Source organism: Carcharodon carcharias, chromosome 18 (assembly GCF_017639515.1).
Source record: "Carcharodon carcharias isolate sCarCar2 chromosome 18, sCarCar2.pri, whole genome shotgun sequence".
Classification (NCBI taxonomy): domain Eukaryota; kingdom Metazoa; phylum Chordata; class Chondrichthyes; order Lamniformes; family Lamnidae; genus Carcharodon; species Carcharodon carcharias.
In genome coordinates this window covers 39269245-39413423 of record NC_054484.1, presented here as the reverse complement: position 1 = coordinate 39413423, position 144179 = coordinate 39269245, and the positions used below count along the sequence as shown (strand labels likewise).

Sequence of the window (144179 nt, the reverse complement as noted above, 5' to 3'; positions counted from 1 at the left end):
TCACTGTAGGCAACCAAGTATAAGCCCATAATTGGAGGCTTTTGGCTACAGAACTGTACACACAGCCATTGAATGGCACCACCCCTCTTACAGACCCAATGCATTTTCACCTTAAATAGAGTTATCAATCAAATTTATTACTTTGAAAAGATTATTGGATTGTCAGTCATGTAGGGTATTTCAATTGAATGGCTTGACACCTTTCTGAAAAACGCATGAATCTGAATCCAAACAATTCGATCAATCTGTGACTTCAAGATTTAAAGTGACCAGATAACCAGAAGGAATGTTACTGAACAAAATGATTCCGATGGCTCTAAACTGAACAGACAGTATATCTAACCAATGATACAAATAAAACAAGCAATCATAATGTATAACAAGACAAACATTAAAATAAAAAGTATAAAATAATAAAGGATTGTCAAAATATGAACATTTCAGCATACAAATAATTGCAGAATGCAGATCTCAATTTACAGAATAAAAATGGAAGGTCTACAATACTCTTACATTTTGTATTAAAATCCATAGATCATATGTTGTCAGGTTGAATTCATTAAATTCTCAATCATTTACATACTATTTGAGTTTTATGATTGGGTTGTTTCGCACTCTATTTGTTCTATATCTCATTTGTGGAATGGTGTCTCCTCAATTTGATTGCACATTTACTTTTGTGTGGTTGTGGCAAGAGATAGAGGCAATGGAAGGTGAGATTCAAGAGTTTTCCAGCAAAGCCCAATGAGCATTTTTTCTGCCTTTCAACAAAGGAACACTTATGCAGTTGTTTGTGTCAAAGTAGCTTTGGTATGCATTCCCTAGGATCAGTTTTAGTGCTCATTTCTGAATGCTTTCAAACTTGTTCACATGCTTTTTGATAAATCCAGCATTCTAAACCAGCACTGCATATTCAATAATGTTTCTTACGTAACTATTAATTACAAGTGAATAGGTCGGTTTGAGATATGTCACAATGCTTGAGAAGACGTAGTATGTGAAGTCTTCTATTTGCCATCATAATCATTTCACATACTTGGCAATCCCACTTAAGATTGCTTTGAATGCAGATTTCTAATAGTTTAATGCACACTTGTCACACAGTCTCAGCATTGTCTAAGTTGATGAGAGGAGGATTGCATGTGAAACACAATCCCACAGCATTACACTGGGGTTCAGGTCATGTAGAATTTGATCAATGTTAAACTGGTTGAAGTCTCCCACTATGAAAATGGAGACATCCGGGTGAAATAAGGTTGTCTATTGTTGATTGAATGTGATCAATAAAGAGCGCTGCAATGGCATTGTATGGCTGGGGAATAGATTATTGCTGTGAAGAAACTAAAATAGGTTGAGGTAATCTTGCAGGTCTCACTTCAGTCCAGAAAAAGGAGCCTTGGAGTTTAACTAATTATCCAACAAAGCATATTACAGCACACTTCAGGATGGTGTTTTCATCTATTGTATACTTGGAGAAGAGGGTTCAGAAGCAAAATGTAGAAGGGATAATCAGGCACAAAGGGGTGGAGTGGTAGAATATCCCAAGCATAAGTGAACAGACTTACTCCAGGGCTCTCATGTGCCAGCCTTGTAATACATCACTGAAGCAGCTCTATCTAGCAAATGAGAAAAATAAGCACTTTGTTGTGACTTAAGCAGCTGACCAGTTATCTGGCCCACTAAATTTGACACAGTATCCCAGAAATACGGATGTTGTCCTGATTTATGTAGCTTTAGATCAGCTCCCAGATTCGTTGGTAGCATTAAAGTGAAACAGTTACTTGTTGTATACCTCAATAAGATCACTTCTCAATCAACTTTATTCCAGGCAATGTTTCTCCAGTCTTTCCTGTTGTTTTCTGACCTCAAGGAGATGGGTATCAACTTGGAATCAACCTCGTGACTCTTAGCGTCTAGAGAGGAAAGGTGTGATACAAGTATCAGACTTGGTATTAGTTAAATACAATCTGTAAGAAGCTAAAAATTATTAAATATATTTATTTCTATTTTTTAGTATTCTTTCTTCTCCTTTACTGTTACGTCCATGTGCATAGCTTGTTTATAAAAAGGCCATGTCTTGTATGTAAGCTTTCAAGACTCAATAAAAATTGTATATAACAGGCATGTTTATTTAGCAGGCTAATTGCACTAGTGACCTGGCATTATAGCTTTAATTGCATCTATGCTACTATGGTTTTGTTTGTAAAAAGTCTACCTTTATTAACACTGATGCAAATTATTTGCAAGTGCCAGAGCAATCACTAAGATCAGTACAAGCGCAGCAGCAGCAGCAATTCCCCCAAAATGCTGATGTTTTTGTCTTTCCTCTTGCATTCTTGAGTCTGAAATTTGAACAAAGTACACTTTAGCAAACTTCATAGAATTCACACACAAAATACATCTGTAAATTTAAAACTAAAGAAACACAATAAATAGGGGATTTCAATAAAAAGTAACTGCAGATGTAAATCTAATAAAAATGCTAGAAGCAACTGGGGTTTCTGAGAACAGCTATAATAATACTCAAAAGAAACAAATTGGATGAGGTATGCACTCATAATGATGTAGAAATAACTAAGGATGGTGGCATAGGATGCCGTAACATATCACACCAATGCAGAACAGTAATCAGTAAAGTTGGTAAATGCTAGGCTATAGGGCCAAAACAGTCAAATGGTAATCACAAGAAGTAATCCTCTGGTATAGTGCACTGGTTGTACATAAGAAACCTGTTTTTTGAGTACTGTGTTCCGTTCTGTCTTGCAAGAGACATTCAAATACTGGAGGTGGTGCTGCAAAAAGTCACGAGGCTGATTCCAAGACTCCTGATACCCATCCCCTTGGGTCAGAAACAACAGGAAAGACTGGCGAAACATTGCCTGGAATGAAGTTGACTGAGAGGTGATCTTATGGAGGTATATAACACTATAAATGGTACAACAGGAAAATCTGGAAATTACATCAAACTAAATTGTGAGAGGAAAACTAGGGTGACAATTGATCTAACGAGTAAAAGGCAAATTTAGGACTGAACATCAGAATGTTCTTCATACATAGGGCAATCAACACATGGAATAGAAGAGGGAATGCAAAATATTGATATAGTCAAGGACCTCCAGATAAACAAGATGGTGTTTCCAAGCCGAGTTTGCTTCACATTGGGTGGATCATAGTAAAAGGGAGGATGAAAATATAAGGCAGGAATTTCACTCAACAAAATATATTTCCACTGGGATGGCTGGTCTCGTGTGTGTATCTCATGGTCTGTTGAACACAGTTTTCCTTTCTAACTCAGCAGCGTAGTACAGGTTGAGTATCCTTTATCCGTAATTTTGAAAATTGACCACATCCAAAAAGAACACTTTTTTTGAATCTCATCAACTTTTAGCATGGGAAGTCTAGTTGTTCATCTGCACAGTTTACCTTGCAATTTTTGTAGTGCACATGTCAAAAAGAAACTTATTACACGTAACCTAGATTTATTATACAGTGATACATCTTACTTTTCTAGTTATTTTATTTGCTTCAGGCTATAGCTAGCCTAGGCTTAGGCTATTGTAATGCAAGTTTATGTGCGATATCCAAAAACCAAAATTATCTGAAATCCAAACTTCAGTCAGCTCAGGGGGTTTCAGATAAAGGATACTTGACCTGTATTTAAAATTGTATTGTGTAATTGTATATGTGCCCATCAGAGGGCGCTAGACAAAATGTAATGCTTTCCTTGTTTTCGTAAACTCTTGGTAAATGTAATATGTGAGCCAGAAAATTAAGAATAAAAGGAGACAGAAAGTGCGTTTAAAATAAGTGGCTAGTTTCTTTTTTCGGCCTGTGCAAACACGATGGGCTGAATGGCCTCTTTCTATGGTTCTAGAAGTGTAAGAATTTCACTATGAAATTGCACTATGTAATACTTACATATGAACATGCCAATATTATTAAATTCTTACATTTCTAGAACCATAGAAAGAGGCCATTCAGCCCATTGTGTTTGCGCAGGTCAAAAAAGAAACTAGCCACTTATTTTAATCACACTTTCTAGCACCTAGTCTACAACCTTGCAGGTTACAGTACTTCAGATACAGATCCAGGTACCTTTTAAATGAGTTGAGCACTTCAGACTCAACCACCAACTTAGGCAGTGAATTCCAGATGCCCACCATTCTCTGCGTGAAAAAGTTTTACCTCGTGTCCCCTCTAATCCTTCTACCAATCACCTTGAATCTATGCCCCTAATAATTGACCCCTCAGCCAGGGTAAATAAATCTTTCCGGTCTACCCTATCTAAGCCCCTCATAATTTTGGAGACCCTGTCGCCGCCTCTGTTCTAAGGAAAACATTGAGTTCAACAATTTCAGATCACTAACTCTCTCCTCCATCCCTACCTTCTTTCCGATCCCCCTTTTTCCAATAATTTAAAACAATTTTTTTACAAATATATTTTTCTTTTCCCTCCTATTTTAAAATTTATTTTGATCTATTGTTTCATCTCCACCTCTTAGCCCATTTTGATCCCTTTCCCCCACCCCACCCCCACTAGGGCCATCTGCCACTTGCTCGTCCTGCTTTCTACCCTTAATGTCCCCATTAGCACATCCTTTTGATAATATCACCACCATCAACACCCTTTTGTCTATGACAACTTTGGCTGTCTCTTCTTGGCCTCCACCTATCAGTAGCCCCCTATCGAGCTCTACCTGTCCCACTCTCCCCCCTCTACCAGCTTATATTTCATCTAATTTCTATATGTCTTAGTTCTGATGAAAGGTATTATGGACTCGAAACGTCAGCTGTATCCCTCTCTGCAGGTGCTGTTAGACCTGCTGTGTTTTTCCAGGTATTTTTGTTTTTGTTCTGTTCAGGTGTAGACTGTCCAGGTTGTACTGATCCCACCTTCCCCAGAAACAGCCCCAATGCCTCAGAAATCTGATGCCCTTCCTCCTACACTAGCTTTCCAGCCACATGTTTATTCACTCAATTCTCCTGTTTCTAAAAGTAAGAAACTGCAGATGCTGGAAATCCAAAACAAAAGCAGAGACAGAAATACCTGGAAAAACTCAGCAGGTCTGGCAGCATCAGCGGAGAAGAGCACAGTTAACGTTTCAAGTCCTCATGACCCTTCAACAGAACTAGTTGTTGAAGGGTCATGAGGACTCGAAACGTCAACTGTGCTCTTCTCCGTCAATGCTGCCAGACCTGCTGAGTTTTTCCAGGTATTTCTGTCTCCTGTTTCTATACTCACTTGCACGTGGGACTGGGAGTAATCCTAAGATTACTGTTTTAGAGGTCCTGCTTTTCAATTTCCTTCCTAGCTCCCTAAAATCTGCTTTCAGGACTTTCCTCGTTGTCCTTTCTTTTGAGGAGCTGGGTTCAAATGCAGTACACTCTGATAGAATGAAAGTCTTTCCTCAAGCTGCCTGTTGCAATGCTCATACCCAAAATGAATTTAGATAGCCTACCCAGCTCCTAGCCGGGCTCTACAGCTCAAAATTGCTCACTCTCTGGCCCAGAGTGGTCAAGGATGGCAGCTTAAGAAAGTACAATTATTTTACATGGAAGACCTGTTTTACAAAACATAGGTGCTTTAGTTCAATCAAAGGGTAAAGTATAGTTTATCAAGTTTTATTCTGTAAGCACATAATTATTGACAGCTTACCTATTCTTAAAATGTAGGTGAATACTTGCATTGTATCTCTGGTTCTGATTTCACAAATATATTCTCCTGCATCTTCCAAAGTTACATGCTGCAGTTCAAGGAATGAACATGGCGTGTTGTTTAACTTTTCTGATTGGCTCATCTTACAACTTGAGCATACATCACCATACTGGTGGACTGATCCACATTTCATCACAAATGGGGAGACTTCGGTTTTTCTAAACCTCCATGAAATTGTCAAATTCTGATCATTACTGGAGAAATTGCCGCAAGTAATTGTGATGGTTTCACTCTCAGTTTTATTTAATCTGTCTTAAAAAAAGAGCAAAAATATTTAATGTGTAATATAACACGTTACATTATTTTCCTTTTCCCATACTGTGTGCTCAAGTGTCAATATTCCAAAGATTGAGAGCTCATTGTAAAATGGTTGTGTTTATTTGTGCTGTAACGCTAGAGACACAGTTCCTGCACATGTGTAGATGCCGTTACAGTGATACAGGAGTTACAGTCTTGCTTGCATGCTACACCCTAAAAGTATGCCTCAAAATGAAGACCAGGATAGCAAACCATGACAGTAAGGGGTGAAAATGGTAATGAGAAAGTAGTGTCAGTGCCAGCAGCAATAACTAGTCCCATAGGTGCTAAATCCAGATGCCTTCTAATGAAGTGTTGGCCAAGTGCACGGCACAACTGTTCCTGATGCCTTTCCATTCAGCAGCAGGAGTTACAGTGTTGTAATATATACAGGAAACAAATGAAAGAGGGATAACTTCTCAATGTGGGGAAAGGCATTTTTTAATATACATATATACATATACGGCTAATCTTTCTGTTCGAGCACTGACTAAATATGTCCAACTCTAATAAATCTGATCCATTTGGGTTCAGGCCATTTACATGTTGTGCACTGGTATCTTTACTACTTGGGTTTGGTACGTGCCCAAAAAGGGTTGGGAAATGAATCTACTGCTATGGGCCTTAAAGGCCTCCGGAAACTTAAAGGCCACTGATCTTTTGGTAATTTATCAAGATTTCTGATAGCACTGCAGGAAACATGAGGGTCCCCTGCATTGATGATGATAGTAACATATCTTGCTGCAGGAAGTGAATCTTAGGGCGAATGTACTATTTATTTCCCTATCTGCGTGGTGTGGAGAGCATTGCAGGAGGTGGCGAACAGCATTAATACCGATAACAATGTCCAAATGGTAGTTACAATGCCAGGAGACAATAATGGACCTCACCAGGAGCAGCAAGGTAGAAACCGGCAACAGCAGATCATTTTAATGCACCATACCAACTATAAGCTTTCCTTTTTTGCTCATGTATTCCTTTGCTTACTCTCCACCTTTTCATGGGTGCCTATGACACTGCACAATGCACTACCAGCACCTCCCTCAGCCAGTACCATCTCTTTCAGTAAAAGGCTGCAGAGGATGAACAATTGCCAACTCCTTCCAAGATTAGGACCTACAAATTGCACAGTTTTTACTTCTCAATACCTGCAGCACTCACCCTGGCATATCATTGTAAAGAGACACCATGCTACCAATGGCAACTAGACAGTGTATGATTCTGCTTTTAAAGGTGAAGGCAGTAACTAACAAGAGGGAGAGGGTGCGTAATACAAGTGTTTCAGCCACCTTATATTCTTTGACACCCAAATTCACAATGGAACTTAGATGGGCCAGCTGTAGGATTTGTTTAACACTTAAAAAGCTAAACTACAAATGCTTTAGACATAACAAACAAAGCCGAAAACACTGAAATTACACAGCTGATCAAGCAACATGTGTAAAGAGAAAAGTTATTTTCTGTCATTTTAAGTGCTTTGTTGCTCCAAAGGGGCAATTTTCACCTAAGTTGCCAGTTGGGAAACTGACTGATTCGAGAGTAAAGCTTGTTTTACATCCCATCAGATTTTACTCTCCATTGACATCAACGGAGAGTAATATCAGCTGGGATCTATATCCATTTGATTCTGATGGTTTCCCACCAGGCAAGTCATGATAAAATTGTTACCCGTGCATGTGGCTTTGCCCTTGCCTGACTTGCAACTAGAATTGCACAAGAAGCACAAAAGGGTTGGAAATCACGCACTATGGGCCTCAGTTTCTTTTTTCACAGTGTTACCATTGAAATTAAGTTTATATGTGGCACAATATGAAGGAAAATTGGTCCTAGTTGGCTGAGATTTTCCACTTTGTATTGTTCATTAAAGTGAAAGGATTGAAAGTCATATGGACCAGCAGAAGTAGAAAATCCAAACCAGATGGGTCGGGTCTCCAGATTGTTTGGATACCAGCTTTTTTCCACAGGAATACTCCCATTGTGGTCCTTCACAATGCTGGCTGAAGCATCATATAAACTGGTTGAGTCATTGACTCAAATTGGTGGCTTGGACTCTATTCTGACTCAATTTATTTTTTGACTTGTGATTTGACTTAGGAAAAAAATTACTTGGTTACAACCCTACAATCTGACTAGGTCTTTGTGAGTAACAAAGTGCAAAAAACAACAAAGCATGGTGCTTCAAAGTTGACCCCATGGGTATAGAAAAAATGTACACCAACACCTTCACTTAATTTGACAAAAAGGGAAATATGAGCCACAGAAAATGTTGCAATTACAAAAACTGTTTAATCATCAAATTATATCCAATTCAAATATCACAACAATCCTAAAATATTTTACATACTTGAAAAGTAATGTTCGGGAGGTTTCTTTAAAGGTTATTTACCAATTGTTACCTTGCATTTTCCAGGTTGCAATCCATGACTGCTGCAATCGTTCATTCTTAATATTACATTTGTAGGTTATGTTTGATGTTTGATCAATCTTCAAAATACTTGTAACACTGTGAAGTCCTTCTGCATCTACAGATTCTTTTAAACTTGTACCATCAGTTAGGTTATTCCCATCCTCATCTTGCCATATTATTGATGGCTTTGGATAAGTACCATTTACAGAGCAGGTAACACTGGCTGCAGGAAACAGCATATTTGGGGGATGTAGTTCTACATTCTTCCAGTAAGCTGGAAAAAAATAATAAGCCATTGGTTCCTTATTTAGACAGCTTAGCTTCTCAAAAATATTACCATTCAGCTTTACATGTAATAATGGCAATAAAAATCAGGAGAAATATAAAACAGTTTGCTAATTCACTATGACTCACTTCAAACTATCACACAAAGCCAAAATCCCTCTGCTTCTGAAAAAGTATTCATGTACAACTTAATAATATATGCATTATATGTGATATATAATATTACATTAGCATTTAAAAATAAGGTACTTCTCAAGTCATTTGATAAAGTGCCACACAACGGACTTGTGAGCAAAGATAGAACTCATGGAATAAAAGGGACAGTAGCAGCTTGGCTACGAAATTAGCAGAGTGAGAGGAAACAAAAAGTAGTGGTGAATGATTGTTTTTCGGACTGAAGGAAGGTTTAAAGTGGAGTTTCCAGGGATCGGTGTTAGGACTCCTGCTTTTCATGATATGTAATAATGACCTAGGTCTTGGTTTACAGGGCATAATTTCAAAATTTGCAGGTGACACAAAAGTTAGAAGTATTGTGAGCCATTGGGAGGATAGTTAGAGCTTCAATAGGACATAGCCAGGATGGCATAATGAGGGGACAAGTGGCAGATGAAATTTAATGCAGAGAAGTGCAAATTGATTCATTTTGGTAGGAATAATACAGAGAGACAATACAAATAAAGGGTACAATTCTAAAGCAGCAAAGGAGCCCAGGTATTTATGTGCATAAATCATTGACAGCAGCATGACAGGTTGAGAGTGCGTTTGACATTAACCTGGGGTTTATCAATAGGAACAGAGAGTATAAAAGCAAGTAAGTTAAGTTAAACATGTATAAACACTGGTCTCAGCTGGGCATCACACTTTAGGAAGAATGCGAAGGCATTAGAGAGGGTGCAGAAAAGATTCACAAGAATAGTTCCAGCGAAAAGGAATTTCAGTTATGTCAAACGAATGGAGAAGTTGGGACTGCTCTCCTTGGAGAAGAGAAGGTTGAAAGGACACTTGATAGAGGTATTCAAGATTATATGGGATCTGGACAGAGTGGATAGGGAGAAACTGTATCCATTGGTGGAAGCATTGAGAACCAGTAGACATAGGTTTAAGATAATTAACTAAAAATCAATGGCGACATAAGGAAAATCTTTTTCATGCAGCAACTGATTAGGATCTGGAATTCATTGCCTGAGGCTATGGTGGAGACAGGGTCAATTTGAAGCTTTCAAAGAAAATTTGGATCAATATCTGAGAGAGAAATATGGGGAGAAGGCAGGGAAGTGGCACTGGGTGAATTGCTCCTTCAGAGGGTCAGCAGGGACATGATAAGCCGAAAGGTTTCCTTTGGTGCTTTAACCAATCTATGATTCTATGATATGTATGGATAACAGAAACTGGAGATTAGGAAGGAGGCCCAAAATTTGGACGAAGTGATGGATTTCAGGGGGGTTTTTAAAGGATGATAGAGAGGTGTGAGCTGAAAAAAAAAAAATTTTTTTCCCTTAGTTCTGTTGAAGAGCCATACGGACTCGAAACGTTAACTGTGTTCCTCTCCACAGATGCTGTCAGACCTGCTGAGTTTTTCCAGGTATTTTTATTTTTGTTTTTGCTTTGGATTTCCAGCATCGGCAGTTTTTTGCTTTTATCCTTATGTGAGCTGAATGAGTTTAGGCAGATAGAGTAAAAGTTACCCAACTTTTATTTCAACATTTGACGGTATATAATGAGAGAACATGAGCTATAGCTAAATATAAGAAAAGTAAATATGTTGTGAATTCAATAAACACTGCAATGTACTAATGATTCAAAGTTTAGTTCGCTTTACAAATGTACAAATTGGCAAGTAATATGACAAGAACAGTGTCCTCAGGTGAGTTACCTAAAATAGTGGTTATTCATTTGGGAGGCATATTAAGGATTTGTTAGACAATCAAATTAACTAAATAGGAGGTAATGGTGTGGTTTCTTTGATTTTAAGTTGGGAATTAATATGAGATTTTGAAAGGAATATATGAAGTGCTCCTCCTCAAAAATTACCTTCAACCTTCCTACACTATAGAAAGTTTCTTGGACTCGAACTCAAGTTCTGTCGAAGGGTCATGAGGACTCGAAACGTCAACTCTTTTCTTCTCCGCCGATGCTGCCAGACCTGCTGAGTATTTCCAGGTAATTCTGTTTTTGTTTTTGCTTTCTACACCATAGCCTGCCGCTCCTCATATTTATCCTTCTTCCTATCGTGGATAGCAAGTAATTAAATATATTTTTATGGCACGGCATCACAGTTTTATATCCTCAGTCAGCTCTTTGAAGTTGGAATAATCAATTATTTTGGAAAATATTGAAGTTTTGAATACTTTATAATGAAAGGTACCCAGCATCATGTGAGATCCTCTACAATCTCTCTCTTTATTACTTCTTCAACTTTCTCCAGACCTGCATCCCTGTTGGCATCCACCACTCTTCCAATTCTGTTCCAATATGCGTTCTAATATTGCTTAGCTTAGTCTTCAGCCATCTTGCTTCCCCACTTTTCAATTCTGCCCCAAGCCCTTCTACTTAGCTTCATCTCTGCAAGCCTTCAAAAGGCTCCTTAAAATCTACTAACAAGAATTTTGTCTGAAATTCTCCTGACCAGCTGACCAAAGATTGATGGAATGCCTGCATACACCTTGTAAACAGTGTTTCTGCTGATCTACCACTTAAATTATGGCACCCATCCTGCAGAACCACTGAGTAAATTCTCAATATATCTCTATGACCACCACACTTACTCCTTTCCACCTGCTTGGTTCTGATTATTAATATATTTATGGAAAATATATTTACCATGCTCTAAATATAAATAATACCAGTTATTTTTCAGTGAATTTGATCTAATCAAGAAGCTTGTGGAATTATTTTGTCATTCTGTATCCTCCCTATTTCAGATCAGTCTGGTTTAGTTAGGATCCCTTGTTACATAGAAACATTCTGGATAGTGGTGTACTTTTAGAATGATTTTAAGGCTTATAACCTCAATGGGATTGTGGAAATACTCCTATGATTAGTGGAAATGCTAATATTTGTGTAACTGTTTTTTAAATGTGAAATGTGATGGACCTATTGTCCAAGATTAGTATAACTTTAGATTAATTTGCCTTTTAGGATTCAATAGTTTGTCCAGATTTTTATCTGTAACAATTCTGGTTAACTCCAGAAGCAGTTAAAATAAATAACCAAGACCTAGTTCAAACAAATTACCTTAAGATCTGTTTTTATTCAAACTAAATTGGGATCATAGGGACGTAATTTGGGACAAGATTTAGTTATATAAACTCCTTGGCACTATTTCTTCTTTTCTTCTGTTAACAATACCACTGATAGTGAGTGCAGCTACGTAATCAATTTTGTCAAAACTTGCCGGCTATATTGCGATGACAAAAAAATATCATTTGTACCTTAGCAATAATAGAAGCCAGGGATGCCTGTGTGCCTCTGGCATCCAACATTGAATGAAACCTGGGGGTGATTTAAAATGTTGCAGCAATGCAATCAACTGCTGAGTGATCGAGAGCATTACAGAAATGATCAGCAGAGTCAGATAGCCAGTAAGTTTTGTTTCCACTCTTTCACAGCACCGCAGAGACTGCTTACATTGCAACATGGTGCTGCAGCAAAATTGCTCACCCTGCCCCCACCCTGGTTGGACAACTAGATACAAAATGTGAATGCTTTGATTCCAGGATATGGATTAGACAGTTAAGTTCTGTCCCTGCCCAAGATTCACCTCTGAAAGGTATTGAAGGGCCATTTGCTTTGCAAAGCTTTTCCCATAAACAAATGTCAAACTAATCAAAACTTTCCTTCAATAGTCTGCAAAGAACAGTGGAAAGGGAGGATTTGCAATTTAGAAGATCAATTGAGATATTGGGCCCAATTTTAACTCCGTGTATGTAATCGGTTTTGAGTGAGTTAAAACCTCACCAAACCTGTTGAGATGCGATAAAGTCAATTGATTCATCAAGACCTTGGCATCAATTCCAATTCACTTGCTGCCTGGGCTTAACATCAAGTGCCCACACCTTTGTCAGGAAACAGATGTGAGAAATGACAGCCACAACTCTGCCTCTTTTACACTTGCTTTTGTCATCAAGATTTCCTCTCACTCTTTTCCAGGATCCTTAACAGTGTTTTAAGGTTTTGTATTTTGATGACAGCTCCATACATCAGCACAGCCTTGACCTTGTCCTGAATTTCCACATTCACGTCAATTAATGATATGCATTGAAATGGGATATTTTCAACCTAGTCAGTGCTGAACTAAATCATGACACCCTTTGAAATATTATATCTGCAACATTTGCCCTCCTAGGGCTGGGCCGTGGTGTAGTGGTATTGCCACTAGACTAGTCTTTGAGTATCACAGGGTATAGCTCTGGAGACCTGGGTTCAAATCTCACCATGACACATGATGAAGTAGATGTAAGAGAATCTTTGTGATGTAGATCAAAGGCAAATTAATGAAGTTCAGGTGTAGATCAGCTATGAACTAATTGAAAGACATTGACTGGCCTTCTCCTGTTCCTATCTTTTTATGTAAGTTTATTTTACACTTAGTTTTACTTTGAGATGATATTATAAATTTAGTTCCTTGGCCAGACTGGCAACGGGGCCGTAAAATGCAGTGAGACATTCTAAACTCCATTGACTTCGGCAGGACCATAAAGTCCCACAGGCATAAAATTCCGCCACTTGACTCTTTGATAAGTGATTAGAGTTAAATGATTTCACATCCTATTCATTTCCAAATCACAACCTAATTCACAGAATATTCATTTTCAATGGAAAGTAACATATATCTGACCAGCTACTTTAAGCAAGATGTTCAGTTCACGTTTCTCCTCTGATGTACTGATGTAACATTGGTACTCTCCTTCATCAGCCTTGTTAACTCCTGTAAGCTGAAGGGATGCATTTCCTTTCATTATCTCATCGAAAAAAAGCTTTGTTCTCCCTTTGTAGTTTTGATCTTGTTTGAATAACTGATCGGTTTCTCGATAAAAGCTGTGAACCACAATGGTCTTCTGGGCCAGATGGCGCATCCAGTGAAGAACTATATCAGACAACTGGGTTGGTCGAAATGTACAAGGCAAAACCATGTCCTTGGAAATGATACCTATGCTGCTCCCATCTAAAAGGAAATAGAACAAAATTAGTCTTTGCTGGTAAACAAAAGTGTTTGAAATTTACAATCCAATTTCCAAACTTCAAAAACCAGCCAATATTACTTCACCATAAACTGAAGGATCACCAGCAATGATTAAGCACAGAATAGACCATTATTTTGGGGCTGGGGTGGTTGGGGGCTTGGTGGGGCGGTGGGGGGGGGGTGGGTGTTTGCGCGGGGGGTTGTCTGATGGACTAGACTGCTATGCAACATTATTGTGATAATAGAAACATTGGGCAGAATCATCCCAAATTTGCACTAAGTGCAGTAGCAGGCAGGGAATACAATGTTTTACCCGTCTGCTGCATTGGCAGCTTTTTGCGCCGTTTCGTCCCAAACCTGCCACATTAATTATGCATACCTGGGATACATGCTGTTTCGATGGCGGGCGGGCTCTGATTTGCCTGCCATGCTGTCACCTCGCCGTTTCATCATGCCAGGCACCACATTTAAAGCGCTCAGTGCTTCCGGTCCAGGACTGCTGCAAAGAAGACATGGTCCCAAAAGGCAAGAAGACTGCAGCCCTTGAGGGCCTTTTGGATGCTGTGGAGTTCTGCCATGATGTCCTCTACCCCTGCTCTGGCTGCAGGATGGGCAGCTACATTACCACTCCAGCTTGGTGGGCGATGGCAGTGGTGATCAGTGCCAATGCTGCACAGATGAAGTTGGCCATCCAGTGCAGATAGATGATGAATGATTTCATCCATGCAGCCAGAGTATGGCAACCATCTCATCACTCTAACCTCACACTCAAGCCCATCAAACATTCACTGGCATCTCACTCACTGCCAGCTAAAGGGACATCACCACCCATTCTCACACACATACTCTCACATGTCCATCTGGTCTCATCTCCTCTGGAGACTGCCTCCTCAGCCCTCACCATCTTGAGGCCACTTGCACAGATCAACATGTGCCCCCACACACCCTGGGATACTTTCCTTCAGTCCAGCTCTTGTCCTGCAGCTCTTCCCTTGCCTGAGGCCACTTCTCCCACTTCCCCAAGCAAGCCCTAGCCTTGCAGCCATTGAAAAGCCACCCACATCTGGTAGGTAAAGACCTGCCCATGAGCTCCCCTATAAGTGATGTGGTGCTGTCTGTGACGCTGAGTAATGACTGAAGCAAAATAGGCAAACAAACCTTGAAGTCCTGAGTGAAGTGCAGCCTGCCAAGTGCACACCTGATAAACGGTGTTGTGAAACACGTCAGCATGTGAGCGGATGATCCGGCAGGAGGGGACAATTCCGACAGGTTGGCCTAATAATGATATGCAGATGTATTACAATGAGGTTCCCAACATCCAATGGCGGGAAACATGGCCTGTCATTGACAGGCTGAGCAGACGATTGCAAACTGGTTTCATGCTGTCGTGAATCCAGTCACACCATATTGTCTGCTCACGCCATCGAACACGCACGATGCCAGCAGGCATGGAAAATCTCAGCCATTAACGCTGTTTCCCTCTCCACAGATGCTGCCAGACCTGCTGAGTTTTTCCAGCATTTTCTGTTTTTATCTATAATTCTTGAACCTGTCAATTTCCTTGCAAATTTGTTCTTCCATAACTTTATAGAATGCACCAGCAATGTAATGCTGCTTCCACTGTTTCTTAGCTCTGATCAGATGCTTTCTGCCCTTGATCCCTCCAGGATCTTTCCCTCCATCACTGTAATGTTCTCCTTAATTAATAGTGCTACCCTTCCCCTGTATTTCCTCCCCTGTCATTCCTCAACACCAGCATCCAGAGATATTTAATCCTTGCTGAGCCAAGCCCCATTATTGCCACATCATGTTTCCACATGGCCATCTTGCCTGCAGCTCAGAAGCTTTATTTACCACACTCCATACAATCACATAGATGCACTGTAGCCCTAATTTAGACCTTATTATAAAATTCTCTCTTACTCTGACCCCTCGTAATACCTTATTCATTAAGAACCATGTCAATGGCCTCCAACTCTGTTCACATGTTACCCTTATGGTCCCTAATAGGCCCAACTATTTCTTTGGTCATCCTCCTGCTCTTTATGTATTTATAAAAATCTTCTGGTTTTCCTTGATTTTATTCACCAATATTTTTTCATACCGTCTCTTTGCATTCCTAATATCCTTTGTAATTTCACCTCTTAACACTTTATAGTCCTCTAGGTTTTCTGCTGTTATGAGCCCTCTGTATCTGTCATAAGCTCCCTTTTTTTTCTTTATCCTCTCCTTAAAGCCCCTTGACATCAAGGGGGCTCTGGATTTGATAGCCCTACCCTGTTCCTTTAAGGGGTCATACTTGAATGTTTCCCATTAATCTGACATTGATTTATCTTCAAGTAACTGTTTCCAGATGGCTTTAGCTAAATCATATCACAGCTTCGTAAAATTACTGTACCTCAGTTTGGGACTTTTATTCCATAATTATCATAAATCTAACTGAATTATGATCACTTCCACCAAAGTGCTCTCTAACTGATACCTCCTTCCACCTGCCCAACTTCATTCCCAAAAATCGAGCCCAGAACAACCCCTCTCTTGTTGGGCTTGCTACATACAGGCTAAATAAGTTCTCCTGAATGCATTTTAGGATTTTTTTGTTCCCGCCATGCCTTTTTTCTTGAATTCTATCCCAGTTAATATTAGGGTAGTTGAAATCCCTTACTATTACTATCCTATTATTTTTGCACTCTTTGAGATTACGTACATGTTTGCTCTTCTATCTCCCTCTGATAGTTTGGGGGCATATTGTACACATCCAGTGGTGTGGTTGCCCCTTTTCATTCTTCAGTTCAACCCCTAAGGCCTCATGATCCTGTTAAGAACAAGTGAGAAGGCGTGAGCTGGCTCCCCTTCTATTCTGCCCCCTCGGTTGGTCACAACAAAGTGTTTTTTTTTATTTCTTTTCCCCGTAAATAGCTTTTCCAATGCCAATTTATTTATTTGTGAATAAGGAGCCAATCAAACCAGGTTTCTTGTGAACCTAAGAAAGAGTAAGTTTATTAGTTACTAAACCCGAGAAAAAACTAATAAAGATGTGATAGTACATACACATAGATATCAGAAGAAAGAAAGTTAGAATCCAATAAAAGCTAAAAGAATATATAATTAAGCAATTGGCTTGTCTTTGAGGTGTAAATTGTTGAATGTTGCAGCTGTTTGAAATTAGTGGTTTCCTGTGGAATTCTGGGGTTGACTTTGTTCAGGTCTGCACTTAGTTGAAGACACTTTCAGCTTTGGAGAGAGAGGGAGAGATTTCCTGCTCTTTTCCAGCAGTGTTTTCAGATGACTGTCATGTTTCTTTCTCCCTTCGTTTTTCATTCTGCTTGGCAGAACTAGTTTTTAAACTCTTGTCTGTGTATTCCCAGAAGGGGATTCAATTAGCAGGTATTGCATTCTTTGTTGCAGACCAGATAATCTCATTTTGTGTTCTTTGCATCACCAAAACATTTGACACATTTCAAGAAATAACTCAACAGGAAATTGGAGTTATTTCATCTTGAATGTTTGATGAATACCTGGGTGGTTAGCAGATCCTATTGTCTTGATAGGACTACACTGAATGTCAGCACTGTGCATCTTTAATGCCTTCTTTTCAATAGGGTCCCTGTCTGAAGCTGACTTTGACACCAACTGCATCCCCACACCCCCCTTGCCAAAGGTGAGATTCCATGTAACAGGTCTACAGTGCAATTCATATTGAAAATTTACAGAAAAGTGGTCAACTTTACAGCATCATGGAAGCCATTTTTTGTTCAGTATCTTTTCTTGTATCTTTAAAAAAAGGTCTTCTTTAAACAGTTCACTTTGTCGAAGTTGTAGGTAGCTCTCACTCAGTCACAGTTTCCTGTTGTTGTGACAATCCTTCTACCATATCAACCTTCCTCAGCTGTGGCCAAGCAAGCAGGGAGGGCCTCACTGGGCTTCAAATCCTTCCTGGAATGCAGACTTCAGCTGGCCTAGTCCTGATGCCCTGGGAGGCCCAGGGGCTGACTAGAAAATTCTAGTTGGCCTTTGTCAATAGGCCTTATGTGGTCTTTAAATAGCTATTAATTGGCAACTTGCCACTCTGGGAATATGGCCCAAGGCAGAACGGTGCTGGCAAAGTGCCATACTGGCCAGAGGTGTGGATTTCTGCACCTCCCCACTTCTGCACTTGCCCCCATCAAGGAGTAAAAGTCCAGCCCCGAATCATGGTCCTGTGACATACACAGCACCTCATTTTCAAATTCAGCTGTGCAGATCCAGCCCTGTGCACGCTTTGCCAGCTTTTAATGGCGAAACAGCTGAACAGACCCCAGAAAATTAAATTGAAGATTATTCTTGTGGTGCCCAGGAAAGAAGTCCCCCTTTGGGGCCCACAAAAATAAATTGAGCTGCTGCCACCACCAACTGCACCCCACCCCACAACCCCTCACTACCCCCTCCAAACATCATCCCTGGACTTACCTGGTTGTCTGATCTGGAACTGCCCTGAATCCAGCCAGCTGCACGTGGCTGCCCATCTGGAGCAGGCAGCTTGTCAGTTCTATTTCAATAAGGTCTGACCTTGAAAACGGTCCTGGCCTCTTTGCTATCATGCTGGTATGCTCGCGGGCTGCCTGAAAGTTAAAATCTACCCCTTTAATTCCATTTGCTGCCTTTTCAATACTCTTTAAAAATTCATTATTTTCAAAGAACTTATCTAATTCTCTCTTAAAGGATGTCTTAGGAGTTGTTTTTCTAGCACACTACCAGCAGTACTGTTAAATAAGGGGCAATAGAGCCATGATTTTGGAATTTGCATTGTCAATGGGCAAGATTTCCCACTGTTGGTATGTGCTCAATAGTTAGCTGTGGTAAAGCACTGTTAATAGTTGTCTAATAACCTGCTATGTGAAAAGACATTGGGCCGTAATTTCCAGCGATGTGGCAATTGAGTCGGATTGCCACTCTGCTCGAAAGTTCTTACCTGGAAATCCAGCCAATCCTATCTTGCCTTTTGACTCAGCCGACCAAGATCCGGGCAGCACGGTGCATTGCCACAGCTGAGTGTCAAAGGCTGTAGAGTCAAAGGTAAGTAAGCCATGGTCCTTTTATATAGCACTAGCTGCTGTAAACCAGGTAAGTTTAAAGGTCCAGCCAGGATAATATCTTTGACAAGGTAAGTGTACAAGGTAAGTGGTAGGGTTTGTAGGGCGCAGTGGTCAGATCGGGCCTTGGAGGAGGAGGGATCGGTCTGGTTGAGCCAGGCCTTGGCGGGGTGTTGGGTCAGGCCTTGGGAGTAGGTGGGGTTGTCTGGTCAGGTCTGGTCGGGCCGGGCTTTGGGGGCGGGGTAGGGTCGGGAGGGCCGGGGCTAGGGTTGGTTCAGGTTGGGCCTGGGGGGGTGCGCTCATGTTGCGTTGGGCCTTGATGCGGGTGTCTAGTTGAGTTGGGTTGGGTTGTGTTAGGCTTTGGGGTGGGGTGGCAGGGAGTCAGGGCCTTGTGGGGGTGGTTAGGTCGGACCGGGCCTTGGTGGGAGGGGTGGGGTGTCTGGGGAGGGCCCAGTTGTGCTGGGCCAGGTCTTTGAGGGATGCGGGGGGTCGGGGTCAGGTCGGGCCTTGCGGGAATAGTCGGAGCTTGGAAAAAGTCCCAGGGGGGTGGTGGGGGTGTCCTGTAGGCAGGATGGGGTCTCAGAGGTGTCCCGGGTGGTGGGAGGAGTCCCGTGGGGTTGGGTGTGGGCAAGTCCCCTGGGGGTTCAGGGGTATGAGGGAAGTCCCGTGGGGAGGTCAGTGTGGGTTTGTGCAATAGTTTCCCAGAAGCTAGAAGTGATTTTAATTCTTCAAACATTTTCTAGGCAACTATTGATGTAAGACAGTTGGAACCATCTGAAGTTTGCAATTTAAGTTGCAATTTTCAGATGGTTCCCAGTGCAGGACAATTACCCAGCGGATGTTTATGATGCCCTAGAGTTCGGAAGTTATGGCCATTCCTCTAATTTGTCCTTTGTTTTGCTACCTTCCCCTTCATTTTAGTGAATTTATAGCCAATTTAACATCAATGATTTTATAGTTAAATCCAACATGCAAATGTAAAACATCAATAAAATGGGATGTCACCTGCGCTCCATAATTGCGAAATTCCAAAAACACAAAACCAGACTATTCGACATAACATTCTTGTTCTTCCTTCAGTTCACAGTAGGTTGCATCCAAAGTATCTTCACAAATAAAGTTACATGTAGACAGAATCTTCATTTCAGTTCTCAGTTGAACACTCCAACTTATTCCTTCAGAATTATCTTTCTGTAATGAGAAACAATTCTCGCAGTTAATAAGAGTATATGAAATAAGAGCAAGGATAGGCCCCTTGGCCTGCTCCACCATTCAATAAGCCAATGGTTGATCTGACTGTTGCCTTAACTCCATTTCCTTGCCAGCTCCAGGGTGACTAACTCTCGTGGAGAAAATTAAGGGATATTCTGGCATGGTGGTCCATTGAAACGAGGTGGGGAGTGGTGCTGTTAGAGCTGTGAGTGCGTTGTTGCGGGGGGAGTGTGCTCTCAGAGCTGTGAGAGCAGTAGCGGAGGGAGTTCTGCAAGGTTTGCCTGAGGGCGCAGGAGCAGAGTGGACACTGCGCATGTGGAAGATTTAAACATCCGAATTAGAGGAAGAGCAGCATCCCGGATGCACGCAGCCCAGGACACAGGACAATGAACTCAGTTAGGGTACAATCCCATAAAATAAAGGATAGTTGCTCACCCTGGCTGTCCATAACCCTTGACTCCCTTCAAGGTCAAAAATCCACCTAACTCAGCTTGAATAAATTCAGTTACCCAGCTTCCACTGCTCTCAGTGGTAGAGAATGCCAAAGATTCACAATTTTCTGAGAGAAGAAATTCCTTCTTATTTCCATCTTAAATTAGAGGCCCATTATTTTGAAACTCTGCCGCTAGTTCTAGATTCTCCACAAGCATCTCAGCATCAATTCTGCCAGCCCCCTCAGAATCTTATATGTTTCAATAAGATCACCTCTCATTCTTCTAAATTCCAATGTGTATAAGCCCAACCTGCTCACCCTTTCCTCATAAAACAGCCCTTTCACCCCAGGAATGAGCCTTGTGCATCTTCTCTCAACTGCTTCCAGTGCAAGTAATGCCCTCCTTAAATATGGAGGCCAAAACTGTATGCAGAGAGTCTTATGGCAGCGATGAGGGTCTATAGCTAACTGCTAGATAGCCAGTGAGACCCCTGCATTGCCTCTTTATGGGAAGGCCCGCCACATCCTATGCCACTCTGACACTTGACAGGCCAGCAGCAGGCTTTCCACCGGGATCAAGGACCCAGGAGGTGGAAGTCCCACCCACTGAGAGCTGCCAGCCATTTAGAGGCAGGCAGCACTTCTATACTCAGCAGCACTGCTGGGCAGGGAGTGGCTACTACTGTTACTGCACCCACCCAAGGCCTCAGGCAAAAGCGAGTACAGCTGGTTGGGAATTGCAAGGGCGCCTCCATCTCAAGTTGCCCAATGATGCATGTGATTGATGATAATTTTATTATAAGTGAAGTTGTTAAGTCTCCTGAAGCAGAGGGGATAGCGTCTGGATGGATTGTTTGGACCATGGATGCAGCCTTTCCTACCCCTTTGGAGCATTGAGTGTCTTGCTCTGAAGACCTGCCACAGGGAGGCTGTCTCAGTGGAGATGGAGGCCTCTGTGAATGGCAGGGGGCTGCTCCAGCAGCAGCACAATAGCAGCTCACCTGCAAACATCAGATCTAACTGGGTCTGTAATAATTCAGTTGGCTGCCTTTCCCCCATGGTGCGGATAGCTGATTCGGGTCCCACCCACCAACAGGAAACATCTGGTGGAAATGAGTCAGGGATCCATCATCATGGGGCCCGGAAACATCAGTTCAAAGATTATGCAAACTGATGAAGCTTGTTTTATGGTTGCGATTAAAGGTTGTCTAAGGTACATCAATGCCAAAGGTTGAAACAACCTTTGATCTTTCGAACAACATGCAATAAAAACCAACGTGGTCTGTAGGAAAAACGGAGCAAGATGAGTAATGTTTCTAGTTATCAAGTCCAAAGCCACTTACAATAGCTGGATGGGATCGAGTCTTTACTGAAAATTGATCAAAGTTATTAATAACCGTAATGATTATTGTTGCCAATTCACAGGGTATTAATGAAAGCTGAAAAATTAGTTTTTAATTTTCTTTCATTTCCTAAATAGTTTAAGTGAAAACAACTATGAAAACAAACATAATCCTGAAAAAAAAATCACCAACCAAGTAAATGCTTCCATAAAAAGTAATAGAAACAGAAAATGCTGGAGAAACAGCAGGTCTGGCAGCAGCTGTAGAGAGAGAAACAGCGTTAACGTTTCCAGTCTGCATAACTCTTCTCCAGCATGAAAGAGATGTAGAAGTGTGATGGATTTTATACTGTTTAAGAGGGAGTGGAGCAAGTGGAGCAAATTCGAAGGTCAGGGATAGGTGGGAGCTCAGGAGAGATTGACAAAGACATCATAGACTCAAGATAAAGGGAGTGTTAATGGTAGTGTAAGCATTAAAGAATGTGCTGATAGTGGCATTAAGGTAAGATAGCAGAGTGTGTTGATAGCAGAAGAAGGGTCAGCGCTTTGTGAAAGCACAGCGTAGAAACAAGTGACAAGTGGGGAGGGGGAGGGGGTGGGTTGGGGAAAAAGGATAAAAATAATGTTCTGAGTAGGCACTTGACAGCCTTCTGGAATTTAACATTAAGTTCAACAAATTCAGACCATAAACTCTCTCTTCCATCTTTATCACTTTTTAAATCCATTTTAAACATTTTTATTTATTTTTTATTTATTGATACATTTTTTATTTTAAATTTTTAATATAAGTATTCTCTTCATCCACTTTTTAGCCTTTTTCTTCAACGATCCACCCACCCACCCCCAGACAACCCCACAGGGCCCCCCACAGGACGCTTTTCCTCTCCGAGTCACTCACCATCCTGACTTGGAAATATATTACGATACCTCGTTGTCACTAGGTCAAAATCCTGGAATTCCCTCCCTAACTGCACTGTGGGTGTACCAACACCACAGGGACAGCAGCGGTCCAAGAAGGCAGCTCACCACCACCTCCTCAAGGGCAATTAGGGATGGGAAATAAATGCTGGCCCAGCTAGCAACGCCCACATCCCGTAAATGAATTTTTAAAAATTCTACTTTAGCTCTGAAGAAGTCATACAGACTCAAAACGTTAACTGTTTCTCTCTCCACAGATGCTGTCAGACCTACTGAGTTTTTCCAGCGTTTTCTGTTTTATTTCAGATTTCCATCATCTGCAGTGTTTTGCTTTTATCCATAAAAAGTAAGTTGTATAATATTCAATAAGAGCAGTAGCGTATATTAATTTAGGCCGGGGTTTTCCAGTCCCATCGTGGTGGGACCCACCGTGGGAGTTTCTGTGGCCCAGCCAAAAGCCTGTTGACTTTCAGCGGGACCGGACGATCCCAGTGTTGGGCAAGGCTGGAAAATCCAGCCCTAAGCGCCATTAACATGGGTGCTTTTTAGAGGAAAATGAATGGACACTGATCACAGAATCACAGTGCAGAAGAGGCCCTTCGGCTCATCGAGTCTGCACCGACGTGAGAAACACCTGGCCTACCTACCTAATCCCATTTACCAGCACTTGACCCTTAGCCTTGAATGTTATGACATGCCAAGTGCTCATCCAGGTACTTTTTAAAGGATGTGAGGCAACCTGCCTACACCACCTTCCCAGGCAGTACATTCCAGACTGTCACCACCCTCTGGGTAAAAAAGTTTTTCCTCACATCCCCCCTAAACCTCCTGCCCCTCACCTTGAACTTATGCCCCTTTGTGACTGACCCTTCAACTAAGCGGAACAGCTGCTCCCTATCCACCCTGTCCATGCCCCTCATAATCTTGTACACCTCGATCAGGTCGCTCCTCAGTCTTCTCTGCTCCAAAGAAAACAACCCAAATCTTTCCAACCTCTCTTCATAACTTAAATGTTTCATCCCAGACAACATCCTGGTGAATCTCCTCTGCACCCCCTCCAGAGCAATCACATCCTTCCTATAATGTGACGACCAGAACTGCACACAGTAGTCCAGCTGTGGCCTCACCTAGGTTCTATACAACTCCAACATGACCTCCCTACTTTTGTAATATATGCCTCGATTGATAAAGGCAAGTGTCCCATATGCAATTTTCACCACCCTACTAACATGCTCCTCTGCCTTCAGAGATCTATGGACCCACACACCAAGGTCCCTTTGTTCCTCAGAACTTCCTAGTGCCATGCTGTTCATTGAATACTTCCTTGTCAAATTAATCCTTCCAAAGTGTATCACCTCACACTTTTCAGGGTTAAATTCCATCTGCCACTTATCTGCCCATTTGACCATCCTGTCTATATCTTCCTGTAGTCCAAGACACTCAACCTCACTGTTAACCACCCAGCCAATCTTTGTGTCATCCGCAAACTTACTAATCCTACCCCCCACATAGTCAGCTATGTCATTTATATAAATGACAAATAATAGGGGACCCAGCACAGATCCCTGTGGTATGCCACTGGACAATGGCTTCCAGTCACTAAAGCATCCTTCTGTTATCACCCTCTGCTTCCTACAACTAAGCCAATTTTGAATGCACCTCATCAAATTACCCTGTATCCCATGTGCGCTTGCCTTCTTTATAAGTCTCCCATGTGGGACCTTGTCAAAGGCTTTGCTGAAATCCCTATAAATGACATCAACTGCACTACCCTCATCTACACACCTGGTCACCTCCTCAAAAAATTCAAGCAAATTTGTTAGGCATGACCCCTCTCTGACAAAGCCATGCTGACTATCACTGATCAAACCTTGGTTCTCCAAGTGGAGATAGATACTCTCCTTCAGAACTTTCTCCAATAGTTTCCCTACCACTGATGTGAGACTCACTGGCCTGTAGTTCCCTGGCTTATCTGTACAACCCTTCTTAAATAGTGGAACCACATTAGCTGTTCTCCAGTCCTCTGGAACCTCCGCCGTGGCCAGAGAGGAATTAAAAATTTGGGTCAGAGCCCCTGCGATCTCCTCCCTTGCCTCCCTCAGTAGTCTGGGACACAAATCATCCGGACCTGAAGATTTGTCCACTTTTAAGCCTGCCAACACCTCCAATACCTTGTCACTCCCTATGTCAATTTCCTTAAGAACCTCGCAGTCTCCCCGAGTTCCATACCTTTATCCTCATTCTCTTGGGTGAAGCCAGATTCATTCAACACACTAGTGATGTCCTCTGGCTTCACCCATGGATTGCCCCCTTGGTCCCTTACTCTTTCCCTGGTTATCCTCTTCCCATTGATATACTTATAGAATATCTTGGGATTTTCCCTACTTTTACCAGCCAGAGCTTTCTCATTTCCCCACTTTGCTCTCCTAATTGCTTTCTTAAGCTCCACCCTGCACTGCCTGTACTCCACAAATGCCTCTGCTGATTTGCTTCCCTTGTACATGCTAAAAGCCTCTCTTTTCCTTCTCATCATAACCTGAATATCTCTGGTCATCCATGGTTCTCTGGGCTTGTTACTCCTTCCTATCACCCTAGAGGGAACATGTTTATCCTGTACCCTCCCCATTTCCTTTTTGAACACCCCCCACTATTCCTCTGTAGGTTTCCCCACAAGTAACTGTTCCCAGTCTACCTTGGCCAGACCCTGCCTTATTTTACTAAAATCCACTCTTCCCCAATCCAAAACATTTTTTTTGCAACTTATTGATTTCTTTGTCTAAAACAAACTTAAACTGTACCACGTTGTGGTGGCTATCGCTAAAATGTTCCCCCACCACCACCTCAGCCACCTGTCCGGCTTCATTCCCCAGAATTGGGTCCAGCAATGCACCATCCCTTGTTGGACCCTCTACATATTGACCTAAAAAGTTTTCCTGTACACATTTCAAGAAATCCACTCCATCTAAGCCCTTAACATTATGCCTATCCCAATTAATGTTGGGAATGTTGAAATCACCTAATATAATTACCCTATTGTTATTCTTTTTACGCACCTCCACAAATTGTGCACATATTTGGTCCTCAATTTCCTGCTGCCTATCTGAGGGTCTATAATAAACACCTAATAATGTGGTTGACCCTTTTTTTATTCCTAAGCTCTACCCACAAAGCTTCATTCAATGCCCCCTCCAAGATATCATCTCTCCTTACTGCAGTTCAGATGTAGATTGTCCCACTTGTACAGGTCCCACCTTCCCCAGAAATTGTCCCAGTGATCCAGGAATCTAAAACCCTTCCTCCTGCACCAACTCTTAAGACACGTATTCATCTGTGTTATTCTCCTATTTCTGAGCTCGCTAGCATGTGGCACTGGTAGTAATCCAGAGATTACAAACCGAGAGGTCTTGCTTTTTGGTCCACTGCCTAACTGCCTGAATCCTTGATGCAAGACCTCATCCCTCTTTCAACCTTTGTCATTGGTACCAACATATACCATGACCTCTGCCTTATCACCCTCCCCCTTCAGGATTCCTCTTATCTGCTCTAACTTTGTCACATAGCTTACTTCATTGGTATCTAAGATCTCTTCACCCACAATACGACCCAGGAAGTAACACTGTAAAGTCAGGACCCAATACTTTCCTCTGTAAAATATCTAACCCACTCACTCTCTCCAAAACATAACCTTAACTTTCATTTCTGCAACACCATAAATTGTTGTCAAAGGATGTAACAGACCAAGAAAATGGAGTAACTGGCACTATAGATCAAGGGGATCAAGGATACTAGATGAGGGTAAAGGGACAGGAAGGCATTGCAAGCGGTTTATGGGGGAGAGGGAATGATGGCAGGCAGAAGGGTGACTGAGAGGTGGGAAGCTGGAGCCCAACAAGGGAAACTGAAATGCTGAAAAACAAGAGGGTGGATGTGATACCACATGTAAGAATGGGAGGAGATGCACGCAGACTCCGGAATAGGCAAGTTTGGCGGGGGGGGTGGGGGGGGGGGGGGGTGTTAGGTGGGCAGATAGGAGAAGCTGGGGCTGTTCTGCAAGAGAAGATTAAGAGGAGATTTGATCATGGAGGGCCTAAGAAGATAGGTAGAAACTGTTCACATTGGTGGAAGGATCCAGAACCAGAGGGCACAGATTTAAAATTAAAGAAGCATCAGCAATATGAGGAAAAACCTTTTTACACAGCGTGGGTGATTAGGAGCTTGAATTCACTGACTGAGAGTGTGATGGAGGCAGATTCAATCAAAGCCTTCAAGAGAGAATTGGATAATTATCCGAAGAGAAATGGAAAAGGTGAAGGAATGAGGTCAAGGTGAGTTGCTTTTGCAGAGAGCTGATTTGGACACGACCGGTGGAATAACCTCCTTCTGTGCTTTAACCATTCTATGATTCTAAATATACACCTGTTTCTCCAGCCTGAACAATAGGGAGAATTCCTAAGGAAATTTCTGGAGGCTGTTGTTAGTTATGTTGTGCTGCGAGTTCTCTGATGACAATTTATTTAGTGACAGGCTGGGCAATCGATATTAAGAAGGTCCTTGGATTGATCCCCTGAACTGTATTAAATTTTCTTATCTCAGCCAGAGTGACAGAGGGAATGCTAAGTAAGTCAGTTTTTCCAGATTAGTAAGGAACAAAAGCATTTTTGCTACCCAGGTAGATTCAGAAATCATGCATCTGTGGGCATCAATGGACCTAATCAGGCTTGGCAAAATAGCTGCCGAGGGCACACAGTAATACTGGCCACTGACAAGCGCAGGGCACAACTCCTACTTTCCTAAACAAAAACAGAATTACCTGGAAAAACTCAGCAGGTCTGGCAGCATCGGTGGAGAAGAAAAGAGTTGACGTTTCGAGTCCTCATGACCTTCCTGCAGTTCTGAAGAACAGTCGTATTCAACTTATCTCCAGTATACACAGTACTTTGCTCTTATTACAGGAGAAATCTCTGCCAGTGAAACCTCACTGAATCAAGTGAGAAGCAGTGTCTTGTGAACCAGTGCATTAAATCAAAGTCCAGCACTAAAGATTAAAACTGAACACAAATTTTAACTTGCTTACAGATTTTGTAACATTTAAAATGAATTTACTTACATTTTCTAAGCTTCTCTCAGTCCTATTTAGCCTTGCATCATGTTGGCCACTACTCACTGAGATTTAACGTTATCGTTTCAGAAGACATGTAATGAAACTGCTGGTCAAACAAAAATTTAAGGTGGAGTTTGTTAATGATCAATTTCCTTCCTGAAGTGCCTTTTTACGTGAATAAGGTGTGGTTAACAGTCATAACCAGGAAAACCTGTGCTGGAGCATTCTGCATGATATCACTTGATCAGACAAGGCATCAAAGTCTCAACTTGTGCAGATCGATGGTCTACTCGATGATGGATCTGGTTGCATAGCTCGTATTGTAGCGCTCTACAACATCGGCCTGAGGGCTGCTCACCAATGTCATCAGCCAAAAAAAATGGCGTCAGTCTTCTAAATATTCATTTGGAAGAAATTTCTGTTTATCCAGGGCTGGATGTCAGATAACCAGTTAGATAATAAACAAGTTCTGTACTTGAAAACAGAAAATGCTGGAAAAACTCAGCAGGTCTGGCAGCATCGGTGGAGAAGAAAAGAGTTGACGTTTCGAGTCCTCATGACCTTCCTGCAGTTCTGAAGAACAGTCGTATTCAACTTATCTCCAGTATACACAGTACTTTGCTCTTATTACAGGAGAAATCTCTGCCAGTGAAACCTCACTGAATCAAGTGAGAAGCAGTGTCTTGTGAACCAGTGCATTAAATCAAAGTCCAGCACTAAAGATTAAAACTGAACACAAATTTTAACTTGCTTACAGATTTTGTAACATTTAAAATGAATTTACTTACATTTTCTAAGCTTCTCTCAGTCCTATTTAGCCTTGCATCATGTTGGCCACTACTCACTGAGATTTAACGTTATCGTTTCAGAAGACATGTAATGAAACTGCTGGTCAAACAAAAATTTAAGGTGGAGTTTGTTAATGATCAATTTCCTTCCTGAAGTGCCTTTTTACGTGAATAAGGTGTGGTTAACAGTCATAACCAGGAAAACCTGTGCTGGAGCATTCTGCATGATATCACTTGATCAGACAAGGCATCAAAGTCTCAACTTGTGCAGATCGATGGTCTACTCGATGATGGATCTGGTTGCATAGCTCGTATTGTAGCGCTCTACAACATCGGCCTGAGGGCTGCTCACCAATGTCATCAGCCAAAAAAAATGGCGTCAGTCTTCTAAATATTCATTTGGAAGAAATTTCTGTTTATCCAGGGCTGGATGTCAGATAACCAGTTAGATAATAAACAAGTTCTGTACTTGAAAACAGAAAATGCTGGAAAAACTCAGCAGGTCTGGCAGCATTTGTGGAGAGAGAAACAGAGAGAAGAAGAGTGGACCTGAAACGTCAACTCTGTTTCTCTCTCTACAGATGCTGCCAGACCTGCTGAGTTTTTCCAGCATTTTCTGTTTCCATTTCAGCAACCGCAGTATTTTGATTTTATTTATTTTAAAGTTCTGCACGTAAAAAAGTTTATATGTCACTTTCAGTGAAGTTTCAGTGACACAGCAGGAGTAGCTGTGAGGAAATTGATGAGCATGGTGAAAAACTAAGGGCTTGATTTTAACTGTGTAAGTGAATCTGCTTTGAGTAAGTTAAAATCGGGCCCTATGGGTCAAATGGATCAATGCAATGGTGCTGCTAAATAATCCACAACAGACTGCAAAGGGAAGCAATGATATTTTAACCTAGTGGTCTGGGTAGCTGATTAAAAACAATAGGTTACTTTAATCAGCAGTATTCTTCCCAGGTTTATCTAAAATTTGTTTTAGTACTGTTTATTTTAGTAGTGAATACAAAGGTGTTACACCTTAAGAAAGCAGCTAAGGTAAGCCGACCTTAAAATGGAAAAAAAGACCAGGCATTTGTGTAAATATTCATGACATCAAACATTGTTAGGCAACTTGATGCAATATTATCTCTGACCCATTCTACATAACTTTGCAGCTGAACCTGTTAAGTCACAATATCTAAAACTATTTTCCCTGTTTGCATAATGAGGTGTTACTTGATACCAAGAACAGACACAAAGGGCAGAATTGTTCCAGATTTGCACTAAGTGCAGTAGCAGGCGGGTAAAACAATGTTTTACCTGCCGTCTACAATGAAGGGTTTTCATGCTGTATCGTCCCAAACCCGCCACATTATTTATGCATTCCTGAGAAACGCCATTTCCATGTCGGGCAGGCTGTCAGTCACCTGCCTGCCCGCCATTGCCTCGCTGCTTCATCACGCTGGGCGCCATATTTAAAGTCCAGCCACACGCACACATCTCAGTGCTTCCAGCCCATGACTGCTGCAGGGAAGATGTCCACGAAATGCAAGAGGACTGCAGCTCCCAGGTTTAACAATGTGTCACTGGAACACCTTTTGGATACCATCGAGGCCCGCCGGGATGTCTTCTACCCCCTTTCTGGCCGCAGGACGGGCAGTCATGTGACCAACCAGGCTCAGGAGGTGGTGGCAGTGGTGATCAGTGCCAATGCTGCACAGGAGATGTTGGCCATCCAATGCAAACAGAGGTTGAATGATCTCATCTGTGCAGCCAGTGTATGGCAACTATCTCATCATTCTAGCCTCACACTCACAAGCCCATCACACATTCACTGGCATCTCACTCACTGCCAGTTCAAAGGACATCACCCATTCTCACACACATACCCTCACATGTCTATCTGGCCTCATCTCCTCTGGAGACTGCCTCCTCAGCCCTCACCATCTTGAGGCCACTTGCACAGATCAACATGTGCCCCCACAAGAAGGATATCCTCCTTCCCCAGTACAATCCTCGTCCTGTAGCTTATTCCCTTCCCTGAGGCCACTTTTCTCCCTTCGCCAAGCAAGACCTGGCCCTGTAGCCATTGAAAAGCCACCCACAAATGGCTGATCTGGTAGGTAGAGACTGGCCCGTGAACCCCCCTAACCGTAATTTGGTTCTGTCTGTGAAGCCTGGCACTGAAGATTGCGAATGCTGCCCAAAGCAAGGTAAGCAAACAAACCTTGAAGTCCCGGGTGAAGTGCAGCTTGCCAGGTGCACATCTTATATATGCTATTGTGAAACACGTTGACATGTTTTCCTGCTGAAGTGGGCGGACAATCCAGCGGGGTCAGGGGCAGAGTGGGTGGGGAACGATTCCAGCGGGCACGCCTAATAATGATATGCTGATGTATTACAATGAGGTTCCTGACATCTGATGGCATGGAACGCGGCCTATCATTAGCAGGGTGAACGGGCGATCGTGAACTGGTTTCGCGCCATTGTGAAACCAATTGCACCATATTGTTGTCTCACATCACTGAACACGCCCGAAGCTGGTGGGCACTGAGAATCCCTGCCAAACTGTGGAAGACATTAATTGACTTCCTTTGAAAACAATAACTGGGCACCTTTATTCCAAGATGCATCATGACCAAGAAAAGTGAAGCTGCAGTCCCCCCCAAAGTTAGAGCTTTGTTATTGCTCCTATACAGGAATAAACACTTGTAGCATTAGAATCCTGTACCATGATCTTTGGCAGTGTAGAAACCATTGCAACATTTGCCACTTTGCCATTAGCAGTCTGGAACAATATCTGTCAGTATTGGAGAACAAGATGGTGATGCAAAATTAAATGACTCACAAGCAGGGCTGTACCATTGTTGAAAGCTCCATAAATATCCTCATCTTCATGATGTTAGGGCCCAGCACATGAGCGCAAGATAGGAAGCAAATGCATTTGTAACCAGTTTTCAACCAGAAGTCTCAATTCATCTAGGCGTCCTCCTGACCTTCCCACCATCACCAGTGCCAGTCTTCAGCCGTGTGTGTGTGCGTATGTATGCACATAAGGAAGTTTCCTATATTTGGATGAAAGACTCTTTTACTTCTTTTTGACTGTCTGTGCTTAATATGTTTGGTTCAATTAGTTTAAGCAGGTGTAGTAATGTGCTATTTAATATGCCTATAAGACGAATGCTGTAATGGAAGATCACATGATCTTGGTATCCAATGGCAGGGTAGCATGGGTTACCTCTGTAGTCAGTAATCTTGAGTTAGAATCTGAAGAGTAAAGAAGTGTTGTAAGCACACAAGTGTAGCTGCTAAGTTCCTTTTGTAAATAAACAGAATGTGTTTCTTCTAAGCACGATCTACTGGTCTTTCTGTCTTGGTACCAACTCGGTCACCCCGAAACAAGCGTGCAATCCAGATCCTTAAGTCCCAACAAACCGGGGTATGGGATCCAACAAACTGGCGACAAGAGTAAAAAGCAAGAAAAATAGCACAAAAGGATGAGAAAAAGCAAGAAAGAACAAAGGAAATCAAGAGAACTGGAATTGGGCTGTACCTCACACGGTAGTTGTAAGTAAAGAAAAATTTCCTTCCTGATTGTTGAAGCAATCCCCTTAAAACATGCTGCAATTTGGAAGAGTGGAGACTTTTGATCCAACCTTGGATGATTGGTTTCATTATGTTGAACACCTCGCGTTCTTCTTCCAGGCAAATGACATTGCGGGGAGGAGAAGAAGCATACGATCCTCTTATCCACGTGTGGGAGTGAGACATACGGATTAATTTGAAATTTGTTGGCACCCAGTGCCCCAGACTTGATAATATTTTGATGACTTAGTGAACCTCATAAAGAATCATTACTAATCCAAGCCATCGGTGATGATGCAACGGTTCAAATTTAAGGCAAGGAATAGAGCCGCGGGAACAGTTGCTTGTTATGTGACAAGTGTGAAATAACTAAGTGAATATTGTGAGTTTGATATATATATCAATGATATGCTTAGCGATCGCTTGGTATAAATGAAGATGCAATTCAGAAGAGATTACTGTCTGAAACAAATTTAGATTTCCAGAATGCATTGGAAATCACTCTGGCAATAGAAGGCACAGTGCAGGATTCGAAAGCCATACAGGGAGCTCAAAATGGCGCCATCTCCCATGTTGGGCGAGGGGCCTTAGTCAAAAAGAGCACGGAAGTGCAGGCTCGGAAGTGGGAAGAAGCCACTGCTAGCAGGCAACTAAAAAGAAGCAGCAAAAACATGGAATAATATTAACAGAGGTGGAAGCAAACAACCTTGTAATGAATCACAGTTCAAACAAATCAGATGTTTTTTTCTGTCTTCGGAACGGGCACCTCATGAGACGTTCTAATGATAGAATCAGGCAGGCTTACAAACAAAAGCAAAAACCCAATGTGAGTAACAGTGTTGAAAAGCTTGAAGTAATAGATTCAGATCATTATTCATTGTATAATCTAAAGGTGGGAAGAACAGAGCCTATCTATGTAACCATGAGAGTGAATGAGAGCCGATCAGAATGGAGGTGGAGTGTGCACTATGGTGATAGGTAAGCATACTTTAAATACTTGAATCTTGGGGAATGTAAACTAAATTTGGAAGAAACAGATGCCAAATTGAAAACTTACACAAGAGAAGACATATAAGTCAATAAAGTGGCATAAGTAAAGTCACAGTACACTATGGAGGTCAAACAGAGAAATTACCCTTGATGGTAGTAGCAGGCGAGGGACCTAGTCTCCTTAGACGAAACTGGCTGCAAGAAATTAAATTGGAATGGACTGAAATCTTCTGACTGAGAACTAATGGGTTATCAGAGCTACTACAAAAATATGCCTCAGTTTTCAAGGATGAACTTGGAAAGATGGAGGGGTTACAAGCAAAAATTAATGTCGATCCAGAGGCAACACCAAGATCCAGGAAGGCAAGACCAGTACCTTATGCAATGCAGGACATCTTCTGCTACAGTTGACAAACTACGTCAAAGTTAAGTAATCAACAGACTACCAGAAGTGGTCATATCAGACAATGGTGTTATGACACAGCAGTTGCTAAAGGCTGAGTTATTTAAAATCTCAGGGGGAAACTTTTAATAACTGTCATAACCTATATTTTCAATTGGTATATTTGAATTGCAGCTCTGAATTAAGAAATGAAACTATCAAGCCTCTAGATGTTTTTATATAAATTAAATCAAACATTTATTAATGTAACAAGGAATTAAACACATACACATGTCTACAAATTACTACCATAGTAACTTTTAAACAAATCCCCAAAGTAATCACTCCCAGATAAATCTTCCCCAAGGCAACAAAACCTATAGACTTAAACAGACACCAAGCAAAGCACATTTTATCCTACAAATTCAAAAATGAGGTTCCTTTCAATTTGGTTCCTTCGCACAGTTGTAGGTTTCACACAGGCAGCATGCTTCTGACTCACACACAAAACTATGTTCTGTATATACCTAGCCTTCCCTTTGAATGTAAATTCTCATTGTATCCCCAAGCCCTTTTGAACTCCACCTCTTCTAACAATAAAACCCCTATCATAGTACCAATTTTGTTAGTAATATAAACATATTGCTTGTTATCTCCTAGCTAGGTGCAAGATTTCACCCCCAGTCTTTGAATGGTTTATTCAACAAAATGCAAATGTACCTTTACCTTACTGTTTAACATTTCAAAACTATTATACATCAAAGCAGCCAGACTAGCTGGCTTTAATCCAATTAAGGCACACACACACTCACACCCACAGACACAGACCCTACTACAGATCCAGTTTAAAATAATTTCCAATAACATTAGGTACATTAATATCTTCATGACAATGGAATGGTATTTATGAGTGCTGAGTTTCACTAATTTATCAGCCTTAATGGTATTACTGATGTAAAAACTTTACCATACCACCCTTCTTCAAATGGACTGGCTAAGAGAGCGGTTCACATATTCAAGTGTGGTATGAAGAAATTGGAGATTCTATAGTGACTAAAGTAGCATATTTTCTTTTCCACTATAGGACCACCCCTCATACAACGACAGGTGTCACATCTGCGGAACTGTTGATGAAGCGCCAACTCTGATCGAGATTGAGCCTAATTATGCCAAACTTGGGGGGGGGGTGGGTGGAAAGGAGTCAGTGAAGTCAGAAAATTGGACATGACTATCACAGCGTGACAGGACATTTAATGTAGGAGAGAAGGTATATGTGGAGAATTTTAGAGAAGGATCAACATGCTTGTTTGGTGAAATTAACAATAACTGGACCTCTTTCCTACCATGTGAAAGTGGAAGATCGAATCAGATGGCGACATGTGGATCATATAAGAGGAGAAACAAAATACCCAGAAATGTTTCCACCAGTGTTTGTGACTGAGTCAACGTCTCCTATTGAAAGAATTCAACTGAGTACAGGTGTGTCTGAATGGCCGACTATACCTGAAAGAGTTGAGGAAATAGATTTGGAAGTATCTACTGAAGAACCAGATGCTCAGATGACTCCAGTGAAGAAGGTTCCAGATAAAACAACGGAAGCTGTAGAGCTGAGATGTTCTACACGCATAAGGAAACTCCCAGGAAGACTGACTTTGTAAATTAATTGTGTGTGAAAAATTTGATATTTCGAGAGGAATTGTAAAATGTATTTCTGAGTAAAGGAGGAGGGATGTAGTAATCTAATGTGTAATATACCTTTAAGAAGAATGTTGTAATGTAAGATCACATGATCTTGGTATCCAATAGCAGAGTAGCATGGCTACCTCTGTCGTCAGTAGTCTTGAGTTAGAGTCTGAAGTATAAATACAGGTTTTTGAGTTGTAAGCACACAAGCGTAGCTGCTGAGTTTCTTTTGTAAATAAACAGAATGTGTTTCTTCTAAGTACAATCTACTGCTCTTCTCTCTCTTGGTACCAGCTCGGTCACCCCAAAACAAGCGTGCAACCCAGATCTTTAAGTCTCAACAAACCAAGGTACAAGATCCAACAGCGGGGAAAGGTAAATTATGTTGGACTGGAGGAGAATGGAAAATTTTTGTTTATCACTAATGTTCTGTTGCTTTAAGAGCCTTTGTTAAGAGCTAACTGAATGATTGCTGTTGAAAAGTTACAGACTGTAGAAGTAAATGAGGTTTTCTTTCATTGTTTTCTTTTGTGCCACTGAGCTACAAGGGTAATTGGTCGCACACATGTGGGCTGCTGAAAGCTCCCTGGGAACAGCCAACAGAATTCATAAAGCAAAAGGAATTGCATTCCATCAATATGCTGCTGGTTTGTGATCACCCAAAACGAATCCTGCAAGTGAGTGCTCACTTTCCAACTGAGGCAATAGTTTCTGAGAGGGTGAGAAGGGAGTGATCAACGTACGTTGGCTTGCCAGCGAGATTCCAATCCTCCAACCAAATAAAAGTTGACAAACATAAAATTGACTGTGCATCAGGATACTTAGATTTGCCACTGCTTGCAAAGCTCCACAGTAAGTGATATGTCCACAACCCCCACAGCAGTGTGTTTTAGAGAGGATATTTTAAACCTTTTGCATGTTGTGACATTCAGTAATGACACAAAGCAAGCTTTCAGATAAGTTTAAATCAGAAGAAAAGATAAAGCTTATTCACACCCCACCACAAAATGTAAGCACAATGAGAAACAACCACTTCTTCACACAACACAGACACACGCACACTAGTGAAGATTGATTCTAGCGAAGTAGCAATCATTTAGGTTTTTAACAGAAATACAAGAAGCAAATCATTTGTTTAAGTTTAGTCCATTAAGGTGCATTATTGCAGGCCTATATGGGTTCTCTCTTGTGGTTCCTTGGATGAATGGAAGTTGGAAGCCTCTGGGTTTACAGACAAAGTCATGGCCAAGTTTCTGTAAAGACAAATATTTGCAGGTGAAGATAAATTAGTCCCCCTCTCTCATTGCCTGGGTTGACTGGTTGTTCAGACATATTCTATTCCTTTTGTTGGAGGAATGGTCCCTCTTACCCTGTTGGTTTCCAGACTGAGATATCTCTGAATGGTTCTTGGAATAATAAGATTTATTATCTGAAGTCAGTTTTGATCACATAACCATACGATCAATGCTTCTATTGTCTAGATGGATGATTTGAAGTTAGAAGACATTGCTACACAATTGGGGGTTTGGTGAATGGTGGCTGTTCACACCTGCTTGTGATAAACTGGTTTCCTCATATCTCTTTTTGTTAAGCTTTGAGCTTACAGACACTGGGGCAATCCAAACAATAGAAAATGTAAATTCACAAGTGGTTTTGTGTCCAACATGACTATTCAAAGGAGGGCATTCCACCCACAGTCATTTACATTTTAAGAACTTCCCAGAGAATTGAATTAATTCTTTGTGCAGAAATCATAAAAGGTCACATGACCCTCGGTGGCCACCTTTGTAGCACATTGTCCATAAAGTCAATTTCAAAAAGTTCACATTGAATAAAGTCAGTATGTTGAAAGTAAGGAATATGGTAACTTTACCGGCATGACAAAAAGTCCCAACAACATGAACATTTATCACACAGGAATAAAGTCAACAAAATTATATATATATATACACATCAACTTACAACGTCATAGAATGATTGGACACCTGTGCCACCTTTGTGCCATTTGAAGTTTTATTGCTTATGTTTTATGCCACTTCTTCTTGGTGCAACCCTAACACCCACAGCCGAGGTGGAGGCTGCCTGCTGAGTGTTATGCCTGTTGCTTGAGATTACATTGGGGCATCCACTGGTGGCCTGTGGCTTAGAGGGCTCCAGCCTGCTGAGAGTCTCTTATGCAGGTGCACCCTCTTTGGCATCACCTACTAGATGCCCTGGGGTCACTGACAGAGAGGAAGAGAGGTGCTAGCTCACCTTTGGTGCACTATGAGATGCCATCCCTGAGACAGATTGCTAGTGTTCCACCCTTTCAGAGAGTGATGGCACCTCCCTGACTCCAGGAGATAAAAGGGCACCTGCAGGGAGTTTGAAGGGCCTTGCCCCTTTCTTGCCTAGCCATCACTGTAGACAGCTCATGGCCAGACCGACAGAATGCTGGTCCAAGCTCACATCTGGTAACCATTGAATGTTCTGCTAGACCTGGCTTTCTTTGGTAGTCACCATACTCTTCCTGGAGGAAGACATGCACTTACAATCCAGAGCAACGAGAGAACCCATGGTTTGGATGAACCCCTCTAATGTTCGCTCTAAGCTGCGCATGGCCTCTGGCATCTCTTCCAAATGTTTCCCAGCTTGTCTCTGTATCTTCAGCTGGTTTTTGTGGCCATTCCAATCATCAGCTTGGGACTCAGTATGGCCTTTTCTCTAGCAGTCCTCCAACTGTCAGGGACCTCAGCTGTCAAATCCTCCATCAGCTGCTGCAACATGTCCTTGATGTGTTCACCAGACTGTGACCCTGAGTCTAATCACAAATGCACCCCTATCGACGTGACTGTCTCTGCACAGGTGGGGGCTGTGGAGGAATGATGTGATGGTGCACCGTCTTGGAGAGCAGCATCATCATCTTCCAAGATGGAGTCCTGTCTTCCTGCAGACTGTATACGTCATCTCTCCTGCCTGTCACGAACTGTAGTGGAGAACACAAAGAATTACCTTGCCATTATGCACGATCCCTTTTCCCAGTGCAGTGTCACAAGTCTCCTATATGCCCAGTTCTCGACTCCTGGTTGGAGACATCCTACTCTGTTGTCTCGACACTTTGGCCTCACCATCTGCAACTGAGTACCTGCCGTGCTCCCTGGCCAGTTTGACAGCCTCCTCCTTTGCAGGATAAAAGTAAAAAACTGCGGATGTTGGAAATCCAAAACAAAAACAAAAATACCTGGAAAAACTCAGCAGGTCTGGCAGCATCTGCGGAGAGGAACATAGTTAACGTTTCGAGTCCGAATGACCCTTCAATAGTTCTGTTGAAGAGTCATTCGGACTTGAAACATTAACTGTGTTCCTCTCCGCAGATGCTGCCAGACCTGCTGAATTTTTCCAGGTATTTTTGTTTTTGTTTTGTCCTCCTTTGCAGGGGTCAACTTGCAGATATCAGGAACAATCTTCGAGCACTCCCTGACGTTATGCACTCTTTTGTTCTGCAGAAGGAGTGAGTTTCGACAGCAAAACCTTTAAAGAGCATGCACATGTCACCTCCCTGTCACCTCTGTTTCTCTTTCCACAGGTGCTGCCAGGCCTGATGAGATTTTCCAGCACTTTCTGTTGTTATGTCACCTCCCAAGTAAGCTCTCCACACACACACACCTGCCCCCTGGTACAAATTGCACAGCATGAACGGCCTCCCACACATTCCATCCACATTTTCCATCTGATTCTGAGGACGAGAACGCAAATTCCTGCCTGGCATACCACTCCACTGGCATAGCTTGATGCCATCATGAGAGTCACTTTGCAGTGACTTCACCGTGCCACTTACCATCATGGAGTGCATGAGGTCATTGACCCCTTTGTGGCATCGGACCCAGTTTCGCTTGTGGACCCCACAGCTGCTCACCTCTGCTGCAATCTCGGTCAATATCGGTCAGGAAGAAAAAGAATGGCCTCACACTGTTTCGTGTCAGGGTAGCATCCATTCACGGTATTCTGGCACACGGTGCGCACCTTCCTTCAGCACCATTGGTGCCCAGGATGCAGTCAGCAGTTTGGCATGGCCCACACTCAGTAAGCAATGAAAGACTTTGTGATACTGGAGATTGCTACATCAACCAATTTTGCGCTCACAGAGTGTTTCCATTTATGGGAAAGAGAAAAAATGGAGGCCATCAAGATAATCATAGATATTTTCAAAATGAAGTAGAGATGCCTTTGAACATTTTGAATAATGCAATAGACAATCTTTGATTAAAAAGATTGTCAGTTCATATATCATAAGGGTGCTCTTGGCCAAGCAGTGAGTAGATAACATTATCAACATAGGTAGACTGCTGTCTTGCACTTTGATCACTTTCAGGCATGGCTCTTTTCTTTGACGATGAAGCTATTTTTTCTGCAACAAACCAAACAGGAAAATTCTTAGAGAATGGTTGCAGCACATAAATAATGTCAACTGCAGTATGGAGAGTTTGCTTTAAAATGAACAGTAGATAAATTCAACATGTTGGTAGTGTAGTTACTGAATAGCAATGGTGAAAGAAAAATGCCAAACTAGAAATCTGAAATGAAAACATAAAATGCTGTAAATACACAATAAGACAATCAACATCTGTAAAGGGAGATGAGAAGTTAAAACGTTTCTGTGTGTACATTACAGTAAAACACCAGATTGAAATATAACAGGTGCCTTAGTAAGGTTAGGAAAATCAGAGGTAAAAAAGAGGAAGATCAAAATAGAGAATCAATAAATGGGAACTAAATAGGTTGAATAAGCTGCAAACTGCTTAATAGAAAAGAGTTAGATCAGTGGAGACAAAATCATCCAAGAAGGGACTCATAGATGAAACATGTAAACCTGGAGAATGAAGAATTGGAATGTGGGTACAGTAAATGCAATCCTTGAGAACAGAGAGAGCAGGCGAAGCAGAATCAACACAGTCGCCAATATAATTGAGGAAGAGATCAGGAAGTGTACCCAAATAGGAATTGGAATAAGGAATCAAGATGTCCTACAAAGAGAAAGAATTAATGTGGATTCCCATGACAACAACTTTTATCTGGAGGAAGTCAATAGTATTAAAAGAAAATAAAAAGTGTCCTGACCAGAAGACAGGAAGAAATATATATATATATATATCTACGTTAACCTGGCTACTCTATAATTTTTTTTTATATGGATCAAGGCTTTACCCTGACTAGCCATGACTAATACCAGAGGAATTTCTAACCTTCAGAAACCAGTAGCCACCTTGTTATCTTTAAACAGGTGCTAATGCCCCTGTGACTGCAGAAAATCAAATTCCAAAGAGATGCACCAACCCCCTTTACAGTTCTAAGGCAGAGCTGGTCAACGGAGACAGTATGCAAGGACAAAAGGAACCTTGACAGCTCTCTTGAACACTTCAAGATTCCAGACCTCGAAAAATACATCCTTTGTCCAACATCCAGGAGAAGATGTGGGAGATATGTCACAAGACCGTCCCCAAGCTGCTAGAACTTGTAATATTGCTGTGTGGAACTAAACCCAGGCAGTCTACCATTTTACCATCTAACAGGCAGTAGCAGAAAGAGCTCTGCCCTTATCTACACCCATGAACTACTGGAACATCAGAACTCCTGTATTCGTGTATTTGTATTTGGGGAGGCAATGGCATAGTAGGATTGCTACTGGCCTAGTAATCCAGAGACACAGGGTAATGCTACTGGGTTCAAATCCCTGCCAAAGCAGATAGTGGAACTTGAATTCAATAAAAATCTGGAATTAAAAGTTTGAAACTGTTGTCAATTGTGGTAAAAAACCCATCTGGCCCTTTAGGGAAGAAAATCTGCTGTCCTTATCTGATCTGATCTACATGTGACTCCAGATCCACAGCAATGTGGTTGACTCTTAAATGCCTCTGAGCAAGGGCAGTTAGGGATGGGCAATAAATGCTGGCCTAGCCAGTGATGCCCACATCCAATGAAAGGAAAAAAAAAAGACTCATTCATCTCTACATGCATGGAATTGTAGAATTCCTCACTTCTGGGAAGATGGATCAGCTCTGGACTTTTGGTTCTGTACCCTGAACTCACATGAAACCATAACTCTTACTTTTATTGTGGTCTTGTCCCTTTCATTTCCTTATCTCTCTTTTATTGTATGAGTGCAAATGGGGCAGACATTGTGAAACCCCCTTCCCTTTTGTGTGCATGTAAGTAAACCAACCCTTTTATTTTACCTTATCTCTAGTTTATTAGTAGAGGACTGGATCACTCCAAATTGAAAGGTTGGGGAAAACATGCCACCACTTATAAAGGGTGAAATCAGAAATCAAAAACACCCTTCTGTTTTTGGATGGTTAGTAAGAGGAGAAAGCTGGGCTATTTAAATTAACCCCCCTCCTGTCCATAACCAAAGCAAAAACTGTAAATGGAAGAATTCTGAAATAAGAGCAAAAAATGCAGGGAACACTCACTTAGCGGGTCAGCATGGAGAGAAGTAGCAAGTTAACAATTCAGGTGCAATCTGCTGACTGTTTCTGTCATTTTCTGGAGTTAAAACAAAGGTTACTTCAAGAGATAATAAGTTCAGTCGAGTAGAGGATGATTACCTTCGATCTGTCCGCAAGCATTACCCAGACCTCCCTGTCACTTGCCATTTCAACACTCCACCCTGCTCTCATGCCCACATGTCTGTCCTTGGCCTGCTGCATTGTTCCAGTGAAGCTCAACGCAAACTGGAGGAAGAGCACCCCATCTTCCGACAAGGCACTTTACAGCCTTCCGGACTGAATATTGAGTTCAACAATTTTAGATCATGAACTCTCTCCTCCAACCCCACCCCTTTTCTGATCCCTCCCTTTTTTTTCCAATAATTTATATAGATTTTTCTTTTCCCACCTATTTCCATTATTTTTAAATGTATTTCCATCCATTGTTTTATCTCTACCTTTTAGCCTTTTTTGATTCCTTCACCCCACCCCACCCCCACTAGGGCTATCTGTACCTTGCTTGTCCTGCTTTCTACCCTTAATTAGCACATTCCTTAGATAATATCACCACCTTCAACACCTCTTTGTCCTTTTGTCTATGACATCTTTTGGCTATCTCCACCTATCACTAGACCTCTATCCAGCTCTACTTCCCCCCCCACCTTAAATCAGCTTATATTTCACCTCTCTTCTATTTTTACTTAGTTCTGTTGAAGGGTCATTCAGACTCGAAACGTTAACTGTGCTCCTCTCCGCAGATGCTGCCAGACCTGCTGAGTTTTTCCAGGTATTTTTGTTTTTGTAGAGGAGGATTGTTGTGGTCAGGATAGGTTGGCCTGCTTATCAAAGAGGAATGGAGGGCTCAGAGATAATCTTAATGAGGAATGTAGAAGCACTTGCATGGGATAAAAAATCAGCCAAATGGGTCAGGAGGAGTGTCTAAGTAGGAATAGGAATATTCAAGACATCCTGCACAACAAGATCCCAGTTAAAGGAAGGTGATAATAATTAGATAATCCAATTTTAGATGAGGTATAAATATTAGCCAGGACATAGAGAACACCTGTGCTCTTCTTTACAATAAAGCGCAAATAACAGTTTGAATAATTGCTTATGCTGATAATGAATAAAATGGCCTCTGCCAAATATCTCCCACCTCACCCACCTCATTATATATTGATTTAACTACATCTGAGGCACAAGTCTGGGCCTTTTGGATAGTACGACCAATTAATGCCCTTTGAAGTGACTTAGCAAGCCATTCAATTGCCTTCAACATGAAAGAAATGTCCCAAGGTGTTTCCCAGAAATTAAAGAAAGGAATGAATGCTGAGTAAAAGAAAGAGATATTAGGAGGGGAGAGCCATAGTTTATTCAAAGACTGAATTATAAAGAGGATTTTAAAGGAGGACAGGGAAGTGGAGAGGTTTACAGAAGAGATTCTAAACTATGGGAGCCAGAGGTTCCAATAGTGAGAAGAAGGGAGGGGTAATGCACAACAGGCCAGAGTCAGATGAAAGGTGAGTTCAAGGAGTGAAGGGGTTGTAGGGATGGAGGAAGTTACAGAGATTGGGATGGATGGGCAATATCATAAGGGATTTGAACACAGGAAGTTTTCTGGCTACCAACAGATAGATAAGAGTGGAACTAAGCAAGGGTAGTCCCACATACATGAGCAAAATACAGCAGATGTAGGAAAATTGACATAAAAACTGAAAATGCTGGAAATGTTCAGGAGGTTTGGCAGCCTCTGTAGGGAGAGAGCACATATAATGGGCTGAATTTTGTGGAGGTGCCAGAAGTCCCACCGAAAGAACCGAAAATGGGAGGCAACCCCGCTTTAGCCAGCAGTTGGACCAGAGGAGGCATATTGCCAGTGGCAGCTAATTAAGTGGCCATCACAGGTCTGCCGTCTAATCAGAGGGCCGGTAGCTCAGCACCCTCAATAGCTCCGCCATTAACAGTGGCCAATCCTGAACACCAGGGAGAGGGCATCTTAATGGCAGGGCAACTTCAAGGACTGGGAAGTATGTTTGGGGGATGCTGGGTCCAGGCAGACAGGCCTGCGGTTTGGAGTTAAGTGTCACTGAGCAAAGGCAGCATGGTAGCCAAAAGGGTGGCCATTGTCACCAGGAGGCCATGGAGCATGGTGTTCCCCTAAAGGAGGGCACCCTCCCACCCTGGTGCCCACTGGGAGGCCACCAAGTTTCACCTGGCAGTCTCCACATGCAGCAGCAGGCCCTCCTGTGCAGGCAAATTGCACATGGAGGCAAGAGGTGGCCACTAATTGGCTACTTAAGTGGCTCAATTGGGCTCCCGGCGGCAGCTGATCTGCCAATAACCCCTGCTGGCAAAATGGCATGGAGGCGGGAGGACGGGGACACCCCCCCCATTTTGCCAGCCTTCCCACCTCCCAGCCCATCCACAAAAGACCCAGGAAGTTCAACCTGAAACATTGAACCTGTTTCTCTCCACGGCTGCTGCCTGACCTGCTGAGTATTTCCAGCATTTTCTGTTTATATCAGTAGTTCTACTGAGCTGGAGAACAAAAGAGGATGGTGTGGTCGACCTTGCCAAAGACTGCAGAGAAATCAAAGATGATGAGGAGAAAAAAAGAAAAAACTTGAATTTGTATGGGGTCTTTCGCAATCTCAATGCACAATGCAACTAATTTTACAGCTACTTTTGGTATATTTTGTCATGTGTGAAAATAACAGCCAATTTGTGCAATTCCCATATACAGGAATGTGATAATAGCTGGATAATCTGTTTCTTTCATGCCATTGGTAGAGGGATAAATACTGGTCAGGACACTAGGGAGAACACTTCTTTGAAATAGTGCCATGTTCCCCAGATAGGGTAGATGGGGCCTTCATTTTAACATTTCATCTAAATGGCAGCACCTTCGACATTGCAACACTGCTCCAGTACTGCACTGAAATGCCAACCTCGATTTTGTGTTCCAATCTTTGGAGTGGCACTTAAACCCACAACCTTCTGACTCAGAGGAGAGTGTTGCTACTGAACCAGGTTTGGTGCAGGAGGGATAATGCACTACAGTTATGGTCATGGAAGATATAATTTGTTCAGATACAATTTGTTTCAATGCTGTGTCAGGACAAAATCTGATTGGAGAGATTCACACAGCAAGTTGTTTGAAGATGGTCACAGATTTGGAAGGTAACAACATGTTCAAGTATAAAAGCAAAAAACTGCGGATGCTGGAAATCCAAAACAAAAACAAAAATACCTGGAAAAACTCAGCAGGTCTGGCAGCATCTATGGAGAGGAGCACAGTTAACGTTTCGAGTCTGAATGACCCTTCAACAGAACTAAGTAAAAATAGAAGAGAGGTGAAATATAAGGGGGGGTTAAGGGGGTGTGCGGGGACAAGTAGAGCTGGATAGAGGGCTAGTGATAGGTGGAGATAACCAAAATATGTCACAGACAAAAGGACAAAGAGGTGTTGAAGGTGGTGATATTATCTAAGGAATGTGCTAATTAAGGGTAGAAAGCAGGACAAGCAAGGTACAGATAGCCCTAGTGGGGGTGGGGTGGGGTGAAGGAATCAAAAAAGGCTAAAAGGTAGAGATAAAACAATGGATGGAAATACATTTAAAAATAATGGAAGTAGGTGGGAAAAGAAAAATCTATATAAATTATTGGAAAAAAAAATGTTCAAGTACTTTGTCAAGAAAAGGGAAATAGAAGATATGATGGTAATTCACAGTGGCATGTGGGTAAATATTTAAATCTATATTGAAATACTCCTTACCAGAGCCAGATTACTGATTTTGTGTGCTCAATTTGTTTGTCAACAATTCCAGTAAGACTCATTTGAAAATTACAAACTAGCCTGTAAATGGCTCAGATAATCCTGAGCCTCTGTGAACTCTGAAGAATCAGTGAGTTCAGTAAGAAGAGTCCACTGCGTCGGACTAGCTTAATCAAAAAATTTGTGCCATTAGACTTGTGTGTTCACTTCATATCATAAACCGTGGCCTTACAGCTGTGAATTTAACATAAACTCTAAAGGTACTGGCTACAACAACTCTTTTTGGGTTAAAAGTAAAGTTAGAGTGAAACCTAAAAAACATAAGCACTTACTTGAAATTGAACACGTACAATGTACTGCAACAACCACAAGCACCATCAGTGCACTTAGACTGCTAACTATTCGTATTATCCACAATTGTTTATCACTGGCAGAACCTGTTGAGAATTATTAAGGACATGCATTAAAAGCTATGTTGAATATCATACCATAAAGCAGCACTTTAGACTTTCATCTAACTTTTTTGCTTTAAATGTAACTATTAAATAAATTTGTATGACAACATCAGGGGGGGGATTTTTAGCTCGTTGGGCGGGCGCTCTCCCGACCTGACCAAGCTTAAAATGATGTCGTTGCACATTTGCGAGATATTTCAGTCAGCCGGCGCACGCAGGAGTTGGCAGCTCGCTCGCCAACAATTAAAAGGCCTATTAAGACCATTAAAAAGGAAATTTTTATGGTTGGCGGACAGGTGAAAAGACCAAGCAGCCTTTGCATTTTTTAGGAAACCTCACCTCGTGGATGAGGATTCCAACAGCAAATAAAAATAAAATAAGTGTTATAAAATTTCATTTATAACATGTCCCAGCTCAGGTGAGTCAACAGAATGCTGACAATGGAAGCCACGCCTTTAATAACAGTCAAAAGCCTAGAAATTCCTGGAACGTGACTTCATTACCACAAATGAGGCAGGGTGGGACAGTCACTTGTTTACTCATTTAAACAAATGGTGCAGCCTTGTGTCCTTAGCAACGCTGGTGGAGCAGTGAAGATTCAAACTAGCACTTGGCTGCTATGGGGGAAGAGTTCAGGCTGGTCTGATCAGAAAATTTAATGACAAGAGTTTTTCCTGAATGCTCCTTTCATTATGGGCCAACTCTCTAATCGTAGTTGATTTCATAGGAATCTGTTGTTATTGGGATAAGCTTTGTGGAGCCTACTTATAGCTGTTGTCTATTGACATACTTACTTTTGGTCATACCCTGGCCAGAGATGGAGTGATTTTCAAGGAGCCAATGATCTCACCAATCAGACTTTTAAATATGATGGTACAAAGGCACTCTGAGACTTAACAATGAAACTAGTAAGGGGTAGAAACCTGGTGAAACAGATGCTGCTGTAAAATCCTCTCCCCCACCTAGCCTGTGTTAATTCCATATCTAAGATGGACCTGAATTTTGAGGTCATAGTGTTTTTATTGCAGATGGGATATCTGGAACCTGTTTGAAGAAGCTAAAGTGTTTCAACAAGACAATAATTCGATTTCAAGGTTGCTAAGTGTTGGTGTCCCACAAAGCCTTCCTTTTAGAATGGGTTATAGGAAGGTCATTAGCATGCAACCAAATGTGAGTGGAATATGTCTAACAGTTATTGAAGTTGAAATAGTGTAATTTGTCCAAACCCAAATTAGGCTATTTATATTCCTGATCAACATCCTTCATGGGTCATCTTCCTATTATTACGATCGTTATCACCTTTATTTCACAGAATAGCTTCAAAACAAATGCCGATTCTCCACAGGAATTATTGATCAGGTGTCTACAGCTTGGTTTCTCTTGACTTAAATTAACATAACTCATAGGGCAGAATTGTCCCAGATTTGCACAAAGTGCGGTAGTGGGCAGGAAAAAAGTCATTTTAGCCAGAGCTGCAATGGCGGGTTTTCACGTCATATTGTCCCATTCCCACCTCATTAATTATGTAGCCACAAGAAACGCGCCGTCTTGCTGGTGGGTGGCCTCTGATTTTCCCGCCACGCCATTACCTCACTGTTCCCTCATGCAGGGCACCGCATTTAAACTGCAGCTCTGTGCACAATTCTCAATACTTACAGCCCAGGACTGCTCCAGTGAAGACATGGCCCCAAAGGCCAAGAAGCGTGCAGCACCCCCCTTCCCCTGAATAAGTGACACATCCTTGGGATGCCTTCTGGATGCTGTGTAGGACTGAGGCAATGTTCTCTACCCCTGCTCTGGCTGCAGGAGGCCCATCAGTCCTGCCACTCTAGCTTGGGAGGCAGTGGCAGAAATGGTCAGTGCCAACGCTAAATACAAGATGGCGACCATCCAGTGCAGAAAACGGATGAATGATCTCATCCATGTCACCAGGGTAAGGCAACCATCTGATCACTCTAAATTCACACACTCACAAGGCTATCACACATTAACTGGCATCTAACTCACACCCAGCTCAAGGGACATCACCACTCACTCTCTCACACACCTGGGACACCCCCTTCCCTAGTACAGCCCACACTCTGCAGCATCTTCCCTTGCCTGAGGCTACTTCTCCCTCTACCCCAAGCACTAAGCCCTAGCCCTGCAGCAGTTGAAAAGCCGCTCCCCAACATATAACTGGCCTGGTGGGTAGAAACCTGTCCGTGGTCCCCCCTAAAAGTGACAGGGTGCTGCCTGAAAAGCCTGGCGCTGTTAGCCGCAAGTGTTGTCCAAAGCAAGGTAGACGAAGAAACCTCAAAGTCCCGAGGGAAGTACAGCTCGCCAGATGCACGTCGCTTTTGTTCAATTGTGAAACACATCAGTGTGCAGCAGTGGGAAGCGCTGCCCGGCATTGATGGGTGAAGCGGACGATCGGAAACTGATTCACGACGGTGTGAAGATGAATTTTGGCCTTCTTGCCATATTGCTCCTCACCACCGTCTGTCATGAGTTGCAACACCAAGGGGGGGCCAGAAAATTCCGGCCATGCAGTCTGTATTTTATACTAATGAACAAGATTACTTGGTTCTTTCTGAGAAGTACTGCAAGCATTCAGAAGAGGGCCTGATGAATTCTTGTCTTAAACTATGGAAGGTAAGTAGATTGTCAGGAATAGTTTGGTGGCGAAAATGCTTGGTGCCATGTATGTTGCGGCTGTGATTCCAAGGTAACATGCTGTGCTCAGCGACCACTGACAGCCCTACTAGTTTACCCCCCTCTTAGTCACACTGTAATGCCATGACATTGTGCAGCTGTGATGGACTTGGTCAAAGGATAACAGTGTGGGTGCATCCTGGGTGGCAAAAGTGGAAATGGATGGGATAATGAGCATGGAGCTGGCTGTTCATCATTCATCCATCCATTGAGGCTTGGCAGCTATCTACATGACTGCATAACATCTGTACAGGTACTAGTGGCAAGGCGAAGCTATCTCCATGGCTGTGTCTTGTGAATCCATTCTGTACTTCCAGTGGTTCAGTAGAGTACACATTAATTAGGCAGCAACAATGACAATTCTCCCATAGGGAAAGCCCATGATGGGCCATCCATTCCAGGGTCAGCTAACAGTTGGACAACATCTACAGCTTGGCAACTCACCTGACATGGCAATGACATCTCCTTCGAGGCACAGGGACTTCACCATTGATGACCTACCTCTCAAATGGGCTTTTCTGAAGGCCCAGTTTTTATCTGTGCCTGAGTTGCCCAACCTGCGCTGGGCCTGCCTCCAGCCACTCTTTACTTCTGGAGTTGCCCACCCTAAACCCTATTCTAGCCCACCCCCCAGACCGAAAATCGGAATTTGGACAGACAGTTTTAGAGGTTGGGTTCGCAGAGTGGGCAATTCTCCTGTCTCTGCGCACTCAAACCGGGAGCGAAAATCTGAACCTGAGTCACATAAGGAGATACTAGTGCAGGTGGCCAAAAGTTTAACAGGTAGATTTTAAGGAGCGTCTGAAACAGAGAAAAAGAGGTAGAGAAACAGAAAGATTTAGGAAGGGAATTCCAGAGATTAAGGTAGAACAGGAGGTGAAAATGACAAGCCTTTTTCTCTTAATCTCACCGAGCCACAAGGTCAAAACATGCAAGGATATTCAAAGTTACCGATAATGGCTAGGATGAAAAGAAATAAGATAATGGCCCATAGCAAATGTTTAAATGATGTGAGAAAGGAGATAACTATTGTGTGTGTGTACGTGAGAGAGTTTGTGTGTGTGAGTGAGTATTTGAGAGTGTGTGCATGTGAGAGTGTGTGCATGTGTGTTTGAGAGTGTATATGTGTGAGTGTGTGTGTATGTGTGCGTATGTGTGCGTGTGTGTGTATGTGTGAGTGTGCAAGTAAGAAAGTTTCCTACATGTAGATGAAAGACCCTTTTACTTTTTTTGAGTGTGTATGTTTAATATGTATGCCCATTCATATTTTAATTGGTTTAAGCAGGGAAAGGTAAATTATGTTGGAATGGAGGAGAATGGAAAAATTCTGTTTTTTGTTTACCGCTAGTGTTCAGTTGCTTTAGGAACCTTCCTTAAGGGCTAATGATTGCTGTTTAAACATTACCTACAGCTGAAATAAATGTGGTTTTCTTCTTTCAGTGTTTTGTGTCACTGAATCAAAAGCTGGTTACCCCTTTGTGCTCTGGTTTGTATGTTTTAAGTTTAATCATTTGTTAAAATCATTAGAGTGTAAAATTCCGCTGCAGTGTTGACTGTTTTAAACATCAGTGTGAATGTTAATACTTGAAGCTTTGGGGCACTCAGCTGTCCTTAACTCCTCATGGAGAGGAAACATGTTGAAATTTTTGTTTATTTGTGAGAATTCACCTCTTCTTTAATTTCTAATTATAGCTGGCTGACAGAGGTGCCTGAAGAAAGAAGAACTAAGACGACAAAATTTCTTTTCCCTTTTGTTTTCTTTAAAAGGCACATGCTATTTTGTTTTACATTTAGTTGATTAACTATCACTTTAAGTTTAGGGTGATAAAGGTTGAGTTGTGAAAATTGGAATTTCATTTCTGCTCAGGGTAAACTTCAATTGTTATTTTACATACGTGTAGATCTTTAACTCCAGATAATGAAACTTGCTCATATTAAACTGTTTATTGGTGCAAATGGCCATTGGAAAACAAAAAAAAGGGAAAGACTTTAGAAACAACAGTGGAGTTTCATTTGGAATTTGAAGAAGTTGAAAAAAGAATGGCAGTTTAAACTTACAACAATTTGAAAAAAAACTAGTTCAACCTGTATTCTTTGAGGGAAATGAAATTTGAGCTTCCCTACAGCTTCCTATCAATGGAGTCTGAAACAAATGAAGTTAAAGCATGCGATTTGGGGTTTTTCCATTGTTCAAGAACAAGATTCAAATTACACTGTGTGGCTTGTGCAATGTCTTTGTTCTAAAAGTATGATCAAGGAAACTTAATGTGCTTGCGGACTATGCCAACAAAAAGGGACAAGGGTCTTACAAGCTGTGGCATGGGTCTTGGACCTTACTGAGCAAGTAGCAGGGACTAAAGAGGACAGATAATAGATCTGGACCCTGACAAATGGTGTGATCAGAACAACAGCACCTTTTGATTTTGAACTATGTAGAAGGCCCATTAGAACCAAAAATTTGGCAGGTGAATGAAGCTGATGCAGGGAAGAAAGGGATGATAAAAATGGGGCTCTATATGCTGGGGTTGGGGGGGGTGGAGGGTGGATTGCTCTGGAGCAAATGCCAAAGTGAGCTTAGAACAAAGGAAAAGACCCCCAGCATCCAGGCCATCAGTCTTACCTGAATTAAAAGAAGGGAGGTCATGCCCTTCAGAGAGTGCTATGAGCAACAATGGATTAGTAATCATATCTACCCAAGACAAGGTCTATCATGACATAACCTATACATCTGGTCCAGTTATGATTAATTTAAGTAACCTAACCTTGCCATCCTAGTAAAAGCAAAATATTGTAGATGCTGGAAATCTGAAACAAAAACAAAAACTCAGCCGGTCAGCATCTGTGGAGAGGAATACAGTTGACGTTTTGAGTCCATATGACTCTTCATCAGAACTAAGGAAATAGAGAAATTAGGTGAAATATAAGCTGGTAGAGGGGGGTGCGACAGGTAGGGCTGGATGGGGGGCCAGTGATAGGTGGAGGCAAAGAAGAGATTGCCAAAGATATCATAGACAGAAAGACAAAGGGGTGTTCCCATCCTGGGGTCTACCAGAAACCCATGCACTCACAAATGCAATGTTAACACAGTTATTGGCGGAATATGAGAGATCAGTGGAACTGAAAATCAAAGGGAATAAGTATAACATGCTGAAGGAGGAGGAGAGAAATGAGGTAGCAGGAGTAAAAACAAAAATGAGGGAGAGATTTACTCAATGATGGGGCCGTGATTTTTCACACTGGGATGTCCATAATGAATAGCCTAGATGTAGCAAGTTTGGAAGCGTCAGCACGACAGTGAAGTCGAAGGTTAGGGGAGATTATCCTGGGGATAGCGGAGACTCAGAAGCAAGTGGATACAGAAGAGGAGATAGTGTTAGTAAAGTTAAGTAATCTAGTGGAAGATGAGGAGAGCCAGGCCCACATTATCAATGAAATTATCAAGGAAGGGAGAGATGTATCTCGACAGGCAGCTGAGAATGATATCTATGGTTTTTGGCTTGTGGGACAGACCATGGCTAACTTTAGGAAGCTCATAAGAAGGATTTACCCTCCTGGGTTACAGGTGAGCACCTGAAATGAGCCTCAAACATGAGATGTCAAATGATACCATATTAACAAGGGATCTAACCCAAATGATTCTAGTCCCAAAGGACTGTGACAAAAATTTGCTTATGCAATTGGCATTGTTATTGCTAATCCCAATTATTCCAGAGACCACAAAAGATAATCCCTTAGATAGGATTCAGAATTTGGGCATCATTCAAGATTCCAGTTGAATCAAGTATTTACACCCTCCCTCCAGGCTAGTCTGGATGGATGGGACTGCATGGGTAACCCCAGATTTGGGAGGCTCTCAAAGGAAGAGGAATGTGTAGGTCTGTCCCTATAACCTGTTTGGTCATGAAATTCCTTTGTGCGAGTTTAATTGACATCAGGAGGCCATCAGTTGTATTATGGTAACTGAGGACTTGGATAGTGTTCCCATTCAGATGGCTTATAAGGGGCATGGGGAATATTGTTACAGCAGTAAGCATCAACTCTTTGTGATGGGCAACCAATCGTGTCCCATAAGCCATGAGAGATGCATTGTACCTACTTGGCTAGGAGACATTGGAACATGCAAAATGTACCTGATTAATGTGTCATCTGGTCTTAATGTCACCATTGGGAATGGAATGAGTGGTCATGAACTGACCACATATGTGACTAATTTCAGATATGATATTCCCCAACCACCAGAACACCTTACCAATCTTAAAGATAAAATAGGAGGCTCAATTATGACATTCTAACAAATTACCCAAAAGACTGGGGAACTCGAGCAGGGGAAGCCTGAATTAGGCAGAGACCCATGGTGGAAGGCATTATGAAACTGGGGCCTGAACCCCCAGGTACATCCCTGGATAAGAGTGATTTCTCATGTTTTGACGATTGTGCAACTTGTGATTGTTATACACCCGTTAACTGAGGTGTGTAAATGCCGTAAGATGTGAAGGGTGGTAAAAACCTAAGCTTTTGTGTCACAAATGGTGATTAAATACTATTTTGAGTATTGCTGAAAGAAGAAATATTTTTGTCAAATATTTTCATCTTGCCCTCATCAAGACAATTTGCAAGAATACCAAAGGGAATAACAATTTATTCTGTATAAGAGAGTGCTGATTGGATGGCAAGTGGACTCTGATTGGTCATGACGTCGCCATGGAGAATGTACTGTGACTGACAGTTAACTGCCAAGTATTATCTGAAATTCAAACCAGGCAGCTTGACTCTGATTGGTCAAAGCATTGCGCTGAGGAATGAACCAGCAAATGGCTGTCACTTATTTTGTTTAGCTGAAACAGGCACAATGGCTGGGACTTTCCATGCCCGTTGGTGTCAGGCATGTTCGGCTGTGTGAGGGGACAATATGACAAGAAGGCCAAAAATCAGTTTCACAATGTCGTGAAACCACTTAACGATTGTCCGCACCATCCTTCGATGCTGAGCCTCATTTCCCGCTTTCAGGCATTGGGAACCTCATTCTAAAACACCTACACATCATTATGGAATCGGACTCCACTGGATCTTCCGCCCACGTCAGTGTGATTGCACGCTGACGTGTTTCACAACAGCATATGAAAGGTGTGCACTTGGCAGGCTGCACTTTGAGGGGAACCCGGAGGTGGGTGTACAGTAACGTAGCGGAGCACTCACCCGGGTCGCCTGTTGCATTCAAAGTTGAGGCCTTTTGTGTGGGGGGCATGGGTTGCCCTGTGGCTGAGGCACGTTGGTGGGGGCCAATGGCTGTCCTGCAGTTCACGGTAGCACACAAACATGTGCGGGGTAGGGGGTAGTGGGCAAGGGAAGCGGCCACTCAATAGGGAAACCTTGTATAATGTGGCCATTCCTCTGTAGCTGAGACAGTTCAGACACAGTCACATTGATAAGGTTAGAGTGGGGCCTCTAGCTTCTCTGCCCATTTGAGCACTAGGAAGTTCGGAGGAACAAAGAGACCTTGGCGTGTGTGTCCATAGATCTCTGAAGGCGGAGGGGCATGTTAGAGGGGTGGTGAAAAAGGCAAATGGGACACTTGCCTTTATCAATTGAGGCATAGACTACAAAAGTAGGGAGGTCATGTTGGAGTTGTATAGAACCTTGGTGAGGCCACAGCTGGAGTACTGGTCGCCACATTATAGGAAGGATGTGATTGCACTGGATGGGGTGCAGAGGAGATTCACCAGGATGTTGTCTGGGATGAAACATTTAAGTTATGAAGAGAGGTTGGATAGACTTGGGTTGTTTTCATTGGAGCAGAGAAGACTGAGGGGCGACCTGATCGAGGTGTACAAGATTATGAGAGGCATGGACAGGGTGGATAGGGAGCAGCTGTTCCCCTTAGTGAAGGGTCAGTCACAAGGGGACATAAGTTCAAGGTGAGGGGCAGGAGGTTTAGGGGGGATGTGAAGAAAAACTTTTTTTACCCAGAAGGTGGTGACAGTCTGGAATGCGCTGCCTTGGAGGATGGTGGAGGGGGGTTGCCTCACATCCTTTAAAAAGTACCTGGATGAGCACTTGGCATGTCATAACATTCAAAGCTATGGGCCAAGTGCTGGTAAATGGGATTATGTAGATAGGTCAGGTGTTTCTCATGTCAGTGCAGACTTGATGGGCTGAAGGGCCTCTTCTGCACTCTGTGATTCTGTGATTCCGAATCTGTGATTATGCAGAGGCATCAAATTGCCACCAAGTGCTCCAGAGCTTTTCACCCCTAGGGCACAGTTTGCAAAGTAATTTTGGTGGACTGCAGAACAGTTGGATGACTGGGCACATTGTACAATCCCCTTGCTAAAGATGGCCATGGAGCAGTCAATGGGGGAGGCGCTCACAGCCCCTTGCAATGTCATCATCCCGGTTTGGACCAGTCTCTCCCATGGTTCAAGCTAACAGTGCAGCCTTGCAGTGCAGGTTAGGAGAATGCCTGTGCTTGAGCTGACAGCACAGCATGCAGTCCAATGAGCAAAGCTGCTGCTAATCAGTCAGGTGGCGTGGGGTAGAGATGAGTGGGATTTTGGGCAGCCATGCAGCGCACTAATCTCTGGCCATCCAAGTGGTGGCCAGCGCACTCCAGGATGTGGTAAAAGGCCTTCAGACTTAACCAAGGCAGGTTCTTAGTACACACACGTGCCTCTCTCTTTCAACCTGCAGGAGGAGTACATCAGAATCATGGAGCCTGGTGAACTAGCTGTATGCCTCGTGGCTCACAGAGAGTGAAGATGATGTAGAAGACAGTGACTGAGGCTCCTGGCTGCGCAGAGGAAGGAGCAGCACCATCTGGAAGAAGGGGCGGCTGGGGCTCCCACACACGCCACCAAAGAGCCAGTGTAAGCCGTCGCTGGTCGGCACTTAGCGACACCCAGGGTCTGTCGGCACTGCCTTTCATTTCTGTAATTGACCAAGAACTGCTGAAGTGCTGCCGAAGACTGCGCATGTCCAAGGAACTGGTTGGTCACATCTGCTAGCTACTGCAGGATTTGGTGCCACAGGAACATGGAAGACATCTACTGCCAGTGGCTGTGAAAGTGACCACCGTGCTCAATTTTTACACCAGTCACTCCTTTCAGGGCTCCACAGGTGACCTCTATGGGACATCACAAGCCTCCGTCCACAGATGCATCCATGAGGTCACGGATGCCATCTTTACAAGGTCACACAACTTTGTGCATTTCACCTGGGACCAGGAAAGCCAGGATGCAAGTGATTGGATTTGCCCATATCTCACATCCCTCACAGGTGCAGGGTGCCATCGACTGCACTCAGGTAATGCTCAGATCTCCATCGCAACACGTGGTCAACTATATTAACCACAAGAGACTCCATTTGCTGAATGTGCAGCTGGTGTGCGACCATGTTAAATGCATCCTGCAGGTCTGCGCACTTTTTCCAGGGAGTGTGCATGATTCCTACATTCTCAGCTGGTCACAGATCCCCGACTTCCAGGGTCCAGAGAGGCTGCAGGGATGGCTCCTCAGGTACAAGGGCTACCTGCAGAGGACGAGGCTGATGACACCCATGCAGCAGCCTCAGACTGCAGCAAAATGAAGGTATAATGAGGCTCATGCTGCAACTCGCAACTTGGTGGAGCAAGCCATCGGGATGCTGAAAATGAGGTTCCAGTGCCTGGACCAATCAGATGGAGCCCTGCAATACATCCTCACAGAGTGTAGTGCATCATCGTTGCCTGCTGAGTCTTTTACAACCTGGTGCTGCAAAGGGCAGAGGAGCTAGCTGAGGAGGAGATGGAGGAGCTGGAGGTCCCAGTGTGGAGGGATGAGGGTGAGGAGCTCCTCGAAGGCGATGATGGGAATGAGGCCTTCACACTGGCCAGACAAGGCAGGTGTGCTCAGGATGCCCTCATAGCTGCTAGATTTGTGGAGGATGATAACCACATGCAGTGAGGACACTCCATAGATCTTCACATAGCCTCTGTGAATGTCTGACTCCTGTCTGGCCGAGGGCAGCTCACTTGTGCTCTGTGATCAGGGTCATATCGTTGAGAAGTAGCCATGAAACTTTAAAAGCATCTGTTTGCCTTTAGCATCTGACCCCTTCAGGAGCACAGCGCCACTGATCACAGATGCTGAACAGGTGGGGGCCAGCCCCACCTTAAAGGTGCTAAAAGCACACAGAGAGAGAATGATGATACTCTGTGACGCCTGCCCGGGGTGTGCACCAGCTGATCCTCCTCCCTATGGCTGCCCAAGGGCCTGTGGCTGACTCCTTGAGGAGAAGGGGTAGCTGGAGTGAAATCAAACTGCCCTGTCCACCTCTCGCGTACACACTGTAGGAGGCCAACCATGATATCGGCAATGGAGTTGAGCCCGCATAGGAGTGACGTCCTGGAACAAGGTCTCCATGGCAATTACCATCCTACCAGTGTTGACCTCAGTGCGTTGGCAGGCCTGCGCTTTCACTTCAGACTGAAGGCAGACGGACTCCTCCATCATGCCTTGCAATCTGAGGAGTGCAGCGGTCATCCCTTCCTGATGTTCCTGAGCTTGCCTTTGCAGCTCCAACAACTGTGACATGACCGAGTTCAGAGGCTCATCATCTGATTCGGACTCAGCAGGTTTCTGGCCTCCAGCAGTTCTTCGAGTGCCGGACATTTGGGAAATCCCTGCTGCCACCTGCAGTGGATCAGACAGTGCGATATGCTCACCAGATTGTGATCCCGAGGCTATTCCAAAGCAAGATCGCATAGAGGTGTGTCTCTGTGCTGGTGGAGGGTGTGGGTGAGCACTGTGACGGGACCTCAAGGAGGGTGCCTTCAGATTCCTCTTCAGAGGTTTCTTCAGGGCTTTATTGGAGGCCCTGGGTCATGGACTCCCTCAGCTGTTTCCCAGGTGTGCCTGCGAAAGCAAGGAGAGATAATTAGTGCATGGCAGTGGCCTGTGAAACAGGACACATCACTCACAGCATGGTTGTCTGGTGGATGTTGCACTGCTGGGTCCTCACTTGGTAGAGCAGCGCTGAGCTCACTGTCAGCACAGGAATGGTCCAGATCGATGCCAGCCAGCTGGATGGCTCTGTATTCAAAGTCAGCGAGGACCTTGATTTGGGGCATTCCGGCACCCGTCTGCAACTTCTTCCTCTTGTTGTGTGCCAGCTTACCCTGCATTAATAGAGATGAGGAGAGTGTAAGCAGGATGCCTGCCATGCCAGATGATAAGTACACCTGGCCTGTGTGGGTGGTGAGTGGTCCCATGGACGGAATGAGGACAATGACGGTGTATGTGAGACAGTGAATGGTGATGCCCCTTGAACCAGCAGGGAGTGAGGGCCCTGTGGATATGTGATAGGTTTGTGAGTGTGTGAATTGAGAATGATGAGAAGAGTGACTTACCATGGCTGAGGAGATCATTTGGAGGATACCCGAATGGAGGAGATCATTCATCCCCTTGCGGCACTATCTTCTTTTGAAGGGCATTGGTGCTGGCCACTGCTGTCACCGCTTCTCAAGCCGGATAGTGAGGTTGCCGCCCGTCCTGCAGCCAGAGCGAGCGTAGAGGACATCATGACAAGCCTCTACTGCATACAAAAGGCGCTTTTATAGCTTTATTGATCCTGGGGGCTGCAGTCTTTTTGCCTTTCACGGCCATGTCTTCTTTGCAACCATCATGGGCTGGAAACACTGAGAGGTGCGCACGCGGCTACACTTTAAGTACAGTGCCTGGCGTGCTGAAGCGGCGAGGTGATGGCGTGGCGGACAAATGAGAGCCCGCCCACCATGGAAACAGCGTGTTTCCCAGGAATGCATGATTAATGTGACGCATTTGGGATACAGCATGAAAAGCTGCCATTGCGGCTGGTGGGTAAAACGAGGTTTTACCCGCCCGCTACTTAGCGCAAATCTGGGAAGATTCTGGCCAATGTTTCTTCTATCTGCAAAGAACAGGGCCCTGCGTATTAATATATATAGCTTCCAGAACATATAAATGTGCCACACTGTGAGCCCAACTGACAATTTTAAATTGGTTGTCAGCGTAACCCTGAGCACATTGAGGATTATTTAGCAAACACTGTCCAATTGCCAAATCACATCTAATGTTGGAAACTGTGTCTTGAGGTTTGCAAGCAGGGGTTGTTGGGTACGGTCCACACCTTGCCCATTGTGAACAGCGGAAGGGATGTGCTGATTGATACAACCTGTCAGTCTTTGGGACGTACAGCTTACATACCTAGCATCACAATGGCACTGAAATTCATATTCCACATTACTCATTTGTGTGATAGGCAGAATGTCTTTTTGGCTTGATGTGGCATCCTGTTAGGGTTGAATACCACTCATGCTGCAGTGTGAAACAGCAAAAGGTTATTCTTTTAAGAGAGGGTAATGATGGCAGGCTTAAAAGCGAAAGGGACAGAATCTAAAGAGACCGAACCGTGAACAGTATCGGCTAACATGGGGACCAGGAGGGGAAGTTGTGTGGTCAGCAGTTTAGTGGAAATAAGGTCAATAGAGGACAAGATGAGCTCAGAGTGGGCCTGAGGGAAGCTGGAAAGAAACTAGAGAAGAATGTGAGTTCAGGGTTGGGCCTGGGGTAGCTTTTGAGGAAGTTTAGCTCGTGGGCTAGTGGAAGGGAGAGAAGCAGCAGAGACAGCTGATCAGTTTATCTCGATCTTAGTGGCCAAATTGTGCATGAATGAGAGTAATGGTCTTATTGGGCACCAGGGCATCAAAAGTGGAGGTGAAGGTGCATTTGAGCAGGTACATTGTGGCAAATGGAGGGGCAAAGGTTAGAAAGTTGGGATTTTGAGAGTGCAGATGTAAGTGAATTTGGCAATAGTTTTTTTTCCAGGGGTGGATACAGGAAGAGGTAGGGTTGGGAATGGAGGGGGTAATGGGTGGAGAATGATCCAAAGAATGAGTGCCACATTCATGTAAACATCTTACTTAAATCATAAAAGGCCAAAAACGTAATTGGAATCACACAACTTAAGATTTTTATAACAAAACAAGTGGACATTTTTACCCTGGTCACTAACAGAAATCCTTTCAGTGATTGGTGCAGACAGTGTTGAATGGTTCACTTGACAGGAATAATTTCCACCTTCATTCCAGTCAAATATAGAAAGATTCAAGAAACTTGTCATGGAGAATGAGCCATCACTGTTAGCATAGAGGGTCCCATTCTTAGTGCCATTGGTGATTAACTGTCCATCTTTAAACCAGGATACTTGAATGTTCTCAGGATAGAACTCCAGTGATGTGCAGATTAGCTGTAGATCTTCATTGGAGTAAGGCAGAGTCTCTGCTCGTAACTGGACAGTGGGAGCAGCTGAAAAATCAATTGTAATATGTTATTAGACTTCTATTGTTGAGGCTGTTTTTCAGTTTGTATTGAATATTCCCTCGGGCTTGGTGAGGACTCAAAGAGAGCAATTTTCAACTATCAACTATCTGTAGCTCATCTGAAAAACTGAAGATTGGCAATTGAAAATTGAGGAGGAGGCACCCTGGCCACCCCCTTGATGCCCAAGGACTCACTCGCAATACAATTTTCAGGTAAGCCTGTAAATGGGTGAGCAGCCCACCTGTCTGAAACAATTGAGAGGTGACTTAAACATACGGCAGCTCTAGAACTCTGAATGTTATCGAGTGTAATTGGGCAGAGCTTATACTGTGAACACTCCTCCCAGTTCTATAAAGGCATTGAGAAGCCTATAGTAGAAGGTAGTGCCAGGCCAGGAAGGGCAGGGCTGCTCAGGCCTCACTTTGCACAGTTTTGGATGCTACTTGAAATTCGCACCCGCACCCCACTCCCACTACCCCCACACAACCTCTTGTACCAAATACATTCTCATTTTGTGAACCAAAGTTAATATAACTTCCTTTGTTACCAAGCCTGACCATTTACACTTACGTTAAAGCTCGTAAAAACACATAAAACAAGGAAAGAAAATGTTACACAATTATTTTGAAACATGTTAGGGGAATGTCAGTTTAGGTTTTTACTGTACGGCTGTCCCTCAGTACAGTATGCTCTCCTACCTCACATTGAATGTACTATTTGTGTTTTCTCAACTTTTATTAACCTGGACCAAGTTCCATTTTTGCTATAGTGGCTTCCGATCTGACAATGCCTCAACTTTAAAATCCTCATCCTTGTTTTCAAATCCCTCCATGACCATGCCTCTCTCTATCCCTGTAATCTCCTGCAGCTCCCCTAATTCTGCCGTTTACCTTCAGATGCCAAGACCCAAAGCTCCGTAATTCCATCCCTGAGCCTCACTGCCTCTCTATCTGTCTCTCCTCCTTTAAGACAGCCCTTAAGACCTACTTTTTGACCAAGCATTTGCTCGTCTGCCCTAAAACCTCCTTATGTGGCTCAATGCCAAATCTTGTTTGAAACTGCTCCTGTGAAGTGCCTTAATACCTTTACTGTGTTAAAGGTGCTGTATAAATGCAAGTTGCTATTGGAGTTTTTTCCTTTACCTCTACTTTTGAACTATAATATATGCAGCTAAGCCAGTAATGTTAAAACCAGAGGAGTGATAAATGCATGGTGTTTTTGAGTTGTAGGTGTAAAACTCACCTTCCACTGCAATGCATGTACCTTTACCTACTTTCTTTTGTGGAGGGGGAGGTATTTCAAAAGAAACTTCACAGAAATAAATGTCGGAGTCATTTAAATGAAGATCATAGATTATTAACAATGAGGATTTTGTTGAGAGGTCCACGGTAATGTTCGCATGTTCTGCACAATGCCCGAGAGAAGTAAAATTGTTTATATTTTCCAGGTGTTGACAGAATGGTTCTTCACTGGTGTTTCTCTTCCATATAATCCTCCACTGTTCATCTGTATCACTGTATGAACAATTTATTTGTGCAATGCCCCCCTTCAGCACTCTGATTTCTGGTGGTGTTTGGAACACAGTTAGCTGTTTGCTTCTCACTGAAGTAAAAACAAAAAGGATTAACAATAAAGAATCTCCCATCAGTAATGAATGTACTCTGTACTGGATGTAAAACTCCATTTGTAGTTTGTAGTTCAAAGAATTGAGTAAAAATAAAGACCAATGTGAATCTTTTTGCCGGAAAAGAAGTAAAATTGTCGGGATGTATTGATGATTTCTTACCTCCCAGCATCAATCTGTTAAATGAAATCTGTGTAAATGATAGAATTTCTAAAATTCTATCCTTTATTGACCTCCTTTCATCAAATTATTGCTTACCCTTGCATGATTTTTTTTTTCTCGTTCTCAGCTCATTGTTCTGTGCTTTTCTTCACAATTTCTGCTCTCTTCCCTCCCCTTGCATATACTCAACATAATATAAAATAAAAATGGCCTTTACTACAAGTACTAAAAGCAAAATACTGCAGATGCTGGAAATCTGAAACAAAAACAGATAATGTTGGAAAACTCAGCAGGCCAAACACCATCTGTGGAGAGAAAACACAGAGTTAACGTTTTGAGTCCATATGAGTCACACGGACTCGAAACGTTAACTCTGTTTTTTTTTCTATTTTCTTTGTCCTCCCCCTGCAATTAATGGTGACTGCAGTCTTTTATGATGTTAGACTTGAATTAAGTCTTACCTGCAATTAGAAAGAATTGAAGCAAAACACAAAGTCTGATCACTTGTGTTCCCAGATGTATCATTTCATTTGTCCTGAAAATATGAGAAAAGAAATCATTAACTTTGATGAAAGAATAAATACTTGGTTAGTATGTTATGAAAGTATCATTTACAGCAATGACTTACACCCATAATGTCAAGAAATGATCCAAGGTGTTTCACAATAAGTGTAAGGAAAGTGGACCCCGACCCAGGAAGGGAAAAATTCGGACTGAAAGCTTGGTCAGAGAAATGTGCCTTGAGAAGATTTTTAAAAGTAGAAAGAAAGGTGAAGATGCAGTGAATTTCAGAAAGGGATTCCAAAGATTAATGCCCCAAAATGTGATAGGGCCCAAAAACAGGCATAGAGACTAATAACTTTTAAAAAGATATTTGAAGTCCAGTGACTGATTGAATAGATCGCATGACAATATTTCAAATTTTAAGACCTTTCCTATAATAGACAAGCTAAAAGCAACAATGACAAAACACTATTTTTGTAGGCAACTTATACTCTCAACTGCAGAAAAGTTTCCCCATGTAATTTCTGAAACATCCAAAATCCTCTGCCATGATTGTACTTCACACTGTCCCCAAATTAGATATTCTATTCTTCCAGAACCAGTCCTAGGCACCCTTTTTCTATTCCAAATGACTTGCTCCTATTTTTCTTTCCCAGCTGGGTAACTTCTAGTTCCAGGAGTGACTTTCACTGTGAGGGTTACATTGGAGATTCCTTCCTTCTAGCCCAAGCTGCGTGAATCTTCCATCCTCTTTTAGGACCTCAAGAATTCATTCTTTTCAATCTGAGCGCAAGCTCCAACCGTATTCTGCATGGTGAACAATAGAGTCAGTGTTTTCTCTGCTTCAGGTGCACCACTGGCTGCCACTATTTTTCTGCTCTCTTTCTCTCTTAGATTCTTGTGGACTGACTTGGGTCTGTGAGGTTCAGTGATATCTTATGAAACCTTGTAACCTGACGCTACAATGGCTTGCTATGGACTCTTCTTTCCATGGCAACTTGAATCTCATGGACCTTGTATCCACATAGAAATACCAATTAGCTATCCGCTTGACCCCACCCCCCACCCCGCAACTCCATTCTAGCTTAGAATTAAATAGACAGTTTAAAGTATAACCATTTATAAAACCTGGCATCCCTATCACTTCACTGTGAAACTTGGAGAGTAACAGTCTACCCGCAGTCAGCACAGATGCTCTTGCCATTGTTTATAGGTGCGAACATCTAGACCTTCTTCCTAGTAAGACCCTCTTTAATTTTAACAACCAAGCTCGTTATTGGGAAGAATTCAGAGCAGATCACATGACTCCCTTCATTCCTCCATTTTACCTTAAATTATAGAGACAGTCCCAAAACAATCTTATAAGCTTTGTATATCTAACAGTATTATGATGTATCATTAACCTGTGCCCATTCTTTGTGATGCATGCATGGCAGCTCAATGCCATGATTTCAGTGCTCTGCCAGCACTAAGCGTGCTACTGAATAGCTGCACATCCGAGCACAGGATGCAAAATCTTCAGCGGTTAGGCCACTTAAAACCAGCCTGAGCATATTAAAGGGTGTTTTAACTTCAGCAGGTTCTGGAAATGACTGGGGAAGAGGATCTGGCAGAAAGAGCACTGAATAATGGCACAGGAGAGCAGAGAGTGTGCTCTAATTTTCTCCAGTGAGGCATTAGAGGTGGACATGAGGAGCAATGTCCTCTCTCCACAAAGGGCCAGGAGGGTTTCCAGACAACTCGGTGAAGGCAGTTGAACGAATAGCTGTTGCCAACCGTGGCAGCAGTCTAGCTCTGAGGACCTGGATGCAGTGATGCAAGAAGTCCAATGATCTCATATGAGTGGTCAAGGTCAGCGACTGCATCTTCTAGTGCCATATCCTTACACCTGAGCCATTAGCATCACATATTGTTCAACTGATCACTGCCCTTCACTCACCTACTAATAATCTATATCAGTCGTAGTTCAAAACCTCATATGCATAGCTTCACCTCACTTAGCTCTGAGATAAGCCTCAAACCCACATTTCACAGCTTGCACACGCTGACAGCTGTTCAACCATGACAGGTACATCACCCAAACAGATTGCACTATGCTCACTGGCACACCTCCCTCTCTCTTCCAAGACAAGATGGTGCAAAACCACAGGCAGCATAACCTAACCAGTGTGGGTCAGGCATGGCTGCATGTCCTTACCAAAGTGGAGTAGATGGTGGTCTCCATTATTGGAGCGACCTGGCTGAGGCCAATGGCCAGAGGCAAATGTGAACATGATGGTATGTTCGTTCCTAATCCTTCTTTTCATTTCCCACTTCTCCCTCATCCTACAATCTCCCCTGGTTTACAAACTGCAAATTGTATAAACATGTGCTTCTTGTTTTCTTCCCTTTCCTTCACCTTTGGCTGGAATTTTCCCTGAATTGCACTCAGTGTGAAAAAACGCGCTTTTCCCACCAGCCGCAAGAGCGGGTTTTTGTGCCATATCACCTACATCCTGCCTCATTAATTATGCAGTCACAGGAAACACGCCCCTGAATTGCCCCCCCCTCCCCCCCTGCCATTCCCTCACCACTTCCTCAGTCTGGGTGCCATATCTAAACTGCAGCTGCCCACACAGTTGTCAATGCTTGCAGCCCAGAACTGCTCCAGTGAAGACATGGCCTCAAAAGCCAAGAACAGTCCAGTGACCCGTCATTGGAATGCCTTTTGGAGGCGCACCGTGATGTCCTCTACACCCACTCTGGCCGCAGGAGGTTGAGCAATCTCACCACTCTAGCTTGGTAGGTGATGGCAGTGATGCTCAGTGCCAATGCTGCACAGAAGAGGTTGGCCATCCAGTGCAGAAAAAGAATGAATTATCTCATCCGTGCCACCAGGGTAAGGCAACAATCTCTCCACTCTAAACTCACACACACACACAAGCCCATCACACATTCACTGGCATCTCACTTACTACCAGCTCAAGGGACATCACCACTCACTCTCCCACACACACCCTCACATCACCATTTGGCCTTATCTCCTCTGGGGACTGCCTGCTCAGCCCTCACCATCTTGAGGCCACTTGCACAGATCAACATGTGTCCCCACACACACCCTGGGATACCCTCCTTCTCCAGTACAGACCTTACCCTGCAGCCTCTTCCCTTTCCTGAAGCCACTTCTCCCCCTCCTCCCCAAGCACTAGGCTCTGCAGGTGTTGAAAAGCCACTCCCACCTTACGGCTGGTCTGGGGGCCGGGAGCCCCCTTAAAAGCGATGTGGGCTGCCTGCGATCTGTGGCACTGATGACTGCGAGTGCTGATCAGAGCAAGGAAGGCAAACAAACCTCAAAGTCCCAAGTGAAGTGTAGGTCGCCAGGTACATGTCGTTTATGTACTGTTGTGAAACACGTCGGCGTGATGTGAGTTCATGATCTAGCTGCGGGTGGGGGGATGATTCCAGCGAGCAGGATTATAGTAAGATTCTAATGTATTGAAATTAGCTTCCTGATGTATGCAATGGGAAATGCAGCCCACCATTGAAGGATGGAGTGGACAATCGCAAACTGATTTTATGACAACGTGAAACCGATTATTGCAATCTGCTGATATTTTTTGCTTCCGCCCTCTATGATGCCCGCCGCAAGCGGGAGTGGAAAATCCCATCTTTTGTGCCTTTCTCCTTTCACATATCCAAGAGTTGCAACCTGACCAGGCGGTGGTGCAGGAGCTGGAAGTGGAAGGGAAGGAGGAGGTTGATGATGGAGAAACACCACCACTCGCTCTCCCGCTTTCAGCCACCAGTTCAAACGCTGGGTCTGCACGTTCTTTAGAGGATAACTTAGAGGCTGATCTGTTTGTGGGGAGGCACTGGGTAAAACTGCAGCCAGGATTAAGAGGAAAGGATAGTGCAAATGTCAGCTCACCAAAGGGATGCAGTATACGAGTTCCTCAGTAGAGGGCAAATGGGGGCTTCAATGGGACGTCTACAAGAAAAGCTGATGGGTATGCATAATAAAGTGGTACACCAGCAGACCTGTCAGAAAACCTGCAGTTACTTTAAAGGAATATTGAGCAGTCCGACTGGGGCAGGGAGTGCGGAGGCACTTGTAAAATCCAGCACGTGGCCTGCCCACCTCCTTCCCACCTGTCCCCAACCTGTCTTCTATTTTACGGTAGGGTGGTTGAGGTATGTCCATCCTTGGGCCTAAAGAGGCCCTTAAGTGGTCAATTAATGACACTATTTTACCAGAGCAGTGGAAAGGCCATGTCAAATGATAGCCTAGCAGCTTTACTGGTGTAGGACAAGGGGTGGGGACCTCCTTTGGGAGTCCCCTGTGCCCACTGAAGGCACTCCCATCAAGCTCATACTCCCCGTTTAAGCCTCCCCCCTGGCCTCTCAAACCCAGCCCCATGCCTACCTTGCTGGGGCTTGTCAGCCAAGCCTTGCCAGTACTCTGGACTGACCTTAAGTCTGACCTCCATAACCTCCTCTTCTTTGGCGACTGTCTGGAGTCACAACAGTGGCCACCACTTGAACCTGTCACTGCTGCAGCTCCAGAGCTGCCAGCTAATGGGATTAACTGGCAGCTCGCTAAGTGGGACGCCCAGCCCAGATGGGGGCGGAAGCCTTGCCCTGAGCGAATTAACTGAACATAAAATAGTGTGGGGCAGCTGGCTTTTTTATGGGCAGGCTCCCGACTGAGTTCATAGTCAAGGGCAGAGAACACTGCATCCTATAAAACCCAGAGTCCTGTTCCTTACTGAGGCTGGGAGTGGAGAATTGCCTCCTGAAAGCCCTTCTCCTACTCCTTCTCCTTCTTCAAACAAATCAATTGTTATCAATATCGATCTGTGCCATACTTGCTCATTCTCCCCATCATGCTACCAGCCAAGAGGTATAGAAACTATTGAAGCCATGACTGTCAGCAAGTGACTTTACCAGAACCCTTGAAGCGAGAAGCAAGGCCCTTACCACATGCTACACCAGTAGACTTCAGCAACTTTAAGTAACAGTACAAACTTCCAAACTGCTAATTCAGCAAAGCCAGGAAAAATCGATCATCATCTAACCTAAAAGTGGTTGATGATCTCACTGCTGAACGCATATTCAGTTTGTGGCATGGTAAGTAGAGGGCATTAGCTGGAGAGCTGAGGTCCAAAATGGCACCATTAGGTTCAAATTGGCTTTGCATAAAGACTGATGTCATGATCTGCCTACTCTGCACACTTCTTACTTCCAGCACCCGTACTAATGAACTACCCAAAACCGAGTCCAGTACAGCCCACACCAGAAGTGTGTGTGCATGGTGTGTGTACCATTTTGGACCTGAAAATAGCAAAAATACAAGAACCTTGCAACTTAATTTTTCAGTCTAACAGGGAGGCAATGGAATTAAAGATTTGGGTTAAAGGAGAGAAGGGCAGAAAGTTAGAGTGGGAGGAGCTATGAGTTTGGTTGGTGCATCAACTTACTCCCCATAGATACCAGCAGGTAAAATACTTACTTTGTTTTGGTAGTTTATTATTTATTGGCTTATTTTCTATCTGCTGAAGTTTCTTTAAATCACCCATATCTGAAACTGCAGATACAGAGCTGCTCCAAGGCTGAGCTACCAGCTGAAACCCCAGGGTCTCAGTTTTGGTCATTCACCTCTCAAAACTCAGCCTTACCCAATCCTATTTGCACTTACATTTCTTATTTAAAGCTGTTTTCAGTGTTATGGGCTGGAAGTTTGAAAAAGTTTATTTTTGGCACTCTTTATAGCGAATAAATCTTAAACCTTGAAGAACACCTGGCTCATATTATGCAACTTGAGGAATGGGCAAATATATGGGAATGGATTCAATTTTTTTAAAGCAGATTTTCCTTTACTACATGTAGGCAGTAGAGTTTGGTGAGATATTTGTGCACGTTGTTGTACTTTGACACTGACACACCCAAGGAAATCAGGTTCAGCATTTAGTTTCCCTCAACAGGTTTTTAAACTGAAATACTGGGAGGCTGCTAAAATGTACAGTGAACGTTCTGTTTCTATAATTCCTGATGTATACTAACAGATATTAAAAAGATCACATCGCTCTAGCCCACTGTTTTCCATCCATCCCTGACATTTACCCATGGTGATGATATTAAACTGTTTCAGTTTCTCTCTTGACAGAAGAATTCCAACTCATTTTACAACAACCAGTTTTCCTGGTTCAGCAGGATTTTTCATTGGTTTTTGCATTCCTACATTTAAAGTGGAGATTTTACAAATTTTTGGTTTATTCAGATCACACTCACAAGCAACATGAGTTAAAGCAGAATCTAAGTTAAATGATATGGGGGTACAAATGAACTGATAATCTGAAGTAACCAAAATTGGACCATGGATGATAATAAGCAAATATTTAAAATGTGACCTAGCTTATCTCAGTTTGATGTTGGCACATGCCTATATATTAAAAATGTTGCCTTGGGATGCATGTTGGTATTTTCTCAGTTGTAACATGGGTGAGAACTTACTACATGGCTTGGCCAACATGCATAGGGCACCAGGGAATTAGCAAGTTGAACGAAAATGGACAGGAATTGCTGGAGATATGCTGTTACCAAAGACTCTGTGTGACAAGCAGCTACTTCCAAACCAAGCCCTATCACTAGGTGTCCTGGAGACCATGAGGTCATGCCACAGGCATCAGTTAGATCTCATCATCACCATATGTACCACCTTCAATGTCCTCGTCACTTTTGGTTATCACAGCACGGTCTGTGACACTGACCATTCTCTGGTGTGTAACAAGGTCAGACTTGAGCCAAGGAAAATATACCACACAAGGAGAAAGGTCCTCCTCGGATCAAATTTGCAATACCATTGACCCAGAAAGGACCCAGGATCCTCAAGCTGGGTCTTTTGGAAAATATTGCCCAAGGCCAGAGTGTGGTGTCAAAGTGTGATCATCTGCGTAACGCCATCTATAACTCTTCAGATTAGAGGAATGCTGACTGGTTTGAAGCTTTTTTGACTGAAATGGAGCCAGTTACTGCAACCAAGAGGAGAGCCCCCATGAACTACAAGCAAGTTCCCAGCAAACAAAACCTGGATGTGCTCAGAGCGACCAGAATCAAGTCTCAGCGCACTACTGGGCACTGCGCTAATCAATACTGATTGAAACTCTGCAACAGTATGCAACCCGCTGCTGAATCCAAGGATGCTAGAGGGATGTATGAAGGAATCAAGAAAGCAACAGGCCCAGCAGCAACCAAACCAATCCCCTCGAAAACAAAGACAGTGATGATCATCACTGAGCCTAGTAAGCAGATGGAAAGGTTGGGGGAGCACTACCTCGAACTCAATGCAGCAGAGAATGTTGTCACTGAAGAAGCTCTCAGTGCCATTCCAGTCTTCCCCGTCATGGCAGAGTTGGACAGCAAGTCCACCAGTGTGGAGCTCAACAAGACCATTGACCATCTTGCCAGTGGTAAAAGAATCTTGGAATCACAGAATTTTAACGACACAGAAGGAGGCCATTTGGCCCATCGTGTCTTCACCAGCTCTCCAAATGAGCATTATGACCTAATGCCATTTTCCTGCCTTTTCCCCCGTACCCCTGTACATTGTTGCTATTCAAATAATCATCTAATGCCCTCTTGAATGCCTCGATTGACCCTGCCTCCAACACACTTCCAGGCAGTGCATTCTGGACCCAAACTATTCATTGTGTGAAGAAGTTTTTTCTCACGTCACACTTGCTTCTTTTGAAAATCACTTTAAATTTGTGCCCTCTCATTCTTGATCCTTTCTCAAGCAGGAACAGCTTCTCCCTGTCTACCCTTCTTGATTTTGAACATCTCTATCAAATCTCCTCTTAGCCTTCTTCTCTCTAAGGAGAACAGTCCCAACCTCTCCAATGTGTCTTTGTAACTGACGTTTCTCATCCCTGGAACCATTCTTGTAAAACTCTTCTGCACTCTCTCCAATGTGTTCATCCCCTACCTATAATATGGAGCCCAGAACTGTACACAATACGCCAGCTGAAGTCTAACGAGTGTCTTATATAATTTCAACATAACCTCCTTGCTCTTGTACTCTATACCCCTATTAATAAAGCCCAGGATAATATATGCTTTATTAACTGCTGTGTCCACCTGTCCTGCCACTTTCTATGATCTATGCACATATACACCCAGGTCTTTCTGTTCCTGCACTCCCTTTAACATTTCACCCCTTATTTTATATTGTCTGTCCATGTTCTTCTTACCAAAGTGTATCACCTCACACTTCTCCACATTGAAATTCATCTGCCACCTATCTGCCCACTCCACCAACTTGACTATGACCTTTTAAAGTTCTATGCTGTCCTCCTCATAGTTTACAAACTCCCAAGTTTCGTATCATCCGCAAACTTTGAAATTGTCCCCTGCACACCAAGATCTAGATTGTTAATATATATCAAGAAAAGCAAGGGTCCCAATACCAAACCCTGGGGAACTCCACTACAAACCTTCCTCCAGCTTGAAAAATATCCATTGACCATTATTCTCTGCTTCCTATTTTTCAGCCAATTTTGTATCCACATTGCTACAGTCCCTTTTATTCCCTGAGCAATAACTTTTCTCACAAGTCTGTTGTGAGGCGCTGTATTGAATGACTTTTGAAAGTCCATATACACCACATCAACAGCATTACCCTCATCGGCCTTTTCTGTTACCTCTTCAAAATACTCCAGCAAGTTAGTTAAACACCATTTTCCCTTTAGTAATCCATGCTGGCTCTTACTTATCAACCCATTTGTTTCCATGTTACTCCTAATGCTATCCCAAATAATTGTTTCTAGAATCTTGCCCACTGCTGGCATTAAGCTGACTGGTCTGTAATTGCTGGGCTTATCCTTACAACCTTTTTTGAACAAGGGAGTAATGTTTGCAATTCTTCAGTCCTCTGGCACCTCCCCTTTCAATATCCTTGGATGCATCTCGTCCAGCCCCAGTGCCTTGTCAACTTTAAGTGATGATAGTCTAATCTACACTTCCTCCTATCAATTTTGAACCCTTCTAGTGACAGAGTTTCCTCATCTGTCACCATGGCCTGGGTAGCATCTACCTCCTTGGTAAAGACGGATGCACAATATTCATTTAATACCTCAGCCGTGGCCCCTTCATCCATGTGTAAATTCCATTTTAGGTCCCTAATCGGTCCTACTCCTCCTTTTACCATCGTTTTACTATTTATATGACTATAGAAGAATTTGGGATTCCCCTTTATGTTGACTGCCAGTCTTTTCTCAGAATCCCCATTCGCTTCTCTAATATACTTTTTCACCTCCCCTCTGAACCTTCTGTATTCCTCTTGGTTCTCAATTGTATTTTCTACCTGACACATGTCATAATCACTCTTTTTATTATAAAGTTATACAGTGGTAAATGCCATTGAAAAGGCAAATCCAGAAAGTTACTATAAATTATAGGGATTAAAACTAGTGAAAGCAAATGAATGTAATGAATCGCAGTTTAAAAAAATCGAATGCTTTTTTCTGTCATGGAAACGGACACTTCATGAGACATCATTGTAAAGATAGAATCAGGCAGACTTTCAAACAAAAGCAAAAACCAATGTGATCTACAGCACTGAAAAACCTGATGTAATAGATTCAGATATTTTTTCAATGTATAATTTAAAGATAGGAAGAACAGAACCTACCTATGTAACCATGAGAGTGAATGAGAGGCCGATCAGAATGGAGGTAGATACAGGAGTGTCCACTGTGGTGATAGGTTAGCATACTTTTAATACCTGAATCATGGGGAAAGTAAACTATATTTGGAAGAAACAGATGCCAAATTGAAAACTTACACAGGAGAAGACATACAAGTCAAGGGCATAAGTAAAGTCACAGTACACTATGGAGGTCAAACAGTGAAATTGCCCTTGATGGTAGTAGCGGGCGAAGGATCTAGCCTCCTTGGATGAAACTGGCTGAAAGAAATTAAATTGGAAAGGTCTGAAATCTTCCAACTGAGAGCTAATGGGCTATCAGAGCTACTACAAAAATATGCCTGAGTCTTCAAGGGCGAACTTGGGAAAATTGAGAGGATACAAGCAAAGATGAATGTTGTCCAGAGGCAACACCCAGATTCATGAAGGCAAGACCAGTACCTTATGCAATGTGGGAAAAGGTTGACACCGATCTGGACAGAATAGGAAAACTGGGAGTGATACACCCAGTGCAGTTTTCAGAATGGGTAGCACCAATTGTACCCATTCTCAAACCTGACTGAAGTGTTCAAATTTGTGGAGACTACAAATTAACAGTCAATAAAGTTGTTAAGCTGGACAGACACCCCATACCAAAAATTGAAGACTTGTATGTGAAATTGGCAGGTGGAACTGCCTACACGACGTTTGATATGAGTCATACCTATCAACAATCGGAATTAGAAAAGTCCTCCTGGATGTTTGTCACCATTAATACACATAAAGGGTTGTACTAATTCATCCATTTACCTTTTAGTATATCTTCAGCTTGCACCATATTCCAAAGAACCATGGAAAGTTTACTACAGGGACTGCCCCATGTTGTAGTTTATTCAGATGTCCTGGTTTCAGGGCTCACTGAAAAGGAACATTTGGTAAACCTGGAAGAAGTTTTGAAATTTTTTTGCAGGTGGGATTGCATTTGAAAAAAGAAAAGTGCACATTCTGAGCGAAAGAGGTAACTTACCTAGGTCACAAAGTAGATTCACAAGGCCTACGTCCAGTTGAGGAAAAAGTGAAAGCTATTAGAGAGGCACCAGCACCAAAGATTACATCCGAACTGAAATCATTCTTGGGATGATCAATTACTATGGACATTTCTTGCCTAATTTGTCAACAGAACTGGCACTGCTATGTTGCTTGCTCAAGAAAAATCAGCAATGTTCTTGGCAAACACCACAGGAAGAAGCTTGCACAAAAGTGAAACAATTGTTGCAGTCACCTACCCTTCTAATACATTTTCATCTGAAGAAAGAGTTGGTGTTGACATGTGACTGATCTCCCTATGGAGTGGGAGCAGTGCTCTCCCACCTAATGGGTGATGGATCAGACCAGCCTATAGGATATGTCTCGAGAACACTCAATCCAGCAGAAAAGGAGTACTCACAGATAGAAGCAGAAGGCCTGTCAATCACCTTTGGTGCTAAGAAATTTCACCAGTGTGTACACAGTCATCATTTTACTATCATTTCGGACCACAAGCCATTGCTGGGATTGTTCAGCAAAGACAAGTCTATACCCCTTATAGCCTCAGCAAGAATATAAAGATGGGCATTGATCTTCGCAGTGTATGAGTATGCTTTCATTCATTGACGTGGAAGTCAAATTGCAAAAGCAGATGCACTCGGTTGCTTGCCCATGCAAGTAAAAGATGAGGATGTTCCAATTCCTCAAGAATTTGTTTTATTATTGAACTTGCTGGATTCATCACCAATATGTGCCAGACAGATTAGAGATTTGACAAGTAGAGACCCAGTCTTGTCCAAAGTACAAGAACAAGTTCTTCATGGTTGGTCACAAGAACAGGAATCTGACAAAATGAAACCATATTTTCAGAGAAGATATGAGATAACCAGCCAGGAATGTATCTTACTGTGGGGAGCATGAGTGATTGTTCCTCCAAAAGGAAGAAAGCCATTGTTGTCTGAACGTCAAAGAGCACATCCAGGAATTTCCTGAATGAAGGCAATAGCACATCGCTGTTTGTGGTGGCCTGGGATGGATGGAGAAATAGAGGACTAAGTGAGAAGTTGTATGCAGTGTCAGCAAGTGCAAAAGTTACCTCCAGCAGCTCCGTTACACACGTGGGAGTGCCCAGGAAGGCCATGAGTACGATTATACATCAACTATGTGGGTCATTTTAGGTGAACAATGTTTCTACTTATCATCGATGCACATTCAAAATGGATGGACATTTATGGAGTGAAGTCGCCAACATCTGCTGCAATTGACAAGCTATGTCAAAGTTTCGCAATCAATGGATGACCAGAAGTGGTCGTATCAGACAATGGAATGGTATTTACGAGAGCTAAGTTTCACCAATTTATCAGCCTCAATGCTAGTACTCAGGTAAAAACTTCACTGTACCACCCTTCTTCAAATGGACTGGCTGAGGGAGCGGTTCACATATTCAAGTGTGGTATGAAGAAATTGTCTGGAGATTTTATAGCGACTAAACTAGCACATTTTCTTTTCCATTATAGGACCACCCTCATACAACGGCAGGTGTCACACCTGTAGAATTGTCGATGAAGCACCGTCCCCGGTCGAGATTCAGCCTAATTATGTCAAATTTGGGGGAGAAGATTGAAAGAAGTCAGGGAAGTCAGAAAATTGGACATGACTGGCATAGTCATGACAGGATGTTTAATATAGGAGAGAAGTTATAAGTGAAGAATTTTAGAGAAGGATCAACATGATTGTTTGGTGAAATAAATGCAATAACTAGACATCTTTCCTACCACGTTTAAGTGGAAAATCGAGTCTGATGGAGATATGTGAATCATGTAAGAAGAGGAAAAACAAATAACCGGAAATGATTCCACCAGTGTTCGTGACTGAGTCAACATCTCCCGTTGAAAGAACTCAGCCGAGTACAGATGTGTCTGAATGGCCGACTGAGGAAACAGATTTGGAAGTACCTACCAAAGAACCAGATGCTCAGGCGACTCCAGTGAAGGAGGTTCCAGATAAAACATCAGAAGCTGTAGAGCTGAGACACAAAATGAACTGACTTTGTAAATTACTTTACTTACCTGTGTGAGAAATTTGATTTTTTGAGTAATATCGTAAAATGTATTTCTGAGTAAAGGGGGAGGGATGTAGTAATCTAATTTGTAATATCCCTTTAAGAAGAATGTTGTAATGTAAGATCACATGATCTTGGTATCCAATAGCAGAGTAGCACGGGCTACCTCTGTCGTCAGTAGTCTGAAGTGTAAACACAGAGTTTTGAGTTGTATGTGCACAAGTGTATCTGCTGAATTCCTTTTGCAAATAAACAGTATGTATTTCTTCTAAGAATGATCTACTGACCTTCTCTGCCTATGGTACCAACTTGGTCACCCCAAAACAAGCGTGCAATTTGGATTCTTAAGTCCCAATAAACCAGGATACAGGATTCAACAGTCAGTGATTCCAGTTTGACAAGCATGAAAAGATTAGTGTCCTGCCCTGGTAAATTGCACAGTGCCCAGTCACACTAGGAGTCTCCAACATGTGGATCTTGCCAAAAGGCACCTAGGTTTGTGGGTTGTCCCTAGAGAGAGAGAGAACCTGTGCTCTGTAGCAGCCTAATGGAATCTCTGCTTACATGGATTTCTCAAATATGGTAATGCATTTTCACACAAGCAGGCAGTTGGCTGGCCAAGCCATTTTTAAAAATATCCCTATTGCAATTTGAGGTAAAAGCTCATTTATTAATCAGTCAGACCAGGGCCAGACTTTTAGAATTAGTTTCACAAATTTTGAGAGTATTGACAAAAGTTGAAAAACCACATTTGCTCCTTTGACAGAACTTATTGGCTCAAAGCATAAGGATGTCATCTGGTGGCTGATAGTCTGTACTACAGCAATATTATTGTGAGGAAAAAGACCATTGGTTTCTTGAGTGCACCATAAATCACTTACGGCATAGGAGCAAGAAAGAAAGAATGAAAACCAGTTGATTTCTTTTCAGGTCCTAATATCAATGAGTTACTAATCAGAAAAAAAATTAGATTTGAAGGCAATGAAAATAGCTTGTGGTGGTCTTTCTCATTCCATTTGTCAATTACTTCCATCTGCTCTAATGCTATATATGCACTAGTTATTGGGAGAATATAGAAGTGAAGACCTATATCGCTAGGCTGCTGCCTGTTTATATTTGATCACATTCCAATAGTCATACAGGATGGAGTTCTCTGTACTTAGGTGATACATAATTGCCTTACTTAGGCTCCAACTCATGTAGAACTCTAATTTTTGCAAGCTTTCTTGCACTAATTCCTATTCATCCATTACCTCTAGAATTGTCAAATTTCATTGGCTTCCCCTTCCTCAGCCCACTAACTTAAAGGTCCTCATCCTCACTTACAAATCCTTTCTTTGTCTTGCTCCTCCCTGTTTAACATCCTCTAGACCTACCACCACCGCCTGCACTACTGTGGCCTACAACACATTTCCCCTCCCTCTACCAACGGTGGCAGGATTCTCCTCTGCAGCCCTCTTGCTAAATCCCCCTGCTTTGTAACATCGCTTTCAACTTTCAAAAGCCACCTTAACACAAAAGTCTGCCATTTGACAATGTCTATGGCCAACTCCCTGAGTCCTATCCTACTGCTGCTGACCTCTGACCTACAATGCCTTGGACACTATAATACAGAGGATTAGAGTTAAGACATTAAGGAGCAAAATCAGGAAGCACTTTTTCACATAGCAGGGAGTGGAAATTTGGCGCAAGATTTTCCGCACCCACCCGCCGCTGGGATCTTCCAGTCCCAGCAAAAGTCAATGGACTTATGGCTGGGGCGCCGCCTCACTCCCGGTGGGTCCCACACGCGATGGAGCCGGAAAATCCCAGCCTTGGAACTCTCACCCACAAAAGGCTCCGAATATTGGGTTAACTTAAATTTTCAAGATTGAGATTGATAAATTTTTGCTAGGTGAGGATCTTAGAACTTAAAAACACAGGAGCTTGGAGCAGGAGTAGACCCTACACCCCATTGAGCCCACTCTGCAATTCAATATGATCACGGCTGATCTTGAGCTTCAACTCCACTTTCCCAACTACTCCCCATATCCCTTGAGTCCCTGAGAGTCCAAAAATCCATCTATCCCAGCCTTAAGTATATTCAAAGGTGATGCATCCACTACTCTATGAGGTAGAGAATTCCAAAGATTCACATCCCTTTGAGTGAAGAAATTTCCCATCATCTCAGTACTAAATGACTGGCCCCTTATCCTGAAACTGTGCCTCCTTGTTCTAGATTCCCTAGCCGGGCAAACAACATCTCAGTGTCTGCCCTTTCAAGCCCCTTCAGAATCTTAAATGTTTCAGTTAGATCACCTCTCATTTTCCTAAACTACAGAGAATATAGACCCAATTAACTCAGCCTCTATGAAGGTATAAGTAAAAGTAAAGGGAAATAAAAAAGACTTCCATTTATATAGCGCTTTATAGAACCATCAGACATCTTGAAGAGCTTCTAATCAATTAAGTACTTTTCAGAGTGTAGTCACTGTTGTAATGTAGGAAACACAGAGGTCAGTTCGCACACAGCAAGCACCCACAAACAGTAGTGTGATAATGACCCGGCAATCATTACTTTCAGGAAGGCATAATGGTAATTCACTGGGCTGGTAATTCAGAGACCCAGGCAGATGTTCTAGGGACAAAGGTTCAAATTGCACCATAGCAACTAAATTGAATTAATATATCTGGAATGTTTTTTAAAAAAATTAGTTATGATAGCTATTATTGATTGTTGTAAAAACCCATCTGTTTCACTAATGTCCTTTAGGGAAGGAAATCTGCCAGTCTGGCTTATACTGGCTCCACATCCACAGCAATGCAGTTGACTCTTAACTGCTCTCCCTGCATTGGTCTAGTAAGCCACATAGTTCAAGGACAATTCAGGATGGGTAACAAATGCTGGCCTTGCCAGTGATGCCCACATCCCACGAAAGAATAAAAAAAATCTGTTTTTGTGGTATTAATTGGGGGATAAATAGTGGCCAGGACAATTGGGATAACTCATCAACTCTTCTTTGAAATAGTGCCAATGGGATCTTTCACATCCTCCAAGTAGGCAGATGGGGACTCGGTTTAAGGTCTCACCTGAAATAGGATAATAGAGCTAAAGATTAGATATGTTTTAATTGAATGGAAGAATGGGCTTGAAGGGCAGAGTGGCCTGCTTCTCTTTCTGTGGTTGAAGATTCTAGGCAATTTGCCCTTGATTTTGCAATTCCTGTCAACTGCGTGCAAGGTCCCACTGACAGCAAAGGATCTCAGAATTTAAATGCTCTACCCCCCGTTAAACCAGCTTATATTTCACCTCTTTTCTATTTTTCCTTAGTTCTGTTGAAGAGTCATACGGACTCAAAACGTTAACAGTATTCCTCTCCACAGATGCTGCCAGACCTGCTGAGTTAACAGCTGGTAGTTGCCTCACCTCTGGGCCAAAAGGTTGTGGTTTCAAACCTGACTCCAAAACTTGAGTACATATTTAGATTGACACCAGTGCAGTACTGAGAGAGTGCTTCAGTGTCAGAGATGTCATCTTAAGTAGAAATGTTAAACTATTTGCCCTCTCAAGGTGACATAAAATTATCCCATGGGCCTATTTTAAGAAGAGCAGGGATCTCTACTGGTGTCACGTCCAAATTCCTCCCTTAACTAATGCCATTAAAATAGATGAATTGTTCATTCACTCACTCAGTCATTCACTCACATGTTTATGGGACATAGAAGCATAGAAAATAGGCAGGAATAGGCCATTCGGCCCTTTGAGCCTGCTCTGCCATTCATCATGATCATTACTGATCATCCAACTCAATAGCCTGCTCCCGCTTTCTCCCCATATCCTTTGATCCCTTTTGCCCCAAGAGCTATATCTAACTCCTTCTTATAAACATACAATGTTTTGGCCTCAACTACTTTCTGTGGTAGCGAATTCCATAGGCTCACCACTCCCTGGGTGAAGAAATTTCTCCTCATCTCAGGGACCATTCTATGCTGCATAACAACAATGACTGCTCTTCTTAAAACAAATCATTGGCCTGGATTTTCCCTGCCTGCTGGCATCGAGCGTATTTGATGGTGCGAGCGGACAATATGGCGCGATCGGTTTCATGATGGCGTGAAACCAGTTTGCGATCGTCCGCTCAGCCCGCTGATGGTGGGCCGCGTTTCCCGCCATCGAACGTCGAGAACCTCATTGTAATACATCTGCATATCATTATTAAGCCTGCCCGCGGGAATCGTCATCCCCATTGGATCGCCCGCCCACCTCGGCAGGAAAGCAGGCTAACGTGTTTCACAGCAGCATATAAAAGGCATGCACTTGCTGGGCTACACTTTGAGGGGGACTCAGAGGTGAGTGCACAGTAACATTGCACTGCACTCAGCAGGATCGCCTGTTGGACTTCAAAATTGAGGCGCATTGCGGGTAGATGGGCCAGGACAGTCCTGCAGTTGAGGTGATTTGGGGTGGGTGGTGGGCCAGGGCAGTCCTGCAGTTGAGGTAATTTGGGGTGGGGGGTGGTCCAGGACAGTCCTGCGGTTGAGGTGATTTGGGGTGGGCGGTGGGCGGTGGGCGGTGGGCTAGGACCGTCCTGCAGTTGAGGTAATTTGGGGTGGGGGGTGGGCCAGGGCAGTCCTGCAGTTGAGGTAATTTGGCGGGGGGGGGGGTGGTTAGGGCTGCCCTGCAGTTGAATGTATCACACAAGAATTCAGGGTGGGGGGTGGGGTGGGCAAGGGAAGTGGCCACACATTAGGGACACCTTGTATAAAGTGACCATTCCTCTGCAACTGAGACAGTTCAGGCGCAGCCACATTGATATGATTGGAGTCGGGCCTCTAGCTTATCTGCCCACTCAAGCAACACAGAGGCAGCAAAGTGCCACCAAGTGCTCCAGAGCTTTTCACCCCTCAGGCACAGACTGCAAACTAATGAGTGTTTTAGTGGCCTGCAGAACAGTTGGACAACTGGGCACGTTGTACAATCTCCTTGCTAAAGCTGGCCATGGAACAGTCACTGGTGGAGGTGCTCACAGCCCCTTGTAATGTCATCATCCTGGTTTGGGCCAGTCTCCCCCATGGTTCCAGCTAACAGTGCAACCTTACAGTGTGGGTTAGGAGAATGCCTGTGCCTGAGCTGAGAGCACAGCATGTAGTCCAATGGGCAAAGCTGCTGCCAATCGGTCAGGTGGAGTGGTGTGGAGGTGGGTGGGGTCAGCACTCTCTGGGATCCATTAAGAGACCTTCAGACTTAACCAAGACAGATTCTTAGCACAACTATTCTAACCCACAAGTCTCTCTCTCTCTTTCATCCTGCAGGAGGAGTACATTAGGATCATGGAACCTAGTGAACTAGTTTTAGGAGAGAGTGACTGAGGTTGCTGGCTGCCCAGAGGGAGGAAGGAGGGGAGGCTGGGGCTTCCACACACGCTGCTGAAGAGCCACAGTGAGCCGTTGCTGGTCAGCGCTTAGTGACACCCAGGGTCTAGAGACACCGTCTTTCATTCCTGCAGATATCTGAGAACCAGTGTGGCCGAAGACTGAGCATGTCCAGGGACCGGTTGGTCACACCTGCTACCTGCTGCAGAATTTGGCGCCACAGGAACACGGAGGGCATCCACTGCCACTAGCCATGAAAGTGACCGTGGCACTCAATTTCTATGCCAGTGGCTCCTTTCAGGGCTCCACAGGTGACCTCTATGGGATATCACAAGCCTCCACCCACAAATGCATCCATGAGGTCACAGATGCCATCTTGGCGAGGACACACAACTTTGTGCATTTTGCCCAGACCAGGACAGCCAGGATGCAAGAGCGATTGGATTTGCCCGGATCTCGCATTTCCCATAGGTGCGGGGTGCCATCGACTGCACTCACCTGGCACTCAAATCTCCATCACAACACACGGTCAACTATGTCAGCCGCAAGGGACTCCATTCGCTGAATGTGGAGCTGGTGTGCAACCACCACAAATGCATCCTGCATGTCTGCACAGTTTCCAGGGAGTGTGCATGACTCCTACGTTCTCAGTTGGTCACAGGTCCCTGATGTCTTCCAGGGTCCACAGAGGCTGCAGGGATGGCTCCTCAGGGGCAAGGGCTACCTGAAGAGGATGTGGCTGATGACACCCGTGCGGCGGCCTCAGACTGCAGCAGAGCGAAGGTATAATGAAGGTCAGGCTGCAACTCGCAACTTGGAGCAGACCATCGGGATGCTGAAAATGAGGTTCCAGTGCCTCGACCAGTCTGGTGGAGCCCTGCAACACAGTCCACAGAGGGTGTCATTTACAACCTGGTGCTGCAATGGGGAGAAGAGCTGGCTGAGAAGGAGATGGAGAAGGTGGAGGTCTCCTCAGATGAGGAGGATGCCGACAGGGATGAGGGTGAGGAGGCCCTTGAAGGTGATGATGATGGGGATAAGGCATCCACACTGGCCAGACAAGGCAGGCGTGCTTGGGAGGCCCTCATAACTGCGATATTTGTGGAGGATGATGACAGCATGCGATGAGGAGACCCCATAGATCCTCATGTTGCATCTGTTTACTCCAGCCTGGCTTATAACAGCACACATACCCTCTGTGATAATGCTCCTGTCGTGGAGACGCAGTGGAGGCCGTAATAATCGTTTAATTGCAGGAGGATGATGACAACATACAGTGAGGACACTCCATAGATCTTCACGTAGCCTCTGAGAATGTCTGGCTCCTGTCTGGCCGAGGGCAGCTCGCTTACACTCTGTGATCAGGGTCATATCATAGAGACGTGGCTGGACTTTAAATATGGCACCTGGAATGCTGAAGCGTTGAGGTAATGGCATGGTGGGCGAAGGTGAGCCTGCCAGCTATCAAAACAGTGTGTTTCCTGGGAATACATATGTAATTCAGTGGGTTTGGGATGATAGGGCATGAAAACCCACCATCGCAGGCGGCGGTTAAAACGCTGCTTTACCTGCCCACTATCGCACTTAGTGCAAATCTGGGATGATTCCACTTGTTGGTTATAAAGAACTTTGGGATATCTCAAGGACATGAAAAGTATCATATAGATGTATTTTCATTGTTAGACCACAACGAATGACTACTTTAATTCTGAACTGTGCTTTAAACACATTTTTAAAAATTGTTCCAAACTTTTAACAATTCTTGTAATCTGGGACTCACATTTAAGAGAAAACATTTAGTTTCATGACGCTGCACCGCCAGTGGGAAAACTCGACTGTGTATGTCAGGGAATTGAAGTATACTACCTGTCCATCAATTTTTCATCCATCAATTTTAGTGTGGGAATATTACAGTTGGACAACTATAATTTCTTAAGGCTGGCTGATGGGCAAGGACCCTTGATGTGCACATTTATAAAACCAGCTCAGATATATGAACTCAGGCATTCACAGTATGTTCACATGCTTCAGTTCGCTCAAACAGAAGCAGAGATGCATTTTAAAAAAACCTTGCTGCAGGATTCCCACAAATTTCTGTCTTTACTTCGAAGTCGAATCTAGGGTAAAGTACGAGCGAATACAGCCGTCAATCACAAGCAGATTTTAAAGTCGCTCAGTCTTTCTGGCAGGTTTTCCTGAGCTGGTTCTCAATCATGAAGAAAATAGTCTTGAAACTGTGCTGCACATATTCAGCAAGACCAGGTTGTTAATGTTATGGTAATATTGTAATCTTTGTGTTTTCACAAGTGGACAGGAAACATGCAGCAACTCTTAAAGGACTGCAACATGATTCTTCTCTCATACTGTCTATGCTCAATAAGACTGCTTTGCAACAGTACCAAAGCCAAGAACTGCTACCGAAACTCTTGATGTGCTTCTGGGGAAGGAGCTGCAGAGAAAGGTGCAAATTTGTGAAGCGATGGGGAACTTTCTAATGGCCAACATAGTCATTGCTGTCTCTCATGCAACATGTTTCTGTCACCTGGGGAAACTTTGCAGCTAACATTTGTTTAACACCTAAAGTTAGGCCTATAGTGCTCATAATCTCTCCCCTGAATGTTGTCCATATCATCATGACCTAGGCAAATGGCACACATATATCAAATATGAAAAGGTGTAGCTGGTGACTGGTGCAACTGAAGTCCCCCATATTCTTGCCCACACAGGATGTTTGTCATAATTATCAAAATGCAGATCTTCACACCAGCGTGTTTTCACCCTGCATATAATGCAACATCCACATCATGGTTTTGATATTACTAGATATACAGTATTCAGAAATATTTTTAGAAATATTTAATTAAAGTCACAACTGTGACTGTGGTTAATGTAGTTTATGTTCACAGGGCAACATAGCAGCTAAACTAAAAGCACAAAACTTTGCACGCTGATACTTTGACCATTTTTAGATACGCTGCTTTAATTAAGTGGCAGGTACTGCATAACAAATAAACGCATCTAAAATAATATCCTGTGATTCAGACTAACAACTCAAAGATTTGAACAGGAGAAGGCAGGTCTATCGGAGGAAGTGTTCTTGTGTTGTTGTGGGGTTGGGGGGGTGGTGGGAAAGGGAAGGGGGAGGGGCAGGGGGTCCTTAAGCAGCAGACTTCCAGGCTGGCCAGCCCAGCCCAGAAGATTTTTCCTGCTCTTTTCAGACCCACATAAATAAACATAAACATACCTGTCAGCTCCCCTTCGGTTGGACTGCAGGCTGATACTGGGCTAAACAAGCATTGAGTGTGCCTTGCCTGGTACTCTCAAAAAATAGCAAACAAACTCCAATATAATGTAAGTCAAAAGGCCCCAATTGGCATTTTGAATTCAGGCAGTGCTCTAGCCACCCAGCTATAGTCCCAGGAAAAGGATGTGTCTGCCACAGCGATGGCAGATAAGAGCATTAAGTCATTTTCCACTATTTCCAGAGCTTTTATGCTGAGTGAATGTTTGTGGATGGGGTGCCAATCAAGTGGGCTGCTTTGTCCTGGATGGTGTCAAGCTTCTTGAGTGTTGTTGGAGCTGCACTCATCCAGGCAAGTGGAGAGTATTCCTCACACTCCTGAATTGTGCCTTGTAGATGGTGGACGGGCTTTGGGGAGTCAGGAGATGAGTTACTCGCCACAGGATTCCTAGCTTCTGATCTGTTCTTTCAGCTACAGCATTTATTTATATGGCTGCTCTAGTTCAGTTTCTGGTCAATGATAACCCCCATGTTGATAGTGTTGATAGTGGGGTATTCAGCAAGGGTAATGCCACTGAATGTTGAAGGGTGATGGCTGATTCTCTCTTGTTAGAGATGGTCATTGCCTTGTACTTGTGTGGCACGAATATTACTTGCCATTTGTCAGTCCAAGCCTGGATATTGTCCAGGTCTTTCTGCATTTGGACATGCGCTACTTACACCCTCCAGTGAACAGAACTAAAGCCAATGAACTTGCAGTGGTGAAGGAAAGACATTTGAATGTTTTAGTGCATCAAATTCATGACTGACCAAAGCCCCATGGTGATGGCTAAAGCAAACAGGTTACCAAGGTGTATTCACAGAGCTGTTCACAATAAAACAAAGGCCCACCATTTTGTCTGGGCACAAGTCTTTGGTTATTGCTCAGTTCGAATGCTTTATCCAGTTTCAGTCTGCTCACATGATGAGGGGTATTGAGGTTCTAGAAAGGGTGCAGAGGATGAGCATAAGACTAATTTTCAGTTTGAAATAACTTGGTTATCCAGATAGGCTAATAAAGCTGTCTCTATGTATTTTGGAGAGATTCAGGGGCGATTTAATCGAGGTCTGTGGAATCAAGGTTTGTAAAATTGAAGTCAATGGGAATCAGGGGGAATGCTCACCACTGGCTGAAGTTATAGCTAGTACAGGGGAAAACAGTTGTGAGAGCTAGAGGTCAATCATCTCAGTCCCAGGACATCACTGTAGGAGATCCTCAGTTCAGTGTCCTAGGCTCAACCATTTTCAACTGCCCCATCAATGACCCTCATGAAAACAGGGTATTTCTTAAATGGTGAGAGGCTGGGAAGTGTTGAACTTCAAAGAGACTTGCATGCTCTTGTTCATAAGCAACTGAAAGCTAACATGCTGGTACAGCAAGCAATTAAGAAGACAAATTGTATGTTGGTCTTTATTACTGGAGAACTTTAGCATAAGATTAAACGTGTCTTGCCACAAATACGTAGAGCCTTGATGAGACCACACTTGGAGTATTGTGTGCGGTTTTGGTCTCCTTACCTAAGTTTTATGTCTTAAGTCTATGAGTTCACTAGACAAGTAAACTCGAATTGCACACCTTCATATACACTTGTTAGTTGTTGCTCGCTATCAATAACGGAGAGAGGCCAACATAAGAACAAACTGCGATTGTTTATTACAACAGAAGGCAGAGCACTAAATGCTTGCATGCTCCCACAACCACCTCCAGCTCTAGACTTACCGTTAACCAGTAGCCAGCGCTGTACATTGATTGGTCAATATTGTCACATGGTTAGTCCACTTGCATTCTCTTAAAGGTACATGGTACTCCACTTTACCACACTAAGGAAAGATATACTTGCCATAGAGGGAGTGCAACAAAGGTTCACCAAACTAATTCCTGGGATGGAGGGATTGTCCTATGAAGAAAGGTTAAATAGACTGAGTTTTTATTCTCTGGAGTTTAGAAGATTGAGAGGTGATCTCATTCAAACATACAAAATTCTTACAGGGCTTGACAGGGTAGATGGAGGAAGAATGTTTCCCCTGGCTGGGTTTTCTAGAATTAGGGGACGCAGTCTCAAAATAAGGGTCAGGCCAATCAGGGCTGAGATGAGGAGGGATTTCTTCATTCAGAGGGTGGTGAATCTTTGGAATTCTGTCCCAGAGGGCTGTGGAGGTTCAGTCATTCAGTATGTTTAAGACTGAAATCTATAGATTTCTACATATTAAAAACATCAAGTGAGATGGGGATAGTTCAGGGAAATGGTGTTGAAGTAGAAGATCAGCCATGATCTCATTGAATGGCAGAGTGGGCTCGAAAGGCTGAATTGCCTACACCTGCTCCTATTTTCCAATGTTCTTATGTCCTTATAAGGTCAGAAGTGAGGATGTTCCCTGATTGCGTAGTGTTCAATACCATTCTCAACTCCTTAAATACTCAAGCAGTCCATAATCATTTGCAGCAAGACCTTGACAACATTTAGGCTTGGGCTGATAAATGGCAAGTAACATTCGTGCCACACGAGTGCAAGGCAATATCCTTCTCCAACAAGAGGGAATCTAACCAGGTCCCCTTGACATTTAACTGTACTACTATTATCAAATCCTCCACCATACTGTTCACCAGAAACTGAACTGGACCATTCATATAAATACTGTGGCCAGGAGAACTTGTCAGAAGGTGGATGCTCTGTGGCAAGTGACTCTTCTTCTGACTCTCCAAAACCTTTCCACCACCTACAAGGCTAAAGTCAGTAGCGTAATAGAATGCTCTCTACTTGCCTGGATGCAGGGCCCGGGAGAGGGGGGTTGCAGATGGTACCAAACACTAGGGCCAATGGACTTGGGGAAGCCCAGACTCAGTGTTTTAAACTGAGTTTGCAAGTCATCCACCCTGAGCAGCCTGAGCTGTAGACCTGAAATAACCAACTTATAAAAAGTCAGAACTCTCAGGATTCCCAATCATCCATTGTAACTTTGGCAAAAAATCTATTGAAATCCCATAGAAACACATAAAGGGCTTTTACCATAAAGGGCCTTTATAGAAACTCAATCCTATGATTTACATGCTTCTAAAAATGAATTCTCTCAGGATTTTGCTGTTACACTCTTGTTTTCCTATTGCAGTTACTTATTAATTACATTTTTCCACTTAATTTGCCTGTTGTCTCACACATCAAAGAGTTAGATTTTTTAAAAAAATACTATTTGCACATTTATTTAGTACAAATGTAATGCAACATCATATGAAACCTATGATAGGCTGCAAATTCTGTGTATAATACAATTGTATGTGTTGGTGCCAGAGAAGTTAGAATGGTAAGGTTGTATTAGCTACAGAGTTGAAGTGTTTTGTAATTGTAGTAATTTTTTTGTAGTCACTTGCCTAACATCAGTTGAATGTTCTATGATTAATTATCCTTAGACAATCAGCATTGGGCCTCCAATTTCACCATTTCCGCAGTCACTCTCCCTACTGCATACAGGCATAATGAAAGAAAGACAAAACCTATATAGTTTCATTCATGATGTCCCAAATCGCTTTACGTCCAATTAAGTACTTTTGAGTTGTAGTCACTGGTATAATGTAGGCAATGTTATCAAATTGTGCAGCAGGCTCAAGGGGCTGAATGGCCTACTCCTGATCCTAATAAATATGTCATTCTGGATGAGATGAGCTGGGCTAGATGGTCTTTGTCATCCATAATTATCTTGCAATCAGAGGGTTGACACATGGCTGGAGTTCTGTTTATTTTGTTTCTAATGAAAGTTTACTATGAGCAGGCTTTTTGGGGTGTAATTGCCAGGACAGGAGCGCATAATAGTCTCATAATGAATCAGTAATCCATTTTACACTACAAATGATTCTCAAGAGTTTTTTTCCATTTATTTTAATCTTGTCCTTTGTCAACTTACCTATTATCCTATTCTATCTAATGATGTTTTTACGTATTGAAATTTGATTAAATTTTTTTTGATGTATTATGATAAAGTTGTGTTGCAAAGTAGAAATTGAAAATATATTGTAGTGAGAAGCAACAATCAGCAGAGACTTCAGGCTTGCTGATCAAGAAAACATAGATATAATTATGAACCATTCAGTCTTTGTCCTCTGACCTCTTAAAGGTTGTGTTGCACAAAGATACCGGAGGGCTCCAATGTTTCTCATTGACAGTGAAGACCTATGTTATTCAATAATTCCATTTTGTTGCTCAGGAGTCATTTGATCTTTCTATCCTGTGAGGTTACTCATAAAATAGAATTATATCCCTTGTATGAAGTAATTATATTGAATAATTTCTTGCACCCAGGCAGAAGAAAGCCTTCTCCTACTTCTACAGAATGGAAAAGATCTTGTGCAGTTTATTTGGGTTGCAATATTGAATCTTTCCCCAAATATGAATTTACTGTCACCATGTCCAAATGGTGCAATGGGCAGAACTTGTTAATGAGGCTGAGGCAGTCGCCAAAATCTGTGTTATTGTCTGCCTGTTGTTATAAATAACTAATGGAATATTTTCCTCTCAAATTAACAATATTGCATGATGCTGTTAAAGTAAAATGTGTACTCTCTGGTTTGTTTAATAGTCATGGTGGGATCACCTATAGGGTGCACATAAACTAACACTGCACTATATCATCACCGATCTTAATATTAATGACCCATTTATATTGGACAATATTTGTAACCAGCTGCCAACAATTTTTTTGGACCGTTCTGTGGAACTCTCTTCCCCAGAGAATGGTGGAGGAAGGGTCATTGAATATTTTTAAGGCTGAATTAGATTCTTAATTGACAAGGGAGTCAAAGGGTTTGGGGGTAGCAAGGGAAGTGGAGCTGAGGCCACAACCAGAGCAGCCATGATCTTACTGAATAGCAGAGCAAGTTCGAGGGGCCAAAAGGCCTATTCTTGCTCCTAATTCATAGGTTCGTATGTGAGGTTTCATACACATTCTTAAAATTTGGAATAACCATTCTCTACAAAAAACCAACTCCTCGTTTCATTGCCCTTGCTCTCCCTATCATATCTATTTGTGGCATCTGCAACTAATATTCACCAACCTGCATGAATTTACAATTGGTCATTTACTTTGCATTTACTTATAGCCAAAGCAGCAAATTATTTATTTTTCCTTTCCTCCCTATCTAGATTGATCCATAAACTTGTTAAATTCCGATTTGTCGATATTTCTGTAATGGTGCATATACATACATGTTAGATTGTGGTGGCTATAAAGCTGATTGCCTAGTCAGCTGCTCCATACAATGTGCAGTGCTGGTTGAGAAAGCATTCACCAACTGTACTTGATTCTCCATCCATTTTCATTAACAAATGGAAAATCTGAGGCAGCAGTTTATTAACCACTGAGAGAACACCCAAATGGGAAATCTGCTTTATATTTCTTTAAACATGGGTTATTTTGCCAGATCTGGTGTGTCTGAGCTCCATAATCACTGTGCTATCTCCCTATCTCAAACTGAACCAGAAGTATGCAGGTATCCATTTCCCTTGAATTACAGAGGGTAAAATGACGCACAACAATTTAATAGCTTTCTAAGTGAGACATAAAATGGATTCATGATGATCAAATTGCCCTTATTTCTTGATTTTCTTTATGGAGCTGTCAAAATACAGTAGCATTTAACTCTACAGAGACATTCAGGGGAACGTTGACTTAACTCAACTATCAAAACATTGAAGCCAATGGGAAGTAATATTGGGCCGGATGTAAAACCAGTATTTCACGCAGTTCTGTCGGTTTCTCACCCAGCCAGTTTGGATAAAATTATCCCCATCGTGTCAACATAATAAGTTCAAACTCTGCATTTTTTTAAAGTTTAAGTATAGCCGTACATCCATCGGAAGGATGGAATGCTACTTTTGAATTAATTAGAATGTATCAGCATTAGACAGAATTATTTCCTGTCAGGCAGAAAAGGTGTTAGATGATGCTTAACAGAGAATCAACAGTCAATTTGCATATCACAAAATCTTTGTGCAAAACACATGCACTATTTCTGCTAATCAATAAACATGACCTTGTATTATCTATATGTTGAGCAATAATGCACTTAGTCATGCAGTGCTGGCCAACCACAGTCCTCAGAAATGGTAGTGTGCAGTCAAAATAAGGGGCGGAATTTTCCCAAATTTGCACTAAGTGCAGAAGTGGGTAGGTAAAACAACGGTTTACCTGCCGGCCGCGCTGGCAAGCTTTCACGCCATATCATCCTGAACCCACCTCATTATTTATGCACTCTTGGGAAACATGCCATTTCCATGGCAGGCAGGCACTCATTCATCCGCCCACCATCACCCCGCCACTGCATCACGCCAGGCGCCATGTTTACAGTCCAGCCACAAGCACACACCTCAGTGCTTCCAGCTTTCCACTGCTGCATGGAAAACATGGCCCTGAAAATGAAGAAGACTGCAGCCCCCAGGTTCAGCGACACGTCTCTCGAGCGACTTTTGGATGCCGTGGAGGCCCGCCAGAATGTCCTTTATCGCTATTCTGGCAGCAGGATGGGCAGCAACAGCACTAACCTGGCGTGGGAGGCGGTGGCAGTGGTGATCAGTGCCAACGTCCTGCAAAAGAGGACAGACACCCAGTGCTGCAAGAGGATGAATGATCTCCGTTAAGCCAGGGTAAGTCACTCATCTCATCACTCAACTCACACACTCACAAACCATCACACATCCCGTATTTACTGCCGGTTCAAGGGGCATAACTATTCCCTCTCTCACACACACCTTCATTATCCTCATCCAGCCCATGGGACCACTCAACACCCACACAGGCCAGGCATACTTATCATCTGGCCTGGCAGGCATCCTGCTTGCACTTTCTCCATCTTTATCCATACAGGACAAGCTGGCACACAACAAGAAAGGGAGGTCACAGACCACTGGCGGTATGCCCAAAATCAAGGTCCTCACTGACTTTGAAAACAGAGCCATCCAGCTGGCCGGGGAGGATCTGGACCGTTCCTGTGCTGATGGTGAGGTCAGCGCTGCTCCTCCAAGTGAGGATCCAGCAGTGCAACATCCATCAGACAACCATGCTGTGAGTGATGTGTCCTCTTTCACAGGCCACTGCCATGTACTAATTATCTTTCCTTGCTTTCGCAGGCATATATGCCAAACAGCCAACAGAGTTCATGACCCAGAGCCTCCAGTCAAGCCCTGATGAAACCTCTGGAGAGGAATCTGAAGGCACCTTCCCTGAAGCCCCATCACAGTGCTCACCTACACTTTTCACCAGTGCAGACACACACCTTAGTGGGACCTAGCTTTAGTGTAGCCTTGGGATCAAATCTGGTGAGCACATCGCATTGTGATCCACAGCAGGCAACAGCAGGGACTTCCCAGGTGACGGCACTCGGAGGACTGCTGGAGGCCAGAACGTTGCTGAGTCTGAGTCAGATGATGAGCCTCTGGACTCAGTCGTATCACAGTTGCTGGAGCTGCAAAGGCAAGCTCGGGAACATCAGGAAGGGATGTCCGCTGCACTCCTCAGATTGCAAGACACGATGGAGAAGTCTGTCCGCCTTCAGGCTGAGCTGATAGTGCCGGCATGCCAATGCACCAAGGTCAACATGGTAGATTGGTGGCTGCATTGGAGACCTTGGTCCAAGACGTTACTCCTGCACCGCTGTGTGGGCTCAACTCCATTGCTGATGCCATAGTTGGTCTTCAACAGTATGTATGCGAGAGGGGTGCTGGGCAGCTGGATCTCACTCCAGCTATCCTTTCTCCACAAAGAGTCAGCCAGGAGCCCTCGGACACCCATAGGGAGGAGGATCAGCAGGTGCACACTCCGGGCCCATCCATCCATGTGACTCCAAAAGTGTCCGGTCCATCCGACTCCCCTCTTCCTGTGACCTCAGCAGCTCTAGCTCTACAGGCTGAAGAGGGTGCCACTGTTATACAGCAGGACCTGAAAGCAGGCCGGGGCCCTCCAGGTCTCAGCCCTTCAGAGGACATGATTTTACACTGCAAATGATTCTCAAGAGTTTTTTCCATGCAAAGTTCATCACAGACAGGGGCGCCGCAGTTAGCAGGCCGCCTCCACCTCCACTGTGGATGTCCAGGGAGGACGAAGGTGTAGCGGTAGGGTTAGGACAGTTAAGGAGAATTAGTTACACAGCCTGGCCGTGGGTGTTAATCATTTGTACATACTGTTCCCTCGCCCACCCTATCCCCCTTACCCCGAGTGCTTGTGCACTATTTTCAATGGCAGGGCTGCCCTTTCCCTACCCTTTGCCACCAGTCGCCTCAGAGGCAGGGCTGCCTTTAACCACCACACCACCCCCACCCCAGCCCCCCCGCACCACCAGTCACCTCAAATGCAAGGTTGCAATTGCCAGCCCCCAGAAGTCACCTCAATGGCAAGGCTGGAATTGTGCGCTGCTCCCCCTCACCCTCAAAAGTCGCCTCAGAGGCAGGACTGCACTTGTCCCCAGATCCCCCACCTCCACCAGTCGGGAAGGGTGGCACTCAACCCCGAACCCCCTGGCGCCCCTGAAGTCTGAAAAACAACAGGCGACCCTGGCGAGCTCTGCAGGACGTTGCTGTGCGCTCACCTCCAGTTTACCTGAAGTGCAGGTCACCAAGTGCGAGTCACCTCTGCGTCACTGTGAAGCACATCGATGTACTTTCCCGCCAACGTGGATGGGCGGGGGTGCAAGCCTGGCGGGATGGCCTGATAACGATGTGCTGATGTATTACGATGAGGTTCCTGATGATCGATGGCGGGAAATGCGGCCCACCGTCGGCGAGCTGTGTGAACAATCGCAACCTGTCTTATCGCCGTTGTGAAACCGATCGCGCCGTATTGTCCGCTCATGTGACCTATCATGCCCGCTGCTAGAGGGCATAGAAAATTCCACCCAAGAGCTCTCAACTGACATAGAGAAGACCTTTGTGAAACATTCCTGAGTAGTCTCAGAATTTGAGTACCAATAAGTATCTTATGGGAAAGATTAGTAGTTATTTGTGAAATTTTAACAAACTAAATGAATATCTTAACATATATATCTGGATCAAAATCCTGGAACTTCCTTCCTAACAGCACTGCGGGTGTACCTACACCACGGGGACTGAAGCGGTTCAAGAAGGCGGCTCACCACCACCTTCTCAAGGGCAACTAGGGATGGGCAATGAATGCTGGCCTAGCCAGTGACACCCACAGCCCAAGATTGAATTTTAAAAAATCCAAACTACATTTTTTTTTGCAAACATCCTATGACCCGCTAAATCATTTGCAACTTGTATTCTTTTGATCAGAGAACAATGCCATACACATAAGCAAGAACAGCAACAGTTATTTATACAGTGCTTCTCATGTAAAATAATATCTCAAAGCAGTTTACAAGGCAGCAGGGTGCCCACCAAGCCCAGAAAAAGAGGAACATGTTTGGAGGTGTAAGGAAAGGGGGTGAGGTTATGAATATGGTTCAGAAGAGGCTTTTAGAGAGCAGGAAAGGAACAAAAAAAATGCACTCGGTCAAGAATCCCAGGAAGAAGGTGGATCAGCTGAAAAATCAATCATGGATGATGAAATAGCAGCAGCAGGTGAACAAGCAGCAATTTAGTGTCAGAGACATGTATAATGGGGGCTGAGGTATATGGCAAATGAATATCAATTACAGGGTTGATCAAAATCTAAGGGCAGATACCCAAGAATGCCCTTTTTTGACTCATTCATGGGATGTGCGCATCACTGGCTAGACCAGCATTATTTGCCCATCCCTGACTGCTCTTGAGAAGGTGGTGGTGAGCTGCCTTCTTGAACCACTGCAGCACTCACAGTGCTGTTAGTGAGGGACTTCCAGGATTTTGATCCAGCGACAGAGAAGGAACGGCGATATATTTCCAAGTCAGGATGGTGTGTGGCTGAGAGGTGAACTTGCTAGTGTTTCATGGGCCTGCTGCACTTGTCCCACTAGATGGTAGAGGTTGTGGGTTTGAAAGGTGCTGTCTAAGGAGCCTTGGTGAGTTGCTTCAATGCATCTTGTAGCCTGCCACTGTGTGCTGATGGTGGAGGGAGGGAATGTTTAAGTTGGTGGATGGGATGCTAATCAAGGTGTTGAGATCCTTGAGTGTTGTTGGAGCTGCACTCATCCAGACAAGTGGGGAGTATTCCATCACACTGCTGACTTGTGCCTTGTAGATGGTGGACAGACTCTGGGGAGTCAGGAGGAGTGTTACTCATTGCGGAATTCCCAGCCTCTGACCTGCTCCTGTAGTCACACCATTTATTTGGCTGCTCCAGGAGAATTTCTGGTCAATGCTAACCCCTTTGATGGTGGGGGATTCACCGATAGTAATGTTGTTGAGTGTCCAGGGAAGGTGGTTATGTTTTCTCTAGTTGGAGATGGTCATTGCTTGGCACTTCTGTGACTCAAATATTGTTCAGGATTTGCTGCATGAGGCTATGGATTGCTTCATTAGTTGAAGAGTCATGAATGATACTGAGCACTGTGTACTCATCAGTGAACATCCCCACTGTGCAGGCAGGAGCAACTCAAACTGCCCTGCGCAGCTCGCCGAGATCTCTGTTGTTGACCGCTTGTTGGTCCCAGAGACAGAGCTGCATAACCGAAGGGTACCGGGGACCAGGTGGTGTGAGGCTTCGCAACTTTCCCATGATCATTCGAGGTTGGGGACCCAATATAGTAGGTGGCAGGGTCTGCCCTTTCCAATGAGACATCCCCGACATGAATACTTGGACTTAAGGACTGGGAAAATGGCCAGATCCCGCCCCATTCACTTCGATAAGTGATGAGATTTTGGCTCTCCTGGGCCAAGGCTCACGTTTCCTTGGTCTGCACTTCAACCCTAGGGTGCATTTCTCAATTTGGAGGGAAGGTTATTGATAAACTAAAGATGGTTGGGCCTAAGACACTACCCTGAGAGATACATGCGGCTATGTCCTGGGACTGAGTTGATTGGCCTCCAACAACCCCAACCCCTTTGTGCTAGATATGACTCCAGCCAGTAGAGAATTTTCCCCGATACCCATTGACTTCAGCTTTGCAAGGGATCTTTGATGCTTCACTCAGTTAAGTGCTGCCTTGATGTCAAGGGCAATCAATTTCACCTCAGCTCTTTTATCCATGTTTGGACCAAGGATTTAATGAGGTCTGAGTTGACTGGCCCTGGCAGGACTCAAACTGAGCATTGGTGAGCAATTTTTTACTAAGTGCCACTTCAGAGCATTGTCAACAACAAATTCCATCACTTTGCTGATTATTGAGAGTAGACTGATGGAGCAGTTATAGGCCAGACTAGATATGTCCTGCATTTTGTGGACAGGACATACCGGAATAATTATCCACATTATCTCCATCATATCAAGAATTTCCAGTTCCCTGGCCCCAACCACCTCCTCTTTACGATGGACGTCCAATCCCTCTACACCTCCATCCCCCACCGGGATTGTCTGAGGGTTCTCTGCTTCTTCCTCGAACAAAGACCCGAACAATCCCCATCCACCACTACTCTCCTCCATCTGGATGACCTTGTTCTCCCCGTGAACAATTTCTCCTTAAACTCGTCTGGGTTGTGGCTATGGGTACCCACATGGGCCCCTGTCATGACTGTCTCTTTATGGAGTATGTGGAACATTCCTTGTTCCAGTCCTACTCAGGCCCCCTCCCACAACTTTTTCTCCGGTACATTGATGACTACTTCGGTACTCTTTCATGCTCTCGTCTGGCCCTGGACAAATTTATTAATTTTGCTGCCAGTTTCCACCCCTCCATCATTTTCACATGGTCCACCACTGACACTTCCCTTCCCTTCCTTGACCTCTCGGTTTCAATTTCTGGTGATAGACTGTCCACCAATATTCATTACAAGCCTACCGACTCCCACAGCTACCTCGACTACAGCTCCTCACACCCCACTTCCTGTAAGGACTCCATCCCATTCACTCAGGTCCTTCGCCTCCGTCGCATCTGTACTGATGATGCCGCTTTCCAAAACAGTTCCTCTGACATGTCTTCCTTCTTCCTTAACCGAGGTTTTCCACCCACTGTTGTTAACAGGGCCCTCAACCGTGTCCGGCCCATCTCCCAAGCATCCGCCCTCACACCTTCCTCTCCCTCCCAGAACCATTATAGGGTCCCCCTTGTCCTCACTTATCACCCCACCAGCCTCCGCGTCATCTCTGCCATTTCCGCCAACTCCAGCATGATGCCACCGCTAAACACATCTTCCCTTCACCTCCCTGGTGGCATTCCGCAGGGATCATTCCCTCTGGGATACCCTGGTCCACTCCTCCAACACCCGCTACACCTCAAACCCCTCTCACAGCACCTTCCCATGCAACGACAGAAGGTGCAACACCTGCCCCATTACTTACCCCCTCCTTACCGTCCAAGGGCCCAAACACTCCTTTCAAGTGAAGCAGCATTTCATTTGCACTTCCCTCAGTTTAATCTACTGCATTCATTGCTCCCAATGCGGTCTCCTCTACACTGGAGAGACCAAACGCAGACTGGGTAACCACTTTGCGGAACACCTTCAGTCTGGCCACAAGCATGACCCAGACATCACTGTTGCTTGCCATTTCAACATACCACCCTGCTCTCATGCCCACATGTCTGTCCTTGCCTGCTGCATTGTTCCAGTGAAGCTCAACGCAAACTGGAGGAACGGCACTTCATTTCCGATTAGGCACTTTATAGCTTTCCGGACTTAACATTGAGTTCAGCAACTTCAGACCATGATCCTCCATCCCCAACCCCTTTCCGTTCCCCCCTTTTTTCAATAATTTATAATTTTTAAAATATATTTTTCTTTTCCCACCTAGTTTTAAATTTATTTCGATCTATCATTTTATCTCTACCTTTTAGCCAATTTTGACACCTTCCCTCCACCCCACCCCCACTAGGGCCATCTGCCACTTGCTTGTCCTGCTTCCTACCCTTAATGTCACCATTAGCACATTCCTTAGCTAATATCACCACCGTCAAGGCCACTTTGTCCTTTTTTCTATGACATCTTTGGGAGTCTCTTCTTTGCCTCCACCTATCACTGGCCCTCTATCCAGCTTTACCTGTCCCACACGCCAACCGCCCCCCCCGCCCCCCCCCCCCCCCCCCCCCCCCACCCCACACCCCACCCAACGAGCTTAGTTCTGATGAAGAGTCATTCGGACTCGAAACGTTAACTGTATTCCTCTATGCAGATGCTGTCAGACCTGCTGAGCTTTTCCAGCTATTTTTGTTTTTGTTTCAGATTTACAGCGTCTGCGGTATTTTGCTTTTATATTATTATCCACATTGCCTGCTTTCTAGCTGTACGAGAACAACCTGACTAATTGCCAACTAGTTCTGGAGCAGAAGTCCTACAGCTGGGATGTTGTCAAGGCCCATGGCCTTTTCTGTATTCAGTGCCTTCAGTCGTTTCTTGATATCATGTGAAGTGAATCCAATTGGATGATGGTGGGGACATTAGGAGGAGGGCAAGAAGGATCCACTTGGCACTTCTGGCTCAAGATGTTTGTAAATACTTCAGTTGTGTCTTTTGCACAAAGATGCTTTGCTTCCTCATCATTGAGCATAGGGATAATTGTAGATCATCTTCCGGGGTTAGTTATTTAATTGTCCACCACTACTCATGATTAGATGTGTTAGGAATAGAGAACTTTGATCTGATCCATTGGTTGTGGGTTTGCTTAGCTCTGTGAATAGCATGCTGCTTCCATTGTTTAGCATGCACATTGTATCTTCACCAGGATTACATTGGATTTTTAAATATACCTGGTGTTGCCCCTGGCATGTCTTCCATTGAACCTGGCTTGATGGTAATGGTAGAATGAGGGATGTGCAGGGCCATGAGGTTGTAGATTGTGGTTGAATACAATTCTGCTGCTGCTGCTGGCCCACAGCACCTCATGAATGCCCTGTTTTGAGTTGCTAGATCCGTTCTGAGTCGATCCCATTTAGCATGTGGTAGTGCCACACAACATGATGGAAGGAGTCTTCAATGTGAAGGTGGGATTTCATCCATGCAGTGGTCTCTCCTACCAATACTTTCAGACATGCCTGAGACAGGTAGATTAGTGAGGACGAAGTCAAGTAAGAAATTTCCTTTTGTTAGTTTACTCACCACCTGCTACAGTCCTACCTGCAGATATGTCCTTCAAAACTTGGCCAGTTCAGTTAGTAATGGTGCTACGAAGCCACACTTGGGGATGGAAATTGATGTTCCCCCTTTCAGAGTATATTCTATGTCCTTGCTACCCTCAGTGCATCCTTCAAGTGGTGTTCAACATGCAGGAGCAATGATTCATCACCAATGGGAGGGAGGTTGGTAATAATCAGTAGGGACTTGTCTATGTTTGACCTGATGCCATGAGACTTCACCAGCTGTAATGGCCTTAATTAGTTTGAGGCAAGATTTCCATACGCATGGGAGACGAAGCCCCGCCTCAGAGTGCTGCCGGCCAATCAAATGGCTAGCAGCTCTCTAAACCCAGTAGCGCCACCAGGTTCAGTGGCCATTTCTGGGACTGCAGGCAGTCTCCAAAGAAAAGGAGCCATGGAGCCCGGATGAAGGAAAGTCCAGGCTAGCCGTTCCCTGTGAAGGGGATGAGATCTGGGGTGTACAGGTCAAGGAGGGAGGGGAAATGCATTTGTGGGGTAATATCTTGGAAGGGTCACTTATAAGTGCTGGGTGCGAGCCCTCTGGCACGGCCATGATGCCGCCAGGTTTTGCCTGGATGCTTGGACACTTGATGTAGCCTTCCCTGCCACAGTAAAACGCCAGTGGAGGCAGGCGGAAGCCCTTAATTGGCCATTAATTGGTCCCTTAAAGGACTTAATTGGCCCATGTGCGAGTACAGCAGCTGACACCTTCCCTGCTGTGAGTTAAACATCTATAGGGGTGGGTAGGCAATGGGCATGGCACTACTGCATGGTGACCAATTTTTCACCCCCCTCCGCCTATCATGCTGACCTGCGAAAAGCTTAAAATTCCAGCTCATGGCTGAAGACTCTATTCTATTACTTGACAACAATTCAACATATAAATATAAATATATCATAAAAAAATATTAACTTATTTCAAAGGCCAGTCAATGTCTCTTTGCTGAACATCTTTGTCCACAGCTTTCATGAGTAAATGCTGCAAGTACCACAAGAGCAGCAGCAACATAACAGTATTGGTAAGGAATCATTTTGAACATGAGCACAAAAAAATTAAATAAAAGCAACTTTTACAGGCACTCTTACTCCTCTCTCATTCATTCATTGCACACGGAAAATGTACTAGTGTTGATGGCATTGTTTGAGGTCATGTGAAATGCTAGCATAGGAAGCCTCATCTGTTAGTTTGGTATATTTAGATTTTACTTATAAAAAGATAAAAGTTGAAGTGTGGGAGGAGGCTAACAAGGAGCATAAACACATGCTATGTTGGGCTGAATGACCTGTTTCTGTGCTGTAAAACTTTGCAATTGCAACATTTCCTGTGTTTCCTGGGAATCCTAATAAATGAATTTAAGACTGGTTCTGTAAAGATTATGGTACTGGAGTAGCAGCCCAGTAATCACAATCCCACCAGGGCCAAGCTGCAAAATTTAATTCAATGAAGTCTGGTAGATAGTGGGCTAGCACCAGAGAAAGAATGAACCACAGAGGCTGTCTGATTTGTCATAGAAATTAACTGAGAAACTTAGGATGGGCAATAAATGTGACCTTACCAATGTGACCTTACCAATGTTACCGACCTCCTGGGAATAAGTGTTGATTTCCAAACGATTCCAGAAACCTGTAAACAGTGTGGTGTTATAGCAATCTAAAGAAAATACTGGCTATTCTCAGTGTATAAACTACATAAATGAAATAATGACAATTGATGTTTTTACATTTGGAACAGTTACAGCTATGAGCTGCCCTGGTTAACATAATTGTATTGTGATATAAAGGTACTGTGCCGGGAAATATTATAAGTAACGCATTTGTGCATACACTTAAAAATATTGATATGTTTTTATTTTAAAAGTGGCATGCATTTCATTCACAATCCCATCCAATGATTTAGAGCTGTACAATGTAACTGACCCCCAATATCTACAAGTACTAGGAAATTGGAAATTACTATGCATTCCATGTCATGCCATACTCTGAAAAGTACGTAAAGTTTGTACATAATGAAATAAATAAATATTATAATATAACGTAGCACCTCAACTGATATGGTGCTTGATAGGAAACTGGCAAAATAGGATTTATGATGGCATGAGGAAACTTGAACCAAGTTAGATCCAGCTAGCTGAAGATAAAGAAGCCTAAAAACAAGGAAAGATCAACCCTCAGTTCAAACAAATATCCAATGTTCAGCAGGCCGGAAAATATTGTTTGCAACAATTGGATTTATAGTCATATGAGAACCCACTGCCTGTATTAAGATGGAGATGAATGATAGGATGTCATCATACACAAACATCATCATCATCTATCATGATCAATATCCATTACACATCAAGGTTACATTTTCTCACACGTGCAAATTTCTGTATCACAATTGTATTTGTTTAGTTCAGATTTGAACTACTCCTAATCCTGCTCCAATTTCCTGTGTTCCTAACAGTGTCAAGTCACAACTGAATAAGTCAGGAACTCACCAATGAAGAAGTAGCAAAGAGAAATGAAAGAAACATAAAGCAGATATGAAAACAGAATCAAATATCAATACCCATCTAATAACTACGAATGAAGCAACAAGCAAAGAGCAGGTGGAATGTCAATGAAATTGCTTCAAATATGCCTTGAAATTTCTCTGAGCACGCATCTTGTTTTCTCAGTAACTGGAGAACATAGATCCCACCAATGGGAGGGACCGGAAAATCCTGTGGGTGGGATTTTCCAGCCCCTCTCGCTGGTGAGAACTTCCAGTCCCACTGAAGTCAAAGGAGATTAGAATGGCTCACCGCATCCGGCGTTGGAGAACCCGCTGTGGAACAGCCAGAAACTCCCGGCCATAGATTTTAATTTGTAAGATATGGAGCCGGTTTATAGGCAATGCTGTCAAACCTTTAAAACAAGAAAAAGATCTTGGAAAAGCTCAAGCCATAATGGGCTCAGATACTATGGGCAGAATTTTGCCCTCATTGGGCGGGTGTGGTGGGCGGTCCCAGGAGCGGCCAGGAAACCGACTGCCACCAGCAATTGGGCCCCGGCCGCGATTTCATGCTGGCGGGCCAATTAACAGCCAACCAGCATGAAACACATGCTGCAACGCTCAGCGCTGCCAGAGCAGGGGGCGGGAGGAGCTCCAGCGCTGAAGTTCACGCATGTGCGTGATTGCGCACAGTAAATGCTCCCTGAAGCACGGAGCTGCCTCAGGGAGCTGAAGATCTTTATCAATAAAAATAAAGATTTTTAAAATAATGAAAACATGTCCCTTCATGTGACTCTGTCACATGAGCAGGGACATGTTAAATATGAGTGTAAAAAGCTTTTTTTAAATCACTGGTCGAGACCTCAACCTGCCCATGGATGAGGTTCCGCCAAAAAGGCAAAGGCCACTTGGCCTTTTCGCCCACCTACCAACCAAACGGTTGGATGGGCAGTGAAAAGTTCCAATCAATTACTTGATTAAGGGCCTTAATAGGCCGCTTAATTATTGGGGGGTGTGTTGCCGACTCTCACGCACACCTGCCGACTGAAATGTTGTACAAGTGCACAGTGACCTCGGGACACTCGCCCGACATCATCAAGTGTCATTTTACACTCGATCGTGTCAGGTGCACGCTCACACACTGAGTGAAAAATTCTGGCCTATAGCTGGCCTATCATTGCTTAAAGTCTACCTAAAGCACAGGCACTGACACCAGAAGATACATTGGAACACCACCGCTATGAGTTTCCCTCCAAGGCACTCACCATCCTGACTTGGAAATATATTGCCGTTTCTTCACTGTTGCTGGGTCAAAATCCTGGAACTCCTTTCCTAACACCACTGTGGGTGTACCTACACCACATGACTGCAGCGGTTCAAGAAGGCAGATCACTGCAATTTTCTCAAGGGCAATTAGAGATGGGCAATAAACGCTGGCCCAGCCAACGATGCCCACCCACATCCCACCACTAGTTTTAATTATGCAGCCAATTTCTGAAAAGCATGTTTCTGGATCTGTGGCAGGAAAACAGACTGGTTTTTGAAGGGGACATTGGACTGGTCCATGACAGAACAGAGATGGCTGGATTTGGTGATGAGCATATCTGTCATAGAGGAGTGGGAGGGGATGTTGAACACTTCACTATGAATCTAAGCACACACTTAATAACTATAATATAGCTTATGTTGAGGAAGGCCCAGCAGAATGATATGCCTATCAGGGAAGTAACTCACCAGCGTCAGACACTCCTATGGATTTAGGACCCCAGGGGCAGAAATCCTGACCCCCAAGAGCTGCTGCCCAATCAGAGGCCGGCAATTTTCCATTGCCTATCAGCGTCATGAGGTGTGGTTGTTGTTGCCAATAATGCACCCACCAGGGGCTTAGGATAAATGAAGGATCCAGGCCACAAGTGAATGAGGGCAGGATGGGGGCTGCAGGGAGGGGGCGCTGGCTGGGGGCGGGAGGGAGTTGGAATAAAGGGTAGGGAGTGGCTCTCAGTGGCTTCTCCTTCCCAATGCTGGATCCTTTGATCAGTCACTGAGTATCTTTGACTGAGGGACCCCGTGAAGCCCTTGTGGGCATTAATTCCGCACATAAGGGCCTCAATTAGCATCAGGATGTGAAGGTGTCCATTAGCCTTCCCTTCCTGAACTTTACATTCGGAGGAAGAAAGACGGCACAGGAGCCACCCCACATTCTCCTGCAAGATTAAATTCCCCCCATCTCCAAACATGCTGCTGGGCAGGGATCAGATTCCACCCTAGGAATGTGAAGAACAGATGCCAGTTGCAGAACTTTTTACAAAGGAGGAAAAGTAAGTGGAATGGGCAGCAGAGAACAAAGACAGATCTGGCCTGAATCTGTGTACATCGCACATCCCTCATGTATGCTAAAGGGATGAGTATCCTCCTGGGTCTAGCGTCAGATGCAAATGGATGCAGAAGTGGAAGGCATTAGCTTCCTCCAACCATCAGTGCCTCCCATGGGTAACCAGCAGAACCTGTGTGAGGAGGTGCAGCAAAGCACCTGAGACATAAGTGGAGTTATTGACACCAATGCAGAATATGAGAGGCCACTTCACAGCTATCCTTAAGGGAGCCCAAAGCACTGAGGGACCAATCGATGCTCTTGCATCAATGTTATGACTGGTGCCATGGAAATCCAATGTACCCATTCGCACAATGTACCATCAGTCACTGCCAGATTGGAAAGGCCAGGAAATCATTTGGAAAGAACAGTGAGAGCAGGCTTCACCCAAATTTTAGAGAACTCACAGAACATAAGAACCTAAAAACTAGGAACAGGAGTAGGTCATTCACCTTCAAACCTGCTCCACCATTCGATAAGATCATGACTAATCTGACTGTGGCCTCAACTCCACTTTCCAGTTTGCTTCCAAAACCCTTGAACCCTTGTCAATCAAAAATCTGTCTAACTCAGCCTTGAATATCGTCAATGACCACCCACCCCCTCAGCCTATCCCATTCCACTGCTCACTGGGGAAGATAATTCCAAACATTAGTGACCCTCTGGGAGAAAAAAAAATCTTCCTCATCCCTGCTTTAAAGGAGGCACCTTATTCTTAAACTGCTCCCTCTAGTACTAGATTTCCCCAGAAGAGCAAGCATTCTCTCAACATCTATCCTATCAAACTGCCTCAGAATCTTATATGTTTAAATAAAATCAGCTCTCATTCTTCTAAACTCCAATGAGTATAGGCCCAATCTGCTCAGCATTTTCTCCTAAAATAACCTCTTAATCCCAGAAATCAACCTAGTGCATTTTTTCTGAACTGCTTCTAATGCAAGTATGTCCCTCCTTTAATAAGGAGACTAAACCTTGATGCAGTACTCTAGGTGCTTTCTCGTCAATGCCTTGTACAGTTGTAACAAGACTTCCCTACTTTTATACTCCATCCCCCTTGTAATCAATGCCAAATTTCCATTTTTCTTTCTAGTTAGTTTCTGTACTTGCATGCTAACTTTTTTTGATTAATGTGTAATGACACCCAGGTCCCTTCATACAGCTGCATTCTCTAGTCTCTCTATTTAAATAATACTCTGCTGTTCTATTCTTTCAACCAAAGTAGATAACCGCACATATTACCACATTATACTCCGCTCTCCAAATTTTTGCCCATTCACTTAACATCCCTTTGCAGACTCTTTCTGTGCACCTCACAATTTGCTTTCCTTCCTGTTTTACATCATCAGCAAATATGGCTACAATACATTCTGTCCCTTCATCTGAGTGACTAATCTAAATTGTAAAGAGTTGAGGCCCCAGCCAGTTGATCCCTGTGGTACCCCAATAGTTACAATTTGCCACCCTAAAAATGACCCATTGATCCTCCAGATAGGTTTTTACAACAAACAACAATCGTGGACTTTTAATTCCAGATTTTGATTGAACTCAAATTCCACCATCTGCTATGGCAGGATTCAAATCTGGGTCCCCAGAGCATTACCCTGGAATACTAGTCCAGCAACAATACCACAACGCCAGCACCTCCTTTATAAAATCATGCTGGCTCTGCTTGAACGTATCATGATTTTCCAAATGTCCTGCTACTATGTCCTCAGTAATGGATTGTGGCATTTTCTTAATGACGAGTTCTAGGCTAACTGGCCTATAGCTTCCTGCTTTCTGCCTCTCTCCTTTCTTAAATAGATGTGCTACGGCTGCAGTTTTCCGATCAGCTGGGATCATTCAGAATCTAGAGAACTTTGGAAGATTACAGATCATGGGCAGAATTTTACATCCCGCGGGCAGGCGCGCGCCCAACCCGATCGGGCATAAAATAACAGGTGATGATGTTGGGTGAGCGTCCCAACATCATCGCACACTTGTGTGATATTTCGATTGGCGGGCGCAAGCGGGCCCGCTATTAATTAAGCAGCCGCTTAAGGCCATTGAAAAGCCAATTGGCAGCGAGTTTTTGTTGCCAGTGCAATTTCGTGCTCGTCGCACGGGCAAAACAGGCAGATGGCCAGCCGACCTCATCCACAGGCAGCATAAAAGGGGTGAGCAGCATTGCCAGTGTCAGTGGTTAGGAATTTGATATAGTTTGCTGCTGGTGACTTGTGGCACTTGGCAGCTTCATCTCTTTTTGGGGCTTCATCAGGAGGAGAGGTTGGAGAAACTTGGATTGTTCTCACTAGACCAATGGAGATTGAGGGGCGACTTGATAGAAGTTTACAAAATTATGAGTGGCATGGACAGAGTAGATAGTCAGAAGCTTTTTCCCAGGGTGGAAGAGTCAATTACTAGTGGAAATAGATTTAAGGTGATAGGAGAAAACTAGAGAGGGGATGTACATGGCAAGTTTTTTACACAGAGGGTAGTGAGTGGCTGGCATTCGCTGCCAGAGGAGGTGGTGGAAGCAGGTACGATCGTGGTGTTTAAGAGGCAGCTTGACAAATACAGGAATAGGATGGGAATAGAGGGGTATGGACCCCGGAAGTGTAAAATGTTTTAGTTGAAGGGCAATATGATCAGCGCAGGCTTGGAGGGCTGAAGGGCCTGTTCCTGTGCTGTACTTTTCTTTGTTCTTTGACAGACAGGAAGGAAAGGTTTGTGGTGTAGCTTTGTTAGTATGTAATGAAATAAGTACAATAGCAAGAAAGGATCTTGGATAAGAAGGTGTAGAATCCATATAATAGTATAATATGCATAAATGTGACATTATCCACTTTGGTAGCAAAAACAAGAAGGCAGATTATTATCTGAATGGCTATAAATTGAGAGAGGGGAACGTGCAATGAGACCTGGGTGTCCTCGTACACCAGTCTCTGAAGGTAAGCATGCAGGTGCAGCAGGCGGTAAAGAAGGCAAATGGTATGTTGGCCTTCATAGCAAGAGGGTTCGAATACAGGAGCAGAGATGCATTGCTGCAATTATATAGGGCCTTGGTGAGACCACAACTGGAATATTGTGTGCAGTTTTGGTCTCCCTGTCTGAGGAAGGATGTTCTTACTATAGAGGGAGTGCAGCAAAGGTTTACCAGACACATTCCTGGGATGGCGGGACTGACATATGAGGAGTCGGTTAGGATTATATTTGCTGAAGTTCAGAAGAATGAGGGGAGATCTCATAGAAACCTATAAAATTCTAACTAAACTAGACAGGGTAGATGCAGGAAGGATGTTCCCAATGTTGGGGGAGTCCAGAACTAGGGGTCACAGTCTGAGGATGCAGGGTAGACCATTTAGGACTGAGATGAGGAGAAATTTCTTCACCCAGAGAGTGGTGAGCCTGTGGAATTCGCTATCACAGAAAGTAGTTGAGACCAATACATTGTATGTTTTCAAGAAGGATTAGATATAGCTCTTGGGGCAAAAGGGATCAAAGGACAAGGGGAGAAACCAGGAGCAGGCCATTGACAGAATGGTCTACTTCTGCTCCTATTATCTATGTTTCTATGTTTCTATAGAGGTGGAGGTAAGAAATAACAAGGGGGAGAAAACACTGGTGGGAGTACTCTATAGGCCGCCTGACGGTAGCTATACTGAAGGACAGAGAATAAATCAGAAGATAATGAGCGTATGTAAAAAAGGCAGTACAGTAATCATAGGTGAATTTAATCTTCATGTAGATTGAGAAAATCAAGTTGGCAGAGGTAGAAATATGCAAGAGTTCATACAGTGTATTCGGGATCGTTTCTTAGAATAATATGTTGTGAATCCAACCAAGGATCAGGCTATTTTGGATCTGGTAATGTGTAATGAGGCAGGTTTAATAAATGATCCCAGAGTAAAGGATCCCCTAGGAAACAGTGACCATAACATGGTAGAATTTAGTATTCAGTTTGAGAGTGAGAAACTTGAGTCAGAAACAACTGTGCTAAACTTATATAAGGGTAATTACAAAGGAATGAGGGCAGAGTTGGCTGGAGTGGACTTGGAAAGCAGTTTAGCAGAAAAGATGGCTGATGAACAATGGCAGATGTTTAAGGAAATAGTTCATGACTCTCAACAAAGATATATCCCAGGAAGAAGGATTCAAGGAAGGGGATACACCAACCATGGTTAACCAAGTAAGTTAAGGACAGTATCAAATTGAAAGAAAAAACATACAATGTGGCAAAGATTATTGATAAGTCAGAGGATTGGGAAAGTTTTAAAAACCATCAAAAAAAGACCAACAATAATAAAAAGGGAGAAAATAAACTTTGAGGGTAAACTGGCAAGTAATATAAGAACGGACAATAATTGCTTCTTTAAGTATATAAAAAGGAAGAGAGAGGCCAAAGGGAACATAGGCCCCTTAGAGAATGAGGCTGGGAAAATAATAATGGGGAAGCAGCAAATGGCTGAAGAGTTGAATAAATATTTTGCTGCAGTCTTCATGGTAGAAGATACTAATAGCATTCCAAAAATATTAAATAATTGAGGGGCAAAAGCAGGCGGAGGAAATGAATACAATAATTATCACTAGAGAAAAAGTACTAGGGAAACTAGTGGGGTTAAAGGCTGCAAAGTCCCCTGGACCTGATGGGTTGCATCCTAGGATATTCAGAGAAGTAGCTACAGAGATAATAGATGCATTGGTAGTAATCTTCCAAGAATCCTTAGATTCTGGAAAAGTCCCAGAGGATTGGAGAACAGCCAATGTAACACCCTTACTCAAAAAGGGAGGGAGGCAAAAAACAGGTAATCATAGGCCATTTATCTTAACATCTGCAATTGGGAAAATTTTGGAGTCTATTGTAAATGATGTAATAGCAGCGCATTTAGAAATACATTATCTAATCAAGCAGAGTCAGCATGGCTTTATGAAGGAGAAATCATGCCTATCAAATTTATTAGAATTCTTTGAAGAGGTAACAAGCATGATAGATAAAGGGGAACCAGTAGATGTAATATATTTGGATTTCCAAAAGGCGTTCAATAAAGTACCGCACAAAAGGCTACTTAATAACATAAGAGCCCATGGTATTGGCTTTGTATATTAGCATGGGTAGAAGATTGGCCAACTAATATAAGACAGAGAGTTGGAAAAAGGGGGGCATTTTCAGGATGGTAATCTGTAATTTGTGGAGTGCCACAGGGATCAGTGCTGGGGCCTCAGTTATTTACAATATATATTAATGATTTAGATAAGGGAAGTGAATGCACTATCGCCAAGTTTGCAGGTGACACAGAAATAGGTGGGAAGGCAGGTGGCAAGGAACCTACAGAGGGATATAGTCAGGTTAAGTGAGTGGGCAAAAACTTGGCAGCTGGAATATAATGCAGGAAAATGTGAGGTTATGTACTTTGGCAGGAAGAATAGAGGAGCTGAATATTATTTAAATGGAAAAAGACTGCAGCAGGCTGCAGCACTTGTCCTTGTGCATGAATCCCAAAACGCTAGCATACAAGTTCAACAGATGATAGGGAAGGCAAATGGAATGTTGGCCTTTATTTCAAAGAGAATTGAGTATAAAAATAGGGAAGTCTTGCTAATACTATACAGGGAACTAGTTAGACCACACCTAGAATACTGTGAACAATTTTGGTCCTCTTATCTAAGGAAAGATATACTGGCATTGGAAGACAGTTCAGAGAAGGTTCAATAGGTTGATCCTGGGTATGGAAGGATTTTCTTATGGGGAGAGGTTGAGTAGGTTGGGCCTGTACCCATTGGAGTTTAGAGGAATGAGAGATGACCTTATTGAAACATATAAGATTCTTAGGGGGCTTGACAGGGTAGATGCTGAGAGGTTATGGGAGAGTCTAGGACCAGATGGCATAATCTCAGAGTAAGGGAGCGCCCATTTAAAACAGAGATGAGGAGGAATTTCTTCCCTCAGAGGGTAGTCAATCTGTGGAATTCTTCACCATAGAGGGCTGTAGAGGCTGGGTCGTTAAGTATATTCAAGGCTGAGATAGACAGATTTTTAATCAGCAAGCGTGTCAAGGGCTATGGGGAGAAGGCAGGAAAGAGGAGTTAAGGATTATCAGATCAGCCATGATCTCATTGGAAAGAATTTTCCAGTTGGTGATCGGGGACAGGGTCTGCTCGCCCACACGTAAGATGACACGTGGTGATGTCGGGTGGTGTCCCAACATCACAGCACGTCATTTAGATTTTCAGTTCGGCCTTTTAAGGCCTGTTAAAAACTAATTGATATAGTTAAAAGACCTTAAGGTTGGCGAGCAGGTGAAGAGCCCAAGCGGCCTTCACATTTTTCATGGAACCTCATCCACGGGCGGGATGAGGCTTCATGAAGTGCTTAAAAATTCAATAAAAATTATTTTAAAAATTCATTGACATGTCCCAGCTCACATGACACTGTCACATGAGGGGACATGTTTTACAAATTTTAAAATTCTTTATCCAAATGTTTAAAAGTTAAACAAAGCTCCCTGATGCACCTTTATGCCTCAGGGAGATTTCTGTGCTCTTTCGCACACATGCAGAAAAGAGTGCAGGTCTGAACTCAGGGATTCCCCCCTGCCTGCAGGTAGTGCTCAGCGCTTCCGGGCGAGTGTCACTCTGGGTGGACCTTAATTGGCCTGCCCATGTAAAATGGCAGTGCAGAACTGATCGGGGGCACTGATCGGGTTTGCACTCGCTCCCACCTGCCCGTGCACACCCCCACCACGGGGAGAAAATTCAGCTTATCGAACGGCAGAGAAGACTCGATGGGCTGAATGGCCTATTTCTGCTCCTACGTCTTATGGTCCTACTACTGGTGTTGATGTCCACACGAGCAGACTTATAAACCAAATGTAGATGAACAGAAAATCACACGTGAACTGTCCCTCTTGTGCTCACGGTGCCTTTAACTTACGTTTGCTGGTGCTATGTTTTGGTGCCCCCGCTCCTCCCCTAGCTGGCAGTGGCGTTGGAGGCAGCCTGCTGACTCTGCTATCTTATTATTCTTGATGACCTAGGTGGTCATCCTCTGGCCTGTGGACCCTGTGCTGGCCCTGCCTGGGAGGGAGCAGCCAGTGCCACAGCTGGCATCTCCCCAGTCGCAGCAACCTCATCGGATGCCACGGTCACTGGCAGAGGGGTTGAGGAGCTGTTGTTGTCATCCAGAGCACTCTGAGAGGAGCCCACAGAGATGACAAGCAGCTCATGCGCCAACATCAGGTCATTCTGGACCTCCTTGCTCACCATGGATGGACAGGCACCTAGTTGAGATATTGGGTGCCTCATCCACTCCCACACTGGCACTGACCACCTGAGGCCGTTGCCTGTGTGAGGGCTTGCAGGTCCAAGCACAATCCCAGGAATCCCTGACCAAGTTCCTGGAGCTGCTTCTCCATGAGAGCCACTCTGTCAATGGAGGAGGCAGTGCACTCAGCCGTGAGGATCAACGCAGTGCTCACGCTCCATGTGGACCCCTCCTTGGAGACCGTGGCATGCATAGCCTCATGGATCTCTGCCAGATCCTCCTGCACATCCCACTGGACATCCAGCATCAGCATCCTAATAGACGACTCCAGGGGCCCATCATCAGCCTTTGACTGAGCATTGTCCTGGTCTCCAGCAGTCCTCCGCCTGCTGGCGCCCTCAGCACTGTCTGCCTCCGCCTGCACCTCAAGCGAGTGTGGTGCCCTCACCAATGTGCACCGATATTCTAGCCACCGATCTAATGCCCACCGAGGTGCTGGTATCTGCGCTGGTGCCTGCTTCAGCGAGTGCATGTGACACAGGTGCAAGTGAAGCCCGGTGGTCCTCCGATGTCAGGGGTGACCCTTCGGGGCCCAGAGAGTGAGTGTGTGCTGGAGAATCTAAAAGGGAGAACAGGGACAAGTCATTAGTTAAAGTCATCACACTGTCACTGTGCATGCCAGGCACCCTGGTGAGACCATGGAGATCTGCATCATGGTGCCCACATCTTTCAATGATCAATGGGGACTCCAGGTTCAAGGCTCCCATCAGTGAAGAGTCTACACTAGAATGGTTGCACAATCTGAAACTCTCATCTCCATGCACTGCATTCCTACCTTCGTCTGGAATCCCAGTCTTTCCATGCCCGATTGCATGGGGAGTGTGCCGGCTTTCAAGCTCTAGGACATCCTGCTTGAATCTGGTGAGCAGCAGCAGGCTGGGTGGGCCTCCGCCTGTACAAGCCTACTCTGCTTAGTTATGGCTCATCTTCTCCTGAAAGGACAGAGGAGCATTGATTAGTCCACTCTCTACCTGCAGCGCCATTGCAGCCTGGCCTACCCCAGCTGAAGAGCACCTTGCAGGGCACATCTGGGCTGCGCCCCTCAAGGCACAAAGCACTCAGTCCAAGCAGCCAGGACTCACCCACTTGGCAAGCTCCGGCGTCATTGACAGTTGGCAGTCAGACTCTAGCGCCCCTGAGGTCCCTGGGGGGGTTGGTGACACCTTAACACTTCTGCACACTGACCCATGCCAACAGGGCACTCACCCTTCCTGAGCCACTTCCGGCACTACAACCAGGTGCGCTGCATCATGTCATGGTTGCTGATCAGCGCTACTACCTCCTCCCATGTCGTCTTTGTGACATGCGGTGGTCTCCTCCCCCCCATCTCTAGGGACAAGGGTGTCCCTCCTGGCAGTCATCTCCCACTCATCTGAAAATTGGGGGGCCAAGTGCCCACTAGGCCTAGCCTCCTGCCTGGCATCTCCAGCCGCACTCGACTCCAACAAGACAATGCAGAACAGATGTCCTTTCGTGGCAACCTTTCTGGGGCTGCCTGGGCCATTTTTAAACCGGCCACCGAGTCTCATTGGACCCGGTGGCCGACAGGTCCCCACCCTTGCTTGGCCCTTCCTGACCAGTGAAGAGATGGGTTTCATGCTGGGCAGCTGTTAATTGGCCCACCAGAGTGAAATCACGGTCGGGGGCCAATCGTGGGCAGCAAGTAATTTTCCGGCTGCTCCTGGTCCCGCCGACCCTGCCTGCCCACGGACCTCAAAATTCTGCTCCAAGTATCCATGCCATTAGATCCAGATAACTTGTCAGCCTTTGATCCCATTAGTTTTCCTACTTTTCTCTAGTTTAGTGATTAAAGTTCCACCCTCCCTTTGGTCCAATTATTTTCTGCTGTTGTTGGGATACTTCTAGTGTCCTCTACTGTGAAGACAGATGTAAAATAGTAGTTCGAACAACTTATCTGATGCAACCTACCGAGTGTTTGACTGGGAATCCTGCACCAGTGACATGGCTGCAGAAGGATTTAAAAGGGTAGCTTTCTCTGAGCGTTGGCCCACATGCTGTCGCTCTAACTAAACCCCTCAAAGGTTTGAGCAAATGGACCGATTTTGGCAGCCGAGCATTGTCATACAATGGCTCCAAAGTTATGGGAATGCCTGATTCTCTTGCACCCAGTTATTGTGGCCATGACCACCTTTGATGACATGTGCACTTTCCCTGCACCCCCCCACCCATCTATTTGCCAACACTGTTACTCCTCTCACTTGGGCAACACTTAGTCTGGAACTTTCCGCAGGACCCGCCATGGGGGATCCAGTGGTGCAGCCAAAAGTCCACTGACTTTCGGTGGGACTGGATGATCCTGGCAGTAGGCAGATCCAGAAAATCCCCCCTAGAATCCCAGTATAAGGCGAAGAAGTAGACTGGACATATCTTTCCCAGTTACAAAGAGGAAGCAGAGGTTTAAGGAATAGATTATTTTGCTTTTGCAGAGGCACCGACATAATTTATATAAATTTATATTCCACTTAGCATGATATTTCAGTGTTTGGGGTGGGAAAAAGCTGAGTGCTTAGTATCATAGGCAGCCTACCAAGTTAGTATGGATACCAGGAACATAGATCCCAAAATTCCTCAGGTCATGATCCCGCAATTTGCACCGTGGTAATGAGATGCTCATTTCCTGAGCCTGCTGGAATTGAGGAATCAATGGGATGGCACCTCATTACCAAGGGACAGGCAGGTGCAAGTACCACTTCGCATGCGTCTCTGACACCCGCCAGTCATTGAAGAGGCCATTACTCAGGCCACTCCCTTTCCCTAAACCTGCCCTTGGACCCCCTCTAACCAGACCCATGCTCATACATGAAGAATGATAACTTAATCAAGGTCTAGAGGTCTACTGCCGCTTGTGAAACTGTACCTGCAAGAACTGTTGTGAGGGAGAAAATCAGAGAGAAACTTGGAGATCAATTAAAATAAGATACATGTGGTGCATCATTCCTGAGGGTGCAATGGTGGCAGTGATGTGGAAGATATAAAATAGCATAAAATGCTGTTTTAAAAAAGCAAGTGTTTTAAAAGATATGGCACCAGAGAATAATTGGATATGTGATGAATGTAACAGAGAGGTAAAATTTGTCAGTTTTTAAAAATTAATAATCAATAATCCAGGGAGACCAGCTATTTGAAAATATCTAAAACTTTCTGTTTGACCTTTAAGAACAGTAAGTGGAAATTAAAGTGTAAATATTTGGGCACAGTTTCCTGCATTATCAACAGTGGTCAGAAAAACACGACTGAACACTAACCAAAATTGTGGTGACCTTTTCGCATATCCACAATTATAATTGAAATATTTTTTTCTTTTAAAACCTTCGTAAACAAATAAAACACCATGCTTGGTTGCCTGTTTGAAGATGTCAGACCATCATTAACCAAAAAGGTCATGAGATTATCTATGAATGAAATTAAAAAATACGAAATAGAAAGCAACCAAACATGATATAAATCTTATATTTGACCAATAACTGCATGAACATTTTTATTTTCAGAAAGCAGTTTTCTTAAATCATAAAACATGAGGTTTGAAATGTTTTTGCTGGGTATGACACACAATAATAGCATTCAGTTTACAAAGATATCTTATATAATGCCATTAAAGACCAACTGCACCTATAGAGAATGGTGGTAAAAGACTGATACTACATTCTTTTGCTACTTTGCTTCCTTGCCTCTTGATGTAGTTTACTGTATGTTGGGGTATGATTCCTGTCATTACCCATAGGAATATTGCTTGCTCATGAAATTGAGTGCTTGGCTGTAGTAAACAGCACAGGAATCCAATTCTGTTCTCATTCAACATTACCTCGTACATTTTTAGCAGGATTCACTGGATAATAATCAGGAATTGGAGCTCGGGATCATTTTCTTCTTCTTAACTTTGGAGTACTGAGGAAAATTGTAATGCTCTTATTACCTCCTGACTAAAGTCATTTGGCACCGTACAGGCTGGGGATCAAACCTGGTAATGTCCTGGTCAACTGCTCATTTGATAATCTCACTGAACTTTCATGGAAAGATGCAATATTGTTAAAACATTCTAACATTTGCTACATTACAACAGTGATTACACTTCAAAAGTGCTTCATGTCCTGAGGCCATGAAAGGCACTATATAAATGCAAGTCATTCTATTCTTCTTACCAATGTTGTAGCAATTTCACATTTCACTCATAGTTACTGATGGTCCAGGACTTTCTTTTTCTGAAAAAACCCTAGCCCATTTATGACACTTGTGCGGTGCAATGACCCAGTTAAATCAGACAAAAGCTGATACTACCCTCATTGGCAACTTGCCTGAGAATGCTGATGCATGAAAGGAAAGTGGTTTTTGAACATGAATTACACAAAATGCTTTCTCCCTAAAATTCCACAAGCAACAACAACTTGAATTTCTATAGCATTTCTAATGTACAGAAATGTCCCAAGGCGCTTCACAGGTGCGATTGCCAAACAATATTTGATATCAAGCCATATAAGGAGATAGGTGGGTAAGGATTGGTGAGCAAAAGCTTGGTCAAAGAGGCAGGTTTTAGGGAGCAGCTTAAAGGAGGAAAAAGAGGTGGAAAGACGGAGGGGGCTTAGTTAGAGAATTCCAGAGCTTAAGGCCTAAGCAGTTGATGGTTTGGCTGCCAATGATGGAATGAAAAATATCAGGGATGAGCAAGAGGCCAGAACTGGATCAGCGGAAAGATCTCAGAGGATTGTCAGGCTGGAAGAGGTTACAGAAAAAAGGAAGATGAGACTATAGAGGGATTTAAAAACAAGGGTAACATTTTTAAAATAGGAGTGCTGCTAGACTAGGGGCAGAAATTCCTGCCTGTCACGCGGGCAGGTGCGGGTCCAATCGTCGCCCGTGATCAGGTCCACGCCGCCATTTTATGCGGGCAATAAATTAACGCCCACCCAGTGTGAATCGCGGCTCCCGAGGACAGCGGGAGTGGGCGAGTGGCAGGGGGACAGCAATGAGCGCTGGGTCCAATGGTGACCCGGCGGCCTGTTTTAAAAAGCTGCTGCAGCCTTTCAAAGGCTGTGAATCACGGCCAGTGGAAGGGCTCCCCACAGCGCTGCTGGTGAGTAGGCCAGACAGAAGGGCAGGACAGGGGGCATTGTGCCCTTCGTTTTTCTGATGATTGCCTTGCTGCCCTCCTCGAGGAGGTGGCAGCACGGCGGGAGGTCCTGGTACCCCAAGACGGGAGGAGGAGACCCCCCCCCACCACATGACAAAACGTGCCTGGGAGGTGGTGGCGGAGGTGGTGAGCTCCCGGGACGTGGTGCGGTGCACCTGGATCCAGTGCCGCAAGCGCTTCAATGACCTGTTGCATTCGTGAAGGATGAGTACCATGTTGGCATTGGTCACTTAACCCAGCAGGTAGGCTTTTCCCCCATGGCGCCCCCCCACAAGTCTGAGTGTAGTGTCTGCATTGAATCATTGATGGCATGTGTCCTTCGCTGGGTGGGCCAGCAGATATTGCTCATGCCAAGGTCACCCTGAGAGGGTGGTGAAGAGATGGGTTCTGCCCCCGCAGCATGAGGTACACTGAGACCCACATGACTGTTTTGGGGGCAACCTGGAGGAGCTGCACCTAGGCGCAGAGCTAGAACTCCAGGACATGTCAAAGTCAGAGTGATGACATACTGGGAGGGGAGCTTAATGTTGGCGTGGCACCGATCGATCTGCTGTCCTCTGCACTCCACGTGCTTTCACCTCCTTGCTATGGAAAGTTAGACCATGTGGTGCCTAATGTGATGTAGGCAGCATTTGGCCAAGGGGGTGGGGTGGGGGGGTACAGGCCTAGCATCTTTGTGTGAGTATTCAGCTGCAGCGGGTGAGGAGACACTAGAGCCCTGCAAAGTCCCACTCTGGTTGGGGTGGGCCATCCGCGAAGAAAGTGCATTTAGCACTAATCAATATTCTTCTCTCCTTTTCAGGAGAAGAATGCACATAATGCCACCGAGTGGGTGAGGACTGGTGATAGGCCAGCTCAGTTGGCGATTGTCAGCTGCTTTGAGCAGGAGGCCCTAGATTTGTAGAGGCGCCATGCTCTGAGGTCCACTGGTGTCGGTGAGGCTGGGGTGATATGGGCAGGTATGTTTGGCCAGCATTGAGGTCACCATTGTTCTCCCAGCAACCATGGCAGTGCTGAATGTTCAGTGATTGAAGTTTGCAACATGGCTTGACCATTGTTTATGGAAGGATGAGCGCATAATGATCCGGGGGACAGGGATGCACATTGACATTGTCTCCACGTTAATTGATACAATGTCCTTGTTCTTCCTTTCAGCATCAGTGGAGCAGGGCCAGGAGGAGGAGCCACAGATGCCCCCTCTCAGATTTGAGGGCCCTGAAGTCTCACTAGTGTCACACCATCCCCACCAGGCAGGCACCAGCGCAGGTATTAGCACCTCGGTGGGAATTAGAACATCGGCTTGTGTCCCGGGGCACAGTAGTGAGGGCACTTCACAGTCGCTGGAGGAGCTGGCAGAGACAGGGAGTGCTCATGGCGCCAGCAGTCGGAGGGCTGCAGGGGACCAGGCCCATGTTCAGTCGGTGCCTGATGATGTGCCTCTGAAGTCGTCTGCAATGCAGCAAATGCAGGAAATGCGGCTGGGTGTGTGGGAGCATCTGGTGGAGATACATGAGGCTATGCTTGGCTTGGTCTCCATGGTGGAGGAGTCTACATGGACCATCACCGATGCAATGAGCCTCATGTCCGAGCGCCATGCGTCTTCCATGGAGAGGGTGGCAGCTCTTTTGGAGAGGCTTCTCGCACCAGCAAGTCCTCACATCAGCATTGACCTCAGCTGGTCAGTGCCAGTATGGGAGATGGTCTGGGCACCAAGTTTCCCAGCTTGGTGCCCATCCATCCACAGTGAGCAGGGAGGTCGGAAGCAACCTCACATCCGCGCAGCAGCTGCCTGTCGTCTCTGCCTGTCAGGGCGCTCTGGATGAGGGCAGCAGCTCTCTGCCACTGCCCCTCTGCCAGTGACCGTTGCATCTGATGAGGCTGCGATGACTGGGGAGATGCCAGCTGTGGAGCTGGCTGCTCCCTCCCAGGCAGGGCCCGCACAGGCTCCACGGGCCAGAGGACGGTCGCCAAGGTCATCGAGGCCAACAGGACAGCAGAGTCAGCAGGCTGTCTCAGACGCCACTCCCAGCAGGGTGGGGGTGGGGTGCAGCACCAAGACGCAGCACCCAGAAACATAAACATAAGGCACTTTAGGCACATCATGAGTTTATCACTGGTGCTTTTGTGTTAGCCCACAATGAGGTCTTTATGAGTTGGTGTGATTTTTAACACCTTTGTTATTTTGTTTTCCTAAGTTCCTATGGTTGTAATATTAAATTCAGACATGTCACCATGGCTGAGGGTGCCTCTTTTCTTCTGCAGGTGGATGGCCACCAATAATGTCATGAGTGTTTTGTGGGACATTCAGCTTTATTAACAAGGCCCTTAGTTACTGTTCCTCTCCAGGCAGATTTTGCACTTGGGTGTCGAGTATGGAGTCTACAGCCCAGGTTTGTCCTGGAGGTTCATATGTGGTGTACTAGCTGAAGGTTCATTGGATTAAAGCCTCCCGGGTGTCCCTGTTTCCCTGGAATATGCCCAGGTCAGTGTCTACCTCCTCAGCATTTCACTGTGCGTGCTCATCCTCGGACTCACTGCTGGACTCATCGTGTGCAGCTGCAGCCACTGCATCTATATCTTCTTCTTCCACTGCGTCCCCCCTTTCCAGCGCCAGATTGTGGAGAGCGCAGCATGCAACCACTATCACTGAGACACAATCTGGGAGGTACTGGAGTGCGCCTCCTGAACGGTCCAGCATCGGAAGCGCGTCTTGAGAAGACCGATGGCTCACTCCACCACAGCCCTTGTGGAGGCATGGCTCCTATTGTACCGCAGCTCAGCCTCTGTTCTTGGATGGCAGAGAGGCTTCATGAGCCACCTTCTGAGGGGATAGCCCTTGTCACCCAGCAGCCATCCATCTATCCGGGCTGAAGCACTGAAAAGCCCTGGCACCTGGGAGTGTCTGAGGATGTAGGTGTCATGGGAGCTGCCTGGGTACCTTGCACAGACTTGTAGAATCAGCATCCTGTGATCACACACTATCTGTACATTCATGGAGTGGAAGCCCTTCCTGTTGACGAAGGCACCGGGCTCACCTGCTGGCACCTTGATGGCCACATTTGTACAGTCTATTGCACCCTGGACGCGGGGGAAGCCAGCAATAGCCAAGAAGTATCTGGCTCGCTGTGTCTGGCTTGCCTGGTCCCAACGGTAGTGGATGAAGGTCAATGCACACCTGAACAGAGCATCTGTAACCTGCTTGACACAAGTGTGGACAGCTGATTGGGAGACACCACAAAGATCACCCACCAACCCCTGGAAGAAGCCAGAGGCATAGAGGGCAGATGTGACCCTTAGAGCCACTGGCATGGGGTGTCCACCCACACAGTTCGCGGAGATCGCAGGTCCAATCATCTGACAGATATAGTTGACTGTCTCCCTTGAGAGACAGAGCCTCCTTCGGCACTGCATCTCAGACATATTGAGGTAGCTGCTTCGCTGCCTGTATACCCTAGCAGCAGGATAATGGCATCTTCTGCAGCCCCTTCCACCTTGAACTTCCTGTTGGCCCTGCACCCCTTGTGCCTGCACCTGCCCTCCCAAATGTAGCTCCCCTGGAGGCTGAATGTGCACGCCTGGCCTCCTCTCCCTTCTAGCCCTCCTTTCTTCCTCAGAAGAGATGCCTCCAGTGGAGAGTTCAGCTCCCATTCCCAGGCTAAGCGAAGGCTTCCTGAAACATACAGGCCCAAAAAAGATTCCTCACTGCAGAGTGCTGATCTTAAGGTTGTGAGTCCAGACCAAGCAGCTGGGATGCGTTTTGAAGTATTGCAGATCACACAGGCAAGTATCAGTAACTTTGAAAAATCAATATTTGACAGAGCACACTTGCGACCCAGTTTAACCCTCTTATTCCGCCCTTGGGTAAGGTTAATACAAATGTGTCCCTCCCGCCTCCCTGTTGTGCCTGTGCGCCGACCCGAAGATCGCATGGGCACTGAAAAACTCTGCTGGGAGTTTGAGCGCAAACTTCACGCGTGTGTGGGTGCATGCTTGCAGATCTCCCAAGGCAGGTGAAGAGTTTTTTAGAAAAATAAAGGTTCATCAAATGTTATAAAACATGTCCCCACATGTGATTCTGTCACATTATTAATTAGATTTTAAAATTTTTATTTCATTTTTATTTGCTTTTGGAAACCTCATCTCGCCTGTAGATGAGATTCCCTAAAAGATCCAAAGGCCGCTTAGCCTTTTGGCCTGCCTGCTAACTGTTGGAGAGGGAGTGAAAAATGCAAGTTAATTAGGACTTTAATAGCCTTAGCAGGCCTTTTAATTGCTGGCCGGCGCGCTACCAATTTCCGTGTGCTCCACCAGCCAAAAATTTGCGCTACTGCGTTGGGACAATGTCAACACGCATCATTTTACACTCGAGCAGGTCGGGTGTATGCCCAACCACCAAGGTAAAAATTTTGCCCATAGTGGTGATGGTGTACATAGGGAATTCCTTGATATTGACCCAGGAACAATGAAGAATTGACAATATATATCCAAGTCAAGAAGGTGTGTGTCTTGGAGGGGAACTTAAAGCGCTTGATTATCTTTGGGCCAAGGAGAAATTTTGCAGAACATTCCCTCAGTAATTATAAAATCGATACAGACTGGGAGGGTGGAGAAATTGGATGCAATTTAGTCTGCTTTTTAGGCACTAATTGGCCTCTTAAACATCAAAAATTGGGATTTAATGCATATCAAGAAGTGACAAGAAGTGTGATGGTTGCCATCTTGGTATAGAAGCTTGTGCATGCACATTTAATGATACCAGCAGCATGCAGAGTAGGAAGATATTTCTATTATAAAGGGTTAATGTTAAATATGTAAATATATAGTCTACATCATCAGGGATGTAAGATTACATGACAACAGAATATGCTGAGAGAAACAAAAACAAAAATGCTTGGAAAAACTCAGCAGGTCTGGCAGCATCTGCGGAGAGGAATACAGTTAACGTTTCGAGTCCGAATGACCCTTCAACAGAGCTAAGTAAAAATAGAAGAGAGGTGAAATATAAGCTGGTTTAAAGTGGTGGGGAGGGGTGGTGGGGGGGTGGGGAGGGGGGGGTGGGACAAGTAGAGCTGGTTAGAGGGCTAGTGATAGGTGGAGATAAGCAAAAGATATCATAGACAAAAGGACAAAGAGGTGTTGAAAGTGGTGATATTATCTAAGGAATGTATTAATTAAGGGTAGAAAGCAGGACAAGCAAGGTGCAGATAGCCCTAGTGGGGGTGGGGGTGGGGTGAAGGAATCGAAAAAGGCTAAAAGGTAGAGATAAAACAATGGATGGAAATACATTTAAAAATAATGGAAATAGGTGGGAAAAGAAAAATCTATATAAATTATTGGAAAAAAAGAAGGGGATTGGAAAGGGATTGGGGATGGAGGAGAGAGTTCATGATCTAAAATTGTTGAACTCAATATTCAGACTGGAAGGCTGTAAAATGACTAGTCGGAAGATGAGGTGCTGTTCCTCCAGTTTGCATTGAGCTTCACTGGAACAATGCAGCAGGCCAAGGACAGACATATGGGCATGAGAGCAGGGTGGAGTGTTGAAATGGCAAGTGACAGAGAGGTCTGGGTAATGCTTGTGGACAGACCGAAGGTGTTCCGCAAAGCGGTCACCCAGTCTGCTTTTGGTCTCTCTGTCCGCAGATAGATTACAAATAAGGACCCCTGCAGTCAAAAATGAGTCTATACAATTTCCAGCCAACAATGTTGGTTCCACCTAGAAACTGGCTGCAATGAAGTGCTGTGTTTCCTTCTATCTCTGAATCATACAGATTCAATCACTGATCTTTGTTGAATTAGTTGAGCTCAGCAGGGTTTTCAGCATGCTGGGTTATGAAAATGGAAATTAATCACTATCCAAGAACCCTTCTTGGTGTGCGTGTATCTGAATGTTGGATGAGGACATGATCGACTGGTGATGCTGCGATCAGGTAGCTTTCCTATACTCATTCTCAGGACTCGTATGTGAATCATGGTCAGTTGGCTGTGATAATATCCAATGCCCAGTACTCATGTACTTGTACTCAGATGAGGGAGTCAGTGTCTTCTGGAGAGAGGAGGAAATTTGAACCAAAATTGAGAGAGGAAAAACTAAAGTGACTCATGCCTTTCAATGAGCACTGATATTGTAAAGAACGAGCTCTCAGTTCTCTGTGCTCCTCCAATTCTGGCATATTGCACATTCTTGATTTCCACAGTTTCATCAGCCTTGCCTTCACCTGCTTAGGCCCAAGGCCCTGGAATTCATAGGAACTGGAGTAGGCCATTTATCCCCTTGAGACCCTGCCACTCTAACCGGTCTCCATGCCAATTAAGGGCTCACCCAAATGAAAATTAAAGGTTTCATCAGTTTTTCCTGGAGGCGGTTTTCTGACCTTAAAACAAACCTGGTTCCTGTTTCCTGCCTCTTTGGTGAAAATTCAGGTCCAAGTGTGGCCTAACCAGGACTTGGTACAGTTCTTTCCCCATCCTCTTGTTCTCAAACTTTTTTGGAAATGGATTAGTGATCACGGGCCACTCTCATCAAAATTATAATTCTATATAAAGCTCAGAAAATGCACGTAAAGAGTTTTTAATAAAGCTTTTAAGGAAACATAATTACTTATAGATATCAATGAGCTATGTGTGCCTGCTTCTCACTGCATATTCTGTCCATCCTTGACAGGATGACAGATGGAGCAGGGGCACAGGGAGTGAAGGAGCCAAGAGAAAGCAGAACACAGACAGCAGAAACAGGGAGAGAGCAAGAGTCTGGAAAGAGCAGAGCCTTCCCGTGTCTCTACCTCTCGCTCTTCCTTTCAGAAGTTCCTTAATGTCTATATCTTTGACCAAGCTTTTGGTCACCATCTTTTCAATTTGTCCCAGGATGTGGGTGTCACTGGCTAGGCCAGCATTTATTGCCCATCCCTAATTGCCTTCCTTATACAGCTCAGTATCAAATTTTATCTGATAACAGTACTCCGGGGCATTGTATTACTTTAAAGCACTTTGCAAATGTTAGTCATTGTCATTATATAGTGCCATATTGTGTCTGCCAGATTGCATCAAATGAATTTTTTGAAGTGCATTCAGGGCTGGATATGTGGTTAAATTGGCTAGCCAATTTTGTGTACAGCAAAGTCCCACAAACAGCAAAAGGGGTGAAATTTTTCAGGTTATAGATTGGACAGTTAAGGTCCCTCAAGAACTTTGCCATAGCCTGGTCCCCTGTCATTTTAATTCTCCACTTTGCTCCCACTCTTACTCCTCCATCTTCGGCCTCCAGCAATGTTCCAATGAAGCTCAAGGTACAATACCTAACTTTCGATAAGTGACTCATCAACCTTCTAAACTCAATTTTGAGTTCAACAATTTTAGATTGTAACTTCTGCCCCCATTTTGCTTCCTTTTTCTTTGCTGGCTTTGATTTTAATCTATTGTTTTTCTTGCTTAGACAGCAGCAATTCATCATTCTGCCATTTGCACCTTGTCTAGACATATAACACCAAAGCAAAATACAGAGGGAAGCTGGAAATCTGAATTAAAAACAGACAATGATGGAAATGCTCAGCAGGTCTGGCAGCATTTGTGGAGAGAGAAACAGAGTTACGGTTTCAGGTAGTGACCTTTCATCAGAACATTTGTATCTTTACTTGTCCCATTCCCACTCCCTTTGGCCTTGCAACGCTGAACATTTTGTCATTTAATCTCTCCTGCTTTCCACTCTGTCATAGACCTTCCCTTTTGTTCTTTTTTCCATGCTCTCCCTTTTCACTTGCTTAAAAACTACTGCATCTTAAATTTTCCCCAGATTCTATGAAATGTCATTGATGTGAAACATTGGCTCTCCTTGTATTCTGCCTGGCCTGCCAAGTATTTTCAGCATTTTCTGGTTTATGCTCTTATTTTGAATAGCGCGAAGGCATGTTTTAAATCCATCTGAAATGCTCTCTTGATTTAATATCTCATCCAAAGGACAGCACTTCCAAAAATAAGAACATAAGGAATAGGAGCAGGAGTAGGCCATTGGGCTTCTCGAGCCTGCTTTGCCATTCAGCGAGATCATGGCAGACCTTATTGTGGCCTTAACTTCACTTTCCTGCCCATTCCCCAAAAGCTTTGACTCCCTTGTAGATCGAAAATCTGTCCAACTCAACTTTGAGTATATTCAATGACCCAGCCTCCACTGCTTGCTGGGGTAGAAAATTCCAAAGATTAAAGACGCTATGAGAGAAGAAATTCATCCTCATCTCCTTTATAAATGGGGAACCCCTTATTTTTAAACTGCGCCCCGTAGTTTTAGTTTCACCCATGAGGGGAAACAGCAGGCTGTATTTTAAGTGCCCTCACCTGGTGTGTTTTTGGCAGGGGTGGCACATAAAAGAAGGTGGGTGCTCATCCCACCACATTCCTGCCCACCCTCGAGCTCACCCCCATAACATGGATCATGGGCAGGCACCAAAACTGGCAGCCCACTGATCATATTTAAATAAGTAATCAAGGTTTGTTATCAAGGCAATTGACCCTGAGAATGCACTTCCCACAGCATAAAACAATCGGTGTGTGCAGCTGGGCAGCAGTGGGCAGCCCAATTTTTTTTTAAAAAAAAGCTCTTCAAAGGGCGAGAAGGACAGGAGGGTTCACTCAAACCCCAAAGAGGCTGCCCTTTGCCAAGGGTGGGGGGGGGGGATCAAATACCCTCTTCCTTCCAACCACCGCAGCCTTAAGCTCTCCCCCTCCCCCTAAGCTGTGCTCCCTCCCTGACCTACCCAAACCCCCTCCCTATCCAAGACCACTGACTTACCTGCTCCGGGCATCCTTCTTCTCCTGCAGTGCCTGCAGCTGTCACTGATGCGCTCATGATGCTGCCAGGACTGATGGAGTTACAGGCCAGTCGGATTGCATTCTGGCTGCAGGGCAGATCAGTGTGGAACGTGTTGGCTCCACGCCGACTTTGCTTAAGGTGTGAGTGAGCCATCTGACCCACCATCCCCTGCCCGGCCCCCTGTATTATTCAGCCCATCTTTTCAGTTGACTGCCTGTCAAGACCCCTCAGAATCTTATGGGCAAAATTTTTTGCTTGGCGTGCAGTTGCGCACCCAACCCACTCAAACGTGAAATAGCGTGGGGTGACGTTGGGTGAGCGCCCCAACATCATTGCACACTTGCGCGATATTTCAGTCGGCAGCTCACCCGCCGACAATTAAGGGGACTATTAAGGCCATTAATGTAGTAATTAACAGTGATTTTTCATTGCTCATCCAACGTTAGGGTTGGCGGGTGGGTGAATCGGCCTTTTTGAGGAAACCTCATCCAAGGGCGGGGTGAGGTTTCCGATATTAATTTTAAAAATTAAATTAATTAAAATAATCAATTAAAAAAAGATAAAAATGTTTGGACAGAAGTTACATCAGCCATACGTTCAGGTGACTGATTCTGATACGTGGACATCTTTTTTAGCATTTGAAAATCTTTATATATGGCTCTTGAATTCTTCAGCACCCTTCAGGGAGCTTTCTATGAGTGCTCCCCCGTGCCCACGCTGACTTCCCTCCTCCACCCCAGCAGCACTGAGCCTTTCAGTGCGCCTTTCACGGTGGCATTAATTGGCCAGCCAGCGTGAAATTGCGATTGAGGGCCAATTGCGTGCAGTGGCCCGTTTCTCAGCCACTCCTGGGCCTGCCAACCGCGACCACACACCAAACTCAAAATCCTGCCCTATATGTTTCAGTTAGATCACCTCTCATTCTTCTAAACTTCAGTGCATATATAGGACCCACCTGCTCAACCTTTCCCCATAAGACAAACCCCTAATACCAGGATTCAGCCTAGTGAACCTTCTATGAACTGCCCCCAATGCAAGTATATCGTTGCTTACATAAGGAGACTAAAACTGTACACAGTGCTCTAACTGCAGTCTCACCAATGTCATGTGTAGTTGTAATAAGACTTCCCTATTTTTATACTCCATCCCCCTTGTAATAAAAGCAGTACTCCCTCAGTAGTGCCATAGTATGTCAACTCAATTGATGAGGCTAAAATTAACCCCTAACTTTATCACTATGAGATGTCTTTCTTACCCGTTCGATGATCATAACATTTTGGGGTTTTTTTTTTATTCAACAGGCATGCTTAGAAAGAATAGTATTCATAATTTTGGAATGTTAAGTTTCACTTCACAGTGTCATTTTTGCACCTTCTTGTTTGGACTGCTTCCCATTGCAAAGGATTTTGCTTTTTTTTATTCTTTCACTGGATGTGGTCATCACTGGCTAGGCCAGTATTTATTATCCACCCTAATTGCCCTTGAGGAGGTGGTGGTGAGCTGCCTTCTTCAACCGCTGCAGTCCATGTAGTGTAGGTACACCCACAGTGCTGTTAGAAAGGGAGTTCCAGGATTTTGATCCAGCAACAGTGAAGGAACGGCAATATATTTCCAAGTCAGGATGGTGTGTGGCTTGGAGGGGAACTTGAAGGTCATGGTGTTCCCATGTATCTACTGCCCTCGTCGCTCTAGGTGGTAGAGGTCACGGGTTTGGAAGCTACTGTCGAAGGATCCTTGGTGAGTTGTTGCAGTGCATTTTGTAGATGGTACAGACTGCTGCCACTGTGCATCAGTGGTAAATGTTGAAGATGGTGGATGCAGTGCCAATCAAGTGGGCTGCTTTGTCTTGGATGGTGTCAAACTTCTTGAGTATGGTTGGAGCTGCACTCATTCAGGCAAGCGGAGAGTACTCAGTCACACTCGGGACTTGTGCCTTGTAGATGGTGGACAGGCTTTGGGAAGGCAGGAGGCGCGTTACTTACCATAGAATTCCTAGCCTCTGACCTTCTCCTGTAGCAAAAGTTTTTATATGGGCTGGTCCAGTTCAATTTCTGGGCAATAGTAACCCCCAGGATGTTGATAGTTTGGGAATTCAATGATGGTAATGCCATTGAATGTCATGGGAAGATGGATTCTCTCATTGGAGATGGTCATTGCCTGGCACCTGTGTGGCATGAATATTACTTGCCACTTATCACGCCAAGCCTGGATATTGTCCAGGTCTTATTGCATATGTGCATGGACTGCTTCAGTATCTAAGGAGTCACAAATGGTGCTGAACATTGAGCAATCATCAGTAAACATTCCCATTTCTGACCTTATGATAGAGGGAAAGTCATTGATGAAGCAGCTGAAGATGGCTGATCCTAGGGACACGACCCTGAGAAACTCCTGCAGTGATGTCCTGGAGCTGAGATGATTGACCTCCAACAACTATAACCATCTTCCTTTGTGCTAGGTATGACTCCAACCAGTGGAGAGTTTTCCCCCTGATTCCCATTGACTCCAGTTTTGCTTGGGCTTCTTGATGCCACACTCAGTCAAATGCGGCCTTGATGTCAAGGGCAGTCACTCTCACTTCGCCTCAGGAGTTCAGCGTTTTTGTCCATGTTTGGACCAAGGCTCTATTGAGGTCAGAAGCTGAGTGACCCTCGCGGAACCCAAACTGAACAGGTTGTTGCTGAGTAAGTGCCACTAGATGGCATTGTCAGCAACACCTTTCATCGCTTTGCTGACGATTGAGAGTACACTGATGGATATTAAGTGGCCTGGCTGGATTTGTCCTGCTTTTTGAGGACAGGACATACCGGGGCAATTTTCCACATTGCCAGTTAGATGCCTGTGTTGTTGCTGTACAAGAACAACTTGGGTAAGGGCACAAAACAAAAACAGAATTACCTGGAAAAACTCAGCAGGTCTGGCAGTATCGGCGGAGAAGAAAAGAGTTGACATTTCGAGTCCTCATGACCCAACAGAACAGTTCTGTTGAAGGGTCATGAGGACTCGAAACGTCAACTCTTTTCTTCTCCGCCGATGCTGCCAGACCTGCTGAGTTTTTCCAGGTAATTCTGTTTTTGTTTTGGATTTCCAGCATCCGCAGTTTTTTTGTTTTTATCTTTGGGTAAGGGCACAGCTGGTTCTGGAGCACAAGTCTTCAGTACTATTGCTGGAATATTGTCAGGGCCATAGCCTTTGCAGTATCCAGTGCCTTCAGCTGTTTCTTGATGTCACGTAGAGTGAATCAAATTGGCTGCAGACTGGCACCTGTGATGCTGAAGGCCTCCTGAGGAGCCAAGGTGGATCATCCACTCAGCACTTTTGGTTGAAGATTGTAGCAAATGCTTCAGCCTTATCTTTTGTACTACTGTGCTGGGCTCCCCCATCATTGAGGATGGGGAAATTTATGGAGCTTCCTCCTCCAGTGAGTTGTTTAATTGTCCACCACCATTCACGATTGGATGTGACAGGACTGCAGAGCTAAGATCTGATCCATTGGTTGTAAGATTGCTTAACTCTGTCTATCACTTGCTGCTTCTGATGTTTGGCAAAAAAGTTGTAGTTTCACCAGGTTGACACCTCATTTTTAGGTGTGCCTGGTGCTGCTCCTGGCATGTCTTCCTGCACTCTTCATAGAACCAGGGTTGATCCTCCTATTTGATGGTAGTGGTAGTTAGGGATATGCCGGACCATGAGGTTACCGGTTGTGGTTGTATACAATTCTGCTGCTGCTGATGGCCCACAGTGCCTCATGGATGCCCAGTTTTGCATTGCTTGATCAGTTCAAAATCTAACCCATTTAGCATGTTGGTAGTACCACCCCACACTCAGCTGATAAATTAGCACTCCTCCATGTTGAACGCCACTTGGAGGTTCCCGTGCCCATGTTTGACCTGATGCCATGAGACTTTATGGGGTCCAGAGTTGGTGTTAAGGAATCCCAGGCAATTCTCTCCTGACTTTATCCCACTGTGCTGTCACCTCTGCTGGGTCGGTCCTGTCGGTTGGAACAGGACATAGCCAGTGATGATAATGGTGATGTCTGGGACATTATCTGTAAGATATGATTCCATGAGTATGACTATGTCAGGCTGTTGTTTGACTAGTCTGTGAGACAGCAGTCCCAGTTTTAGCACTCGCCTCCACATTTTAATAAGGAGGACTTTGGAGGACAAACAGTGCCAGGTGTGCCATTGTCTATTCGGGTGCTTAGGTTGATGCCGGGTGGTTTTGTCCAGATTCATTCCTCTTAGACTTCATAGCTACTTTATACAACTGAGTGGCTTGCTAGGCCATTTCACAGGACATTTAAGAGTCAACCACATTGCTGTGGTCTGGAGTCAGACCAGGTAAGGATGGCAGATTTCCTTCCCTAAAGGGCATTGGTGAACCAGATGGGTTTTTATGACAATTGACAATGGTTTCAAGGTCACTGTTACCAAGATTAGATCTTAATTCCAGATTTATTAATTGAATTTAAGTTCCACTAGCTGCCATAGTGAGTTTTGAACCAATGTCCCCAGAGCATTAGCCTGGACCCTGGGTTGCTAGTCTAGTGAAAAATTCTTTTTGCAGAAAGATTCTGAACTGGGTACTAACATAATTGCAGCAGACTGTTGGGGCACATCAGCTTTTGTCTTCTGTAATAAATTCCAAGATTTGGATTGATTTGGATAAATATGTCATTAACAGGAGGTGCATGACAATCTTGCAATGATCGGAGGGGAGGTGAAAGAGTAGTGGTATTGTTATTGGCCTAGTAATCCAGGGACCCAGGGTAATGACCCAGGTTTGAATCCTGCCTTGGCAGATAGTGGAATTTGTATTAAATAAAAATCTGGAATTAAATAAAATAAATTAAAATATCTAATCAAGCCATTGCCAATTGTTGTAAAAATCCATCTGGTTCACTAAAATCCTTTAGGGAAGGAAATCTGCTGTCCCTACCTGGTCTGGCCTTCATGTGACTCCAGACCCACAGCAATGTGTGGTTGACTCTTAAATGCTCTCTAAACAAGGGCAATAAGTGCTATCACAGCCAGTGACAACCACATCCCATGAACAAATTTTTTAAAAAATTCCCCTCAGACATGACACAAATACAGTGAAATAAATAACACCTACAAAAATGTGATATAGTCAACTGTTAAGTGCAGCAAACTTGTAAAATTCATGGAGGTGCATAAAATGAATTTATTTTAAATGGTTTAACACTTCTTTTAAAATCCCGTACAGAAAAAGAATTAATCTACTGATATACTTAACACTAATTTCTTGTCTCACACCGTTACTTTTTGAAACCTATCTGTGTTCTATTTTAATTTATTCTTTCAAGGGTTCTGGGCATTGCAGACAAGGCCAACATTTGTTGCACATCCCTAATTACCACAACTTAGTAGCTTGTTAGGCTATTTCTGAGGTCATTTAAGAGTAAACCACATTGCTCTGGGTCTGGAGCCACATGTAGGCCGTACCAGATAAGTTGGTAGATTCTTTCTCGATTAGTGAACTAGATAGTTTTTTACAACATGGTCTGTGGATTACTTACCCACTGACATTATCAATACGCCACCATCTCCCAGTATGTTATGAGCACAAATTTCATTAATGAGGTCAAGCATATTACTTTGGAAACTCCAACATCTTACTCCAAAATCATGGTTTTTGACATAGATCTTGACAATTTTAGCTCTTCATTTGTGCATCTACCTGATGAGTTGACCATTTAATTCCTTGAAGCAATTTAAACATTTTTACCGTTATGCAAATGATATCAACAGTTTGAACTGTGGCATTGAATTGGATTAAAAGCATGTAGGGTACTGCACTGGGTGCATTCCAAATGTATTATTGTTTGATTTTCTTGCTATATAAACTAGTTATCAGTTATAAATTATGCATTGGTTAGACAAGTCATTTTAAGAGTACAATAAGGGTACATCAAGCCGAGATAAGAAATATCACCTTTCAGCAGCTTTTTAATCAATTCAGAGAGAGCTAAAATATAACATCTGTTATACAGCCATCTGCTCAATAGAACATTGCAAAAGTTTTCAGTACCTTCATTTGGACTAAAATATGTGAATTCAGAACTGTTCTGCAGTTCTTTAGACTTTTACTGTTCCAGTCATTCACAGAATATTGTGATGGAGAGAAAGGACATTTTGTATTCAAATGTTTGAACATTTGCATTCACTAAGGTAAAACCAAAAAATTTCCAACAAAGATAATGACTAAAAGATAACTTTCATCAATTCAAGGCTCTATAAATGACTCAGTAATATCTTGCAAATATATTGTAACCTTATCATTCATAACACATTATGGTACAAAGTAGCACATGAAAATAAAAGCAAATAAATATCAGTCAAAGGTACCAAATTAAGCATTTGCACAGGATCACAGAAAGATTTCCTGACAAATGAACCTACGCGAAATGTAAAGAAAGAAACAGCTTGGCTCCATATAGTACATCACATTACTATTATTTTCCCTAAAATGAGATGCTGGTTGTCTTTCTGGGACCTACGCTTGAATTTATCCCAGGCTAATGAGATAATTACTCTCTCTCTCTCTCTGCTGGACCTGGAGATGTATGTTCCTGTGAAGCACCTTGGGATGTTACATTATAGTAAAGGTGCTATATAAATACAAGCTGTTGCTGTTAAGTGTAAAATGAGTTTGGAGTCATCTCAATGGACTTTCTTACTGGTGTGAAATTGCAGCACCAAACTTCCCATAATTTGGCACAAATTGGTAAAAATAAGTGTTAAGGCGGCGATGTTAAAAATTGAACATCACTCCATTGGAACTGTTCCACAGATTAAACTTATAGCTCATTATTAGAACATAAGTAAGCATGGAATAAGAAAAGGATATGTATTTTATACTCCTTCCTAAGACCATGTACATTCTATTCTATCACAGGTCCTCCCCAACCAATTTACCCTTATGAGAGGAAGTTCTGTGCAAATGTATACTAATTCCAACGATAGTCATTTCCACTATGATAGATTAGGAATCTGTCCTATATAATGCGGTAGTCATTTATGTTTTGAAGTATAAAAGCTTTGGAGGTCCACATATGGTTTAAGCTGCTTCAGTTTATTTGCTGCAACAAAATGCAGATTTGTCCTGAAGTTAAATGTCGCCAATGTACCCCTATGAAAGGACAGAATGCTTTGGGAAGATATTCTGCAGGGAAGCTCTCCTGTGAGGTTGTGGAGGTAGTCTGCTTGCTGTGTTCTGAAAATAATCAATGAAGGTTTAGGTCCAAATGGCTTTATGTTTAATGTCAATTATGAGGTCTGGAAACCATCAATTTAATTCAATAGCTTTGTTTAAATGACTATAATCTATTTGTCAATTGGCTTTTGGAATTCAGAGGTCACAGGGCCAGCAGAGTTATAACTGTGTTACAAATGCTGGTCCAAGTTCAGTCTTAATAGGAGGGTTACCAAAACATGACATTTTAATGTTTTGCAAAAAGGAGTTGTGAATTTTCTTTTGTAGTTTTATAAAACTTGCTGCTTTGCCTTCTTGCTGCTGGCTATTTTTTGCCATTAATAAACCTGAATAGATTATCAGCTAAGGACTATCAGAGTTATTCTTTCATTGCCCAAACAGCAGAGAAACACAAGACAGTTTGTGATATTTCACCCAAGAACCTTGATATGTTATGGCTATAGAACAGCAGGACACATTTATGCAGGCAGATTGTAACTGGATTGCATTACTCTGATTCATACTGTACTCAATGCCAAGTTACAGGCTTCTTTATTTGCTTGAAAGCAGTGTGTGCCATACTGCTCTGTAGAATTAGCAGGAATTTCTTTGATAGCATTACATGTGTCAGAAGGCAATAATTTTCTCCCCTTCACCTACATAGTTTTATCTAGCTATCGTTCTTCCAGTTAACAGGTCGCTATCATTTGCATGTTCTCAGTTTGTTTTCTTGCCCAAAGGTAAATGTAATTGATCTAATGTTTCATACTGTTCAGCGCCCTAGAATCAAAAATCATTTTGTTTAGGTTTTTTCCACATCTACAAGCCTTTGGTTCTGACTACATCAATCTCCCATCTATGCTCAATCCAAAGACGTGCAGCCAGTTTGATGCTGAGCTGAGTTTTAAACCTCAAATCCTCCCCTCTCCAGTCACAGAATAGAATCATAGAATAGTTGTAGGACAGAAGGAGGCCATTTGGCCCATTGAGCTCATGCCAGCTGTCTGCAAGAGCAATTTAGCTAGTTCCCCTCCCTTACCCTGTCCCCATAGCCCTGCACATTTTTCTGTACAGGTGCTTACCTAATTCCCTTTTGATGACTATGAGTGAATGCCCCCAACACACTTCCAGTGAATGAAAAAGTTGAAAACTTTCAATAAATGAAAATTCACCTGTGAAAGTTCCCTCTAATAATTGAAAACTTTTAAGTCCTAGAATCATCCAGGATTTATGGATAATCCAGAACTTATCAAATGTGTCTATTGATTTTGAAAATACAGCATCGTTTGCTAAATTGCAAATAATGGATCATCCATAGTCAATGGCCAGAAAATCTGTTTCGCTGTTCAACATATAACCTTCCAGTGACCAGCAAAAAAGTGGGAATGACTCATTCCATTGAAGTAGATGTTTACTTTGAATCTGGCGTAAGCCAAAGCCAAGATTTGCTGCTCAGGTTAGTGCCAACATACTCCTATCTCTCAGATAGACAAGCGTGAAATTCATTGAGAACATAAATCAACTACATGCTACTTACACTTTTAAATTCCAGTGCCAGTTGTTTTATCTTCACCCAAGAAGAAAAAGGCACCAGGAACAACTGGTTGACAATTAATTCAGTTTGGTTCTTCTGCAAACTCCTAGAATATCTCTGAAGTTCTGACACTGAAGGTGACACATAGAAATGCACGAGATGCGTTGGGCTCAAATTTTCCTTTAAAACTACATTTGTTATGTGTTGCAGTGAAACTAGAGCACTGATGCTGTAATATTGCTGTGTTTACTTCCTTCCTCCTCCAGCACTGCAATGAGGGTTTCACAAATAAATTTCAGAGATAAGGATTGTTCCAAAGAGCCACCAGTACACAGTACTCTGTTCTCTTTATCTTAAAAACTCAGGTCATAGCCAGTGAATACTCATTTTAAAGTGGAAACAGTATCATAAACGTGCAGTTGCTACAAAATAACACATACATTGGCTCCAATGCTGATTATTTATTGACAGCAGAATACTGCCATTTATACCTAAGTCCTTCCTCCCTTTAGATATCTGTTTCTTGCATACCATCTCAGATAACTGCAACTGAATATTTTCAAACCAGCCTTCATTTTTTGCACTACTGCATGAGAAATCAGTGGGGTTACATATTGCTGCAAACATCAAGGGACATCTGAAAACTCCCCTAAATTGTAATTTTAAAGAGCTAGGATTGTGTGTTGGCGTTCATCTTCAACAGTAATGGCTGCAGGCAACACTTACACAGGACCAAATGTTGAGCTTGAATTTTACTGTTCCTATTTCAGATATTGAATCAGGTACAGCAGATACTGTCAGAATCTATATTTCATTTATTTAATACTATTTTTCAGACTATGGCCGCTTAATTTTTGTTCATTGCGAAAATGTCAGCAACAATCTTGATCAGCCACGCATTAACACTATTGCGTAGCTAATCAAATCTTTGTACTCAGCTAATCAGATAAGCTACATTGTGGTGCAATTTAGTAGATAAGCCTTCCTTTCCTACAGCAATGTTACAATGGGCTGAAGTAATAATTGCAATGAAATAAAATTATTTAGATTGACCAATGTGAACTGCTTAAAGCTGCTTTGAGTTAAATGAATATCATATTTATTGGTTCTGAACTATGTGTACTGGAGTTTAACATTTCCACTATCTGCGAATGGGTAACGTAATGTTTCACTCATTGAGCCATTTCACATTGTCACACAACTAAAAGTCTTTGGAGTCTTGAATTTCTGTTCCACAAAATTGAATGTTAAACACCATTTATTTAATTCACAAATTGAGCAATTATATATTTAAAATTGTAGCTTTTTCATTAAGTCAACCTTCAAGGGGCCAGTGAAGTATGAAAGGTCAGAAGTGTATGGAACTCAGAGAGAGTGATTGGGGTGTAAGTATTGTCATTTTCCTTCATATATTTTACTGCATTTTAAGTTTCACTTTATTTGAGTCGTTTTCCTTTCAGCTGTTCAATGTTAGGAGCTGTTAAAAGTTGTTTATTTCGTACCTTAGCTGTGAATAGCTTTGAAGTGGCAATTGGTGGTGAATTACTTATAAAAAAGGTGCAATTCACTGTTCTGTTTGCAGCTTTGTTCTTGGCCGTTAGCTGTCATGGCTGCTGCCCCCAGAAACAGTCCAGAGGCTGCTGGATGCAGAGGTAGGCTGGGTGCAAGGCAGTGACATGGCACTTTGTCGAAGCTATGAAAAAAAGGAATAAAATAAAAAACAGCCCTCCAGCCCTTACCCCTCACACCCTCTCACCCTCCACACACTGTCTATGCCCCATCCATGCCAACCCATGGCACCGCATTCCCTCTACCCACCCCCATGGCCCCTCATACCTTCATACCAACCAATGCCCCTCTACAACCCTATATGGCCTCTCATTTCCTCTGTGCCAGCCCAAGCTCTCTACTCATCCTAATAGCCCTTTATAACTCCTTTGCCAACCCATGCCCTCCACCCACCATCCTTTGCCCTTACACCCTCCATGCCAATTCACCCAGTATCTGCCTTGGGCAGAGCTCAGGCCCATGCTGAGATTTAATAAAGTTTTGAAGTGTCTATTGATACATTCACTGTTAAAAAAAACACACTCATTGATGAAAAACCCATTCACATTTAATTTATTTTAATCCCTTCTAAAAACAAGCATTTGTATTCATAGTTTCACTTCAAAGACTATAAATATTTGGAACTGTCAATCAATCTGTGAACTTACAGGCACCCCACTGTGATAGATTGTGAGTTCAGCCATGCAGCACTAGTCCAATAACAGTAGTCATCTGGCTTATGTCAACTGAGTGAAATAGCAAGCACTGATTTTTTTAACAATGCAGGCAGTTTTTTTTCCAAACACTTAAAGGGCAGGGGATTTAAATTTTTGACAGCTTGACAGCTCCATTTGAAAGCACCCTTTAACAGTTCTCTTGACAAGTCTCTTAATAGTTCCAATGAGCTTGACAGGTCCAATGAGTTTATGCACATTTTACAGACCTCCATGTTTACTTTTAACAATCCCAAAGGCCACTTGACCTCTCCAAAAGGCACATTTCCTCTCCCAACCAGCACCTGACCTCTCCCTAAGGGCATGCAATCTCTTCAAAGGAACCATATGCAAAAGAGTACCTTATCTCTCCAAAAGGGTACCCCAGCTCTCCAAAGAACTCCAATAAGTTTAGACCTTCTTCTAAAGTGTACAGGTCATGTTTTGGACATCCCACTAGTGAAAATCAGATCTGACTGAGGCAGCTGCAGTTTTTACATGTGCCGTTGCCTTCGTGAACCACGGATGTGCAATTTAGACCCCCCCCCCCGATTCCACCCCTTGTGAAAATGGCAAGTGCTGAATTCAGGGGTGGGACTTCTGGATTCATGCCTCCACAGTCATTTTCGCTATAATGGAGAACCACTCCATCGGCGCAAAAAATTCAGGCCTCAGACTCATGCTGTGAGATGCCAGAAAAGTGTGAAAAAGCTAGGAGAGTATAAAGGGATGATTAAAGTAGAATGTTTCATATAGCCTACATGGATTTTAGCCATGCTTTTGACATGATTCCACAAGGTACCCTGATCAGTAAATAAAAAGCACATAGAATGCAAGGAAAAGTGGCATCTTGGATCCAAAATTTGCTCCATGGCAGAAAGCAAACGATTATTGATTATGAATGTTTTTGGGACTGGAAGGCTGCTCTTCCAGTGGGGTTTAGCATGGTTCAGTACTGGACCCCTTGCTGGTTGTGGTATGTCAATCATTTAGACTTAAATATAGGGGCATGATTTAAAGGTTTGCAGATGACATGAAAATTGACCGTGTGATTGATAGTAGGAAATAAAACTGTAGACGCAGCAAGATTGCAAAGGACTGGTCAGGTGGTCAGAAAAGTGGCACATGTAATTCAATCCAGAGAAGTGTGAGATAATGCATTTGGGGATGACAAAGGCAAGGATATACACAATAAATGGTAGGATTCTGAAAAGTGTAGAGAACAGAGAGTCCTTGGAGTGTATTTCTACAGAAGATAGCAGAACAGGTAGACAAGATGGTTAAAAAGGTTTTGGCCAACACCCAGAGTGTAAGATCAGGGAGGTTATGCCAGACCTGTATAAAACAGTAGTTAGAGCACAGCTCGGAGTTCTGCATACTGATCTGGTTGCACTTTATAGGAAGGATGTGATCACACTAAAGACGGTACAGAAGAGATTCACAAAGATGTTTTAGCTGTGAGGAAAGATTGGATAGATTGGCTTTGTTTTCTTTGGAACAGAGGAGACTAAGAGGAGATTTAATGGAGGTGTATAAAATTAGGAGGGGCCTAGATAGAATGAGGTGAAGAAGAGAGATCAATAAGCAGGGGACATAGATTTAAAGTATTTGGTGAAGGGATTGGAGGCAGATGGAGGTGGTGAGGTCTGGAACTCACTGCTTGAAACAGGTGGTAGGGTTAGAAAACCCAACCACGTTTAAAAAAACTTTTGGATATGCACTTCAAGTGTCATAGGGCAGGATTTTACGCATCGGCGAGTGGGGGCGGGGCCTGCTCACCGACGCATAAAATGACACGCGGTGACATAAGGGGGAACTCCCAACGTCACCGCGCCCCATTTAAATTTTCGGGAAGGCAGGGGGTGCAGCGAAATCAGCTGTGCGCCCGCTGACCTGTCAATAGCCAATTGATGCCATTGACAGAGGCAATTAAGTAATTAAAGGACCTGCACATCCAACCGGCACCCCGGCGCAATTTGGAAAAAGCATGAAACTTCATCCACTGACAGGATGAGGTTTCATGTAGCTTTTAAAACATTTTAATAAAGTTTGTGTGAAAATTATGGACATGTCCCAACTCATGGACATATTAGGGACATTTTATTTTTCTATTTTTATCTTTTTTACATTTAGAGCTGATCTCCCCGAGGCTGCAGATAGCGTCACGGAGATGAGTGCACTTTTTCGTGCGCAAAAGAGCACATTCTCGATTTTGTGAATCCCCCCCACCCCCTGCCCTCTGTGGGATATCACAAGCCTCCACCCACAAATGCATCATGAGTTTATGGATGCCATCTTCTCAAGGACACACAATATTGTGCATTTTGCCTGGGACCAGGACAGCCAGGATGCAAAAGCGATTGGATTCGCCCAGATCTCGAGTTTCCCACAGGCGCAGGGTACAATCAACTGCACTCATGTGGCACTACATCAACACATAGTGGACTACATCAAGCGCAAGGGCTTCCATTTGCTGAATGTGCAGCTAGTGTGCCATAGCCAGAAACGCACTTTGCATGTGTGTGCATGGTTTCCAGGGACTGTGCACAATGCCTACATCCTCTGTCAGTCACAGATCCCTGGAGTCTTCTAGGGTCCACAGAAGCTACAGGGATGGCTCCTCGGGGACAAGGGCTACCTGCAGAGGCGGTGGCTGATGACACCCATGTGGTGGCCTCAGACTGCAGCAGAGCAACAGTATAATGAGGCTCATTCTGCAGCTCACAACTTGGAGGAGCAAACCATCAAGATGCTGAAGATGAAGTTCCAGTGCCTGGACCGGTCTGATGGAACCCTGCAATACAGCCCACAGAGGGTGTCACATATAGTCGTCATCTGCTGCGCCCTTTACAACCTGGTGCTGAGAGAACACAGGGAGAATGAGAGAACTCTGTGATGCCTGACTACTACATTCTGGCAGCAATGACCAGCACCGCCGAGGTGCAGGCATCAGTAATGGATCCAAGGAATGTGGGGCCGGACCATCACTTTTGTCTAAAGACTGCACAAGGCACAGGGAAGAGGCCCTGGACTGAGACACCTGCCTTTATCTTGTGCAGAAAAGTTTCACATCTGAGTGACAAGAACACTGCTCATTAGAACAAGGAGCCACAGGCAGGGAGACATTCTTAGGAGCTTATTGACAATAGTGAACATTACGTACAAGTGATTAACTCCCATGCCCAGGCTGTGCAACTAATTCTTCTTAATTTTCCTAACCCTGCCATTACATCTTGGTGCTCCCCAGGCATCCAGCAAAGGCAGACGCAGCCTGCTGATTGATACGCCCTGCCTGTGATGATCTTGGTGGGCATCCTCTGGAGGGCTGAGACTTGGAGGGCCCCAGCCTGCTTTCAGGGTCCTGCCATGTGGCAGTGGCACCCTCCTCAGCCTGTGGAGCTGGAGCTGCTGAGGTCTCAGGAAGAGGGGAGTTGGATTGGCCGCACACTCTCGAAGTCACTTGGATGGATGGGCCCGGAATGTGCACCTGGTGATCGTTCCCCCTAGGGGTGCCCGGGGGCCCCAGGCTGACTCCTTGAGGAGAAGGGGCAGCTGGAGTGAGATTGAGCTGCCCGGCACCCCTCTCACATACACACTTTGGAGGCCAACTATGGCATCAGCGATGAAGTTGAGTGGGACGAAGTCCTGAACCAAGGTCTCCATGGCGGCCGCCATCCTACCAGTGTAGACCTCGGTGCTTTGACATGCCGGCACTATCACCTCATCCAGAAGGCGGATGGACTTCATCATGCCTTGCAATTCTGGACTGCAGTGGACATCCCTTCCTGATGTTCCCGAGCTTGCCTTTGCAGCTCCAGCAACTGTGACATGGCCGAGTCCAGAGGCTCATCATCTGACTTGGAGTCAGTGAAGTTTTGGCTTCCAGCAGTCCTCCGAGTGCCAGAAACCTGGGAAGTCCCTGTTGCCCGCCACCTGCTGTGGATTGGAGGGTGCAATGTGCTCACCAGATTGTGATCCCAAGTCTACTCTAAAACTAACTCCTATCGAGGTGTGTGTCTCTGTGCTGTTTGAGGGTGTGGGTGAGAGCTGTGACAGGACTTCAGGGGGGGTGCCTTCAGATTCCTCTTCAGAGGTTTCTTCGGGGCTTGATTGGCAGATGTGGCTGCGAAAGCAAGGAGAGATAATTAATGCATGGTAGTGGCCTGTGAAACAGGACACATCACTCACAGCATGATCGACTGATGGATGTTGCACTGCACACTTGGTAGAGCAGCGCTGAGCTCACCATCAGCAAAGGAACGTTCCAGATCCTCACCGGCCAGCTGGATGGCTCTGTTTTCAAAGTCCATGAAGACCTTGATTTTGGGCATTCCTCCAGCAGTCTGTGACCTCTCTCTCTTGTTGTGTGCCAGCTTGTCCTGCTCGAATAGAAATGGAAAAAGTGTGGGACAACATTCATCCTCTTGTGGCACTGGGTGGCTCTCCTCTTTTGAAGGACGTTGGCGCTGACCACCGCTGCCACCACCTCCCAAGCCGGTTAGTGCTGCTGCTGCCCATCCTGCGGCCAGAGCAGGTGTAGAGGACACCCCGGCGCGCCTCCACAGCATCCAAAAGACGCTCGAGGTTCGCGTCGCTGAACCTGGGGGCTGCAGCCTTCTTCAGTTTCAGGGCCATGTCTTCCATGCTGCAGTGGTGGTCTGGACACAATGAGATGTGTATTTGTGGCTGGACTTTAAACATGGCGCCCAGTGTGATGCAGTGGTGAATGAGAGCCCACCCGCCATGGAAACGGTGTTTTTTCCGGGACTGCATAAATAATGAGGCAGGTTCAGGACGATATATTTTACCCGCCCGTTACCACACTTAGTGCAAATCTGGGACAATTCAGCCTGATGAGTTTTCTGGATTGTACTATCCAAAATAGCGTCACGGACAGAGGCAGTGCTAGACAGTTTAGAACACAGGGATAGTGAAGAGTGAGGAGTGAATAATCATCCACAGAGGCAATAAACAGAGACATGACTCAGTGATGGAGTAGCAGAAGAGAGGAAATTCTGCTTGCTCCACCTGTCCTGCCTTACCCCTGACCTGTTTTACTGAACTGGTGGTCAGGAAGGATGTGGGGTGTGCGACTGACACGATTCTCACTGCTGCAAGGGTACTGAATTCTAGCAGTTCGACACTGGACCACTGCTGCAGCATCAGGAGAGACAGCAAGACATCTTAAAAGAGCAGAAGTTTTCTTTTCATTCATGGGATGTGGGCATCGCTGGCTAGGCCAGCAATAATAGCCTATCCCTAATTGCCCTTGAGAAGGTGGTGGTGAGCTATCTTCTTGAACTGCTGTAGTCCATGTGGTATAGGTACACCCACAGTGTTGTTAGGGAGGAAGTTCTAGGATTTTGACCCAGTAACAATGGAGGAATGGCGATATAGTTCCAAGTCAGGATGATGAGTGACTTGGAAGGTAATTTCCAGCTGGTGGTGTTCCCATGTGTCTACTGCTCTTGTCCTCCTAGATAGTAGTAGTCATGGGTTTGGAAGGTGCTGTCTAAGGAGGCTTGGTGAGTTCATGCAGTGCATTTTGTAAATGGTACACACCACTGCTACTGTACGTCAGTGGTCGAGGGAGTGAATGTATGGGGTGCCAATCAAGCGGGCTGATTTGTCCTGGATGGTGTCAAGCTTCTTGAGTGTTCAGGAATTTGTAGCCTCTTGATCAGCCACAGTATTTATATGTCTAGTCTGGTTCAGTTTCTGGTCGACGGTAACCCCCCCCCCCACCGGATGTTGATAGTGGGGGATTCAGTCTCGGTAATGCCATTGAATGTCATAGGGCAATGGTTAGATTCTCACTTGTTGGAAATGGTCATTGCCTGACACTTGTGTGGCGTGAATGGTACTTGCCATTTGTCAGCCCAAGCCTGGATATTGTCCAGGTCTTGCTGAAGAAGAAAGCAGCACCTTGCTTCATCCACTATGCCCTCCAGGCCTTGATCAGAGGAGTGCAGGCACATAGGCATCTCCTGTATCCCAGGGATGGCTCCAGAGAAGCACACCAGCCTCACCTCTCCAGCCTGGGAGGCCGTCACAGAGCAGGTCAGTGCAGTTGGCAACCCCACCCGAAATGCTACCCAGTGCAGGAAGAAGATGCATAATCTCATCCACTCCGCTAGGGTAAGTCAACCTTCAACTCCCTCCAATATCAAACTCTCATCATGGCATCATACACTCAAACAGCTACTCTTTTCAGGGATCTCATACAACCATTAGCGGGGCATACATATCAACACTCATTTACTCACCGGGACTTTCACATCACCACCATCCCATCTATCATGTTGCTCACACTCCATCCTCTGGGCCTTCTGAGGAGGGCTCTTTATCCTCCGATGAGCACTCATTCTTCTCCAGTTCATTCTCTGGTGGGGGTTCACTTCTTTGCATTGCCAGATTGTGAAGGGTGCAACACACTGCGATGATGTGGGAAACCCTGTCAGGAGTGTATTGTAGTGAGCCACCTGAGTGGTCCAAGCATCCGAAGTGCATCTTCAGAAGCCCTATGGTCTACTCTATAAGGGAGCATGTGGAGATGTGAGCAATGTTGTACCGCTCCTCGGAATGATTCTGAGGGCACCTCACTGGTGTCATCAACCAGCGTTTCAGTGCGTACCCTTTATCCCCAAGCATCCATCCCTGCAGATGTAATGGCCCCTCGAAAACCTCAGGCACCTGGGAGTGACTCAGGATGTAGGAGTCTTGGCAACTCCCAGGGTACCGTACACAAACGTGCATCATGTGCTTCTGATGATCACACACCAGTTGTACACTGATGGGATGATAGCCCTTGCGGTTTATAAACATTAGGGGCTGCTGCCATGGAGCCCGTATAGCCACATGGGTACAGTCTATTGCAGCCTGCGCTCTAGGAAAGCCTGAGATGGTGGCGAAGCTGGTGAATCTCGCAGCCTGGCTAACTTCATCCAGAGCAAACCTGACATAATGATGGGCCTTCCTGTAAAGGGCATCTGTGACCTCCATTATGCATCAATGTGTTGTGGACAGAGAGATACTGCACAGGTCTCCTATTAATCCTTGGAAAGACATAGAGGCAAAGAAATTGAGTGCTGCGGTCGCCTTCAAAGCCACTGGCAGGGGATACCCCCCCAACTTCATGTGGCATCAGGTCTTCATGACGAATGTGGCATATGCGATGTATACCAGAGCTCAGGACAAGCACAGACATGCACAGCATTGCCTCTCACTTGCAAATAGGAGACTCTTGGATGATAAACCCTTGGTCTGGGTCTCTCCTCCTGACCCTCCTGTTCATGCTCCTGTTCATCTGAGGGAGGTGATGGTGTAGTGGTATTGTTGCTGGGTAAGTAATTCAGACACCCAGGGTAATGCTCTGGAGGCCCAAGTTCAAATCCTGCCACATAGAATTTGAATTCAATAAAAATCTGGAATTAAAAGTCTAATGATGACCATGGAATCTTTGTCAATTGTTGTAAAAACCCATCTGGTTCACTAATGTCCTTTAGGGGAAGCAAATCTTACCTGGTCTGGCCTACATGTGACTCCAGACCCACAGCAATGTGGTTGACTCTGAAATGGCCCAGCAAGACACTCAGTACAAAGTCACAAAAAAGGAATGAAACCGGACAGACCACCCAGCATCAACCTAGGCACTGGAAGCAACAAGGTTATCTCAGCCCCGTCAACCCTGCAAAGTCCTCCTTGCTAACAACTGGGGGCTAGTGCCAAAATTGGTGAGAGCTGTCTCACAGACTAGTCAAGCATCAACCTCACAGAATCATACCTGACAGATAATGTCCCAGATACTGCCATCACCATCAGTGAGTATGTCCTGTCCCACTGATAGGGCAGAGGTAGTGGCACAGTAGTATACAGTTGGGAGGGAGTTGTCCTAGGAGTCCTCAACATCAACTCCGGACCCCATAACGTCTCATGGCATCAGGTCAAACAGTGGCAAGGAAACCTGCTGATTATATTACCACATACTGCCCTCCCTCAGCTGATGAATCAGCGCTCCTCCATGTTGAATATCGACTTGGAGGAAGCACTGAGAGTGGAAAGAGTGCAGAATGTGCTTTGGGTGGGGACTTCAATGTTCATCATCAAGAAAGGCTCGGTAGCACCACTGCTGACCGAGCTGGCTGAGTCCTAAAGGAAATAGCTGCTAGAGTGACTGGGTCAGCAGCAGGTGGTGAGGGAAAAACATACTTGAACTCATCTTCACCAACCTGCCTGCTGCAGATGCGTCTGTCCATGAAAGTATCAGCACGAGTGACCACCGCACAGTCATTGCGGAGACAATGTCTCGCATTCACAATGAGGATACCCTCCATCATGTTGTGTGGCACTACTACTGTGCTTTTTGGGCTGGATTTCCAACAAATCTAGCTTCTCAAGCATGGGCATCTATGAGGTGCTTTGGACCATCAGCAGCAAGAGAATTGCACTCGAACAAAATCTGTAACCTCATGGCCTGGCATATCCCCCACCCTGCCACTACTATCAAGCCAGGGGGTCAACCCTGGTTCAATGAAGAGTGCAGGAGGGCATGCCAGGAGCAGCACTAGGCATCCCTAAAAATGAGGTGTCAACCTGGTGAAGCTACAACACAGGACTAATTGCGTGCTAAGCACCAAATGATGGACAGAGCTAAGCAATCCCACAACCAACAGATCAGATGTATGCTCTGCAGTCCTGCCACATTGAGTCGTGAATGGTGGTGGACAATTAAACAACTCCCTGGAGGAGGAGGGTCCATAACTATCCCTAACCTCAATGATGGAGGAGCCCAGCACATCAGTCCAAAAGATAAGGCTGAAGCATTTTCTATAATCTTCAGCCAGAAATGCCGAGTAGATGATCCATCTTGGCATCCTCTATAGGCCCCTGGCATCAGCCAATTCGATTCACTCCATGTGATATCATGAAATGGCTGAAGGCACTGGATACTGCAAAGGATATGGGCCCTGACAATATTCCGGCAATAGTACTGAAGACTCCAGAACTTGCCACGCTCCTAACCAAGCTGTTACAGTACAGTTACAACATTGGCATCTACCTGGCTATGTGGAAAATTGCCCAGGTACATCCTGTACACAAAAAGCAGGACAAATCCAACCTGATCCAATTACTGCCCCCTCAGTCTACTCTTCATCATCAG

General features: G+C 44.1%; 1 protein-coding gene across 1 annotated transcript; it reads right to left on the bottom strand.

Annotated features, from left to right (window-relative positions):
- Positions 1 to 39634: 39634 nt before the first annotated feature.
- LOC121290435 (tyrosine-protein phosphatase non-receptor type substrate 1-like) lies at positions 39635 to 132942 on the bottom strand. The gene is made up of 6 exons (XM_041210872.1): positions 132762 to 132942; positions 62344 to 62417; positions 61339 to 61698; positions 59776 to 60081; positions 45947 to 46051; positions 39635 to 39762 (listed from the first exon to the last, which is right to left on the bottom strand). Exons 2-6 carry the CDS (start codon positions 62405 to 62407, stop codon positions 39635 to 39637), a joined length of 963 nt encoding a protein of 320 aa, XP_041066806.1. The 5' UTR covers positions 62408 to 62417; positions 132762 to 132942.
- Positions 132943 to 144179: the final 11237 nt, after the last annotated feature.

Excerpts from the sequence above, each read along its gene's own strand:
- LOC121290435 (XM_041210872.1), bottom strand. The coding sequence starts at position 62,407 with ATGATACATCTGGGAACACAAGTGATCAGACTTTGTGTTTTGCTTCAA. Across the intron at positions 60,082-61,338 it reads TACATGCATTGCAGTGGAAG|CTGCTCCCACTGTCCAGTTA; the intron begins GTGAGTTTTACA and ends TTGATTTTTCAG. Across the intron at positions 46,052-59,775 it reads GATTTCTGTTAGTGACCAGG|GTTCTGCCAGTGATAAACAA; the intron begins GTAAAAATGTCC and ends AATTCTCAACAG.